General features: G+C 40.0%; 1 protein-coding gene across 3 annotated transcripts; it reads left to right on the top strand.

Moving 5' to 3' along the window:
* Window positions 1-86,324: 86,324 nt before the first annotated feature.
* On the top strand, window positions 86,325-143,227 carry SEL1L (SEL1L adaptor subunit of SYVN1 ubiquitin ligase). Of its 3 annotated transcripts, XM_059914771.1 has the most exons (21): window positions 86,325-86,497; window positions 91,692-91,729; window positions 92,582-92,813; window positions 108,933-109,100; window positions 110,489-110,594; window positions 111,399-111,561; window positions 114,335-114,388; window positions 114,479-114,538; window positions 116,846-116,927; window positions 117,292-117,446; window positions 120,668-120,724; window positions 123,036-123,104; window positions 125,842-125,919; window positions 126,971-127,033; window positions 128,663-128,750; window positions 129,073-129,221; window positions 130,097-130,262; window positions 130,791-130,865; window positions 131,955-132,127; window positions 136,094-136,222; window positions 139,126-143,227. In XM_059914771.1, exons 1-21 carry the CDS (start codon window positions 86,428-86,430, stop codon window positions 139,333-139,335), a joined length of 2,385 nt encoding a protein of 794 aa, XP_059770754.1. In that variant the 5' UTR covers window positions 86,325-86,427; the 3' UTR covers window positions 139,336-143,227. The 3 variants fall into 3 exon arrangements, with proteins under 3 accessions (XP_059770754.1, XP_059770755.1, XP_059770756.1); XM_059914772.1 differs by lacking the exon at window positions 123,036-123,104; XM_059914773.1 differs by lacking the exons at window positions 116,846-116,927; window positions 117,292-117,446; window positions 120,668-120,724; ... (8 more) ...; window positions 136,094-136,222; window positions 139,126-143,227 and adding an exon at window positions 115,941-116,836.
* The last annotated feature ends 952 nt before the right edge of the window (window positions 143,228-144,179 follow it).

Genomic DNA, 144,179 nt, shown 5'->3' with positions numbered 1-144,179 from the left:
TCCCACCGTGCATATACTTTTAGCTAGAAAGATCCTCCCAGACTCCAAAATAATGCCTTTTCCTAAATCCTAACGCTTGGAATTTCTGTAATGTAAGATAGATATTTCTATCCACACTAAATATAATTTTAAATACTTTAAAAGTGCACATTATTGGTTCCCTTCCTGAAATAAATTTCAAAGAGGAAGAATTCTGAGTCTTGAAAATGAGATTAAAAGAACTCTATATAGTTTTTTTTTGACAAAAGTGATTAAATTTTATTAGTTAAAACAGGAGACCTATGATACATTCGGAATAAAACAATAGCAAAAGATAATGGCAGCAGCTAAATGTGCATAATACACAAACATATATTATTCTGATAATTGTGATTAAATGTTCCTCTCAAGATAACTGTTGTCTTCAATTTCCAACAATAAAATTAATTTTTCATTAAACATAGATCTATGCAACTGCTATTGCCATCCAATGGAGAAAGTGACCATCTTTTCCTCCACATTATATCTACCCGATAATCCGTCCCTATTAACCTGTCACCCTCCTCCCATGAAAAGTCCAGTCCCTTAATGTCCTGCTTGCTCTGTTCAAGGTCAGTTGGTAGAGGATTCTGTCCTATAACATGCACTGGCCTAACCACAGAAGGGCTCCCTGGACGTAATAAGCATGAGTCACGTCCTAGTTCTACATTATTCTTTGCTGCTCCCTGAGGCTAATTCACACACTGTTCAATTTGATAATTCAGGGTCCTTCTTTTTCCAGGAAACATGGATGTGAATGAAGTCGGCCCCTTCATCTCACTGACTCCTTCCCAGAGACCATCATCAAAGGTCCGTAATGAAGACATAAATTCAACAGGCTTCAATTTTCAGGTTGGAAGGCATAAAAAGTAATGTAGCCTTTTCAACTAAGCTCAAATAATTGAGTATTTTACCCTGAAGATAATGGGCCATTTCCACAAATGTCCTTCATCCTCTCATATAAACATCATAAGTTTTAACATGTTGTGACTTGTAATAATTCTGCAGTATGTACTATCTCAGAGAACTAGACGTATTTATTCCTATACGCATTCTCTGATGTGTGGTCTGTCTTAAGTATTGCTCACAAAATTCACCAAATTAACTACATTTGTAAGAATTCGCCCAAATATGAGTTCTGTGCTGACCCCTGAGGGCGCACTTTTTCTTAAAAGTGTTTCCATGTTCACTGTATCTGTATACTTTCTGACCTGTATGAATTATCTCATTGCACCAAAAGTGTGGATACTTGATGAAAACTTGTACAACATTTACTACATCTGAAATGTTGCTCTTCAAAATAAATCCTCTATGTTTCAGATCTTTGATTTTCAGGTACAAGCACACATATTGCTTTGCATGGTTTCTCTCAAAGATGTACGCTGAGGAGTCTAGTGCATTGTGAGGCCTGGATAAAGCCTCTGCTCATACGTTTGTAGGGTTTCTCTTCAATGGACTCTTTCCTGTTGCCTAATACTTGAAGTCAAGGAAATGTTTTGCCACACCCATTGCATTTGTAAGGTACAACTTCAGTATGTCCCATCTTGTGATCTTTGGGTAAAATCCTTGCCACAAAGGTTACATTTATGAGGTTTCTCTCCAGGATATTCTGATATCTAGTGACAAGTGACCAATAATAAGAAACTTAGCCATACTGATTGCATTCATAAGTATGAAGGATTTTGTGAACCCTCAGTTTAAGGCACAACCCAAAAGCTTTACCACATTCAGTACATCTGTAATGTCCTGTCCAGTATGGAAAGTCTGATGATTGGTGAGATGTGAGCCCTGGGTAAAGGTATTTCCCATTCATGGCATTTATGAGGTAACAATCTCCAGAATCAATTCTGTGGTGGATGAATTCCTTGATCTCCCTCCAGTATGACTTTTTCAATGCAGCTAAGATGTGGAAACCTGTCAACACCGTTGCTTAAAGTCCCTCACCAATACAGATTCCCTGACGATAAGTTAGCCTTGAAAGTACACTGAAGCACTTGCCACGCTCGTTATATTTGTAAGGTTTCTCTCCAGTATGAATTCTTTGGTAGAGCTTAATGTAGGAATTTTGACTAAAGACCTTGAGACATGCATGAAACTTCTACTATTTCTACCTAGTATGGATTATCTGATGGTAAGTGAGGTTTTGCCACACTCATGACATGTGCATGGTTTCTCCTCCACGTGAATCTCCCAGGACTTTAAAGTGTCAATTTTGAAGGAAGACCTTCCCACATACATCACATGAAATACGAGTTTCCACCCTGTATTTATTACCTAATGTGTGGTGAGGATACAGATGTGAGTAAAGTCTTTTCAACACTCATTATTTTTGAAAGGTTTCTCTCTGGTACGAATTTTCTGATGAAGCGAAACAATGTTTTCCACTAAACACCTTGCCACACTCATTACCATTGTAAGGTTTCCCTCCAGTATGAATGGTCTGATGACCTAAAAGATGTGAATTTTGACTAAAGACTTTCCCACATACATCACATTGATATGGCCTTGCTCCTGTGTGGGTTCTCTGATGTCGTGTGAGGAATGAGGCATAACAAAAGGTTTTCCCACACTCATTACATTTGTAAGGTCTCTCTCCAGTATGAATTGTCTGATGAACTGAAAGATATGAATTTTGACCAAAGACTTTCCCACATATATCACATTTATATGGTTTTGTTCCTGTATGGATTATCTGATGTTTTTTGAGGAGTGAGGCATAATAAAAGGTTTTCCCACACTCGTTACATATGTAAGGTTTCTCTCTAGTATGAATTCTGTTATGAACTCTAAGGTCTTTCTTTCTACTAAAGACCTTCCCACACACATTGCATTTGTAAGGTTTCTCTCCAGTATGAATTCTCTGATGAATTACAAGGTATGAATTCTTGCTAAAGATTCTTCCACATACGTCACACTTATGTAACTTCTCTCCTGTATGGAGAATCTAAGGTCTATTGAGGTATGATACCTGCAGAAAGATTTTGCCACACTCATTACATTTGTAAGTTCTTTCCCTCTGTGCTTTCTGATCTTGTGTCACTATTAAAGACTGCATATAATTACTCCCATGTATATTAGAAATGTTCACTTGGACACCAGGGGAAATTCCCTGAAGTGGTGAAAATGAGGCACTACCCTTCACACTCTTGTCAGCTTGATTAAATTCATCCATTTTCTCTTCACTTTTAAATATATGCAGTTCATCCAGAAAGCTTAATGGAAACCTATTTTCAATAGGCTTGATTCCTGCAACACTTCTTCCATTTCGATTTCTCCTATCAGTGAGATTATCATTTTGGTTTATTGGCATTCTTTTGCAATTTCTTTCCTCATCACTCTGCTGAGAATCAAATTCTCGTATATTTTCCCAGATGACTCTGAGGTAAAAATGTTTCATTTCATTCCAGTTATGTCTTCGGAACATCAGTGTTTGGAATACTTCTCCTCTATCAGTGTTTGCTTTTAGTTGTAATTTCTTAATCACATGTATATGAGAGATATCAAGGGAGAGCAGGTTCCTGTAAGTCTCCAACATCACGTCCCTGTACAAGGCCCTCTGAGCAGGGTCCAGGCATTCCTACTCCTCCTGAGTGAATTCTATGGCCAAATCCTTAAATGTCAATTGTCCCTGAGAAAGAGCCATTTCTGACTCCTTTTCTTTTCCCTTCCTCCTCTTCAGGGCTTCTTCCTCAGACAATAGGAGTCTTTAGAGGTCATCTGTAATGGCGATTCTGGATTTACGTGGGGCGGAGGGCCGGCTGCTGGGATTTAAAAGGTTCGTAGAGACGCCCACATCGGAAGTTGGAAAAAGGTGGACCGCGCAGCACAGACTTAGAAAGGAGAAACTTAGGCTTTCCAGTGTGACCTCTCTATATAGTTTTTTAAAACAAAAACTAAGTTGGGAGCCACAAAGGGAAATGCCACCTTCTTCAGAATTTTATTTAAGTAAATATTCAGATTAAACTAGCCTTTATTGAATGCCTACTGAATAGAAAATACACCTAACATTCTAAAACAAACTATGAGCATATTCATACTATCAGATTGGAAAACCAGACACCAGATCTAAGCCTGAATTCAACTTAAAAAATAAAATTAAAAAACTAATACAGGAGGGACTTTTGTATGGGAACAGGAATAGGGTATCCACTTTGAAAAGCCACTGTAGAATTGAGGCTGTGACTTGTTATCTGATAATGTAAATGCAAGTCATTTTTGTAATTATTTTTATTGTTAATAAATTCTACCCAGGTTGGATGAGGCCATCAACACGTTAATGTCAATTCAGGTTTTGAAAGAGAAAACGAAGACAGCAGTCACAATCAAGATGCCAGGATTTCTCCCAATTACTGCCCCCAATTATTTCCACACCTACGGCTGACATGTTTAATCTCCTTCTCCTGGCCTAACCGTCAGTCAGCTCGAATGGGGGAAGAATGCTAGCTAATGCATGACTCAGCAGAGTGTAGGTCCAATTTAAATAATTAGAAGTCTGTTTCATTTCTTCTCTCCCACTCATAAGTACACTTGGAAGGAATGTGCATGCTGAGCTTCAGGCCTTTAACTTGCCGGGGGATGATGTATTGACCTTCTTTAAGCCCCTTTCCTTACCAGCCCTTCTCTGTCTCCTAGGACACTGAAGATAATTTAAAGCTATTGGATGATAATCAATAAGCAAGGGTGGTCTCTATTGCCTGACTCAAAGGTCTTTGATCTAGTGAATCATCAATTGACGCTGCCTATATTAGCCTTCCAGTTAACCGGGTGACCTGGACTGGTCCTCTTATTCTTCAGGTAGATGAGGACACGAGCCGCACAGCAGTTTTCTGCTGCTGAAGTGAGTCTGCAGTTCACTTGGGCTTGGGGCTTGTCTCCAGTTTCTCTGCAAAGGACATCCCTCCTCTCCTCAAGTGGTGAGAAATCTCTTTCCATTTGGCAAAGGCCTGAGGCAGAGTTTTGTTGCTTGACTTGGGGACATTCATATGCATCCCCTTCACTGATTGCAGGCCTGTGAGTGCCAGACTTTGTGAGGTTCTGGAGACTCAAATATATGGAACGGGAATCTCTGACCAGAGGACCTTCATTTGTAACAGTGTCTTTGAATTGCACTTGGAGCAATACTGGGACAGTGATGAGCACAGAGGACTCTGTTCCAGGAACAGAGAACAGAGAACAGAACTCTGTTCTGCATTTTAACAAACTGTCTGGGCAATTCTTTTGCACATTGAAGTTTGAGAACCTCTAATCTAGAGGGGATATAACAAGTAAACAACTGACTTGTACAATTAAGTAAGAATGGAATTGAGGCTAAATAAAGCTACTAGCAATTGCTGTAGAACAGGAGAAAACAGGAAGAGATCAGAAGTTCACTGAATGCCCTTTAAACTGCCCATGAAGGTGACTAGAAGGTGATGGTTGAGAATGGGAGGGAAGATGTTCAGACAAAAGGAATAGCCTGGGCAAAAGCTCACGGAAATAAGAGTGCAGAGTTTATTTGGGACTTTGGAAATAATCCAATGAATTAGGGATTTGAGGTGTACAAGGTGGCGGGAATTGAAACTGACAAGGAAATAGGAGTCAATCACAAAGCACCTGAATACAGTCCTTCAGAGAGTGAGGGCAGGGATCTGGTCCAATAATTAAGAGCGAATTTAAATAATCAGAAATCATAGAGGGATGGAAAGAATAAATGGGATGGGGGCCAAAATTATTCAGCATTCAAGATACCTTTACCCACTACCTATTTCATATTTTAATCAGTCCCATATTAACTGAATGCCTGACACAAGAGTAGTCGCCAAAGAAATCATGCTAAACAACATAAACAAGGTCTCCCTTCCATCGTAGGGCTTACAGTTTAGCATTTACTATGTGGCAGGCACAAAAACCAAAATGGCACCTCAAGGAATTTACAGTGTAAAAGAGGATTGTCTAACACACACACACACACACACACACACACACACACTCTTACACACGTCACAGTAAACCACAAGAAAGGCAGGAATGAAACGTTAGAGGACTAAGTGAAGAAGGACTACTTGAGAGGTTCCTTAAAGCATAAACAAGATTTTTGGCCAAGGGAAGATGGAGGAATAGAGCATTTTAGTCAGAAGGAAAGAAAGCAATTAAAGGGAAACACAGAATGAAAACAATGAGGATGATGATGACATGGCAATAATGTGCCTACAATGTGATAGGCAGATCTGTCTTACACCGAACTTCCTACAATTTTTCTCTACAACACCCTAACAATTAACATGAATAAAATTAGCACTGGTTAATAATAGTATAAACAAGAAGAAAGTGAGGACCCATAGAAGAAAGGATAATATTTATAGCATGTTTTATGTTTTTCAAAGCATTGTTACATATATTATGTCATTTGATCTCCACAAACACCTTAAAAACAGAAAGAAAAAAGAGTATAAAAACTAGTAAACATTGTGTATTAAATGTCTAATCTTTCACTTTTATCCTAAACTCTTAAAATCTTCCATTCTTAAGGGGTTTTTTGTTTCTTTTTTTTTTCAAGGTATTTTCATTTTAATCAAAAACTAGTTTTACTGTTTTTAAGAGGAAAAAATAAAAACCAAAAATTGCCCATAATCCCACCACCCAAATATCCCTTGTCAATATTTTCTAACTTTTTATTTTAAAATAATTTTAAACTTAACAAAAAATTTGCAAAAACAGTACAGTTTCCATATTTCCTTCACTCAGCTTCTCCTAATTTTAACTGACACAATCCTAAGTATTACAATTAGCAAGCCAGGAAATTATCATTGGCTGAACTGAACCAGAGATCTTATTCAAATCTCACCAGTTTTTCTCCTAATGTCCTTTTTCTGTTCCCACACCCCACGCTGCATTTAGTTGTTTTGTCTCTTTAGCTTCCAATCAAAGACATTTCTTCAGTTTACACTTGTCTTTCATGATCTTGATACTTTTTCTGAGTACTGGTTAGTTTATTTGGTAGAATATCCCTCAATTTGAGTTTGTATAATATTTTCTGATTATTAGTTTGAGGTCATACATTTTAGGCATACGACAGAATATCATAAAAGTGAGGCTCTGCCCTTCTCAGGACATTGCATCAAGAGGAACATAATATGAGCATGTCTCAGAACTTATAATGATAACTTTAATTACACGGTTAAGGCGATGGTTCTTGAGTTTCTCTCCTGTAAAATTACTATTTCTTCCTTTGTAGTTGACAAACATCTTGGGAGAGATACTTTGAGACTATGGTTTTATACTATTTCTCCTCAACGTTTGCCCACTGATTTTAGCATCCTTCCACAGGTCGTCCTTGCAACAATTACTATCGTGGTGTTGGCCGCTGGTGATTTGGTATTTTCCCTCATTCCTTCTATATATATTAATTGGAATTCTTCTGTAAAAAAAAAAAGAGCTGTCTCTTCTCCCCATTTATTTGTTCAATTATTTATATGAGGATGGACACCTGAATATTTTTTTATTCTTTAAGTCATAATCCAATATTATTGCTACCTTTTATGTTGCTCAAATTGTCCACTTTTGCCATTGGGAGCTCTATTAGGTGGGTTTCTGTTCCCTTTTGACAACACTTCATCCTTTTAATTTTTTTTATACTTCTTTGCTTTCAGATACTAGAAGATGCTCCAGGCTCATCTTGTATTTCCTTGCTCCAGCCCTAGAATCAGCCATTTCTCCTGCAAGGAGCCCTGTTTCCTTTTATCAAAAATGAGACTTAGAAACCAAGATCTAGGCACTACACGTGCTCATTGCTACTGGAGCATTATTGTTCCTTGGCCTTCTAAAGGTGTTCTGATCCCAACTCCAATTCCCCCATACCACCAAGCAATGCTCTGGCACCAGCTTGGTAACCTACAATTCAACTCAATTCTTACACTATCTTCCCAGAGATAGTGGCAGATCCCACAGGTTAAGGTCTCAGTCCCACAAGACCACCCCACCCACTCTTTTCGGTCACCAATCACAAGCCTAGGTTATTATCTATGTTTCTGACCAACTGATTGTAGTTCAGAGGTTCCAACAACCCCCTCCTTGGGTTTGATTAATTTTCTAGAGCAGCTCACAGAACTCAGAGAGACATTGTACTTACTAGATCACTAGTTTACTATAAAAGGATATAATTCAGGAACAGCCAGATGGAAAAGATGCATAGGGCAAGGTACGGGGATGCTACATGCCCTCTCCAGGTGCATCACTCTCCCCAAATTCCCACATGTTCACCAACTGGAAGCTCTCTGAACCTTGCCCTTTTGGTTTCTTATGGAGGATCATTACATGGGTATGATTAATTAAATCATTGGCATTGGTAACTGATTCAACCTCCAGCCCCTCTCCCCTCTCCGGAAGTCAGTCACATGCCTCCATTCATGGTTGGTTTCCTTGCAACCATCCCCCATCCTTAGGTCACCTCATTAATATAAACCCAGTTATGGTGGAAAGGGGCTTGTCGTGAATAACAAGACACCCATTTCACCTTTATGGCTCAAGCGATTTCAGGAACTGAAAACAAGAGACTAAATATTTATGACAAAAGATGCTCCAATTGCTCTTATCACTCAGAAAATTTCAAGGGTTGTGGGAGCTGAAAGCCAGGAACCCTGGATGAAGACCAAATAATATGAGAAATATATTTTGGTCATCTGAATGGCCAAATACATTTTTCTTATAAATTGCAGTGTTGCAACCTCTAATCAGACAGAGTTGGGAAATATGTGTTGTATACTAACCCATGCATATACACCCATTTATATTTTTATCAATTTATCTGTATACATATTAAAAAAACACGAGTTCATAGTGATCCTTCCAATTCCAATCCAACACTGTGACGTTGATTCTAGCCTTCCCCTTTTCCTTACTAACAATCTTTTTTTCCAACAGTGAGGAGCCTGGCTCTCATTATTAACAATATACTCACTTATTCAACCTTAATATAAACATAAAGGGTTTAGTTACAGAATTGCTAAATTGTATTCCTATGACAAAAAGATTTACTAATTAAAGTATATCATTTGTATACAGTTCTTTCATCTCTAGCCTTAGAGCATCCCGTCAAATGATGCTTTTTTTTCCAAAGTTACCTAGGTAAGCTCTTGTTTCCCCCAGCCCCTTCAGAGTGGTTATGTTTTTCATTCGTAATACAATTAGGTTTAGTTACTACTATTTGTATTCTACTTTGGGTTCACCCTCCAACATTTTGGTTGACTGTATACATGTATTTATTTTGAGAGGTATGTAAAACATTATCCATAATTTTCTTTTTAATCCATTTAGAGATATAGATCTCTTTGCTGGGCACCTACCATGTGCCGAGGACAGTCTGGGTATTTTTATTATATAAGACCATAAAAACATAACATGCCATTTTAAAGATTAACATCTAGGTTATGAAACCTTATGCCAAGATAAAAAAACTGATTTACCTTATCCACCAAAAGATGGTGCCCCCTGGGACTTCCCTAGAGGTCCAGTGGTTAAGACTGTGCTTCCACTGCAGGGGGCACAGGTTTGATCCCTGGTTGGGGAACTAAGATCCCGCATGGCTTTTGTGCGCATTCCAATCACCTTAGGAACTTTTTAAAATCCTGGTGCCCAGCGCATCCCCCAGAACAATTGAATGAGGATGCCTGGGCATGGGAGTCAGGCATCCATAGTTGTTAAAGATCTCCAGGTGATTTCAATATGCAGCAAAGTTTGGGATAGAGAATGGTTACCAAAATGACCAAATATTTAGATCCTACCACAGCTCTAACACTCTGTGAAATAAAAATGATTCTCTCTCCCTCCCTATCATAAACAGATTTTCAAAGACAAGGAGCTTTGGAATTCTTAGAGAAAGATATTATGTAAATACAGGCTACTATTATTGCGAGGTGGCAGGTGTCTAGGACATATAGTTTATTCTCTTTAATCATTCAAATGAGGCCAAATGTCCCAGGCATGTGGAGTCAGCCCATCATTATGCCTAATGATGGCACTGAGGACCCAAACACAGGTGTTGTGAGCAGCAACAGGAGCGATCTTCGAGTTCCTTTCTACCACGGGGACACCCTTCAGCTGCACCTTTCAGGCAACCTCGCCCCTCGCCCCACCCCCGGGGTCTGGGATCTGCCACTGTTCAGTTTTGGCTCAGCAACATGGTATTTTCTTCACTGACTGATGGGTATAAAAAGGAACAGACCTTACCCTTTTATCCAAGGCACATCTAGCCTCATTATACAAAATGAGGGTTTAATATTAGTCCACTCATCTGAGTCTAATTAACATCAAACGCACCCCCATCTAAGAGCAAAGTTTAGAACTGCTGATATACCACACAGTAACCTCCTGAGTCTTGTTCTTTCTTCACAAGTAACTACAGCAATAAAAGGTTGGAAGGAGAGTATAAATATTTCAAGGCCAAAATAAATCTTTAAATGTTGAACAACCGGGTTACGTGATGGGTAAACTGGAGACTGGTCTTGAGATGGCAGCTCGTGGAACAATGATAGAAAGAGCAAAACCTTGGCCATTCCTCCCCATCAGTACAGCATTAGTGGATGTCAGCTTTGTAATAGCTTAACCGGCGAAAGCCAGCAGATGGTGTTTTTATGGCCCTATATAAACAGTATTCAGTCATTTTAACTCTTTCCCCATAACTCAGGTTTCCAATCCCGGCTGCACTTGTCCGCCTCTCTCGTCCTCTGAGATGCTCATGAGGAAGAGTCCTAACATTTATTAAGCACCCATTATGCACTGGACACTTCTCATAGGGATTTATTAACCAACTGGGGTTAATACAGAGAACAACTACTAGCAGCAGAGCCAAGATCTGAACTGACTGTTTGACTTCATGGCTGTGGCTCCTCCCACTATGGTCCAATCATTCTGAACCTCTATTTTCATTGATTAAATGCACAGGGAAGGGGATAACAGCTGAAAACTGTTTGCTGAATGATTACCCTCACAATCCATGACTAAGAGCATCCAAATCAGTATGGCTTGTTCCTATGTGAAATTATCACCACTTTGAGTTTCTCACGTGTTATCTGATATATTGGTTTTTCTGTTTTACACTTGCAAGAAATATTGTCTCTTCAGATATGAAACTTTATCATCGACTTCTTCAATCCAATTAATTTTGCCATGCATTGATTAAACTCTTATTTAAGCATTTCAGCATTTTAAAACACAGTTTTCTAATAGGTGAAGTCATGACTTTCATTCAGAATCATATATGTCAAAGATTTTATTCAGCTCATTAATTAATGAGTGAACAAGTGAGATATATATAGCCAATTTAATAAATGAATGTTAAGACAGGTTTGCTGGGTTACATGCAAAATTGACTAATGCCTTACAGGGCAATAATCCATAACCCTGGGGTTATCCCTTCCAATAGACCGGTATTATTTGCATCTCTACTGGACAAAAATTGGCAGGTTAACCTATGCCCATATACAATTGTAAAACAGAACAGTCAATAGAAAATCAAGCCCAGACCTGGGCTTAAACACACTGTGATATCTTTTGCTTGTTTCCAAGTTTTTGATAATTTTTCGGACAGTGTTTAAGACACTGAAGTAGAAGAGGTACGTATATACAGTGACTAGGAAGATCTAATCACTGTCTGCAATGCCCTACAGGGGTTCAAAACTTGGATACATTCATAACTTGAAAGACATCTATAAGTAATGTAGTATAAGTTGTACCTATTTGTGCTGAAATAAATCAAAGTTAGGGGAAGATTATTATAAGCTGAGTTAATTAAGGAAAGACAGCATCTTGGAAAAGGAAGGCATCTTTTGAGCAGAGCTTGATAGAAATTGTAGGATGTGGTTTAACGAAGATAAAAAAGCAGACTGATCCAGATCAGCATTAAAGGTAAGCTCAGAGATGCATCTGTTCAACACTGGTTCACAGACTTGACAGCACACTGCTTTCACCTGTGGAGTGTTTTAAACTCCTGCTGCCCAAGCTGTACCCAGGCCAATTAAAATCAGCATCTCTACTGACCTGAACATCAGTAGTTTGTGAAGCTCCCCGGGTCATTTCCATGGGCAGCCATGGCCTCTGAAGTGTGGCCCACAGATTGGCAAAACCAACAGCACCTGGGACTTTGTTGGATCGCTAGGCTTTCAGCATCCCCTCCCCCATCTACTCAAACAGAATCTGCACACCAACAAGATCCCCGGTGATTCACCGCACATCGAAACTGGAGATGCTTCAAGATACTCTGCTGCCATTCCCACCATCCCTGACTTAGTAACCACCTGGAGCATTTGATTAACATGCAACAGTTCCAGGCGCCTCCCTTACCGAGTTAGTGATTCAGAGATACAGTCAATAGAAGATGGGATTTAACAAGGGATCCTTGATATTCTTATCAGAAGTTTGGGAAACGCTGAAAGTAGTTCCTCATTTGCAGGTTGGTCGATAGCCTTGACTATCAGACTGACGGAAATTTAGCTTGATCTGACAGTGGTTCTCAACTCTAGTTACACATAAAATTACCAAAAGATGCTTTTCAAAATACAGCTATCTTCACCCCACCCCCAGAGACTATTTGGTCTGGGTTTAGGCATAGGTGTTTTTGTTTGTTTGGTTGGTTGATTTTGTAGCACACTAGCTAATTCTAATTTATAATTAGAGTTGAAAAATCACCATTAGGAAGCTACCTCCTCTTGAAGGAGGGACAAATGTGACGAAAGTGGTATTTTAGGAAGTGTCATCTGACAATAAAATATAAACTACAGATTAGGTATTTAAAAAAATCTAAAGATACCTCCTAGCTAGGTTGTAGTGATCAAGTACTGGGGATAGCTGTTGGAATGGACAGGAAAGGTCTATAAGAGCAAAGATCAGGGGCTTCCCTGGTGGTGCAGTGGTTGAGAATCTGCCTGCTAATGCAGGGGACACGGGTTCGAGCCCTGGTCTGGGAGGATCCCACACGGCACAGAGCAACTGGGCCCGTGAGCCACAATTACCGAGCCTGCGCGTCTGGAGCCTGTTCTCCGCAACAAGAGAGGCCGCGATAGTGCAAGGCCCGCGCACCACGATGAAGAGTGGCCCCCGCTTGCCGCAACTAGAGAAAGCCCTCGCACAGAAACGAAGACCCAACACAGACAAAAATAAATAAATAAAATTTAAAATAAAATTTAAAAAAAAAAGAGCAAAGATCAGAAAAAATTAATAACTAATTAGGATTACAGAATGGAGAAAATATGGAGGATTACAGAAACATGCCTACAAGACTGTGGAAAAGGGAAGGAGTTGGGGTAGAATCAGCCCCAAATTGGAAACTTGGCAAAGGGAATTAATGGGGGGGGAGGGGGGTAATGGTTAATTTTACATGTCACCTTGACTGAGCCATGGGGTGCCCAGATATTTGGTCAAACATTCTGGTTGTTTCTCTGAGGGTTTTTTGGATGAGATTAACATTTAAATTTGTAGACTGAATAAAGCAGATTGCCCTCTAGGTCTCATCCCATCGGTTGAAGGCCTGAATAAAACAAAAAGCCTCACCCTCCCCTGAGCAAGAAAGAACTCCCCCTGCCTGACTGGGACTTTGGTCTTTTCTTGCCTTCAGATTCAAACTGAAGCACTGGTTCTTCCTGTATCTCAAGCCTTCTGGCCTTCAGAATGGAACCACACCATCAGCCCTCCTGGGTCTCCAGCTTGTTGACTCTTAGGACTTATCAGCCTCCATAGCCACGTGAGCCAATTCCTTATAATAAATCATATTTGTAAAATACATTGGTTCTGTTTCTCTGGAGAACCCTGACGAATACAGTGGGTAAACATACTGTGTTCAGTTTTAGACACAGTGGTTGATTCTTAAAAGCAAGTGTGGAAATAAACGAAGACTAAACAAATGAGACAGATGTGATTTCTTCAGAGCTTGCGATAGCAAGGGAGTCAGCCACCATCACCTGTGCTTGGCTGAGAACTGAAGACAGACAGGGTAGTAGGAAAGGAAAAGAAGGCTTAAGGTACGCCCTCACTGGAGGCTGCTGGCTAGGGAGGCTGAGGGTCCTCTAACTAGAAGCAGCGTACCCTAGATGATTGGTCTGAGAAGCATATTTGTCTTTCTCTGGTTGGTTCCTAGTTGGAGACAGGGGCCAAAATTAAGGAAGCTAGGGGACTTCCCTGATGGTCCAGTGGTCAAGACTCTGCACTTCCACTGCAGGGGGCATGGGTTTGATCCCTGGTCAGGGAATTAAGACCCCACATGCCGTGCGGCACAGCCAAAAATAAAAAAATTAAGGAAGCTTGCAGTCATTGACGAAGTCCTGATTATTCTGAGCCAATTGCTGCAGAGCTTGTGGGTCAGAGTTCTATTGTCATATATGGTCTGGCCCTTGTCCATTTATATATTCACTCTCTCATATGCTAAATGAAATGCCCTACCATATCAGGTCCCTTCTTCCCAGATTTTTTTTTTAATGAAGTTTTTCATCAAGTTCAACATATTCAATACTATTTGGCCACATCCACATTCACATTTACACATTTAGATCTTTCTAGGACTTACTGAGGATTCTGGAAGAGGGGAAGTGTTTCAAAATGTAGGTTTTATTATCTGCTGACAAGGCCAACATATCAGGAGACAACTGCCATTGAAAAGGTAGTGTATTATACTCACAGATTCCAATAGACGGGGCCATGACACTCCATGGGGGGGTGCTACAAAGGAAAGCACAGGAATTGGTCAAGAGGTTCTGGCGTGGGCAGACCTGGGCAAGTGCCTTTATTGTGGTTTTTCCAGGAAGGAACAGGCAAACCAGAGTAAAGAGGTTTAGAATTAGCTAGTTTAAAGAATCTCAGGGGGCTCTGAGCCATAGGGACTGTCCCTAGGGGTGGGGTACATGACCCTGAGGTGACCGGGGCAGGGGAATAGGAGTCCTGAGTGTGACAGCCTGGTACAGGAGGTGGTTAAGGTATGGGCTCTGGATTAGTTGGTCTGCATTTGAAAGGCAGACTTGAGGGAGAACTGTTTACTGTGTTTAGGAGCTGGCTAGCCCCGGAAGGGGCAGTTCCTCCAGTGTCAGCAAGTCCCTGGATATCAAAGCATCAAAATGCAAAAAAATTAAAACATGGCTAATGCAGAAAACATAATTAGAAATAGAAATTCAAAGCCCCCACTCTCTATAAACTGCCAACAGCACAACAGTTGTGATAGCAATTAGAAATGCTTAATGTGACATTTCAAACGACAAGAGCACTTGACACCACCATGACTCATCTGGGCTTTGTGCCTGGGGTATTAATAGTAATACTGAGACACAAAGACCAGCAGCCCCCAACAGTAAGGCTTTAGCATAAAGTCTTTCATTTCTGAGCTTTCCCCTTTCAGAATAAACCAAGGACAGACCTCCGTTTTCCCTGGCAGCTGGGACACTTGAGAGCTGATTAAACCCTTGTTCATCCATCATATCCTTCTCCATGGCCCTGGAGGTGGTGAAAACATTGTTTTGCACTGTTTCTGCAACACCTCAAGAATTTTCCATTAAGGTAACACTTCCCTTGGTCCTTTATAAGTGAGAGTGAGGGCCGGCACACAGCTCATTTACCTGATGCTCATTTTTTTTTTTTAATTTTTTTGATGCTTAGGAGATTAGCATTCGTCTTAGGACATGTTTAGAAAAACTCCCTATAAAAAAGGGCAATGAACTCTTCCCTGCAATGGGATGGAGGGCTCTGAGCAGACTCTTGGACTCAAATAGGCTTGGATTTGGATGCTAATTCTGTGTAGCCCATGGCCTGACTGCTCTTCATGTGGCCAAGCATAAAAACCCTGTTTTCTTTTCTAAAATCACTAATTATTTTATAGTATAGTAGACTGTACTTGTCTGATTCCTCCCATCAGTTAAAAAGCTCCTTGATGGTACAGATTAGATCTTAAATTCATCCTTTTTATCCCCTAGCCTGACCTTAAGGAATATTTTTTAATTTGCAGTGCATTATACAACCCAGCTGCCTCTGGGACACTTAAAACTCTACTGTCCTTCTGGCTAAGGGACAGGCTGCCTTGCTCCCAGCAAATAGGAAATAAGAGAAAGAAATGCCCAACCTCAGAAAAGGGACATTACAGCACCCTGGACTGAGTGAAGGAAAGGAACCAATAATAGTAACAGCAACAACTTTTATTGGGCCTGCTGTGTGCCAGGCACGGCTCTCAGCCCTTTATGTGGACTAACTACCATCACCGAACCTCCCTGGAAACAAATCTCCCTGCCACCCCTGTGAACCATATTTAAGTTTGAATCAAAAATCTGTTCTTCAGTCTCTTATGCCCTCCAGACCAGCTAGCACATTTACTGTTGTGACATTTCCACAAGAAGCCAAATTACAACTTGGAAGTTACATGGTGAGCAAGGAATCCTAGTAAGGGAGGTAGATGCATGTTCAAATGATGGATGCCACTAGGTACAGTTGTCTGATGCCTCCATATCCCTCAAAGGAATTTTCCCACCCAGACACCCAAGCAGCACCCATCTCGCGGTGGCAATTTACTCAAGTTGTAGACAAAGCTTTTAGGAAAAATATTATCTGAGATGCTTGTGTTACTGACTGTGGAACTTGAAAAGGAGTAGGCAACACCAAGCCTCAGAATTAAACCTGATTAATTTAGTCTATAGTTCCAACAGAAATTATTTCAACATTTAGTCAACATGTGCCTGGCATGTTCTAAGTGCCAGGCGCCATGCTATAGCGGTAAACAAGACAAGAACTCTGCCATCAGGAGCCTCAGAATTCAGTAGGAAGCAGACATGTTGGCTGGCAGTTACGATGCAGGGTGGTGTTGGATGTAACAAAGGCTTGTTCTAGATACAGTAGGAGCTCAGGACAAAGGGCCTAACCCTGCCTAAAGGTCAAGAAAACCTACACAGAGGCCAAGGAGCTTAAGCTGATCCTACTTCAGTATCTGATTTTCACAATGAAAGAAAATGCATTTTTATGATTATATATTACCAATAATACAATCATATAGAGAACTGTTGTTAGTCTTGTGGTTTCTATTTAATTTTATACATTAAGATTTGTACATACAAATTTGGAATCACACAGGGTCATGTGGCTGTCACTTAGCATGATAACATGAGTTGTTCTCATGCGATGTCATAAAAATACATTTAAAAAAAAAAGAAATCTGTTCTTGCTCATTTCTAGGCTTCTTTGTATACTGTAATTCCTTTCTTAGATGTCCCTTTGAAAAAAAATGCAATCATGCCTAAAGAAATAAACAAAAACCAAGTCTTTGTTTGCTCCGTTTTTGTTGTTCACCTGACAGGAGTGAAGACAGATGAAGAGCCAAAACGATTCTGAGGACTGAATGTGGGTTGGAGACAAGGAGAAGGGAGTAGGGTCCCAGGCGACAAAGCCTGGGGATGCAAAGAAACAGGCCTGGACCTGAAGAGCCCCTCCAGGGCAGTATTGCCCTCAGGCTTCATCCCTGCCTCCTACATCTAGCAGGTCATGATGTTTTTGCTGGTAGAAATGCCTGGCCCCTTCCTATCTACACTAAAGTTCTTCCCATTCCTAAACTGGACCATAGCAAGAGGGAAAGGGAAAATAATCTTTTGAGAGTGCAGTGCAGATCTGAGCTAAGCGATTCAGCCTCTTGTCAGTGCTTTGCTTTTAGCAGGGAAGTGCTTTGCAAATAGTGCCTGGTTCAGCCCCATGGCAGCATCACAAGGTAAGTGTGTAGTATGATTCTTTCCACTTAATGAGATGGAAAGCAGAAGGGCGTATTGCAATCTGAATGATTCTACCAAGGTCACAGGCTAGGCCTGAGTGCCTGAGGTGGAAACAGGGCTTTGAGAGTCTTACATCTATGTTTGAATTTCCTACACGTGGGAACATGGATTTAGTACTGAATATTATACTTGCCAACTGAAGTTCTTTAAAATCAGTACAATGTAAATCTGTCATTTCACACACTGATACAACCGTCGTGTACCCTTTCCACCATGAAGTATCCACCTGTGCCTCTTGGTCAGGGTCACAGGATGAGATTCTTTAAATATTCGGCACCTTCACACATCCTATTCCATCAGTCCTGCTCTATCAGGAGGTTAATAGATACAAAGGTGGCCACAGTATGGAGTATTTAATATGACAGAGATTTCTCATATCTCTGGATTCCCTTGCTGCCCCTCCTGGTGCTGTGGCTAACCCGAGCTGGCACCTTCAATAAAACTAAATATTTCAGTGGCACAAGAAGTATCTAGGTTAATAGCTGAAAATTTGTACTTGTTTTTCCCACACAAAGTGCTCAATAAGCCTCACAAAAAGAAATTCTTTAACCTATTACAAAAACTCAGTCAATAGAAGCAAATGGTAGCCCTTTGACAGAACCCAGCATGGAGCAGAAAACTGTATTCCCAATTCCTAGAAACTTAGCTGATATGAAACATAGTATGCAGGAATGGGGTGACAGATATCAGAAGACTGGTGTTTGACAAGAGACGTAAATGGTCTGCATTCTCTATGAGGCAATAAAAGCTGTTTAATTCTGATCCAGAATTACAGACGTTCTCTATCTGCAAATCATCATCACCACCTTTAACATCATTCTCACCAGAAGTCATCTGCACTCTGTGTTGGACACTGAACAAAGGACCTGGGTCCCAATTTTGTGGGATCTTACCATCTTCGCTTTGCTACACTGACACCTATAGACCTAAAAATACATCAAGCAGAAAAACCTGGAACAGCATAAGCAATTACAGGAATACAAATTTAGGATCAAAAGACTTGAATGATGGAGGACGAAGACAGAATTATGAAATTCCATTTTCAGACTAACAGTATTGCACAGCAACAAATGTACAGGATGAGTGAATACTGAAACCCACAGCTGATTATCCAGTGTTGCCATATATTCAGAAGAATAGCATCAAAACATCTGAATGACAGACTGACTGGCCTGGATTTCATCCAAACATGTCACTTTGAAAATCAGTTTTTCAAAGAAGATGATGTTTCAGGAGCTCTTAAAATGCTGGAAAGAAAAAATGATTAAGACTAACATCCACAAAGCAAATTGGAGTCAAGTTTTCAGGTTAATCAATGTTTATATCAGTGTAAGTAATAAAGCCATATTTGTCTAGTTCCGTTACCTGCCCAAAAGCACTACTGTCCTTACTGACCAAAGGAAGACAGAAGGGCCAGAGGTGCATCTAGCTTCACCTTGCTCAGCTAGAGCTACCTACCAAGGTGGACATTTAGTAAGAGCCAATAGAGGAGGGGAGGGTATGGGGAAAGGAGGACAGCACAAGCAGAGATCTGGTCCATGATGCATTCCCTGCTGTTACCGGGACAGAAATAATCCAGTCACCCCTCTGCCAGAGCAGTCTCTATGTGCACCCACACACATACACACACCATACACATAATACACTTTAAATTTCTGGGTTTTGGTCCCAAGCAAGAACAGCTAAATGGAGAGGGGTGACACTGTGGACATTTTAAATTTTTTGGCTGTCCACACTGCAGGCTCTTCACTTCCTAATATACTCAAAGGAAGTACACGTAAGGCCCCCACTGTGTCATAGACGCTACCCCCACTGCGGAAGCTGAAGCAGCCAAAGCCTCCCTTCTTTCCACCCCTGCACAACCTAAAGTGGACAAATAACTTGGGGCAGGCTGACTGAGTGCTCCCAAAACATGGACTCTTGAGCGAGTGTCAGAAAGATGTCAGAACAGCAGAAGTCATTCTTTATGGCAAAAGTAGCAGCAAGAAGCAGACTAGATTGTCTTCCTGCTGGATCAGGAGCTCACTTCCTGTTCTCCCAAGCTCACTCTGTTCCTCCCCATCCTCCAAGCCCACTTCTTGAGACTCCTCTTCCGTCTGAGAGACGCTAATATCCTTCCAATAAATGTTTTTTTGGCTTAACACTAGCAGAGTTGGTTTCTGCTACTTGCAACTAAGAATTCTGACAGCATTACAAATTCTGGAATCTCCCATAACACCCCTCTTGAACCTTGCCCAGCCTGGCAAGAACCATTCCTGATGGCAGCTCTCCATGTCCGGGCTCCCAGCTGTGTGGGAGCAACATCTCACCAACAGCAAGCTCCCTGAGTTCTTTCTCCATATTTCTTTGCCTTCCAATTCCTTTGCTGATGTACTTAATGCCTGAGAGATTTCTCTAAACTCTACCACTTGCTCCAAACAGTCCTGCAACATAGAAGTCTTAGGAAATGATCTTTAGGAGACACTAAGGAGTTTACAACTGGACAAAAGGCAAACTTTTCAATGTTTTAAATTCAGTGCATTCAAGTCATGTACCGGAGCTGTTTTATTTAGTTAGATTTTCAGGGAATCCAGCTTCTATTTGTCAGGTTGACGGTGTTACTGCGTCCCTCTCTCACTGAGATGTTCAGAGTCTTAATTAGATAGTGAGTGTAAAGGGCTTTGACAGCATCAGATGAAAAGTGCTAATGAAATCCCTAGGGAATTTCTTCATTTTTTTTTTTGGCTCAAAAGACACAAGAAAATTAGAAAGCTTTAACAATCAAGTTAAGGTTTACAAGTAAACTTTTGGGGTTTTTTATGTGTCTGTGTGTGGTATGGTACAAAGATTGAACTTGTTTTTTTTGTGTTAATTTTTATTCTCCTAACTGTAAATAAGAAAGTCATGTTGAACCCCCCTGACGGGACACATTAAATTTAAGTTCTCCATGATGGGTCTGTGGGATGTAAATAACCAAATTATTGTCTGCAGATCTAGAATCTTTTGAGCAAAGGGGAAACCTGCCCAGACTCATGTATTTAGTTAACACTTCTAAGGGGAAATCTGGGATCCAAATTTTAGCAGAGTTATGAAAGGAAACACCCCCTAAAATACACATCTCCTGCGTAGGGGGTCCCTTCCCTGAGATGGAGACAATATTCATTTGTTTCTTCGGGTTTGGACTTGGGGTTAATTTAACTACTTCTCAGGAAGCCAGATCCTCTGCTTTGAGGCAGACAAATGATGACAGAGTAAACAGCTGTGTGCACGGATCAAAAGCCTTTTCGTTTAGAAGGAAAGGATGTATGGAGAGGCGGTACTCTCCACGGGGCCCAACTCCACAAACAGTGACATTCACACACCCCAGGGAGGGAGGCAGAGGTTGACCCTGGAGTTAGGTGGGAGTAGCAGACTGGTGTGCTTGCTTGGCAGAGGGTGAGGCCAGATCAGAGTGAAGGGAAACCCAGCAGGCCCCGACACAGCCGCCTTTCTAGGGAAGCTTTTGAAATGCGAAACTCACCCAGTCTCTCCTTACAACCCAAACTGTTCACAACTACCCTTTTCCCACTTCTTACCTTGTAGAAAAGGTTGGCTTAAAAAAAATCTTTGATTCCATGATTGAAAACAATTCCAAAGAACTCATTTAGGGAAAGTGGAAACATATATGTGCAGTATATATTTGGAAAAGGACATGTTGGTCTCTTTTAAATGATGCCACGTATTTTCACAAGAAAAACAAATATTTATTTGTTATACGTAATACAGTGTTATTTCAAATCAGTGAGGGAAAGATAGAGCTGGGACAACTGGCTATCTTTCTGGAGAGAGTAAATCTGAATCCCTCTAGGACTCTTTGTACCAAAATACATTCTAGATAGATCAAATATTTCAATACAGTTAATAATATATATTTGTAAAAAAAATTAAGTGAATTTTGTTTATAATCTTGAATGGCAAAATCCTTTCTAGACATGACACAAAATTCAGAAGCATAAAAGAAAAGACTGGTAAATTTAACTACATGAAATGTTAAATTCTTTGTGACCAAAATACAGTCAAAGTCAAAAGATGTGACAAACATGGACAATTTTTAACAAATGTGACAAACAGGTAATGTCATGAGGAAACTGAGATTCCTTACAAATCCATAAAGACAGAAAGACAGAAACAATCTAATAAGAAAATCAGTAAAGGGCCTGAGCAAGTAGTTCACAGAAAGTGAAATAAGATAAAATAGCTGCTAAATTTGGAAAAGGTTGAAACTCACTCATAATTAAAGAAATACAAATTTGACAAAAAATTAGTTTCTATTATCCTACCAAAGATGAAAGCATTTGCTAATCCTCAGTGTTACCAAGGATGTGAAGAAATGGACATTCACACACACTACTGGTGAGACTGGGAATTGGTGCAATTTTTGAAAGGCAACTGGCAAGATCTAATAAACTTACACCTCTAGAAATTTATCCCACGGATATACAAATATAAACATAAGTAGATATTTGCTACAGCATTATTTGTAATAATCAACATTCTGGCAGCATCTGTATACCCATCAATAGGGAACTGGTCAAATAAATTATGGAAAACCTCTACAGTAGACTGCAGCCATTATAAAGATTGGGGTAGATCTATACGTACTAGTATAAAAAGATATTGAAGATATATAGTTAACTACACAAAGGCTAGTTACAGAAACATGGGTGTAGTATGACCTCACTTGTGAAAATAAAAATGTGCTTGAGATGCAGGTTCACTGGACATTTCTGGAAAGAACCATAGGAAACTTCTAATAGTGCTTTTTCTCTGAATAGTGGGAATTTCATTCTTATTTTCACTCTTCTGTACTCTTTTCATTTTTACCATGGACTTGCTTTATTTTTACAATGAAAATCTAGTTTTCAAAAATAAAAATAAACAGGGGCTCATCTACCACTTAAAATTAATTAAATCAAAAGTTTTACGTGGGCTTCCCTGGTGGCTCAGTGGTTAAGAATCCACCTGCCAACGCAGGGGACACAGTTTCGAGCCCTGGTCCGGGAAGATCCCACGTGCTGCGGAGCAACTGAGCCCGCGTGCCACAACTACTGAGCCCGTGTGCCGCAACTACTGAAGCCCACGTGCCTAGAGCCCGTGCTCCGCAACAAGAGAAGCCACCGCAATGAGAAGCCCGCGCACCACAACGAAGAGTAGCCCCCACTCGCCGCAACCAGAGAAAGCCCGCGTGCAGCAACGAAGACCCAACACAGCCAAAAATAAAATAAATAAAATAAAATAATTTTAAAAAAAGAAGCTCTATAAAAAAAAACAAAAACAAAAAGTTTTACTCAACAAATATATCCTGAGGGTAGAATATTAATCAGACTCTGAAGATAGAAAGATGTCTACGATGCCAGCCCTGCCCTCCAGGAGCTTCCCTTATGTCTAGAGAGGTAGAGAGAGAGCCAGGCACCCAAATAAGTAATTGCCCACCTAGATGAGTGTGGGGAAAGACCCCATCCTTTGAGATACCCAATGCTTTCTCAAGCAGGACTCCAGAGTAGCCCACACTGGACTCACTCAGACAAACCACAGCCTTTCTTGTGATCTCACCAGAAAGCAGAATAAAAACCCCAGGAGACGGGGTCTCCCCAGCTCCTCCAGGAATTGGAATCTAGCCACCCTTTGAAAAGACATTGTCAGTCACTCAAAACAATAACCTTTGGAACTCATCTCTCAGACGGCCTGGGTCAAGGGATCCGGCTCTCAAATATGAGCCCACTCTCCACAGGAACCGCAGGTCTATTAAGCCTTAGCTACGGAGCAATATACAAGGATAAGGGAGAGTGAAGGCCTGAGGCTTTCGTGACGGCAGAGGGGTCTCAGCTATGGCTGTGTAACAAGAATTATTCGCAAAGCGCCATTGCCCCCTCCTCTAACCCCACTTTCGTGCTAACACCCAGCTTGCCAAAAGAGCTTGTTGGATAGTTATAAGGAATCACTCAGAAGGAGAGTGATTCCCCGGCTCCCCACACTTCTGAATGGCAGGACTCTAAAGTCTGCGTTCCTCCCCACGTGGCCCTGCTCTCAGGGGTCAAGGAAGCATCCAGCATATAAAGACCAACCTGGCCCTTCAGAGCTCTGGGCCCCACGTGGGCCTTCCACCCACAGCTCCTGGTGAGCACACACTTTGCTGTGAAGATCAGCAAGTGGGACTGATGAGGTGGTGTGGTCTGATCCTGCTGGGAATACAGCCTTGTGTAAAGATCCAAATCAAAAGATTTCGTGTACCGGGGCAGAAACTAAAGATGAGGAAACTTCCGCTAGGTTGGGCAGAGGAAAATGTCAGCAACCCAAGTGAGCACAGCTTTCAGAAACAACCTTAGACTCTCTTACTTCACACTATGTTATCTCCACAGGCCTCTGGAGGGGCCCCCTCTACGTGACCAGCATGGAGTACCCCCCGCCTTCACGACCACTACCCAGAGAGCCACACAGAAATACTGTGAATGCCACAAATCAAGTGGTCAGGGTCAGCAGAGAAGTTCTCACTACTCTCCACCACCAGCACAGCAAAAACCCCTCAACAGGTCAGGACAGAAGACGGGAGAGAGGGAATCAAAGACCTGATCTTCTGTACCAGTGTAAGCAGAACTTGGACAAATCATAGTTTCTCTGGGACACAGTCACCTAATCTGCAACATACAGCCTGCCTTACAAGCTATCAGGGTAAATCGAGACATTAGTGAATAAGTTTCATGAATGGAGTATCATATCAGCATCTACCCCTTGCTCCCAGGTAGCTGACACATACACTCCCTACCCTGGGAAACAGGAGCAAATCTCTCTCGGATATCATGACTTCATAGTCCAGAAGCAGGGAAATGCAGGATGTATTCCTGCAGAATTTCTGTGCAAATTTTATATCTGTTTTTAACTTCGGGGGAGGCTCAGCAAATAATAAAAGAGAAAAGAGACTTATTTTACATTTGTCCTCAAAGAGAGAATAAATAAATTTCACAATTATTATTTAATTTTTCAACAGGAAATACCAAGTAAGGGGAGAAAGGAGTGTTACTGTGGCAGGATGCTGTAATAGCGTGGTGGTAAAAGCCTCTATAGTTTCTACTTCATAGGCTGCAGGAAGCACTTCAAAGATGCCAAGCAGGGGCTTCCCTGGTGGCGCAGTGGATAGGAGTCTGCCTGCCAATGCAGGGGACGCGGGTTCGATCCCTGGTCCGGAGGATCCCACATGCCACGGAGCAGCTGGGCACGTGTGCCACAACTGCTGAGCCTGCGCTCTAGAGCCCGTGAGCCACATCTACTGAAGCCTCCGTGCCTGGAGCCCATGCTCCTCAACAAGAGAGGCCACCACAATGAGAAGCCCGCGCACCGCAACCAAGAGTGGCCCCGTCTCGCCGCAGCTGGAGAGAGCCTACGCGCAGCAACGAAGACCCAACACAGCCATAAATAAATTAATTAATTAAATTTTTTTTTTTTAATTAAAAAAAAAAAAAAGATGCCAAGCACCTAGGAAGCACTTACACCTGCTCTATTATACATGGCCCCATTTTGTGCTGGGGAAAATGTGGCAGAGATGATAACTTCCTCTTTCAGGCACAAGAAAGTGGAGCAGTTGCCAGAGAAAGGATGATCCCAGTCTCTCTCTCTCAAACCTACCCTTTTCTTTCATTTTCTACAGCATAGGGACAAAACCTCCTTACTGGTCTCCCTATCTCCTTGTCCTGCTCCAATCCTTCTTTACTTTTTTTTTAATCATGTTGCTCTACTTCTCAAAGGTTAGGTCAAAACTTACATTTTCCAAAATGTACTCCACTTCTACTTAGCATTTATAAACGCAGGTAGGGCCCTTCCCTCAGGCCTCTTCTATTCTCAGGCCCCACCCACTCTCAGGCCCCTCCTACTTTCAGGCCCCACCCACACTGAGGCCCCTCCTATTATCAGGCCCCACTCACCCTCCAGCCCTTCCCACTTTGGGATCCTCCCACTCATAGGCCCCTCCCACTACTGGGCTCCTCCTGCTCATAGGAGTACCTACTCTTTTCCTTTATGGTTCTGAACCAAGGCAATAACAAATTTCACCTTTATTTTCCACAACGTGCTGGAGACCAGGCTGTAATATTTAACATGATTTTATTTTAGGTTCGGAGATAAAAATCAGATGCACAGAACAACTTACAACGCCTAGATTTGGCCACCTGAAGGATTCCAAGCCCAGCCCCTTCTCAGAAATCCCCCATGGGATTTCTCTTCTCAGCAGGTCATCTTCCCTCTACCTTCTAGAGTGGTTCCAGAATGTCTAGGCTAGTCCATGACCGGGACTGGAGAAAAAATCCAGAGACGCCCCAGCTGAAGCCCTGCCATCTAAGAATTCGTTTTCTGCTGTTACTCAGGACTAATGAAAATGGAAATATTTACTCTTTCCAAAAGAAACCCGTCTCTACCCAGTAGGATGGACTTGACCCCCAGTCACCAACAGGAAGGCTGTTCCAGATCTGAGTCTGAGGAACATGCAGCATTAAAGGTACAGTCTGGGGTGCACTTCCCCATCTTAATCCAGCTCCTTTCTTATTGCCTTGCTCCAGTGCAAAGTAAAGATCACTCTTGCTGTCTTTCCTGCCCACTTCCAGTCTCCTTATCTCCACAAGAACAAGTAACGCTCTTTAGCCATAGCCCATTCTAAATTAATACACAGAAAAGAAGCATTTGTCTAAAAGAAAGGGTCTTCGGAGATGCAAGAAGCTGACAACATAAACATTCACAGTTTAGTTCCTCAGAGTCACAGCCTCTCAAACACATTTTCTGATTATGATGTGCATTACATTTACCTAATAAAATTGTATATTTGTGTTCTTTCTAGAACAAAGAAACAGGCTACCTTCAAAAGTGTACTCCAGTCATTATTTCGTGCTAGAGAGAAAATTGCTTGGAGCTTGAAATGCAGGTTTATCAGCTTTTGTCACTCCCCTCTAGGTTTTGAGACTCTTAGGCAAGACTCAGATCACAGTACTCCGTGCTTCTCATCTTGCCAGGTTTCTCTGCTAAACGGAAGCACAGAGCTCAGGAATGACAACTCAGACCTGACCTTACTGCAGCTGAATATCTATTTTCCTCCCCACAACTTGCTCTATAGATTTTTGCTTTTTCAGTCTGCAAGCGATAACTGAACTTCCTGAAAAACCCATACTAAGCCTCTTCAGCTAGAACTTCCTATTTTACCCTACATAGAGGTTCAGAACAAGCTTCCCCAAAATGTGTCACTTTTGTATGAGAATTACTTTGAGCTAAAGGCAATTGAGACCTCATGGATTCAAGAGAAACTACTGCCTCTCCCATAACTACCTAGAAGAATTTAAATTGGGGATTTTTCCCAGAAAAGAGTTATTACTGGAGATAAATTTATCTAAGTGGCCCCATCTATATGGCAGGGCAAACAACTAATTACCAAAAAACTACTTTTCTTCTTATCGTCCTGTGAATGGCCCTCTTGTCCTTGGAAGTCCCAGGCCCCTATCCCATTCCTTAGCTCAGGATGGCATATATACCTCATTTTATCTTTCTTTCTCTCACCCTTTCATGCATGTGAGGTCTCTGACCCTCTTATGTATGTGGGATTCCCTTATGGATAGAATTAAATTTGATTTTCTCCTATTAATCTGTCTCAGATCAACTTAACTCTTAGACCAGCCAGAAGAAACTAGAAGTGTTCTTTCCCTAGAAGGGAAAGTTTTCTTCCTCCCCAACACCTACTTTAGAGCCCATGAAGTGTCTGATGATACCAGCCTTTGATATTTCCAAACATTGGGAAGGGCAAAGTCTTCCTATCCCCAAGGCAAAAGGCCTTATATAAATGTCCAATCTCTCTCTAAGCAAAGTTCTTATTTTGACATGAATTATATAGAAGGAGGAGGGGAAAGCCTCGAAAAACAAATGAGCAACTTTTTTAAAAGCTTTCAGAATCAAATGTAAATTTCATTATGAAAAGTAATGGAAATTTTATGGCTGGTGCACAGATAAATTCATTGCTGCCTCTTAATTCATCAAGCACACATACAAGAGTCTATGCCAAATTAATTGGAACTAACAGCCTCTTAGAAACTCTAACCAGCTGCAGACTCAGGGTAAACTAGTTGGAACAAAACAAAGAGCCCCTCCTCCTCCTCATCCCCCTTCTTCTCCCAGGTGCTGATTTGAATTAAAGGTTAAGCTTTCTCAACTCTAAAAATGTTGAACAATTGTGTTCTTCCATGACTGCCAAGCACTCAGCTGCTGTTCAGGCCCAAGCAGGGTCCCAACTAACACAAATGAGGTTTCTTTGGGTATTAGGAATCCCAATTCTATTTCGCCATTGCTATAAAGACACAACTGAAGAATTCTTGAAAAGGAGGGTGTTCTAACTAACACACTTATGTTACATATTGTTCTGATCCAGATGCACAGGTTAGGGGAAGGATGGTTGAATGATTCCCTTCTCATTACTCTCTAGGATAACTTGGAAAGAAAGCTCTTAACCTCTTCTTTCAAGCTGATGCTTTCGTTCTTAGACATGGTTTCTAAACCGGCCATTCAGCAGATCCAACAAGAGAACCAGAGTGACTCTAAAAGCCATTACAATTATTTGTTTTTTAAAAAACATGGAGGCCATGTCCTCCCGAAAACAAGTCAGCACTACCTACCTTAATCTAAAATAAACTGTCAGGCAGTTGTAAATATTATTTTATTAGTAAATATTAATTATCCATAATTAACAATTTAATAATATTTGAGGGCTTAGTCTATGCAAGGCACTGTGCTAAGCCTTATACATGTAACTATTTACATTTATTTAACTATCACATTATTTAACTATCACAACAACCTGATGAGGTCAATAGTATTATAATTCCCATTTTAAAGATGAGAAAACTGACACTCAAAGAAGTTACATGACTTATCCAAGGACAGACAGCTAGCATATTTGTTCCAACCCAAAGTTACATTGCTCGGCCATCAAGTGATGGCCTGATAGGTGAAGGTTGAAGGCAGAAGCCTGCAGGTTTTTGTCCTCAGAGAAACCACAGAGGATTTGGATAAGCCAACAGAGAAGCTTTATTTTAACAATATTTTATACTATTTTACAATATTTTTATAATCATATATATAGTATATATTTGTAATATATATATTTATAGATATTTATAATATATATTTATAATTATTTTTATAATAATTTACAATATTTTAATAATATTTTAACAATACAAGGTGGGTTTGGTCAGAAAGTATTAAGACTGGATTTTGATCCTCCTGTTTGGGATCCAGATCTGATCTCTGAGGCTTTCATCCTCCTGTAGTAGGTTTCTTCAGGTTCACCCACATGGAGCGGGGAGAAAACTTCCACATGGTTCTAAAAGGTACTTGTTTGGGGTTATTTGTCTCAGAAAGGAAAGATGACATGGAAACTAACAACTCCTTACTTACAGTTTTTAGAAGTACTGGGCAGTTACCATGGGAGGGGAAAGTCTTCGGAGGAAAACAACTCCCTAATTTAGGTGGCCTGTTCCTTTTGTCCCTCCCCGCATGGGAAGGTCTCAGCTTCCAGAAGGCATCTTTGGGGTAGTGACATTCTGAGCCAATATTGTCCATGGACTGGGGCAGCCTGTTAAAAGTTTGAGGAAGCTTTCCCAAAAAGGGATAAAAAAGAACAAATCCTGAATAAGAAGTTATTTTTACTTGCATGATTTTATCAGTTTATCAATATGATAAACATTTGCTGATTGCTTTCTATATGCCATGTTCAAGGCAAGATGAGTAATCCTAAGTGATTTTTTTCCCCTTTAAATGAAGAGAGTAATGATTTGAATAAGAAATTATAGTCATTTTAAATAAGGGGTTTCTGGGTTGGAACACACAGGTAAATGATTTGATTAGTCTATACTTTTTCAAAGATATATCTAATTGGGTCTCTGGAGAATTGATAACTTCAGACTTGCAGTGTTTTGTGTATTTGTTTTAATTGTGTTTCTGGGTGACGGCTTAATTAGCCACTTGTAGAGAGGGCCAAGAAAGCAAATGCATACTGAGTTTGTTTCAGTGGTGGTTTTGGCAGGGCCTCTATATCAGACAGAAATTCATTTCTCTGTAGATATAAGAAAATCTAATTAACAGTGGCTTAAACATATAAGGTATTTGTCTCACATAACAAGAAGTCTGAAAGTACTTCCAGGGCTGACAGAGAAACTCAAAATTGCCATCAGGTACCAAATCTTCTAGATTTTTCTCTACCATTCTCAGCATATTGGCCTTCATCCTCATGCCAATTGTCTCCTGGTGTCCAAAGGGCTGCTACATTCCGAACCATCATGTCTGAGTTCCTCTGAGAAGAAGAAGAAGAGACACCAGCAGATTTCCGCTTATATCTCATTGGTCAACACTATCACGGAGCCACCCGCTGACTTCAAGGAAGACTAGAAAATTAATATTTGTTTGTTGTTGTTGTTGTTGTCTTAACAGCCTCTCTAACAGAGTCAGGAAAAAAAAAAAGAGAAGGAGATTGGAAATGAAACGCTAGTCAGTTACGAGAATCTGTCACTCCTCTCACCTATAAAGAGAGGCCATTTTATAGGGTTCCTAGATGTTTTTTAAAGGAAGAAATACAAAAAAAGAGGGAAGTTGCAAGAAATGTAGCATAGTTTAAATGTATATATTATTTTTATTATCCAACAAGAAAGGTTTTTTTCAATGTAGTAACTATAGGTAGAATCTCATTTGGTGCTGCCAGCCTTTGAGAGGTCAGGCCAAATGGTGCCCTGCCTTCCCAGTGCTCCCCCAGACCTCCACGGCAAGCCCTGGTTAAGGGCCTCAAAAGCTGTAAACAATAATCAATGTCCTCAAGAAAAATTCATCATGACAGTCTTTGCCACATAAACCAGAAGAAGGGAATCTGAAATCAAAAGGACAGAGAGGGAGATTAACCAAGATGGCGGAGTAGAAGGACGTGCTGTCACTCCCTCTTGCGAGAGCACCAGAATCACAACTGACTGCTGGACCATCATTGACAGGAAGACCCTGGACTTCACCAAGGAGGATACCCCACGTCCAAGGACAGAGGAGAAGCCACAGTGAGACGGTAGGAGGGGCGCAAGCAGAGTAAAATCAAACCCCGTAACTGCTGGGTGGGTGACTCACAGACTGGCGAACACTTATACCACAGAAGTCCACCCACTGGAGTAAAGGTTCTGAGCCCCACGTCAGGCTTCCCAACCTGGGGGTCAGGCAACGGGAGGAGGAATTCCTAGAGAATCAGACTTTGAAGCCTAGTGGGAATTGGATTGCAGGACTTTGACGGGACTGGGGGAAACAGAGACCCCACTCTTGGAGGGCACACACAAAGTAATGTGTGCATCAGGACCCAGGGGAAGGAGCAGTGAGCCTGGGGGAGACTGAACCAGACCTACCTGCTGGTGTTGGGGGGTCTCCTGCGGAGGCGAGTGGTGGCTCTGTTTCACCGTGGGGATAAGGACACTGGCAGCAGAGGTTCTGGGAAGTTCTCCTTGGCGTGAGCCGTCCCAGAGTCTGCCATTAACCCCACCAAAGAGCACGGGTAGGCTCCAGTGTTGGGTTGCCTCAGGCAAAACAGCCAACAGGGAGGGAACCCAGCCCCACCCATCAACAGTCAAGTGGATTAAGGTTTTACTGAGCTCTGACCGCCACAGCAACAGTCAGCTCTACCCACCACCAGAGCCTCCCATCAAGCCTCTTAGATAGCCTCAACCACCAGAGGGCAGACAACAGAAGCAAGAAAAACTATAATCCTGCAGCCTGTGGACCAAAAACCACAGTTACAGAAAGATAGAGAAGATGAAAAGGCAGAGGGCTATGTACCAGATGAAGGAACAAGAAAAAACCCCAGAAAAACAACTAAATGAAGTGGAGATAGGCAACCTTCCAGAAAAAGAATTCAGAATAATGATAGTGAAGATGATCCAGGACCTTGGAATAAGAATGGAGGCAAAGATTGAGAAGATGCAAGAAATGATTAACAAAGACCTAGAAGAATTAAAGAACAAACAAACAGAGATGACCAATACAATAACTGAAATGAAAACTACACTAGAAGGAATCAATAGCAGAATAACTGAGGCAGAAGAACGGATAAGTGACCTGGAAGACAGAATGATGGAATTCACTGCTGCGGAACAGACTAAAGAAAAAAGAATGAAAAGAAATGAAGACAGCCTAAGAGACCTCTGGGACAACATTAAACGCAACAACATTCGCATTATAGGGGTCCCAGAAGGAGAAGAGAGAGAGAAAGGACCAGAGAAAATATTTGAAGAGATTATAGTCGAAAACTTCCCTAACATGGGAAAGGAAATAGCCACCCAAGTCCAGGAAGCGCAGAGAGTCCCATACAGGATAAACCCAAGGAGAAACACGCCGAGACACATAGTAATCAAAGTGGCAAAAATTAAAGACAAAGAAAAATTATTGAAAGCAGCAAGGGAAAAACGACAAATAACATACAAGGGAACTCCCATAAGGTTAACAGCTGATTTCTCAGCAGAAACTCTGCAAGCCAGAAGGGAGTGGCATGATATACTTAAAGGGATGAAAGGGAAGAACCTACAACCAAGATTACTCTACCCGGCAAGGATCTCATTTAGATTTGATGGAGAAATCAAAAGCTTTACAGACAAGCAAAAGCTAAGAGAATTCAGCACCACCAAACCAGCTCTACAACAAATGCTAAAGGAACTTCTCTAAGTGGGAAACACAAGAGAAGAAAAGGACCTACAAAAACAAACCCAAAACAATTAAGAAAATGGTCATAGGAACATACATATCGATAATTACCTTAAACGTGAATGGATTAAATGCCCCAACCAAAAGACATAGACTGGCTGAATGGATACAAAAACAAGACCCATATATATGCTGTCTACAAGAGACCCACTTTAGACCTAGGGACACATACAGACTGAAAGTGATGGGATGGAAAAAGATATTCCATGCAAATGGAAATCAAAAGAAAGCTGGAGTAGCTATACTCATATCAGATAAAATAGACTTTAAATTAAAGAATGTTACAAGAGACAAGGAAGGACACTACATAATGATCCAGGGATCAATCCAAGAAGAAGATATAACAATTATAAATATATATGCACCCAACATAGGAGCACCTCAATACATAAGGCAACTGCTAACAGCTATAAAAGAGGAAATCGACAGTAACACAATAATAGTGGGGGACTTTAACACCTCACTTACACCAATGGACAGATCATCCAAAATGAAAATAAATAAGGAAACAGAAGCTTTAAATGACACAATAGACCAGATAGATTTAATTGATATATATCGGACATTCCATCCAAAAACAGCAGATTACACGTTCTTCTCAAGTGCGCACGGAACATTCTCCAAGATAGATCACATCTTGGGTCACAAATCAAGCCTCAGTAAATTTAAGAAAATTGAAATCATATCAAGCATCTTTTCTGACCACAACGCTATGAGATTAGAAATGAATTACAGGGAAAAAAACGTAAAAAGGACAAACACATGGAGGCTAAACAATACGTTACTAAATAACCAAGAGATCACTGAAGAAATCAAAGAGGAAATCAAAAAATACCTAGAGACAAATGACAATGAAAACACGACGACCCAAAACCTATGGGATGCAGCAAAAGCAGTTCTAAGAGGGAAGTTTATAGCTATACAAGCCTACCTAAAGAAACAAGAAAAAGCTCAAGTAAACAATCTAACCTTACACTTAAAGAAACTAGAGAAAGAAGAACAAACAAAACCCAAAGTTAGCAGAAGGAAAGAAATCATAAAGATCAGAGCAGAAATAAATGAAATAGAAACAAAGAAAACAATAGCAAAGATCAATAAAACTAAAAGTTGGTTCTTTGAGAAGATAAACAAAATTGATAAGCCATTAGCCAGACTCATCAAGAAAAAGAGGGAGAGGACTCAAATCAATAAAATCAGAAATGAAAAAGGAGAAGTTACAACAGACACTGCAGAAATACAAAGCATCCTAAGAGACTACTACAAGCAACTTTATGCCAATAAAATGGACAACCTGGAAGAAATGGACAAATTCTTAGAAAGGTATAACCTTCCAAGACTGAACCAGGAAGAAATAGAAAATATGAACAGACCAATCACAAGTAATGAAATTGAAACTGTGATTAAAAATCTTCCAACAAACAAAAGTCCAGGACCAGATGGCTTCACAGGTGAATTCTATCAAACATTTAGAGAAGAGCTAACACCCATCCTTCTCAAACTCTTCCAAAAAATTGCAGAGGAAGGAACACTCCCAAACTCATTCTATGAGGCCACCATCACCCTGATACCAAAAGCAGACAAAGACACTACAAAAAAAGAAAATTACAGACCAATATCACTGATGAATATAGATGCAAAAATCCTCAACAAAATACTAGCAAACAGAATCCAACAACACATTAAAAGGATCATACACCACGATCAAGTGGGATTTATCCCAGGGATGCAAGGATTCTTCAATATACGCAAATCAATCAATGTGATACACCATATTAACAAATTGAAGAATAAAAACCATATGATCATCTCAATAGATGCAGAAAAAGCTTTTGACAAAATTCAACACCCATTTCTGATAAAAACTCTCCAGAAAGTGGGCATAGAGGGAACCTACCTCAACATAATAAAGGCCATATATGACAAACCCACAGCAAACATCATTCTCAATGGTGAAAAACTGAAAGCATTTCCTCTAAGATCAGGAACGAGACAAGGATGTCCACTCTCACCACTATTATTCAACATAGTTTTGGAAGTCCTAGCCACGGCAATCAGAGAAGAAAAAGAAATAAAAGGAATACAAATTGGAAAAGAAGAAGTAAAACTGTCACTGTTTGCGGATGACATGATACTATACATAGAGAATCCTAAAACTGCCACCAGAAAACTGCTAGAGCTAATTAATGAATATGGTAAAGTTGCAGGATACAAAATTAATGCACAGAAATCTCTTGCATTCCTATACACTAATGATGAAAAATCTGAAAGAGAAATTATGGAAACACTCCCATTTACCATTGCAACAAAAAGAATAAAATACCTAGGAATAAACCTACCTAGGGAGACAAAAGACCTGTATGCAGAAAACTATAAGACACTGATGAAAGAAATTAAAGATGATACCAACAGATGGAGAGATATACCATGTTCTTGGATTGGAAGAATCAACATTGTGAAAATGAGTATACTACCCAAAGCAATCTACAGATTCAATGCAATCCCTATCAAATTACCAAGGGCATTTTTTACGGAGCTAGAACAAATCATCTTAAAATTTGTATGGAGACACAAAAGACCCCGAATAGGCAAAACAGTCTTGAGGCAAAAAAATGGAGCTGGAGGAATCAGACTCCCTGACTTCAGACTATACTACAAAGCTACAGTAATCAAGACAATATGGTACTGGCACAAAAACAGAAACATAGATCAATGGAACAAGATAGAAAGCCCAGAGATTAACCCACGCACCTATGGTCAACTAATCTATGACAAAGGAGGCAAAGATATACAATGGAGAAAAGACAGTCTCTTCAATAAGTGGTGCTGGGAAAACTGGACAGCTACATGTAAAAGAATGAAATTAGAATACTCCCTAACACCATACACAAAAATAAACTCAAAATGGATTAGAGACCTAAATATAAGACTGGACACTATAAAACTCTTAGAGGAAAACATAGGAAGAACACTCTTTGACATAAATCACAGCAAGATCTTTTTTGATCCACCTCCTAGAGTAATGGAAATAAAAACAAAAATAAACAAGTGGGACCTAATGAAACTTCAAAGCTTTTGCACAGCAAAGGAAACCATAAACAAGACGAAAAGACAACCCTCAGAATGGGAGAAAATATTTGCAAATGAATCAACGGACAAAGGATTAATCTCCAAAATATATAAACAGCTCATTCAGCTCAATATCAAAGAAACAAACACCCCAATCCAAAAATGGGCAGAAGACCTAAATAGACATTTCTCCAAAGAAGACATACAGATGGCCACGAAGCACATGAAAAGATGCTCAACATCACTAATTATTAGAGAAATGCAAATCAAAACTACAATGAGGTATCACCTCACTCCTGTTAGAATGGGCATCATCAGAAAATCTACAAACAACAAATGCTGGAGAGGGTGTGGTGAAAAGGGAACCCTCTTGCACTGTTGGTGGGAATGTAAATTGATACAACCACTATGGAGAACAATATGGAGGTTCCTTAAAAAACTAAAAATAGAATTACCATATGACCCAGCAATCCCACTACTGGGCATATACCCAGAGAAAACCGTAATTCAAAAAGACACATGCACCCGAATGTTCATTGCAGCACTATTTACAATAGCCAGGTCATGGAAGCAACCTAAATGCCCATCAACAGACGAATGGATAAAGAAAATGTGGTACATATATACAATGGAATATTACTCAGCCATAAAAAGGAACGAAATTGAGTCATTTGTTGAGACGTGGATGGATCTAGAGACTGTCATACAGAGTGAAGTAAGTCAGAAAGAGAAAAACAAATATCGTATATTAATGCATGTATGCGGAACCTAGAAAAATGGTACAGATGAGCCAGTTTGCAGGGCAGAAGTTGAGACACAGATGTAGAGAATGGACATATGGACACCAAGGGGGGAAAACTGCGGTGGGGTGGGGATGGTGGTGTGCTGAATTGGGCGATTGGGATTGACATGTATACACTGATGTGTATAAAACTGATGCCTAATAAGAACCTGCAGTATAAAAAAACAAATAAGAAAGGATAACCCTAAAATACTGGGGGGAGATTATGACTTAAATGTTACTTTGAAGAAAATCACAGATTTTTGCTTTATGCCATTTCCAAATCAGTGTCCTTTTATTTTTTTCCTTGGTGCTGGTTAGGTTTTATTTTAACAGGATGTTTCCTCGTCATTTGTTTTTCAAAATTATCAGTTATATCAATATTAGAAGTGTAAACAGGTGCAAAATATACAGCACATAGAAACAATCTTCTTAACTAGCCTATTGCCTAATAAAAATACGCACGAGGGAGCTGAATGAACAGAAGCCACGGTCTCCCCCCTCGGGAAACAAGTTCCCCACAGGACAAGGAACCAGCGGCTCCTTCAACAGAATGGGAATGCATACTCATGGAGTGTCCTTCTTAGAGTCATCTAGAAATGTGTGGCACAGTAGCCATGAGCCACATGTGGCTCTTGAGCGCTTGAAATGTGGCTGGTCCGAACTGAGATGTGCTGTAGGTGTAAAATGCATACTAGATTTCAAAGACTTGGTAAGAAAAAAAAAGGTAAGATATCTCATGAGTAATTTCTTATATTGAATACATGTTGAAATATAAACAGTTTGGACATAGGGAATTAAATAAAACATTGTTAAAATTAATATCACCTGTTTCTTTTTGATCTTGTAATATAGCTAATAGAAAATATAAAATTACATATGTGGCTCATATTTGGGTCTTACATTATATTTTTATCATACGGTGCTGGTCTAGAAGGATGACAGCTTACAAAAGTCCATCTGTAACAGATGCTGTTGATGTCCTGCCCCATGTCCCCGTGGCACATTTCTGAATTCACCAGCAGCCTCCAAGGACACTTACATGCATGCCAGCAGGTTCCCAACTCCCCCACTCAAGGAGATGTCTTTCTGCTTCTCTGCCTGAATGCCTGCTCGAGGGCCTAGGAGCTTGTCAGGGCAGCTGAGAAGGGCCCAGGACGTAATGCTCCCAGGAGCGACCCTCAACCGAGAAGGGATGGTGAAAAAACTGTCTTCAGCAGTCCCTCTGTGGAACAATTCTGAAGTGTGTTCTACAGTCTCTCAGGGGGTCTCCAGCAGGATTGAGCCCCCAGTGCCCACAGCAATAGCTTGCTCACTAACACAGATTTTGATTCTTCTCCTTTCCTACCTTACCTTCCCTCACTCATGTTTCCTGGGATCACCTCCCAAATAAACTCCCTGACCCCCACCAGTGTTTGTCTCAGCTCTACTTCAGGGGGAGCAAACCAACAGAACCATTCAAACGTTTTCACAATCCCTCCTTCTAGGACCCAAGCCAAGTATCCTTTGACTTAACAACGCATACTGATCTCTTCTTCCTGAGCTATTATCAGAGCTGTCTCTAATTACTATTGTTTTCCATCAATTCATTTAGGATTCCATTGTTAATGGCTTTAAAACACAAACAAAAAAGATTCTAGTATAGCTGATTCACTTTGTTATACAGCAGAAACTAACACACCATTGTAAAGCAATTATACTCCAATAAAGATGTTAAAAAAAAAGATTCTGCTCTAATTAAACAAATAGTGAATCATTTGAGTTTGCTTATTTTTTTCTTTCCAAGTAATCTGCTTACATTTAAACTGTACTTACGTAGTGTTGTCTTAATTATCAAGTCATTAAGGACAGTGATGTGGCACTTTGAAACATTTTGTTCTGCTTGGGGGCAATGGCAGGTTCTTTGACCTGACAGAATCAAACTGCACAAGACTCTCAAACACATTTCTCATCTGATCTGCAAAAAAAACGGTCACGGCCAGCAGGGCAGCAGTGGTGGTAGGGGACAGTCACCATTCCCTGGGCTCTGTGAACACGGATCAAACAGCAGGTACAGCAGTAGGGTGTTCTGGATGTCCTGACCTGCATCACAACCCTTGCTGTCTGATCCTATGCTGCTTTGATAGTATGATATAGTTTAAAAACAAAAAGGCTTTACAGTCCAAAAGATCCAGGTCCAATCCTGTCTCCACCACTTACCAGTGTGACATTCTTCCAATCACTCATCCTTTCTGAGCCTCAGTTTCCCTATCAGTAGTATGAGGATGGGGCCTATCATAGAGTGAGCGTAAGGGACACTTGGCCCACATTTAAAAGAGTCTTATGTTTAGATTATTTATACTGTCTTCAAATAAAATCTGTATGTGGATAAATTTTTTTAAGGTTTTAAAAAAAAACACCTATTTTTTAATATACTTTTCAGTATTTCTTCAGTCATTTGTACGTTAACAACCTTCAATGCATCCCAGACCTCTCTTGACCCACTGCGACGAGAGTAACAGTTCCTATCTGCCCAACAGTTCCTTTCATCAATTCACAGGGAGCATTAGAAAGCATGAGACTTGTTCCAAACCACCTGTCCTTTCTTTCTTCTCTTCCTTTCTTCCCGTCAAGCTCCACACGCACCTCTCCCTGAGGCCTTCCCACTGCGGCCTTTTTGCAATCCCTGGAGTCCCCTGCACTCCATCTTTTCTCTAATGTCTGGCTCTCAAACTGGGCATTCATGGACTGTCATTCCAGGAATAAAGACTTGGTGCGGGGGCTTCCCTGGTGGCGCAGTGGTTGAGAGTCTGCCTGCCGATGCAGGGGACACGGGTTCGAGCCCTGGTCTGGGAGGATCCCACATGCCGCGGAGCACTGGGCCCGTGAGCCACAACTACTGAGCCTGCGCGTCTGGAGCCTGTGCTCCACAACAAGAGAGGCCGCGATGGTGAGAGGCCCGCGCACCGCGATGAGGAGTGGCCCCCACTTGCCGCGGCTGGAGGAAGCCCTCACACAGAGGCGAGGACCCAACACAGCCATAAATGAATAAATAAATAAAATAAATAAACCCAAAGTTTAAAAAAAGAAAAGTAAAGCTGAAATATTTAGTTAAAAAAAAAAAAAAAAGTCATTCAGCTGGTTTTAAAAAAAAAGACTTGGTGCGGCCTCAGAATGTTCTCCCTCGTGAATTATCTCTATGGAAGGCGCTGACAGCCTCTTTCCAAACTCCTAGAACTAGACCCTGGGCTCTCTGTCCCTGTTAGATAATGTATCCAGCAAGTCTCTGGCATGCAGTACTCAATCATCCCTAGGTTTTCCTCTCTTGTACCTAATACGTTTCTACTGGCCTGAAATCTTCTCAGGAAGCTGGGACTTTATTCAGTGTTTCATTTAATTAGAAATAATTATTGAGTGCCTACAAAGTGCAGAGCGCTTTGCTAGATTCTAAAATAAGGAAGAGAAGAGAAGATACTAAGAAGTTTAAAATGTAGCCACTTGTCCTTCCAGGAATTTACATCTAGTTGTCTCTAGTACAGAGAACCCTATTAGGTTCTCAATAACAGCTTGTTAAATGAATAACAGACATATATACAACAACAAGTTAAAAAATTATTGTCAGGGTTTTAATAAAGCTTAAGATGCTCTTGTCAAAGGCACCTAGCAATGCCCAAATCCTGCCAGCCCCCCTTCCCCACCTTGAGATCCCTCACCCAAGGGACAATGACAAACAGAAATGGAAGATCTATGCTATCTTTAATTAACTGGAATTATGCTCTAACCTCCTGTGAAGAGTTGCTTGAAAGCCTGAAGCGTGCACATGTTCTACCTGAAGGCCAAATGGGCCTTTGCCATCTTCCTAAACCCAAACCCAAATCTTGGGATTGCACCACCTTCTGGCTGGAGGCATATAGTACAGGGCAGGGACCCTGAGCACTCGGGAGAGGGGGAAGAGAGAGAGTAAAGCTGGCTGCACCTATCGAGGCCACCTCTCCAAGCTCTGGTTCAGTGACTGAGGTCACTGAAGGGAAGCAGTACCTGAGGCTTTTTAACACACAGTTGCCCTGACCCTAGTAAACATGGCCCTATTGGTGGACAGAAATTTCACCTCTCTTTCCCCTATGCTAATATGAAGCAATACATCATTAATTGATAAGAAAATGGCAGACAGAGAACACTATAAAACTCAAAGAGGAGTGAATTCACTTTGAGCCAGAATAATAAAAGAGGTAATGAGATATTATTTGACAAAGTTGCTCTTGCCTTAAACATAGAAGAGTTCCTCCCATCAAGGAAGGCCAGAGACCAATCTGCTCCTCCCCTTCTCCCCCAGAACCTGCACATTCTTACAAGGGAGCCTGCTGTGTACTATTTCTCACCCCTTACAATCTCAATAAATACTTGCTCAATGAACAGCCCAATCCTGCAGTCAATTACTAGCAAGTTCACAAGCTGATCCTTGTTTAAAACATACGTGCAAGATGGGAGCTACTTGGTTGTTTAATGAAACTCTTTTCACAACTTCTTTCTGGGTATTTTCCATAATTGAATTGTCTACAGACAAAACAAGGATGGCTGCTTCTAATAGCATGTGGCATTTCGCAGACACCTTTGAATGAAATGTAACAAAGCACTTTAAACCAATGTTCACTAGCTGTGCAGTTTTGAGGGCAACACACTCTACCTTTCTTAAATGAAAGAGTTCAAGCAATCTAAACACGCCTAAGAAGTACTGAGTAATTCTTGCTCATGAAATAGTATGGAAAATGTCATCCTTTGACAAAAATTAATTTTTAAAATGTTCTCTTTTTATTTTATTTAATTAATGTATGTAGAGAAATATTACATTTCATGTTAGCTAGAGGAATTGCCTTAAAATTTCTGGGACGCCAACTCCCTTTATTCTATCCCTTTTTTTTTTTGGCTGCGTCAGGTCTTAGTTGTGGCACACGGGATCTTCATTGAGGCATGCGGGATCTTTTTCACTGCAGTGCGTGGGCTCCTCTCTAGTTGTGGTGCACGGGTTTTCTCTCTCTAGTTGTGGTGTGTGGGCTTAGTTGCCCCGCAGCACATGGGATCTTTGTTCCCCGACCAGGGATTGAACCCACATCCCCTGCATTGGAAGGCGGATTCTTTACCACTGGACCACCAGGGAAGTCCCTCTATCCGATTCTTTTATTTGCATGTCTTTCTGCTCCTTAGCGCAGGTCTACAGTCCAAATATGTTTTGCTCCCTCATCTCTGTCTTCATGGACTTGGAAACAGTGATAAATGTAATGCAGCTTGTGAACCTGTCTTTTCCACAGTCACTCAGCTTCTTCTTGAGTACTTGAGTACTTGGGTCACACCATCAAGAGTCTTTGGCCTTGAGATTTTGGCCAGAATGGCAAAACAAATCCATAAAATCAAAAATAAAAAGTCATCTATATTTGGCATATATTTGACCTGTCAATATTTTTGCTACCCCATTATAATGTCCCCTGATTTCAAAAGAAATACAGTGTGTAAGTAATGAAAAGAAGGGACATTAAGCCACTGGAAAATTCAAGTGCTCCAGATGGCTCCAGTTTTCTACTCCTACCTATGGAATTTGGAAAAATACCCAAAGCATATGTATTACTCTATATATTTTTTTTATATTTGAAAGGACCTTGAAGAGTTTTGGTATTTATATATCTAAAGCATCACACTTTGATGTCTCCCAAAACTGGTAGGCATAGTACACAAATTTTTGCCAGGGATATACTGAATAGGATTCTAGTCTAGGAAAGCCAGTTAGGCTAGAAATTGACACATATGGGGACTGGGGACCTCCATATATTTACCTCAATATTTGACTTGTTGGCTGGTACAGTAGACACTTAAAGTGGGCAGCTTAAGCAGCTATCACATGATTTTCTTTAAAAAAAAAATAACACTGTGCTATAGATTATAGGGGGCAGGAGGTGAGGGGAAGGAGACAAAATGTTGAACCTGGATAATTCAGACCATCTACAGAGAACAAATGCACTAGATGATTACTCAACTCACTAATTTGGTTGTTGCTGTGATATGCCAAACAGATGGACAAAGTCAACAGCAGCCATGATGCTAGATTCTAGGTTTCAAAGATAAATGAAGTTTAGCACCTGCTCTTCACAAGGTCAGAACCTAATAGGCACAACCATGAAAAGAAGGAAGGAAGGAAGGGAAAAAGGAAGGAAGGAAGGAAGGAAGGGAGGGAAGAAGGAAAGGAGAAGGGGAAAAGGGAGGAAATGAGGGAGATAGAGCAATAAAAGTGGGGGAGATCGATTCTACGTGGAGGGTTAAGGAAAGAGGAGATGATGTTTAAACAGGCTCTAGAAAAATGTGTCAGCATTCACCCAAAAGGCAAGGTGATAGGGACTTCCCTGGTGGCGCAGTGGTTATGAATCCACCTGCCAACGCAGGGGACACGGGTTCAATCCCTGGTCCAGGAAGATCCCACATGCTGAGGAGCAACTAAGCCTGTGTGCCAGAGCTACTGAGCCCGCACACGCTGGAGCCCGCGCTCCGCAACAAGAGAAGCCACCGCAACGAGAAGGCCACACACTGCAAAGAAGAGTAGCCCCCGCGAGCCACAACTAGAGAAAGCCCGCGCGCAGCAACAAAGCCCCAAAGCAGCCAAAAACAGAACAAAAAAAAAGGCAAGGTGATAAAGGTGTTCCAGGCCGCGGGAACACTTGGGCAAGATATTTGCATTTCCTGTTCTGTAAAACAGAGCTTGCAGTCTGAATGTACTCTTTGAGTAATGAGAAGAAGAAAGTGCAAAATTAGTACAACATTCCTCAAAAAAAGAAAATACATTTTAGCAATTGCCTTTTTTAATACTCTAGAACAGTGGTTCTCAAAGAGTGATCTCCAGGCCAGCAGCGTGAACCTCACCTGAGAACCTGTTGGATTCTTGGCCCCCACCTTCTGACTCAGAAACTCTGGGTCTGGGGCAGCAATGTGTTCTAAGGTGTTCTCCAGAGAATGCTGATGCTTAAGCGTGAGAACAGCTGCCCCAGAGCAAGTAACTTCAAATCAACCTGTCATGTGCTTTCTGCATCTCGCCAGTGGAAATAATGAAAACTTTCTTAAATCTAATTCATAGAAACGCATCACATTACTGGTTCCTAATCTTCTGTCCATGCATAGCATCAATGCCCATCTTGACAAAACTTTTCACTGTTTCCCAATGAAATAAGTGAAAAAACCCAAGAGTTTTTCATGAAGCAAATTTTTTTTATTCATCAAAGAAATTTAAAGTCCTTTCTCATGAGATTATATCCTTCCTACCTTTTACTGTTAAATCTTCATTCTTTTTATAGAATAATAGTAGTAAAAGAACAATGACTTTTTCCAAATAAATTTAATTGGCAAAATAGATTGCTGCCCTATGTTGGTCCTCAAAAGGTTTTTGTTTTGTTTTTTTAATGTATTAGTCCAAAAACCCAGACATCTGTAAACCACTGCAACTGACAGGATATGCATAGCTTTGCCAGGGGGAAAAAAACCCATATGAATGTATTTTTCCACCTGAGAGTCAATAATGTTTTACTAAGATTTGTATCTATGTGTATTCCAAAAACATCTAAATTAAGTTTGAGATCCATAAAACCAAGTTTTGGTAGTATATAAATGTAATAAATGTCCACCATCTCTAATGATTTTTATTCTAGGATTACCATTTTCTTTATGAACTGTCATTTGGAAGATTTCTTATTTGTGATATAATACATACTATACTGTATGTCCTATGTATATGTGCGGGTGTATTTGTTCGGTAGCTTTTTTGAGATCCCCAAGCACCTTGCTGGGAGAAAGGGTGAGTAGAGACAGTATCATAAATAAACTATCATTATTTATAATGTACATTCTTCATTCTCATGCACTAGTGCACAATGTTATTTAATAGTTTAATCACTGTTAGAATTGTTATTATTATTTCATGACATAAAACTGAAAATGAAAATTGGAAAATAGGAAAGAGAAAAATACATTCTATCTTGAGGACATGTAAGATTTACTATACCTAATCTATACATAGATAAACCATATTTATTGCTATTACAAGACCTTATTGATCAATGTATTAAATTGCCTACTACTCCAGTAACCACTGGAGCATTAGTGACCACTGGAACACAAACTTCATTTCTTCTTATCATCTCCACGTCCTTCCCTTCTTGTAGTCTTACTATAAAACATCCTTGTCCCAGACTTAACAGCTCAAGCCTCAGATTACTGCAGGACAGAGTAGCTACTTCTGCAGGTCCATGGGGTCCAGAGGGTTCAGGGGATTAAAAAATTCTGAGTGGGGCTTCCCTGGTGGCGCAGGGGTTAAGAATCCCCCTGCCAATGCAGGGGACACGGGTTCGAGTCCTGGTCAGGGAAGATCCCACATGCCGCGGAGCTGCTAAGCCCGTGTGCCACAACTACTTAGCCTGCGCTCTAGAGCCCACGAGCCACAACTACTGAGCCCACACGCCACAACTATTGAAGCCCGCGTGCCTAGAGCCCATGCTCCGCAACGAGAGGCCACCGCAATGAGAAGCCCGCGCACCGCAACGAAGAGCAGCCCCTGCTCGCTGCAACTAGAGAAAGCCCGCAGGCAGCAACAAAGACCCAACGCAGCCAAAAATAAATAAATAAATAAATAAATCTATTTAAAAAAAAAAAATTCTGAGTGAATCAATTCAGACCTCCCCAGCCCAAGTCTCAGGGTCCTCTTTCCTCCCAAGCAGGGTCATGACCTGGTGAGGTGCACCTGCTGGGCTCTGAATTCAACCTCCTCTGGAGATCCGCAGTTCTTGTAATGAAATACTGAACCTGCTCTTTCGCTTTCTTTGCCCTCTGGCTGCAAGAGAAAAGAATATTTATACCTACCAAGGAGGACCTCTAGCTTTCACTAGTCAGTGGCCTTAAATGGGCCACTGATCACCCTCAGTCTTTCACCAGTGCGTAGACAGCCCCCAGCAAGAGCTATTCAGTTAGTAGTCCCTATAATGACCACTCCCCCAAACCGTCCCTGTGCCTGAGCTATTGAACCCACCAGTCTGATCTGTTTTACTGGTGTCCCATCCCAGTTCACCACTGGTGAAAGTTCTAATGATTGCACCATTACTGCACGCCAAGGGCTAGCATTACTCTACCTGCCACCAGCAATGGGGTTTTCATTGCAAGCGGTTTTCTTAGTCTGCTTTCTAGAACAACTGATGTCTCAACTGGCTTAAGGCAGGTTCCCTAGGAAACAGATACTGAGATAGTAGATTTTCATGCAGAAAGTGTAGTGGAGAGTGTGCTCCTGAACCACACCTTCAGGGGAGTGAGGAGCAGAGTTGGGCAGAGGGAGACACTGCACTGGGGCAGAGACTTCAGCCCATCCCATGGGAGCTCCGAAACCGACACAGCTCTTAGGGGTTGGCCCACATTTGGGGCAAGAGGACCAGGCCTTTGCACCCCCATCTCAACTAGTCATTGACTAGAGGGCAGAACACTGAATGAGGCAGCTCCCTTCCTGGGGATGGACTCAGCCATGAGCTCTCAGCAGGCAATACGCCTGGCAGCTGCGGGAACACATGCTGGATCTCAAAGCGGGCATCCGGGCAGTGTACGCACCACAGTGTCCACTTCATCCCTGGGGATCAAGAACTGGGATGGTGCAAACGATAAAGGTGGTCGGTGCTTCCAAGCCTGGCATTTGCTGGCCTCTCCAACCTCATCTACTGCAGCGCCTCTACTCAGACTTCTTCAGCCAACTGGTCTCCCTCCAAGATGCTCCCTACATAATAAAACTGTGCTGCCTCTCAGCCTTGGCTCACTGTTGCCTCCCACCTGGGATATCATGCTCCTCCCACCTCCTCTCACTGTTTCTCATTCAATCCAAGCCCCACCTTTTCCAGGAAGTCTTACCAATGACTCCAGCCTACACTGCCCTCCTCCTGTAACTCCAACAGTGAACGCCCCATACTAATTCTGGGACACTAAGGAGACCCTGCTTCCACTAGGTTTACTACTTTTATATGCATTTTCCCTTAATTCAACCAGACTTTAAGTTCCGCTACTTGCTAGGATGCAACCTTGGAAAGAGTGAGAAGGTCTCTGAGCCTCACCTTCTCCATTTGTGTTAAACCTAGAACATACTCACTTATTACCTGAATGAGTATCTGAGCACCTACTATGTGTCAAGCCTAACAACAGTCCATTTCTTCAGAGCTGGGGGGGAGGCGGGGCGGGGGGCGGGGGGCAGGGTGATCTTGTTTATGGAATCTTTGGCTCAGAATATAAAAGCCAGGGAGGACAATGGACTTGCCACAGCCTTGGGAGGAGGACAAAATGGGAACAAGTTAAGGAAAAGGGAAATTCTGGAGAAAATGGACCTGGAGGTGAGCAAACCCAACTCCATACCCACCTTCTTCTGCTTCGACCAACTTTCTCTGAGAGCCATTACTAGTACCTGATGTCTAGAGTTATTAGCTTTAACCCAATTCTCCCAAATCCCCAAGAACATTTCCTCCTCTCTCCAAATATAAAAAGAAGTTCAGAAAAAAACACAGCAAAAAAAGAAATTAAAGCCAGTGGGGAGGAAAGAGTAACTCTGAGAGTCTGTCTTTAAGCTTGTGCTAGTTCCTTTAGATTTTAGGGCCTCGAGGCAATGGGCATTTTTTATTCCCAATTTACTTTAAGCATCCAGCTCCCTCACAGGTGTCATCGGCTTCAAAATTGGGCCCTTAGAATGAACTTCTCCAGGGCTGGAGTAAATAAACATCCCTCTTCTATGAGATCATGTCTCCTTTTCATAAAGTATCTTTGTTCCGTTCTCCTGGAATTTCTAAATGTGTGCTTTCTCGATTCTGCAAATGGGAAGACCCTGGAGAAAGGAAAAGAGTGAGCAGAGAAGAGGGCAGGTGGGCCTGAAGATAAAAATGTGGCAAAGCACAAATCTCAGCCCAGTCCTGTCAGAGCGTCTGCAAGGGGCTTGTCTCAAAAGAAGCACAAACTTCCAACACACAGACTTTCAGTCCCACATGAGGGAATCGCAGTCGGTCACATCCACCAACTGCAGGCTGAAGACCTGCCTGCCCTGAAGCCTCCATGAACTAACTGCTTATACCCTGCAGTACCTCATCACCACCCCTCGCGCTCCCAGGGTCTTGAAATAAACCCACAGGTGAGACCTCAACACTTATGTCAGGGACCCACCTTGTTTCTGACTGTGCTGCTCTCAACTCCCTCACTGCTGATCACACCCTGCCCTTGGCTCCTTGCTTCTGTGTCCAGGAGCACTCCAGGTGCCATCTCTGGCTTTGTTCCTCCACGTGGTCTTCTCAAGGCTCAGGAATGCCCACGTTCAAGTCTATTCCATGGACACATCACAGAGAACAGTTATTGACCAGCAGTGCTTCTGGAATTGGACAATGTGCTGATCAGCAGGTGAACAGAGGAGAGGGGAAAAGACGCAATGTGTCCTGGCAACAAGGAGATGACCATTTTCCCACAAGGACACACAGGCTGCTGGAATTACAGCATCCTCATGGATGGCCCATAGGCTAGGCCAGAGGTGTTGAGGGTCAACTCTTTTTCCCCAGTTTCTAAGCTTCTGCACTTCTTTATAAGCCAGTCCTTCCGTTCAAACTCCCCTGTTGGCCCAAAGTAGAGGTGCTTATGCTAAGTCAGGATGCTGAGTCCTTTCATCACAGCATCACTACTGATTAGCAATATGTGAAGCAAGCCTTCTCCCCTCTGGGTCGCAGTGTCTTTACCTAGAAAGTGAGGAATGCTGGACCAGCTCATCTCTGCGCTCCCTCCAGCTCTCTGTTACCCAAGATAACACATGGGCCTCAGGCACATGTTCTTCTCTTACAGCATCAGGGCTAGAACATCCCACCTCTCCCTCTGAATAAAGTTTAATTCATGTTTAAGTTTGCAGGTGCCCCAGTAGACTCCCTGCGTGGGTCGGTAATTGGTCAATTTGAAATAAAGACAGCAGTAAGGAAAAGAAAGCACACTTTTCAGGCAACAGCTAGTCGGTGGTCATTCCAGAGAAGAGGAAGAGGTTTGCCCTGTGCAGGTCATCATGTGCTCCAACAGCAATTACCTACCTTGAACTGTTCATTGCTCTTTACACATAGGTTCTCTGAATCAAACCCAACAAAGCTGGCCATAGGATCTCCACTTCCTAGAGAAGGAAACTGTAGGTAGAAGAGCAGGAATCTGACTTCAAACTTCATGCTCTTTCAACTTTACCGTGCCTGCCTGTCTTAGAGCACCAAGGGAAGGGTCAGACCATCGTGGTTACGGACATTATAATGTGCAGCTACTTTTTAGCTACACTAGTTTTATGTTTTACCTATTGTCTGGGCATCCTATCCTCTTCCTATTAATAAAACAAAATCAATCTGCTCTTATTTTTGGTATAAAACTTTTATTGTTTCACCAGTTTTCATTGATATATTTCCCCCTGTGATGAACGCTTAATAAGTAGAATAAAATTCAATTACAAAGTCAATGAAAAAATTAACACGTATGAGTGTTCCCAGACTTTACTAGGTGTTACACTTCAAGGGGAAAATTGAGCCATGGCATATTTAAGTATATGCAATGATGAATAGGTCTGACTGTTCTCTTGAAATTTCTATGATTCTCCCAATGCCTTGAAAAAGACTCCTAGTACCCAGACGCTGTCACCTTTCTCCTGGACCACCCAAGAGCAGCCGTTTGCCACGCCAGCCTGTCATCCTGTGGCTTACTATGACGGATCCTACAACCCATTCTGGCCAGCCAGTCCTATCAACCTGTCCTTGAATTTATGGCAGGCCACAAATGACACTCGCATGATTGCTATTCAGTTGATAAAAAGCAGATATTCTCAACTTATCCTTCTTATTTTTCTCTCTTCAAATTTTTTTAAAATTAAAAAAATATAGAAAAGTACAAAGAAAAACCTAATAATCATCCAATTTTGACCCACCCAGAGTTAACCACTGTTAACACATCATATTGATTTCCACTCTTTTCTTTGGTTTTTAAATAAAAATCACTCATTTTGACAAATATGGTACATACCTATTAGAAAGATGGAAAGAATGCAGAAAAATCACAAAGCCAAAGGTGAAAAAAAAATCCAACTCCCATAGCCAGGAATAACTGTTAGTATTAAGTTAAAATGATCACACATGTCTTTCTAGGCATAAATACAGAAAGCAGGAAAGATAGATGAATGAAAAAGAGAAAAAGGGGAAATGTGTTTATTAAAGTGAGCTTATTTTTAAAATATGAATTTTTCATTAAAAAGTATTAGTTTCAAATTTACTTTCATTTTACAAAAGTAAAAGAAACTATGGTGAAATAGAAGGAGTTATTTAACATCTAACAAATGTTTTCTCACTTTCTCAAAAAAAAATTTTGTTAAAGGTCTCTCTTAAGTTAAGAAATGAATTTATTAAAAACATCAGAGAATTGTAGTCTTTTTTAAGGCTGCATATTTCGGTAGAGTTTCTCTTCACTCTGTTATTTCTACATTTCTTCCTCTTCTTTCTCCCTTCTTGATATTTGCTAGTTATATTATTATTTTTACATGGTCTATGTTTATAAGATTTACATTTGCTCTTTACCTATATGTTCCATAGTTATTTAATATTAATTCTACATTTACATGAATTCAGTTTTCACCACCAATATTTACCAGGGCTTCTAACATTCCTGTATTCTGTATTTTGATTCATACATTAAATGGCTGGCTTTACTTGCATGTAGTTTTTTTCCAAGAAGTTTCTACAGGTGCTATTAAGTTCTTTTGTGTTTCAAAATCCCTTTGCACCTGAACATCATCTTAGACAGGTAAAAGAGTCCAAGGTCAAATATTTCCCCATCAGGATTTTAGAGGTCTGGTTCAATTGTCTTCTGCCATTAAATATTGTTGTGGAGAAATCTGAGACCAACCTGGTGTTTTTTTTCTCCTTGTAGAGGACTTGCTTTTTCTCTCTAGATGCCTACAGAATTATTTCTTTATCATTGAATTTCACCTTCTTAACTAAAATATGTCTTAGTGTTGAGCTTTATGCTTCTAATTTTCCTAGAATATAGCATGCCCTTTGGATTTGCAGACTCAGTTTTGTCTTCAATTTAGAGAACATTTTCTTCAATATTTCCCTGAACACTTCAGAGATACCCAATACTTTTATGTTGAATTTTTTTGCATTTATATCTATTAGCTTCAATTTACTTGCTTTTTTTAAAGATTTTTTTTCTTTTTTGATGTGGACCATTTTTAAAGTCTTTACTGAATTTGTTACAATATTGCTTCTGCTTTATGTTTTGGATTTTTGGCCCCGAGGCATGTGGGATCTTAGCTCCCTGACCAGGGGTTGAACCTGCACCCCCTGCCCTGGAAGGCAAAGTCTTAACCACTGGACCACCAGTGAAGTCCCCAATTTACTTGCTTTAATGTTTGTTTTCTTAATTACATTTACCAAGATTGTCTCAAGCCTTTCTTCTGTGTTAATAATTCAAATTTCAGCAATGTTTAAATTTTGTTCTTTGCTGTTACCAGTTATTAGTTCTATAGTGACATCATTTAGTTCTTGAACTTAATTCCATAGCTCTTCCATAACTCTCTGATTTTACTCTATTGTTTTATTATCTTTAAGTTCTTGACTGATTATATTTGTTCTCTTATAACAAACTATTCTATAACATAAAGTGACTGCAAAGAATTTTCTTCTGTTTCTTGAGTTATGTTTTCTTCTAAAATGAAGTCTGTGTATTATACTTCTTGCTTGCTTGCTTTGGTTTGTGGTTTGCTTGTTGTTTCTTTTGTTGTAGTAGGTTTGCATTGCTGCCATGCTATTTATATTTTGCTCATGCTCGACAGCCCTGAGCAGACTTTCTATCTGACCTGATGCAGTGGGTTGACTGCTTGACTCTCTTTGCACTGTATCTGAGACTTTTAGTTTCCTGTCCAAGACTCAGATGGAAGAACTCACCTGAGATGGTGAGCAGGGCAGATTTGGTTGGAAAACCTAATCCTGCTCTCTTTTCCACTATTTGATATCTGTACTGCACAAAGGGCCACCTTACCTGAATTCACGCAAATGGCAATGTGTGTATCTCACTCCCATTGCTGGGTGACCTTGGGTTTCAGCAGGTGACCTTGGGCTTCAGCAGGCTTCTCCAATTCCATGCCTGACCATGGAGCTACCCCCACTCATTGCTTTCTTTCAGTATCTATTCCCACTATTCCTCAGTCAGATGAAGAAAAATAAAGGTCAGTGTGCTCAGCTGGCTTCTCTTCAAATTTGGAGCTATCAGTGAGAATTTTCAGAATTTTGTTGTCTCACCAGTCTAGCTTCTGGAGAGTCTGGGCATGGCTAGGATTCTACACTGTTCCTGCATCTTCTGAGTCTTTCCATAAAGGCTAGTTTTTTAAAGTTATTGTATCTTATATCTGTAAGTCTATAACTAGATAGATAGATAATTATATAGATAGATAAATTTTATCTATCTATATAGAGAGAGATAGGTACTATATATCTATAATCTTATAACTATATCTCTTTCCTCCTTTGGTTACTGTTTATGATCTTTTTTTGGTTTCATTATTTTTTCTTATTTTATTAGGTTTTAGGGGAAAGATGCAGTTTGAGTCTGCCACGTTAACCCAAAGTCCTCAAATTTTTCTAGAAGATGTGAAATTGTACAACACATGCCCACATTCACTCAGAGTTGTATGAAATTTCTGGCACACTAGCTGTACCTCCCTACTTTCCTACTCAAGAATGCATATAAGGAGAGCAAGTGAGAGCCACCCACCCGTTCAGTAAGTACCAGTTGAGCAACTACTCTGTGGTATACATTGTACCAGAGACTAAAATAGCAATGAGGACAACGGGGCATAATCTGAGCCCTCATGGAGCTTAGAGCCTAGTGGAGTACACAGACACTAATCAAAGAATCACACAAATAACTTAAAACTATCTCAATTTTATAAAATGAAAGGAATTCTGTGGACAGATTGGTGGTGATGGTGACACAACGATGTGAATGTCCTTAATGCCCCCAAACTGTACACTAAAACATGGTTAAGATGGCAAATTTTGTCATGTGTACTTTGCCATAATTTTTTAAAATGAGAGTAAGTATTATGAGAGGGAGAAAAATCGTGCTGTGAAAGCACAGATGAGGGCAGGTCAGAAGACCCTTCCCTGAGGAAGGAATGATTGAGCTGAAATCCAAAGGAACAATAGGATGGAAGTTGTTATAGGATAACCTTGAAACTACTCCAATTTATAAAAAGGATAAATCATTCACAAATGTGGGTGCTTTATTATCGGTGTGGCAGGATAATGTATTTGAAATATTAACCAATATTTTTTCCCTGTATTTCCTTTCACCTTTCTATCCTTCTCCCCACACCCAAGCAGCAAGTTTAGCCTGTGCTTATTTTGGAGTAAGAAGAGAGGTAGAGAGACACAGCAAGGGGAAAATCCTACAGCCTTTAAGATTCATTCTAGATTTGGGTTTTTCCATGAGACTAGGAATTTAGGTGAAACAGAGAATTTGGGATATCAGTTTTTAGAGAGAAATCATGGATAAAAGAGCAAGGATTTCTCCCAATCCTAGACTTAAAAGAATTTTTAAGCTTGAAATAGTGTACGGGGAAGCAGTGATATCCTAGAAGCCAGGAATGCTGAGAAAGGGGCATTTTAACCCCAGGGAGGCATTAAAATCTCAGGGAGGTGTGAGACGAGGCATCTGGGAGCAGGAAAGAGGATCCCCATTTTCAGGGAAGAACCTTTGGAGGAGGCAGCAAGATGCAAAGAAGAAAAGGCTACCTGGTGTTTCCGGGACAGCTAGACAGGGCTACTGTGGCCTCACAGAGTGTGACAGAGTAATTCCTGTGCCCCTAGAGGCACAGGAGGTAGTAGAATGAGCTAATGAGTCTGAAACTTACGGGAGAGAGGATGGATGTCTCCTTGTCAACCTGAGCGAACTGATAACCAAGGACCAGATGAGTCATGGACTTCTGAACAGATGCCTTCGGCCCAGATGACATCAAGGACTTGAAGGACCGCCCCCACCGACTCACCAGTGCCTTCACATCACCCCCTGCTGCACCACCCAACGCAGAATTAGAGCCATGAACTGACTAAGATGAAGTTTCCGCCCTCCTAACAGAATCAGGGAACAAAGTAAAATTAGAAGGACTCATAGGAGGATAAAGCAAGCTACAGCTTTTGCTCCCTGATTTCCAGGCTGAGATTCATGGTAACAGCAAATTTCCTCTTGTGTACTCTTTATAGTTCTTAGTAACACACCTGTGTGTCATGGCACAAAGGTTTAGAATCACTGATACAAATGTTCCCTGCTGGGACATCACATTGGCAAAGTCCAGCCTCAGCCACGGGCGAGGGCCAGCGCTGGGCCATTCCTAGGGACCTACAATAGTTCCAGATCCAGGGGTGAGAATGGGCAACCCTGCCCTATTATTTCAGCACATTGTGCCACTTCTTTCCTATTTGTTACTTTCATTTAGGAATTTGATAAATCTCATATATTGCTTACTAACAGTGATGATGTCTTGATTTGTCTTTTTTTTTAACCTTCTGCTGAATATTCAACACCTAGAACAGCGTCTAGTACATAGTAGGTATTCAATAAATATCTGTTGAATAAAAGATTGTCTTATACAGAGTAAAGAATTTGTACAAACTTCAAATGACTGCCAGGAGGCCCGGGTTGAACAGCTGGGCCAACTCCCCATGAAATTCTGGATATACCCACAGACAGCTTGATGCTTTTAGAAAACTTGGCCTAATTTTTAAGACTCAAAAAGTCAGATCCAGCCGAGTCCTAATCGCAAAAATATTCTCAACATCTGGAATGTGGAACACTTAATTGATCATTCCTATCGATACCCAGTTGAATAGAAGCCTGGAGGTTAGCACCTGCCACTTTTAAAATATTATACTAAGCTGTTTAGGCCTTTAAATGTTGCGTTAAACTCACAGTACGAGGGTAACGCTGTGTTCAACGCTGAAAGCCATCTGTGTGGGGAGAAAGGCGAGTTCCAAACACTGTGGTTCTGCTGCCCTCTCGTGGCGAAAGGCCACAGCATCTGAAACATTTCCGTGGAAAAACTTCCTGTACTGACCACATTCCGTGACTCTGTAAACTTAACAGATGTTATTTACTTCATTTAGTCTTCATAACAACCCTACCTTCAAGGATGCTACTAATATCCCCACATTACAGATGAGAAAACTAAGGCTCAGAGAAGTTAGCAAGCCCAAGTTCGCTCTGGGGGTAGTAAGTGAAAGAGCTGGGATTCAGACCCAGGTGTGTCTGACTCCAAAGCCCATACGCCTTCCACTATATCATACAAATGATTGTTGCTCATAGTTGTAGCTCCAGCATCCTACAGATAGTGGATACTCACAAAATATTTGTTGGGTGGATGAATGACAGTAGCAGCAGTTGTAGCTTTGCAACAGCAGTATTTTATATGTATACTCACACACACACATACATATACACGTATATAATTAATATATATATATGTCACGTGTTGACTACCTGCCATGCACACACATCATCTGAGTATGCTCAAGCAGGGCAAAGTTGACATGTTCTGATATATTTTTTAGCTCATTATTTTAAAGCATTTAAGCCCCCTCTTTTAGAAACACACAAATTTATCATTCAACAAGCATTCATTAAGAAACTACTATGCGCCAAATACAGTTCAAACTTCGGTGAGGCTTGGGTGATGTGTCTCAAGCCTCATAGCCAGTTTGCTGCCTTCACTTCACATCGCTATGAGCTGCAACCGGACCACAATCCTGCATCTATTTGCTGTGTAGTTCTGGAGGACGGACCTTGGTTATTAACATCCTAGATTATCTAAATTACTTAACAGTCTGTAGCATGTAATAGCACTTTAAAAGGGGAAGGGTAGGGCTTCCCTGGTGGCGCAGTGGTTGAGAATCTGCCTGCCAATGCAGCGGACACGGGTTCGAGCCCTGGTCTGGGAAGATCTCACATGCCACGGAGCAACTAGGCCCGTGAGCCACAACTACTGAGCCTGCGTGTCTGGAGCCTGTGCTCCGCAACAAGAGAGGCCGCGATGGTGAGAGGCCCGCGCACTGCGATGAAGAGTGGTCCCCACTTGCCGCAACTAGAGAAAGCCCTCGCACAGAAACGAAGACTCAACACAGTCATAAAAATAAATAAATAAATAAATAAAAGACCGTGAATTTCTTAAAAAAAAAAAGGGGGAAGGGTACGGGTGGGGGAACTTGCATTGTTTTTTAACTGCACTCATCAAAACAGCCCTGGCAAAATTGTCAGTGTTTGTAAACCTGAAACGCAGGCAGTTTTTATAACTGTCAAGGGGTCTGCTTCAGAAGTCATGAGCCCATGGCAAGACTTGGGATTAAAGCATAAAGACCCTAAAGCCACTGCCTGTTTCCCAGCTTAATGAGCCACTCGACAGCCAGACATTCAGGAAGCATGAGCAAGGAATGGGAAATGTGAGGAAGAACTGTTTGGGTATCTATCCAACAGATATTTTATTCAATTCAAAAATGAAAATATATGAGTACAGGTTATTTAAGCAAGGTTCAGACAGCGAGAAATGCAAGTCATTAAATCCCTATTTGTAAAACAACAAGGAAACTGAATAATCACTAAGATTCCTTTCATCTCCAAGATATTCTGATTGCAATTAGAAGAAAACTGGGGCTTCCCTGGTGGCACAGTGGTTAAGAATCTGCCTGCTAATGCAGGGGACACAGGTTCGAGCCCTGGTCTGGGAAGATCCCACATGCCGCGGAGCAGCTAAGCCCGTGCGCCACAACTACTGAGCCTGCGCTCTAGAGCCCGCGAGCCATAACTACTGTGCCCGTGTGCCACAACTACTGAAGCCTGTGCGCCTAGAGCTGGTGCTCCACAACAAGAGAAGCCACTGCAATGAGAGGCATGTGCACCACAACGGAAAGTAGCCCCCGCTCACCACAACTAGAGAAAGCCCCCGCGCAGCAACAAAGACCCAATGCAGCCAAAAATAAATAAATTAGATTAATTAATTTTTAAAAAAAAAGAAGTCAGAGGAAAATTGCCTTTCTGTCTTCTCTCTGAGATCAGAGAATCAATGTTAAACATACTCCCACCGTGTTCTGAAATCTCAATCTTCTTTTTTTTACCCGCAAATTTATTTTCAATCAGCCAAGATCTGTTGGATAATGCTATGTGCACTAGCTGAACATAGCTCCGGGGTTGGGTTTCACAGGGAAGGAAAGCTGACATCACTGATTTACACTCTCTCTTCAGCATCACTCCTTTGACCTCCCTGGCTGTGTCTTTCTCTCCTATTGAAGGGGAGGGGGCGCACAGTAGGTAAGCATCTTTCCAAAGGCTGAAAGGCCTCCAAGGTGTGGCAGAGGAGGAGTGAGGAGGTGGCTTTGGTAGTGAGTTAAACCCTGAAGAGGAAATTCCTGCCTGAGGGGTGGTCATGAGAAGGGGACAGACAAGGAGGTCAGTCTTGCAGACTCAGCTGAGCAACTGCAGGATGCACTGACCTTCCCCTCCTCAAATCCCATGTCCCAGCTTCCAAAGCTGAATCCTCCCTTTCCTCCAGTGTCACTGCATACAAACGACACTTCCTGAGAGACTGCATACAAATGAAGCTTCCTGAGAGATTACTAAGGAAAGAAAATAGCACTAAAGCCTCTGTGTTCTCCTAGCTAGCTCGCCACGGCAGGCAGCCGGAGGTCATGCAGTGGAGGCAGGAAGTACACACGCAGGATTCATTCATCCTCCTAGAGGCTCTCCGAAGTCATGCCCAGGGGTGTCAGGGGAACAGGAGACTTCCACAAGACCTATGCATGGGGACAAGCCGGCAGAGGGATTTGAGGGCACCCTCAGGAGACCCTGCTGCCCAGCAAGTCACAAAAACCCCACAGACAGATTCCAGTCTTATCAGAGCAGATTACCAGATCCTGATCCAGCAAGGTCTTACTATCTTTAGCAAAACTCTGACTCTCTGTGGGTCTGTTATCTTTTCTAAAATAAGAAGGCAGAATTCGATGATACCACAGGACCAATATAGCCCTAAACTTTCCTTTAAAAAAAGTGAAAGAAACCTGCCATCCTAGGTCTCCCCCTTAGTCTTTAAAATCAAATGCTTCCGCGGCTGCAGATTTGCAAAACACATTTCCACCTTCTTACCTACTTCCTTGCAAAACTGCACAAGAGGGCTTCCCTGGTGGCACAGTGGTTAAGAATCTGCCTGCCAATGCAGGGGACACGGGTTCGAGCCCTGGTCCAGGAAGATCCCACATGCCGCGGAGCAACTAAGCTCATGTGCCACAACTACTGAGCCTGCGCTCTAGAGTCTGCGAGCCACAACTACTGAGCCTGCGTGCTGCAACTACTGAAGCCCGTGCACCCTAGATCCCATGCTCTGCAACAAGAGAAGCCACAGCAATGAGAAGGCCACGCACCGCAAAGAAGAGTAGCCCCCGCTCGCCACAACTAGAGAAAGCCCGCGCGCAGCAACGAAGACCCAACGCAACCAAAAATAAGTAAATAAAATAAATAAATTTTTTAAAAAAACTGCACAAGACATGTAAAATTTGCTTGGCTACTACCTACATTTTTGAAGGCCACTTTGTCCCTGTGGTTGGATTTATTCAATTTCCTATGGTAGCCCTAGTAAAAATGGCATCTAATGTAAAACTGGATGAATAAATAAGGAATGGCTGGGATGTCCGATGTGTATAGACTAGCTTACATATACAGCCACTGCCTTAGCCTTATACAGGTCATTTTGGTTTGTGTGCAGAGATGTCCTCTTTTAACTAAACCATACTGAGCATCCACTCAAAACTCCACATAACGTTGAATTCAAACCAGTGTTTCTTAAAATTCAAACACATGCAATACTCTTCTGCAAGGCGGCCTGGCCTCCAGGCCTAACTGGCAAGTTTCTTTACATTCCTTTAGCCATGGCTTTTTACTCAGCTCCCCTTTGAGCACAAACTTGTTAGTTTTTGCCACTAGCAGCAACCCTTCAAATGAGCCGCAGGATCCTGAGCTTCTCCAATTTCAATTTCATTAGAGGTAACAGCGTTTTTATGGGGGTGGGGGGAGCTGAAATTTGTATGCCACACAAGCCCCTGTGTCTTCCTATACCTCCTCACTTTAATTTACCTTCCACAACCAGGTTCACCTCCACCTGGTCACCTCCAGGGCCCAGCCAGGGCTGATCCTTCCCCGTCCATCCGTCTCACTCTAAGCATCAACCTGGTTTTGCTTACCCACCTTCCAAGAACATATAAAGTTTCTACTCTGTCTGAACATTCATTCTGAGCTACCCCAATTTCATTGAATTCGCTCCCTTCTTGTCTCCTTCCCAGTTCAAGACCCCTGGTGACCTCACACAACCTCACTAACTACCTACCTAACTACCTACCTACCTACCTCTCTCAAGCAAGCCATCTTTTCCAGAGGAGTGAAAATTGGCGTCTCTCATTTAAACCAGAGATCCTAGGATGACAGCAGGCTCAGAATTCTGGAATCTTGGTGATTCCCCCCCCAACCCCAACACCCCCTACCCTAAATATCCATCTCCATCACCCCCAGCCCAACATGATAGAAAGAAGGACCCGGTTTGGAGGAGGTTATTGAGAGGACGTGACCACCGGTTGACCCACCGGTTGCACTGGGGCAATAAGAGATTCCCAGCCTTCCTCTGTACCTTCTGCCCTCTGGTCCCACAGTGGGAGCTGTTTTCAAGGATGCAGCCTTGAGAGAGTAAGGTGCTGTGTTGGCCATCTGGACAGAATACACCACTGAACCTTGCTAAGGCCTCTGTATTAACTTTTCCGATTCTGGCCGGCGGGAGCAGAATCTACTCGTCTTGGGGCCGCCCAAGACAAGCCTCGTATGTAAGCTTCCTTGCTTATTAAACCAGTCACCTACCAATCTGGAGTGCCTGCCTCTTTCTTCAGTCTCTCCTTGTCCTCCACGTACAGGAGCCAGTTTCAGACTTCACCCGGAGAACTCGCCAGGCTGCGAACCAACACCAGCGAACACGCCAGAAAGAGTCCCCTTTCCCCGCCTTCATGTCTGCGCAGGCGCACACGCAGGCGCCCTGCACACGCAGGCGCCCTGCACACGCAGGCGCCCTGCACACGCAGGCGCCCTGCACACGCAGGCGCGCGCATTCCCCTCCGCGACCCAGTCCTGCTGTTGGTGCTGTCACCGTAAGTCTTTCCTGTTGGAATACTTTTTTTTTTTGCAGTAAATATAATGTCACATATATTGAATAAAAAATATGCCTTACACAGATTAACCATCTGCGGAAACAGAATTCATATTGTTCAGGCATAAAATAGTCTTCTTATAAAGACATTCATATACATTTAATAGTAGGAGATGGGTTTCTAAACGTGTTTCTAGACTGATGCATGCTTCCTGAGCTGTCTCTGCACACCACAGTCTGCTTAGTGGACAACTTGCTTATGTCATATTCCTATTTCATTTTTTTCTTCTAGATGTTAATATTCTAATTGTGCGTATGAAGAACTTGAGTCTGCGTGCTTGAGAACATGACCCCAAACTCAGACTGAGTAAGTAACGGAGCTAGAAACTGAAATAGCATTTGCCCTTAAGACTGTACTGTGTATTGGATAATCACACAATTTGAATTTAGAGTACCGTTTTTTTTTAATTTTTTTTAAATTGGAGTGTAGTTGATTTACAATGTTGTGTTAGTTTCAGGTGTACAGCAAAGTGAGTTAGTTATACATATACATGTATCCACTCTTTTTTAGATTCTATTCCCACATAGGTCATTACAGAGTACTGAATAGAGTTCCCTGTGCTATACAGTAGGTTCTTATTAGCTATCCATTTTATATATAGTAGTGCGTATACGTCCATCCCAATCTCCCAGTTTATCCCTTCCCCCCTGCCCCATTCCTCTCGCGGTTCTGCTCCCAGCAAGCCATATGGCCTTTTTTGTTGTTGTTGTTGTTAAAAGAGATTGCACTTAATTGTTTTAATCTCTGGAAATGTTTACACTATCTCCTGAAAGAAGTGGGGAGTGGGGGATTGTGAGTATTTCATATATCCTCCAAGGACACAGTTGAACTTGAAAAAACTCAGGCGTCTCCCTTTGAATGATTCATAAACATCAGCAGCCAAGTGGAGTTGTCAAGGCAGTGTCATCAGTAACAACACTGATGTTTTTATCCCTGTCTGACTTCTGTGTTTTATTTCTTAATTGATTCTGAACCCAGAGAAGGAATGAGGTAGGATTTATTATCTTCCTCAAATCACAACAAGGAAAACAAATGTTAATCAGATAATATAAAAATTTAAAACTAATTACACATTGGGATAAGCGCCATGGAGAATAACAGAGTGTATAAAAAGTACCTCAGGGCTTCCCTGATGGCGCAGTGGTTGAGAATCTGCCTGCCAATGCAGGGGACACGGGTTCGAGCCCTGGTCTGGGAAGATCCCACATGCCGCGGAGCGACTAGGCCCGTGAGCCACAATTACTGAGCCTGCGCGTCTGGAGCCTGTGCTCCGCTACAAGAGAGGCCGCGATAATGAGAGGCCCGCGCACCGCGATGAAGAGTGGCCCCCGCTCTCCACAACTAGAGAAAGCCCTCGCACAGAAACGAAGACCCAACACAGCAATAAATAAATAAATAAATAAATAAATAAATAAATAAATAAATAAATAAATAAATAAATAAATAAATAAATAAATAATAAGAAAGATAAAAAAAAAAAAAAGTACCTCAGTCCTCCTGTGTTTCTTGTTTACTCTCACATGACCATGCTCACAGCCCTTCTGACACCAGATGTGCATCGTTTTTCCCTGACCTCAGCTGGGTGTCCTACAATTTAACTCAATTAGGACACTATCTACCTGGAGATAGCATCAGATCATACAGGTTAAGGGCTCAGTCCCACAAGACTGCCGCCCCCTCAACTTCAGATGCCAATCTCAAGTCCAGGTGGTCACTTGTGCTTCTGACCAATCAGCTACAAATTGGAGGTTCCCTGAACCCCCTCCTCGGGTTTGATTAATTTGCTAGAGCAGTTCACAGAACTCAACAAAACTGTTTACTTACTGTCTACCAGTTTATTATAAAAGGATATGATAAAGGGCACATGAACATCCAGATGGAGGAGATGCACAGGGCAAGGAATGTGGGGAAGGGGCAGGGCTTCCATGCCCTCTCCAGGCATCACTGTCCCAGGACCTCCGCGTGTTCACCAACACGGAAGCTCCCCAACCCTGTACTTTGGGGATTTTTATGCAGGCTTCATCAGGTAGGCATAATCAATCAGTAACTCAATTTCTAGCCCCTCTCCCCTCTCTAAAGAATGGAGGGGACGGGGATTGAGGCTGAAAATTCCAAGCTCCTAATCATGGCTTTATCTTTCTGGTGACCAGCCCCCATCCAGGAGCCCAAGAGTCACCTCATTAGAACAAAAGACTCTCCTATCACCCAGGAAATTACAAGGGTTTCAGGAGCCCTGTGTCAGAAACCAGAGGCAAAGACGAATATATCTATTTTCTATTATCTCACACAGGGAAACCACAACCTGTTGATATTATGCACAAGCTCTTTTTCATTTTTGGATAAATGGTTTTTGGATTACATGTGCACTTTGGGCTGTAAAAAACCATAGGTGGTCTGGGAAAAAAATGTGATCATCTCGACAAAAATTCACATAATGCTTTGCAGTTCTCTGGTGGGGTTTTTGCAGGGATTGTTTAGTTTTGTTTGTATGTTTTGGGGCCATTCCCTTATAAGAATTTAAAACCATCTTTGTATTTAACTAACGATACTTTAATTTTAAAAAAACAAAACAAAACAAAAATGAACTCTTAACTCTGAATCCATTCTTCTACCCACATTTCTTTAATGTCTGATATCAGGTGTCAGTACTGCTCTTTGAGCAAAAAGAGAGCTGCCCTGGACCGTATGTCTTAGGGTATACACACACACACACACACACACACACACACATTCACACACAGAGGCATGTGCAAGCACCAAGAACGTACTCAGGCTCATTGCAACCTGCAACATAAACATCATTCATAACTGCCGCCATCCAGGCTGGAAAAAATGATTCTGCATATCTCTTGCTCTAAACCGTTGAAACAGAAGGTAGTTGTGTCCAGATGTATTGCTCTGTGGCCAATGTAGGAAGTGTAGATACTGCTTTGGAAAGAGACCACAAAATAACTTTTCCCTCTCAGCATAAAGTTAATAGATTCTGCTATGGTCTGAATGTTTGCATTCCCCTAAAATTCATACTTTGTAATCCTAACCCCCAAGTTGATGGTGTGAGGAGGTGGGGCCTCTGGCAGGTGATTAGGTTGCGGGGGAGGAGTCCCATGGTGGGATTAATGCCCTCAGAAAAGAGGCCCAAGAAAGTTCTCTCGTCCCTTTCTGTCCCGTGAGGATACAAGAAGAAGCTGGCAGTCTGCAACCCAAAAGAGGGTTCTTACCAGAACCCAACCATGCTAGCACCCTGATCGTGGACTTCCAGCCTACAGAACTGTGAGCAACAAATTTCTGCTCTTTGTAAGTCACTCAATTAATGGTATTTTGTTATAGCAGTATAGCAGTCTGAAGGAACTGCGACAGATTCTTTCGAAATAAACTATCATTTCCCAGTAGTGCCAAGCATTTGTTTTTCCTGATGCACTTCCTATTCCAATTCACATTTCTGAAGACTCTCAAAAACTTCACGATGTTCATAGCAGTTGCAAATGGTAATGAAGGGACATTTTTCAATTACTCTTAAATTTTGTAGAAATAGGTTTAGATATAACACGTATGATGCTTTACATTGGCAACTATATGGACACTGAATGCTGGAATTGCAAATAGTTTTATTTTTATAAAATATTTAATGTAATTTAATTAAATTTTAAGAAAAATTATATTAAAATGTTTTAACTTTCATTTTTATTAAAAGTTCATATTTGTTAATTATAATTTATGTATCACCTTTAATTTTAACATAATTTTGAATACTTCAAAAGAAATAATTTTTGAAAATATACGTAAAATTTTTATTTTTAAATTTATTTACATGCATATTTTAGATGAAAATATGTCTGAATTATACACACTTTGAGTTCTATTGCCTAATGCTTTAGGTCACTGAGATCATGATAGAAATATTAATAAAATATATGAAAGTGGAACTCAACACATTACGTAAATATTTTAAAACTGGAAACCAAAAAAAAAGAGCAAATTTCTGTCAAGCATGACTCACATAAAATTCCTGACCAAGTTATTATATATTCTCTAATGAAAATTTAATTGCTTTTTTATTTTTAAATTAGCAAATTTTTCTCATCAGTTCACAATATGGATAGGTCAGATGAAGTTCCTACAACCTCATATTCTTTACCAAATAAAGATACAATTACATATCACAAAACATAATGTGCACACAGAAAGAAAATAAATGCAATTATAGCACTGAAAAAAGGGATGAATAAAGAGCAATTGATAATATTCAATAAACGTAAGTGGTGCCAGTTGAGACCCTTACCGTGATGTTCTTAAAAGGATGATGTTAGGTATCCAAAATTTGCCAAGTATAATGATGCTTTTTGGCTCACTGAAAGCATAGTATTTACAGAAAACAGTGGAAAATGTTCAGGTTTAGTACAAATGGTTTCAATTTTTGGTGCTAACATAAACAAAAATATAATGCAGATAAACATAATGAAGTAAATGATCACTGTCAAGGACAGAAAATTCAAAATGAGGCCACTTATTTCTTGAGTAATAAGGTGAAGAAAGAAAACATATATAAAGTTTAAAAAGTTATTATTACTCAGTTCAGTCAGGTTGTACAAGCATCAAAATTCATATTAAAAAAATGTGTATTCATTACATGTATTGTTGAACTACCAGAAAAGGAAAACAAGTCAAAATGTATATATCTCACTGGTTTTACAGCAGTTGTGAAAATACGTTTAGACTTTACTGAAAAACTGAGAAAATAACTTTCAATTTTAGGTATTGACTTAAGAGATTGATGAGAAAAGCTTAAAGGCTTGCCGAATCTCACTGACATGGCTGGCAAACAAAAAGATGAGTAAGCCAGAATTTTTACCAAAAGTCCAGAAACATTTGTTTGTGCTGTGTGTGGAACATAGTTGGAATTTATTGCTGGGTGAAATGGGCTTATCTGCACCAATAGGAATGCTGTTCTTTGGAACAGTTCCAGAGATGAAATGCAGGGTTTCTGGATCTGCCCAAAGATGGACTACCATGATGGAACATGATATTTGACCCTATACCAAAATTTGACTCATAATGAGATGTGTACTGCATTCTGTTAAAGCAACTAGATTCCACTTAGAGAAGATCTAAGATGTACTAGGAGAGTTCAGCAAAATCATATTCCCAAATAAAAAGTGAATAATCATCAAAAATAAAATTAATTTTGAATTTGTGCTATCTGTATTTATTTGGCATGATCCATTGCTTACTTTTAATTTTAAAGAAGAGACAAAACAGATCTACTGTAATATTCCACTTCAAAAGCTATTAAGGCAGTGGTCCCCAACCTTTTTGGCACCAGGGACCAGTTTCGTGGAGGTTCAGGCATTAATGGGAGCAATGGGGAGCGATGGTGAGCTTTGCTTGCTCGCCCGCCACTCGCCTCCTGCTGTGCGGCCTGGTTCCTAACAGGCCACGGATACAGTCCATGGCCCGGGGGTTGGGGACCCCTGTGTTAAGGGAGTTTCCTGGTGGCCCAGGGCCCAGCTTTGATCCCTGGTCAGGGAACTAGATCCGACATGCTGCAACTAAAGATCCCGAGGGCTGCAGCGAAGATCCCACGTGCCACAACTAAGACCTGGTGCAGCCAAATATATAAATAAATATTTTTAAAAAGCTATTAAACTATATATTTTTAATTTTAGAGAATATTTTTCCAAATTGGAAGAAACTGATGTAAAATATGCAACAAAGTGATATTCTAATAAAATATAAAGAATTTAGAAAAAGAAAATGAAAATGTTTTCATGATTATATATAAATATTTCCCAAACAAATTTTAGAAAGCCTATCTCTGGCAAATCATGGATCAGGGTATATTGCTAACTGAAGAGAGATTTTTAACAAATTGAATATCTAACTACTATTTTTAAGTTCTCTTTATAATACCTCAGCATTGAAAAATTTGAAAGAAGATCCATGAATGGATCTAGATACTACTCTAGGGAATAATTTAAATTATGATACATGGGACTTCCCTGGTGGCACAGTGGTTAAGAATCCGCCTGCCAATGCAGGGGACACGGGTTCGAGCCCTGGTCCGGGAAGAGCCCACATGCCGCAGAGCAACTAAGCCCGTGTGCCACAACTACTGAGTCCATGCGCCACAACTACTGAAGCCTGCGCACCTAGAGCCCATGCTCTGCAACAAGAGAAGCCACCGCAATGAGAAGCCCGCGCACTGCAACGAAGAGTAGCCCCCGCTCGCCGCAACTAGAGAAAGCCCGTGCACAGCAACGAAGCCAAAAATAAATAAATTAAAATTTTTTAAAAAAAATAAATAAATTATGATATAAAAATAGCAATTTTATAATGAATTAAAATATGTAATGTTTTCTGTAATATAAATACAATTTACCACATGCAACCCTATCACAATATTTGAACATGTTATATAATATTTGCTGTATGTTTCTGAATTTAAGTAGTGCTTTAAAAACTTTATTGGCCATTCAAATTGCTATAGCCTCAGCAAAGTGGTTTCTCCAATTTGGAGTAAAAAGCTATCTAAGAACTTCAGTGCCTCCAGAAAGATTACGTAATTTGGCACACCTTAATAGAGCAGAAATTTTGTGAAAAATCTTGATTAAACAACCTAAGTAGAGATATCGCTGAAATTAAGGCAAGAAAAATTAAAATTTTGGAATAAATGTGTAACTTGTAACTTACATATGTCTTTATGACTCACCCAAACATGACCATCCACAGAGCACCCAGGCATGAGTGATAGTAATTAAATTCAGCTGTCTGATATTTGCCAAGTCGCAGTTATTTAAGTCTGTAGCTTTGCACATTTTTTGTGAGGGGCATTTGTTTTGGCAGGAGGTTACAACAGTTGGTTTGCTTAATTTATAACTTTTAGTTCATTGGAAACACAGAGTATAGGCCTCCACTTGTACTCACCCCTGAGCTCTGAAACGCCAGGCACAGGCCTGGCAGGCATGTCCTTTTGTGTCTGTCATCAGAGGAACACAAGCGTGATACCAGATCAGCATCGCAGGTGAAGGCTTCCTCCCCCACTGGTGTGGTAACCAGCGTAGTATCTTGTCTTTGCAAGACAACAGCCTTCAGAGAATAGTTATACATGAAAATGGGTCCAAATATTATTTTTTAATGTTCCTTGAACCACAAATAATAAATTGCTTATGGAAGGACCCTGAAAAACAGAATCACTGCTGGAGACTCAGGATCTTTTCATTGAGATTCAAAAGTAACAAAAAGGCTTCATACAGAGATTTTCTCCCTAAGAATACAGTACAGAAGGGGGAAAAAAAGAGTAACCTTACAGTAGGGCACTCTGGCAAACATTACCTCAGCCAGGTGATCAAGGTCAGCCTCAACAGTGATAAGTCTATTGATTGTACCCTTGACCTGATGTGGTAAGAGGAGCCCTTCACCTCTGTGATCTTTCTCACAAAACCCATAATCTCAGTCTAATGAGAAAACCGTCAGACAAATCCTAATTTAGAGACATTCTACAAAATACCCTGCCGGGATCCCTCAAAATCGTCAGTCTCAAAAAAAAAAAAAACAAACAAAAAACAAGGAAGATCTGAGAAACTCTCCTAGCCAGGAGGAGCCTAAAGAGATATGATTAAATGCAATACGGTGTCCTGGATGGGATCCTGGAACAGGAGGACATGAGGTAAAAACTAGGGAAAGCTGAACAGAGTATGGACTTTAGTTAATAATAATGTATCAGTGCTGGTTCATTCATTGTGACAAGGGTACCACATCAATGTAAAAACGCATTAACAATAGGGGAAACCGGTGTGGAGCATACGGGAACTCTGTACTATATTTGCAACTTTTCTGTAAATCTAAAACCATTCTAAGATTAAAAGTTTATTTTTTAAAAAATATAATAGAACACGTCTGAAGGACAAAATTGCCTCAAATGAGGCCTCTTAGCTGGAAAGCAGAACCTAAGAAAACACCGCAGAGAGAGAGGAAAATAGGCTTGTGACAGTCAGCCAGGGCTCAGGTAGTCCTAAGAGACGCCTAGTCTGGGCAGAGCAGGGTATTGATTCTGGAACCGTCCTGCCTCCGCCATCCTGATGCCATGGACATGCTTTGTGGGAAACAGTCATGTGTATGTCACCAACATCTGTAACTCCTGGAGCCTAAGACCATTTTCCCTCCGAGCAGCCTCTGACCTTACAGACCCTGAGGGAAGGACCTTCCTGCCTCCGACCCTGAGCGGACGCCATATCAAGTGATGGCCACAAGGGGGCGCATGAGACCATCAAGAGCAGCAGGCAGGCAGTGCAGTCCGCAGGTGGGCAGTTTGGACTCTGACCTGGGAGGGCAGGTCTGAGTTCCTGCTTCCCTAGAAGGGAGCAGGCAACAAAAGAACCACACATATGATTTTCAGGTCGCTGTGAGGATTGTAAGGGTGACTGAGGTTGTACCAGGTGTGTATTTCCAGAGTCACAGCAGTGAATAAAATGCAATACTGCTCATTTTAATTTCTGATCTTTGTGCCAGGCACCTCTCTGATGGCAGACAACTTAATTTAGTCTTTTCGGGGTTAGGTTTTCTTCAGTCTCATAAAGCAAATGTTTTTTATTGCTTTGGTTTAGGTTTGTTTGTTTGTTTGTTTTATCATTTATTTTATTTATTTATTTATTTATTTTTGGCTGTGTTGGGTCTTCGTTGCTGCATGCGGGTTTTCTCTACTTGCAGCAAGTGGGGCTACTCTTCGTTGCTGTGTGCGGGCTTCTCATTGCGGTGGCTTCTCTTGCTGCGGAGCACAGGCTCTAGGCGCACGGGCTTCAGTAGTTGTGGCTCATGGGCTCAGTAGTTGTGGCTCACGGGCTCTAGAGCACAGGCTCAGTAGTTGTGGCGCACGGGCTTAGTTGCTCCCTGGCTTGTGGGATCTTCCTGGACCAGGGCTCGAACCCGTGTCCCCTGCACTGGCAGGCGGATTCTTAACCACTGTGCCACCAGGGAAACCCTGGTTTAGGTTTTTTCACTTTCACTCTAAAATTGAACCAATCCAAGATCTATTGACCCACCCACAACCCCCATCCCAGGGGGACATCTTACATTAGGGAAAGTTTAAATCACAAAGTGGCATCAAGGCGAGGCAGTATTCCTGGTTCCTGATTTTCCCCCACTGTTCTCTCAGCCCAGCACTGCCTCTGACCTCCCCCTGCTGACCTGGCTCACAGCTTGGCCCTGTGACGTAGAAGGTTCGATGGGACTTCAGCCACCCTCCTGGTTCCCAGCAACAAGCCTACTGGCTCTCATGCTCCACTCTCTCTCCTCAGGTACCTAGGAACATTCAGAGCCTCTCCAAAGCACACTCTTGACCCTCCTGTGACTAGACGTTCCATGTCCCCATTTTCACAGCTTCTCTATGCCTGGTGACATGAGGAGACACTATAAGGTTAACATCTCTTATGGACAGTGTTTGTGTCCCCCCAAAATTCATTTGTTGAAACCCTACTCCCAATGTTATGGTGTGAGGAGGTGAGGCCTTAGGGAGGTGATTAGGTTTGGATGAGGTCATGAGGATAGAGCCCTCATGAATGGGATTGGTGCTCCCATAAGAGTCCCCAGAGAGCTTACTTTCTCTCTGCTCTCTGCCATGTGTGGATACAACAAGAAGTCTGTAGTCTGCAACCTGGAAGAAGGTCCTCGTTAGAACCAACTGTGAGAAATAAATTTCTGTTGGTTACAAGCCACCCAGTTTGTGGGATTTTGTTATAGCATCCCAAATAGAGTAAGACAGTGTCTCCAAAGGACCGGGCAGAAAGTGAGATACAAAATCTCTTTATTTCAAACCCAAGGAATTTCAAATTCAAGGAAGGAATTTTCCTCCTGTCCTGGACATTCCTCATGACTACTGTCAGTGCATGCACATGTACACACACACACACCCCACGACAGGTCCGTGAGTGGGGAGGGGATGGGTCTTGCAGAGCACCCTTCTTCGTCCCCTCACTGCAGTTCATCAGCTTTGCTGCTGCAGACTGGGGATCCTTTTGTTGCCTCTCTCTCTTCCTTCCTATTCCTGGAATAGAAAAATAAACTCTTTCTCTTTGTGTCATATCAAAATCCATCCTGCTCCACTTTACAGAAATGAAGAACCTGGCATCTTTGTTTCACGGTGTGAATTGTTTCCACAGCTGTGGATGCTCTTTCCTTTAGCTTTCAAATAAGGGAGGATGACAGCTATTCCTGGCGGCTGAGAAATAGCACATCAGTTAGTACTTTAGAAAGCTATCCCCACCACGCTGACTTTGAAGAAAAGAATGCCAGAAAAAGAAAATGGTTTTATGCTAATGAGGGCAGATAAGAGCTTAGAATTACTGTACTTTAAACATTTAAGAAACTGTGCCCTTTGGGGGTGAAATGTACAGCATGGGAAGTACAGTCAATAATATTATAACTTTGTATGGTAAATAGACTTATCATGGTGATCATTTTGTAATGTATGGAAATATCAACTCACTATAGTGTGCACCTGGAACTAAAATAGTGTAGTAAGTCAATTATATTTCAATTTAAAAAAAAAGAAAGGACATGTAATCACAGTATTCTAATAGGTTCTGCGGTGAACAATGTTTACATCGTTACAATGATGCAAACACTAATTATTGATATAATTGAAAGCATGATAAAATTTGGGGGAGAGGATGAGGAAGAAGAGGTGAGGTATTAAATCAATCTCTTATAACATTTATAAAGTTAAAAATTGCTTCTTTCTTTTCTTTGTATTCTATCTATATGATATGATAGATGTTAACTAAACCTATTGTGATAACAATTTCACGATATATATAAATCAAACCATCATGCTGTACACCTTATAAACTTATACAGTGATATATGTCAATTATTTCTCAATAAGACTGGGGAAGAAAAGAAACTGTGCCCTTATTTTATACTCAAGATGCTCAAGTCAGACCTTCCTAGTTATATGTAGAAATGGCATGGTTGAATTGTGCTTTGCCATATCTTCGCCTGGGTTGGGGTCCGTCATGGAACATCAGGAGGCAGAGTGGGTAGCCATGGAAGGGAAGAATATTTTTATTGAAGTATAGTTTATTTACAATATTATATTAGCTTCAGATGTACAGCATGATTCAGTATTTTTAGATTATATTCCATTAAAAGTTATTACAAGATAATGGCTATAAATTCCCTATGCTATATAATATATCCTTGTTGCTTACCTATTTTATATGTAGTAATTTGTATCTCTTAATCCCATACCCCTACTTTGCCCCCCTCCCCTCTCCCCACTGGTATCCACTAATTTATTTGCTCTATCTGTGAGTCAGTTTCTGCTTTGCATATACATTCATTTGTATTATCTTTTGGATTCCACATGTAACTGATAGCATACAATGTTTGTCTGTCTCTGTCTGACATTTCACAAAGTATGATATTTTCTAGGTCTATCCATGTTGCTGCAAATGGCAGAATTTCATGCTTTTTTATGGCTGAGTGATATCCCATATATACATATATAACTCCCATGTGATGTTATATATATGTATGTCCCATGTCCTAACTTCCATGTGGTGATTAATTTTATTTTAATTTTTAAATTTAATTTTTTAATTTTTCATTTTATTTTTATTATTTAATTTTTTAATTTTATACACTTGACTGGACCACGAGGTGCCCAGATTAAACATTATTTCTGGGTGTGTCGGTAAGGGTGTTTCTGCATAAGATTAACATTTGGATGGATGGAGTCAGTAAAGCAGATTGCCCTCCCCAACATGGGTGAGCATCACACAATCTGCTGGGGGGCTAAATAAAACAAATAGTAGAGGAAAGGAGGATTTATTCCCTTCCCCTGCCTGCATTAGCTGGAACATCAGTCTTCTCCTTCCCTTCCTTGGACTCAGCTCCCCAAGTTCTCAGACCTTCAGACTCCGACTGGGATTACACCACTGACTTTCCTGGGTCTCCAGCTTGCAGATGGTAGATCCTGGGACTGCTTAGCCTCTATTTGTTATGATAGATAGATAGGTAGATAGATAGATAGATAGATAGATAGATAGATAGATAGATAGATAGACAGATCACATAAATATGTATTATAAATATAAATAGGAAGATAGATAGAGAGACCTATTGTTTATGTTTTTCTACAAAACCCTAATATACCCCAGTATCTCAGAATATAACTGTATTTAAAGATAAAATCTTTAAAGAGTTAAGTAAGTTAAAATTAGGTCGTTAGGGTGGGCCCTAACCCAATACAGCTGGTGTCCTCATAAGAAGAAGAAATTAGAACACAAACACACCCAGTGGGATGATGATGTGAAGACATGGAGAGAAGATGCCATCAACAGGCCTCAGAAGAAACCAACCCTGCCAGCTCCTTGATCTCAGACTTCTAACCTTCAGAATTGTGAGAAATTATATCTCTGTTGTGTAAGCCACCCATCTGCGGTACTTTGTTATGGCAGCCCTAGCAGACTAATACAGTGACATCAGTGTCCTAGAGAAGCCAGAGCCCTCCTCCATGCAGCTTAACATACCCGGAGTTGGAGATGCTGAAGGAGGATTCAAGAAAGTAGAGCAGCTGCAGGTCCAGCTGCTGCTTCACACCAATGCGGTGAGTCAGCGGATCAGCAAGAATGTGTGTGGGCTCTACAGCCTGTGTGAGTTGCTGCTTCCCTTCTGCCCTTCGAATCCCCCACAAAAGTCTCGTGACCCACCCTAACCAGAAACATACAGGAAGAGGAATTCTGGGGAAGGCAAATCAGCCTAAGCAAGTTGGCATATCACAAAGTCTACATAATCACCCAACACAAAACTTAGCCCCTTCTACTATTTCCATTACAACAACGGTCCTCAGCTGGGCTGATTTCGCCCCACAGTGGGATATTTGGCAACGTCTACATATGCTTTTAGCTGTCACAACTGAGGAGTGGGGCTGTTACTAGTATCTAGTGGGTAGAAGTCAGCGATGCTCCTAAACTCTCTTCAATACCTGGAGCCCTCACGACAAAGAATTATCCAGTCCCCAAATGCCAATCATCCCAAGGATGAGAAACCCTGCCTTACAACAAGTCCTTCATACCAAGAATTCCTTCTTTTTTTTTTTTTAAGTACCTATCCATCATTTCCTATTACTCTCTTTCTTTAAAAAAAATACGATTCCTTTTTACTGCATTTTTTAAATTTATTTTATTTTTTAAATTTATTTATTTTTGGCTGCATTGGGTCTTTGTTGCTGCGCACCGGCTTTCTCTAGTTGCGGCGAGCGGGGGCTGCTCTTCGTTGCGGTGCGCGGGCTTCTCATTGTGGTGGCTTCTCTTGTTGCAGAGCACGGGCTCTAGGTGTGCGGGCTTCAGTAGTTGTGGCATGTAGGCTCAGTTGTGGCTCGTGGGCTTAGTTGCTCCGTGGCATGTGGGGTGTTCCAGGACCAGGGCTCGAACCCGTGTCCCCTGCATTGGCAGGCGGATTCTTAACCACTGCGCCACCAGGCAAGTGCCATACCAAGATTTCTAAGTCTTAGCAGATGTAATGAAGACTGAGCTGGGGGGAGGGGTGCGGACAGTCAGCCTGCACAGTGCCTGGCGCACCGTCATCTCTTCTGCGTCTCCTTTTTTCCTCCCTTTGCTCTTCACTCCCCCCTCCCACAATCCCAGGAGCTCCATATTTGTCCCCTCTAGCTTCAGAGTAGTTTTCCCCTTCTCTAAAATCTTGACATCCTCCAACATCCTGAAACTCAGGATTCCATCTTACACCTCGAAGAGTTATCAAAATATTTTTCCTAAACAATGTGACTTCTAAATCTTGCAATTTCAGTTGACTTGTTTTCCTTTTTTGCTTATCTATATTTCTCATTTTTCCCCCACTGAAAATATATTTTTAGTAGAGGAAAACAGTATGTCTTTGGGGGGGAGGGGTAATATATAACAACATGTAAAAATTCTTACAAAGTAATACCAAATGAATAAAGTGTCAAATTTAGTTGCATACACTGTATGACTTTATTCTTAAAGTGAAAAAAAACCCCAAAAAACCCTAACAGGCACAGGGAACAGCAATAAGAACAAATGACTAGAAAGAAATATTGATGCATCAATATGATGTTTTGTTTAGGAAATCAAACAAGAAGTGACTTTGTTTTCTCTGTAGGTGTTTTTCCTAATTTTTAAAAATTAACACGGTGTACATACCCTGACTTAGAGTGGGGGACAGGACCTTTAATTTTGATGGATGTCACTCCCATTATTAGGTTACATTATATGGCAAAAGTGAAGGGATTTTTACAAATACAAGGTCCCTAATCTGTTGACTTTGAGTTAATCAAAATACAGGTTATCCAGGGAGGGCCTGACCTAATCAGATGAACCCTTTAAAAGACAGTTTACCGTCCAAAGATTTGAAGCAACAGACTCTCTCTTCTGCTGGCCTTGAAGAAGCAGTGAGTTTGCTGCCATGGGTTTTATCACTTCAAAGAGATGAACTCTGCCAATATCCACATGAGCTCAGAGAAGGAACCCAGGTCTGAGACCCCTGAGACCCCTCAGTTGCAACCTTGTGAGACCCTAACCAGAGGACTCATTTAAACTGTGCCAGGACTCCTGACCCATGGAAACTATGAGATGATAAATGTGTTTTTAAGCTGCTAAATTTGTTGTAATTTGTTGATCAGCAATAGAAAACTAATACAACAGCCAATGAAAAACATACATTTTAATAAATAAACTTTAGACTGGAAACAAAGTGATCAGGGTCTATATCACCATCATTAACCCGCTATATGATCTTAAACAAGTCACTTCTTAAGGCATGAGGTTTTTAAAATATGTAATGTGAGAGATAAAAGCTTGAAAATTCTATGATTCTAAATCTTGCCACAATAAACTCTCAGTTACTGTGCTTTTTTCCTGTCTTGCTGGTAACGGAGTCTTGTAGTGCTAAAGATAAGTAGCCCATTAGGTAGGCTGTCAAAATCTTTTCATAATAAAGAGATTCTCTTTATAATGCTATTTATTCTGCAAGACATGGCACTTGCCTCACTACAACCCAATTATAATTTTGGAATAAAATATGTAACAAAATGCTTAAGATCAAATACACACAAACTAAAAGAGCACAAAGGGATATTTTATGAAAAGGGAAAAAGTCCAACAAAAGATGGATTAAACTGGATGTATGCTTCTTCAAATCTAGAATTGGTTTTTGGAAAGGTCTTAAGACAATCAGAAAATAAGTGCAAGCAGTCTAGCTAGAGGACAGATACAGGAAAGTGCGGGAGAGTCCAAGCAGTATAATTGCACCTGAAGCAGAATGTATGTGCTGTGGACTGAATTGTATGCACCCTCCCCCCAAATTCATATGTTGAAGCCTTAAACCCCCAATGTGATGGTATTTGGAGATGGAGCCGTTGGGACATGATTAGATGAGGTCATGAGGGTGGGGTCCTGTGATACATTTAGTGTCTGTATAAAAAGAGACATCAGAATCTGAAGGCACACTCACTCACTCTCCCTGACTTGTGAGGACACAGCAAAAAGACATCTGTTTGCAAGAAAGCTCTCACCAGAATACAACCATGCTGGCACCTTGATCTCAGACTTCCAGCCTTCAGAACTGTGAGATATAAATTCTGTTCTTTAAGCCACCCAGTCTATGGTATTCTGTTATGGCAGCCCAAGCTGCCCTAATACATATATGTTAGGGGGAAAAATATAAAATTGGAGTTGTAGAGGACAGGAGAGAAAAAAAGATGTTCGGTGGTCACACGGGGAAATTTTAACTCATTACCCATGGTTATAGGAAATCTTTATAAGTTTTTAAGTAAGAGAGTTTGAGGAAAATGAGTCTGATGATGGTCCCATCAGCAAGTTTATGTGACATGAAGTAATAAGGGTTATGACTGGGATGGTGACCGTGGAAATAGAAAAGAAAGTAGAACTTTCAAGAAACATTAGGGGACAAGAATTGCCAGGACTTGGAGATGAATTTAATTGTTATTAAACTATGAACTCAGTTCTTAAGCCTGACAAGTGAGAAATTCTGATGAGGAAAATGGTGGAGGCTTGGTTAATTACCGTGGAGGAGTTGACGTAGGGACCTTGCCCTCATTACTGGAGGTACCTGTCCTGCCTACTCCCTGGCTAAACTCCCAAGGTCTTCTGGAGAATCTATAAATAACTAAAAATGGTTTTTGGTACCTTTAGTGAGACTGCTCAAGGACAGAATACCCAGGTTGCCCTCTTTCTTAGTCACCACCTAATCGGTGCTTTTACAAAATTGCTAAAAATGCTTACAGTTTCCAGATGGTCTCCAACTTTTTCCTCCCCTCTCTTTCTTTATCATAAATCCTTTTTTTCCTTTATTCCTTGACTTAACACAAAAACCACTCCCTCGTATGTGTACATGCACTCCTTTTGCACGTATATTTGTGTACAAAATATAGAAATTTCTCTAAATGATTCTGTGATACAAGGATGGACGCCTTCTTCCTCTTCATTCTTGGTCTCTGAAATCAGTCGCCAGGTTGAAATACTGGTGCCCACACTCAGTTTGGGGAAGTTACTAAACATTTCTATGCCTCGGTTTCTCTGTCTACAAAATAGGGAAAATTGAAGTACCTTCCTCGTATTACTATTAACATCAAGCTTAAATGACAACTGCATATGTAAAGTGCTACCACAGTGCTAGGGACACTGCGAGTGCGCAGCAAAGCTTAGTTACTACGATTAGGAACTCAGCAAACCTAGGATCTGTCCAGATTGCCAGTAGGAGTGGAATAAGTAGAGAGAAATAATAAGCACCCTTTGAAAATGAATAGGTACATATTTTGCAATGTCTTATGAGTCAAAGTATTTCAAAATAAAAAGTTATTTTTAGAAACATGAACAAGGACAGCCTGATAAGAAGTTCTCCCCATGACCTTTGCCCCTCTACTCTAGTTATCTTTCACACAAGAGGTAGCATTCAAACTGCCCAACCACAGTTGGTCATTAATGCACTTGTGCTGGGTAAAAGTCTGACAATAATAAGGCCTTACTCTTTGGTCTTCTGTTGACAGAATCCTTTCTTATTTTATTGCTTTTAATTTTCATGACAGGTCTGAGAAGTAAGGCAAGTTTAGTGATTCTGACTTTGTAGATTAAGAAACTGAGCCTCAGGGAGGTTGCATAAATTGACAAAGGTTCCCTGGCTGAGTTGGCAGATGACACAATCCAGAGTAGGACCCAGGTCTGTTCTACAGCATGGCTTTTTTCTTAGTAGCACATGAGACTGCTTTTTTTTTTTTTTTTTTTTTTTTTTTTTTTTTAAATTTTTTTATTAATTAATTAATTCATTTATGTCTGTGTTGGGTCTTCGTTTCTGTGTGAGGGCTTTCTCCAGTTGCGGCGAGCGGGGGCCACTCTTCATCGCGGTGCGCGGGCCTCTCACTATCGCGGCCTCTCTTGTTGTGGAGCACAGGCTCCAGACGCGCAGGCTCAGCAGTTGTAGCTCACGGGCTTAGTTGCTCCGCAGCATGTGGGATCTTCCCGGACCAGGGCTCGAACCCGTGTCCCCTGCATTGGCAGGCAGATTCTTAACCACTGCGCCACCAGGGAAGTCCCGAGACTGCTTTTTTAAGAAGTGTTTTTTTTAAATATATTTTAAAATGAGGCGTATATTAGCTTCCTATTACTGCTATCACGAATTACCACAAATTTAGTGGCTTAGAACACAAATTTCTTCTCTTACAGTTCTGGATGTCAGAAGTCCAAAAATAGACCTTCGAAGGCTAAAATCGCCAAGTTGGCAGGGCTGTGTTCCTTCCGGAGGTTCTAAGGGATAACCCATTCCTTGCCTTTTCCAGCTTCTAGAGGCTTCTAGAGGCTGTCTGCATTCCTCATGACCCCCTTTCAGCAACAGCACCCCTCCAGCCTCTGCCTCCATCATCACTTCTTCTCTTTCTGACTTGGAGCCTCCTGCCTCCCTCTTGTAAGGATGCCTGTGATTATATTTAGGACCATCTGGATAATCCAGGAGAACCTCCCCATCTCAAGACCCTTAACCACATCAGCGAAGTCCTATGCCTTATAACGGGGGTCCCCAACCCCTGGGTGGTGGACCGATACCAGTCTGTGGCCTGTTAGGAGCCGGCCTGCACAGCAGGCAGGAGATGAGCGGCGGGTGAGCGAGCGAAGCTTCACCTGCCGCTCCCCGCCGCTCCCCATCGCTCCCCATCACTCGCATTACTGCCTGCACCATCCCCCCAACCCCCGTGGAGAAATTGTCTTCCAGAAAACTGGTCCCTGGTGCCAAAAATGTTGGAGACCGCCGCCTTACAAGGTGACATATTCACCGGTTTGGGGATTAGGACATGAACACCTTTGGTGGGGGTCATTATTTCGCAGGCCCCCAAGGTATCATTCCATACAGTAAGATGCATGGATGTTAAGGGCATGGTTCTTTGAATTCTGACAAATAGATATACTCATGTGAACCACACACTAATCAGACTATTGAAGATTGCCATTATCCAAAATTTCCCTCTTTCCTCTTTCCAGTGGCCCTACCTCCCCTCAGCGCAAGCAACTGCTATTCTGAGTGCTGTCACTATAAATTAGTTTCACCTGTTCTCAAGCTCCATAGGAATGGAATCATAAACAATGTACTCTCTTCTGTGTCTGGTTTCTTTCACTCGCCGTAATGTTTTTGTGATTCATCCATGGTGTGTACAAACCAGTCATCTTTCCTTTTTTTTTTTTTTTTTTGCTGAGTAATATTCCATTGTATAAATATACTACCGCTTGTTTATCCATTCACCAGAAGGTGGACATTTTAAGTTATTCTAAGATCTTCCCTATTGTAAACATAGCTACTAATGAACATTTTTGCACAAGACATTTTGTGGACATGATCTCATCTCTCTTGAGTACATACTTAAGAATGAAACTCCTGAGTTATACAGTAGGTGTATGTTTCAATGTATAAGAAAAATTTTACTCAACAGTTGAAAGCCTTTACAGCCCCACCAGTTGTATTCTCTTTAAAATATATGTACTGCAAATATTTTCTTCTGTTTTCTCTATGGCTCATTCATTCATTTCCTCAGAGGTTTGAATATAGAGAAAGAGATAAATAGATATAGAAACGGGTATAGATGTGTGTGGCTGTGCATATGTATATTATGGGTGTGTGTATGCATTCATATGTATGCACATGCTTATATGCATATGTAGACACACACACACACACACACACACACACACACACACACACACACACCAACTCAATCCACTAAGAGATTTTGGAAGCATTAAACCCACAGTAGCAATGAGTATTCCTGGAATGTAAACACCGTTCTCCACTGAAAGAAAGCAGGCTTCCTTGGAGAAATGGCTGATTCCAGGGCTGGGTTAGGAAAAGCAGAAAATATATAAATAGTTCAAAATGTAAGGAGATGCTCAAATAATGATGGGGACGTGTCAAAAAGATACAGGACTCAGTTTGAAGGAGCACCCACTGGCCAAATATGAGATGATCTGAACCTCAAAATAATGATAGTGAAGATTATAAACTATTGAATAAAGAATCTATGAATTTGCACCAATGTAAATTAATTAAATGAATAAGAAGAGAAAGCTCTGCCTACACAAGAAAGCTAATAAGAAATATAGAAATAATGATGGAATTAGAAAATAACCATTTGGCAACCATCATGGTCATTATAGGTTCAGGCAAGAATCATGAATACACATGGTAAAACTAGTGGGTGAATGTTTGAGGGATGATGAGATATTTACATAGTCTCAAAGTATCCTCTACAAGATACGTATTAATTATAAAAGGTAAATATAGTGGAAACATCCCTCCTTAACAACTGATTAAAATGATCATTGCCAGGATTTGGACTAACCAATAGCATTTGGCTCCTGATGTGATGCACTGAGAAGAATTTAACATCACTTCTGAGGTGTTCTTGCCAAACGTGTATAACCTGAATCTAATCATGACACAAACTGAAATTAGGTCACATTCTATGAAATAACATGTTTATACACCTTAAAAATGTCAATAAAGTGAGGTTCAGGAACACACACACACACACACACACAGCCTCAGGAACTGTTCCAGGTTAAAGGATACTAATGAGACGTGACAAACTGGATACACGTCACGATCTTGGATTTTCCGTTGTTGAAAAGACATCATTGTGACAAACTGGGGCAACCCGAATAACGTTGGTAGATTAGATAACAGTATTTGAATCAGTGCTAAATTCCTAACTTTGGTAACAGCTCTGTGATTATGTTAGAGAATTCTTTGTTTTCAGAAAATACACACTAACATATTTAGGGATAAAGAGGCATCATTTCTGCAATTTATTCTCAGTTATTTTAATCACATACATGTGTGCCTGTGTATACACACATTTTTCATGGATATATATTTATTAATGTATATTTTAATATATATAACTCATATTTCTTTTTTGTCAATGCACCCCTTTGAGTTGGATTTATATGAAGTCAATCCGGTATAGGTGGGAGCCTATTCAAGTATAGGAAATGATGAAAAACCCTATTTTACTTCCAAGGGATTTTCATTTACAATATTATTTGAATATTTTGAAAATCCTCATTTGAAGATCCTTCTCTTGATGATGGCTATTTTGCACTTATCCATCTCAATTCCTAACCAGTGTATAAACTTCCTCTGAATCAAACTTTTGAGTACAATTGTTTTAATTGGTTACTTTAGCATTATGTCCAAACAATTAATAAAGAGGTTTGTGTAATTAATTGGGTCATTCCGGTGCAGCAGAGGGGAAACCTCCAGGCCATTACTCAAGCCACTCTTCAAGATAGCCAGTCTCAGAATATTAAAAAATCGCATTCTGATTACCGCTTAATATTGACCCCAAATCCCTAAACCTTTTGGCCCCAATCGCTTCTCTGACATCCCCTGCTCCTCCTCTCCTGCTATTCCTTCCTTCACCCTCTTCTGCAGCCACAGGCCTCCTTGCTGTTCTTAGATCCTAACAGGTAAGTTTTTCCCTTGGAACCTTCATTTGGTTCCTGCTCCTTATTCCCGGAAGACTCTTCACTCTCACGTCTTCATGGTTCACTCCCTCATCAATTTAAGTCTTTGTTCAAATGTGTGCATTACAGGGAAGCCTTTCCTGACTTCCCTACTTTAAATTTAAATGGTCCCAACCTTCCCATTAGTATCCTTATTCCCTTCCCTGGCTTTATGTTTTTTCTCTAGAGCACTTATCAGCTTCTAATATATTACAATTTACTTACTTATTTTATTCTTTTTTCTCCCCCTGGCTAGAATGTAAGCTCCGTGACTTTTGTGTGTTTTGTGGATCGCTAAATCCCCGGCAACAAGAGCCTCACAGCAGGTGCGGAGAAAGGAAAGCAAAGAGCAGCCCCTGACATCCAGAAGCTGGCCTGACATCCACACCCAGGCCATGTTATTCTCCTACTGGACATAAACAATGTCACGGAATACCAACTGCAGACAGGTTACTCTGAGACCAAGATAAAATGAGACAAAGCAAGGCCGTTTCATAATTTTACCTAAGCACAGACAAAAACAAGTTCCCTGTACCCCTCACAAAATACAACACTTCCTCTCCTGGCCAAAATGAGCAACGGCTACTTCTTCACCAATGACAGTTTTATCCTCCTTCTAGTCTCCTCTCCCTTAAGATCAGGTTTATTGATTGATTTCTATGAGATCATAGAAATCAGGGGTATTTCTAAAAGCATCCAATCCAGAGCAAAACTGGCTTCCCTGGATCCTCCCACAAATAACACAACCAAAGCCCAAATCCTATAACAGGTTCTATTTAAAGCCCCCTTCCTGAAACACCCTACAGTGTGTGTGTTCTTCCTCATTGCCATAAGTACTAAACCTAATGTGTTCAACTACTGGTGTATTCCTGGTGGTCTTTGGCTGGAAGACATTGACTGTGCCCCCAAAATATGTGTTCAATCAATGAAGGAAGAAAGGAAGGATTATCCTGTGAATATAATGTCCCTAATCCAACATTCACAAATGAAACACACTGCCATCTACACAGGAGTTAAGTATTCTGAATCTAATGGGAGCTCCCAGCAGTTTATCTCCATTTTCTAAGATTCACTTAATCAAATTCTTATTGAAATTTAGTTTGAATCCAGTCTTTCTCCAGAACTGGTAGTTAAATCTATGAAAAAGTCAGGTCAAAAGATGCCTGTCCATTTATTCAGGGTATAAAGGTATCCTGGCTTTTCCTTTATCTGGTGTGAGTCAACACTGCTCAGAAAGAATACACATCTCCAAAGTAAATGTCGCTTCAGGATGACACTTGGTAAATAGAGCCTTACACTCATACACCCGACCCCATTCATTCTATTACTGCAAACTTAGGTAGTATATCAAATACACTTCTCCGCAATCTGGGATCTACATCCTGACTTTTACAAGACAATTATAATCATAGGAAGTGACTGGAACATTCAAAGCTTATTTATGTTGATTACTAAATTATCTACCTGCCATATACAATCCTGGAATTCTAGGTATACAATAAGATATAAAAACATTGTCTGTTTACTCAAGGAGCGCAGAATGTACACAAAGAGATGCCAGGTTCTATCTCGCAATATGGTGCAAGGTTTTATATTTTCATTTATCCATGAAAAAGAAACACAAAAATAATGACTTTAGTTCAACTCATCTACCTCAAAGAAAGTACTGTAGGTTCTTCTCCAAGCCCCGAGGGGAAAATATCCTGCTCCCTGTCTCTCCCTTATCCTGCCCTGGCAGATATGTTCATGCAAGTGCTGGCAGCCTTCACACATTGCCAACTCAGATGGATCTCTAAGAATAGCACAGGCAAGGATACTCAACTAGAGTTGGTGACAATCACTCCATTCTCAGGAAAAGGCTCTGAGGGTTATCTCACCATCCTTAAACGAAGAACAAGCTAGCTTCATGTCCTCAACACTTTCTGGAGGTTCTCAGTATTTGCTGATTGTTTGATTCATTTCAATGGAATAAGGTCACATCAATGTCAACTACATAAAAAGGCACTTATTATCTACCTCCGTTGGGTCCTATGCTGTGTTGTAATGCAGAGCAAACAGGTTTTCTGCAACTTGCAAATCTGTGACAATGACCTAGAACACTGATATGAACAAGTAGAACAGAGTACAGACAGCTGAGCAAACAGTAAAAAAGTCTATGAATTAAATAATACTAACATTTTGTACAAATTGAATGAGTACACAACTTTAACTGGGGATGTTGGCAGGAAACCTTGAGAAGCGTATGCTCAGACTGGATAAGGCCATGGAGAATTCACAACCTTTTCACTAATTAATCAAAATGCAATGTAGCAGGCTGACAAAATAAACCTGGCTTTCCCACACCATATTCTAGATCTGCTCTGGAGACTTGGAATTTCCCCCAGGGAGTCAAGGTCTCAGAACATGTCAATTACTCATTGCTGGCTAAAGACAATAGCTTTAGCAGCTCTAAATCTTTTTCAAATTAAGGGAATAAAGCTAACTTTATTAGTCTTAATAAAAACTAATTTTTAATTTGCTTTGCTCCTTTGCTTCAAACAAAGAATCAATAAGAAATAATGTTTGTAGTCTGTCGTACAGAGTGAAGTTAAGTCAGAAAGAGGAAAACAAATACCGTATGCTAACACACATATATGGAATCTAAAAAAAAAAAAAGTGGTTCTGAAGAACCTAGGGGCAGGACAGGAATAAAGACGAAGATGTAGAGAATGGACTTGAGGACACTGGGAGGGGGAAGGGTAAGCTGGGACGAAGTGAGAGAGTGGCATTGACATGTACACTACCAATGTAAATGTAAAATAGATAGCTAGTGGGAAGCAGCCGCATAGCACAGGGAGGTCAGCTTGGTGCTTTGTGACCACCTAGAGGGCTGGGATAGGGAGGGTGGGAGGGAGACGCAAGAGGGAGGGGACATGGGGATATATGTATATATATAGCTGATTCACTTTGTTATATAGCAGAAACTAACACAACAATGTAAAGCAATTATACTTTAGTAAAGATGTTAAAAAAAAAGAATCACATGGGGATATGATTAAACCTAGGCCCTAGACCCACCATATCAGAATAAGAGGGCTGGGAGTCTGTACTTCAACGAGCATTCCTGTAATGTTTATAACAGGACCAATTTGGGAAATACTGAATTTTTGTCAAAAATAAAATAAAACTTGTCAATTGAAATGTGGGGGGAAAAAAAGAAAGAATGTTTGTAGACCATTCTGTAATGAAGAAAGCACTTTTTCCTCCCTGTATATCTCGAACTTCACAACAGACCTGGTGTCCTGGTGAAGAGGGTATTATTAACATACCCATTTTTCAGGTGAGGTAAGAGGAATGAAGTAAATTTCCTGTATAATAGGGGTGCAAGTGCTCCTTAATATTTCTTCTAAGATAAAAGTATGGTAGATTTTTTTAAGACTAAACTATGGTAGACAGCGTGTGCTTTGAAAATAGTTTAAAAACACTTTATTGGTAAGGTGTATTTATTAATCAACAAATAATTATCTAGTGCTAGTAGGTGACAAGTCCAATGCTATATTCCTATACATTGAATTGCATAGTTGTCTTTGGCCTCAGCAAGCTACCACCCATTTAAAAGGCAAGTTTGTGACTGTTCTGTAGACACTTAGAGAAATGAGGATTAATGAGGACTGGCCTGGACAGAGAAGACTCAGCCAAGATGAAATGGAAGTGAGGTTGGGAAGATGCCAGGGTTGTGGCTAAGAAGAAGAAGCAGCAAGGGCAGTGGGGAGAGGGTAGGGGAGCCCATGAGAAGGCAAGAGTGTGAATGTGGAAATTGGGGAAGTAGTAAAAGAGAAGCTGAAAATTTGTCATTGCAGCACCTAGCACAGGGCTTTGAATATAAGAAGCACTCAGTAAAGAAAAAGATGAAAAAAGAAGTTGGGTCTCAACCACACAGTGAACTTTCCCCAATCTTATCAGTCAGGTAATCACTGTTTCTCTTATGGAGGGCAGAAGTTTCTTCCCCAACACTTCCCACAAGAAAGTAGAACTGTCCGTTTTAAGGCAGCCGTTAAAAAATTTTGAAAAAGAAGATGAAAGCAGTGTTTAAGGAAAATTCATCTGGCCATAGTATGCAGTTTAGGTTACAGTGAAGAGAGAATGGTGTTGGTGAGTATGGCTAGAACTCAGGTGCATCAGGAAGGTAAGGGAAAATGAAGGTCAGTAGGGAAGTTTTCAGTGAGAAAGAGAAAAATGGTCACATAGTATACTAGATTTTACTCTATGATTTAAAATGAGAGGAACTCTGAGGAAGCATTGTTAGTGACAAAAATAGAGATGAGTGTGGTAGTAGTAGAAAAGAGAACTCTTTTTCATGAGACAGTATTTTTCCTTCATCCTCTCCAATGTGAATGTTGACAATAGTTTTTTATCCTCTTCCTGGAAGAGAGGACTCTTCATCAAAGAAGATGGAACACAGATGGTATGAAGATATGTGGCCAGTGTGGACTTCGCCAAAATCCTGAACTCAGAATGTCTAGGTTGTAGACCTAAGACCTGACTGTGGGTGAATACTAGGGAAAGCAGAATGACAATTTGATGAAGGGGCAGGAACACTAAGCCACTGCTCTGCTACCTAGTTGGAGCATGCCTGGAGTTGGTACTTAATACACAAGGCTATTTCCACTTCTGCAATGCAATCTCTGTCACCTTTATCTCCAAATACACCAACCTAGACTCTTGAACCTAGTCAATGTAAGACCTAGGTAGTCAGTGAAGAAGAAAACAGTGTAACTTACAAAAGGAGAGGGATGAGGACAAATGTTTGAAAGGGTTTTGCAAAGACTGTTGGCCCCTTTTTCCAGATTATTATTATCTGGTGGATGTCGTAAAAACGAATACTAGCATTGACATAGTCTGTACTGGGTGGGGTTTATGTCCTCTTGTTTTGTAGGGGAAAGGGGGACCAGTAGTGAGTTCCATCCTGGTTTCCGTATATATGGTACTGTTTCGTTTACGTTAACAAAAAATACTTCGAATTCAGTCTAGCTGTTGTATTTTTCCTCAGTGCTGATACCACTATGTCCAATTCAAATTTTCTAAATAAAACGAAGAGGAAGAGCTTAACATATTACAAACTCTTAACCTTATAATGTGTGTTTCTTGATATTTATTTGGCCCAAAAAAATAAAAATAAACCTGTGAGTTCACGGCCTGGAGTTAGTGTCTAGCCCAGGTGTTAGCTAAGTTCTCTTAACTTTTACACCCACCTGCACTTTTAAATATTGCCCCACGATGGACTACGTTTCCCAAGAGCACACACAGAGAGAGGCCCTTGAACTGCATTGTGGGAATTGTAGTCCTGGGTGACTTTTCGTCCAACCGTGGACTCATACTCTGATTCCGGGATGATTAAACCCAGGAGCTACCAATTACCTGGGGCCATGTCGGTGAGGCCGTGGTCCAACCGGGAAAGCCGGTGTGAGAATCTCGCGTAATGATTGGCCAATTCTTGACCCCAGGGGCGGGGCAATAAGGTGGGCGGGAAGGCCGCGGCGATTGGGCGAGGAGCGTACGACGGCGGGCGGGGATTGGCTGCACGCTAGGGCAGGGAGGCCTGGGAAGGGGCGGAGGAAGGAAACCAGAGCAGGAAGAGCAGCGGCGAGGCGGCGGCGGCTGAGTTGGTGGTGGCAGAGGCGAAAGCGACAGCTCCAGCGGGTGGTAGCGGCCCTGAGAGCAGGATGCGGGTCTGGGTTGGGCTGACGCTACTGCTCTGTGCGGTGCTGCTGGGCTCGGCCTCTGCGTCCTCGGGTCAGTATCCGCCCCCTCGGACTGGAGGCCAGGAGCCACCGCCCCCCCCGGCCTCCATCCCGGGGCAGGGCCGTGGGGGCTCCAGCTCACACCTCGCAGTAGCCTGTCCCTCGCTGTCATTTCTTGGGCTTCGGTTGGCCTGGGTCAGAGCGGATGTTTAGGGGAGCTTGAGAGGGGAGGAAAAGAAGGGGCGGTCCCCCTGCTCACACCTCTCCTCACTTCACAAACTTTACACGACTCCTCCCGAATGAGCAGTGACTCCATGGGAATGAATCCTGACAGCTGGCTTAGACCCACAGTGACACAGGAACCCTTCCGGAGCGTCCACGACTGTCATGTAGATTATGTGCTGCATCGGTTTTGAAACTTTGGCTTTGGGATTTGTAAGTTAAGTAATTGGCACACCTGGGGTTGTCTGGGCAGAGCCAGGTGCATCAAAACCAGGATGTTGACAGTGGTTTGGTGGGTTTGCTTAGCACCTGAGATTGCCCTGTCTCTTTGTTTAAAAAATGAAGACTTTTGATGTAAATGTGCCCACTCCGTACCCGTTTTAAAGAAATATTCTTAAGAAAGTGTTTTTTACTGTGTCACAGTGTTTCTGAGCTGCCCCATGTTTGCTGACAGTAATTTTATGATTTTTGAAAAAAAACTCTTGGTTCTTATAAATGTAAAATGAATAGCATCTAGATTTAACTTTTGACATAGATAGAGAAATTCATATGCTTTTGACTTGATTTTCCAGTTAGCTGATTTATACCCTGGCTCTGAAAATTATCATTTCTCTTTTTTAATAGTTTAATCTACCTACATCTGAAAATGTCTATTTTGAGAGTGTTGGTAAAGAAGCATTTAGTGTTTCTGAGTATTGGTAAAAAAACAATCAGTACAATAAAGCTTTTGGATTTTAATCAGTTTCAGTTAACAAAACAGCAGTTCTGTGGCTTTAAATTTTTTTTGGAACAAGGCAGGGTATAAATGTCAACTCTTTTTTTTTTTCCCCCAACAGAAAATTTCCCAGATGGTTATCTGAATCCTCAAATTATCCGTCCTAGTTGTAAGTCAATGCTGTAGCGTCATTCTGCTTCTAAAATAAGAGGTCTAAACCTAAAATTCTATCCAAAGTGTGGTTTAAGATACCATTTCAAAAGTAACAAGCATATGCCAGTTACTTTACTGCCAACATCATGCTCTGAGGTCCGCCCCCCGCCTTCTAGTGTTGATTTGTGTTCATGACCAAATCTTTAAAACTCTGTGTAACTCCTGAAGCCACTGCTAGCAGTTATTTGATCAAAGGAAGTATGAAATCAATGCTGTAGAGTACCTGATGGACCATGAACCACCTGCATCAGAATTCCTCTTAAGGGTTTATTAAAAACGCAGTTTTGGGTCTGGAACAGGTTGGGGTATCTGTAGTTTAAAAAGCTCCACAAGTGATTCTTCACACTAAAGTGTAAGAACTAGTAGTTAGAGAATATGGTGCATATCTCTCTGAATTCAATTTGCAGAATTTAAAGAAAATTAAAGCATGTAAACATTTTCCTGCATCTTCCTTTGACTAGATTTCACATATCTAAAGCATCATGTCAGTGGAGATGATGCCTGAAGAAGTTTTTTAATCAACAGTTGGGATTCTCCATATATTGTAATAGAAGACTGTTAATACTGAAGTGTTAAATCTTTGGGTTGTGTTGATGTACGCAAAGGACTATGTTCATAAAACGTCTGTTCTGATTTCCATCATAGTTAAACTGCCAAAACATTTCTCTGGTAGAGGCAAAAATCTTACTCAGCCAGAACTAAAACTATATAGATGTGCATGCTGACCAGTAGTAAAGGCACTACTGTTCTCACATGAAGTGCAAATATCATAAAACGCTTAAGTGAGATAAAGTTTTATAAGTTGAGTACATGGATTTTCAGTTGACTTTTTTATTCATTAAATTGCTTATTTATACAGGATATCAGCCTCATTTTTATTTTAAAGATTTGCTCCTATTTAAAAATCAAGTTTGGGGTCATAATTTTGTGTTGACATAATGTTTGAGTGTTGGTGGTTACCCAGAGCAAGTTGCATTTATTGCCAGGTAGAATTTGATCAGCCAACAAAGGGAATCTTGATCCTACCATTGTTACTAGATGTTATCTAATATCTTGTCTTAAAGGCATGTAAAAGTATAATACTTTTATTAGAAATGTTTTCTTTTCCTTGTGAATAAATAAATTTAAAGGAGGAGATTTAAAAGATACTACTCTCATTTTCTCAAGATAATAATGAAAAATGCTTTAACTTTTCTCACATGCTTTCTTGTTTTTGACAGGAAGTGGCTTACTGGTTAAAATGGTTTACTTTTTTTCTTTATGCCAAATAATATTACAGGGTCTTGTAAATTAGGTCCATTGCTAGGTATTTCAGGTAACAGTTATATTAATTAACACCGTGTATTTAAAGAGTAGATTTCAGATTGCAGAATATGTTTCATTTCACTCTTCTTTTGTTCCTTAAAACTTCGTTGAGAGTCAACAAGGCAGATGATGTTATTCCCTTTTGACACTTGAGGAAGAGGAGGCTGAGCAAACTTGCTATATTGAACCATGTGTGTAATGTTAACATGTAATGAAGCCAGGTTTTGAGCCTAGCTCTCCAGGCCTTGGATTTGGAGTAGCTGGGAATCAGCAGTATCCTAGGATCTGCACAGATTCAATGGCAAAGCCAAAGACAGGATATCTGGTCTCTTTTCACTAAACTTGTGAGACTTTCTGTGTTTGAAGATATATCAGTCTGTTTAATTTACATGACAAGTTGCAAAATGATTTTGTAATGACCACTTTTCCCTGAAAGAATATCCCCAGTATTTTGCAGTTTTGTTAGCTGATATAATAAAAATGAAAATTGGTCTTTTTCAAAGGAAGGGGTATGATTACCAAAGTAATGTAAACCATGGTATTTTGCATATGATACTCTTGAGAGAAATCCATAACTCTTCATTGAATCCTTTTGCGTTTTTCTTGTTGCTTGGTGTATGTGTTCTGATAAAAGCATTACTATATTCTTTTTATTTATGTGTAACTTCAGTATTTTTAATCCTTACCTGACTGCCTATCAGAAGTCTCTAGGTTATAAGAAGCTTCTTTAAAGTGTTATGTGAATGGACATATTAGTTTGAAAGAGAAAATACCTTTGCTTTAAGATTACCATCTGGAGTAGGCTTTCCCAGTTTAGTAAATGAGAAGGGAAGCTTGTATTTACCAGTAACCTGAGTATATATTCCCAGTTTGTGGAGAGAGAAAAGAAAGAGAAGCATGATGCAATTCATACGAAATAACCCCGATGTCACAAGTTCCCATGTCTCTGGGAGTTCGGAAACACATTTTGCTACTCTAATGCCTAACAGCTTGTAGTGTCTCAAATGTACATGTCTTAAAATTTATTTATAGGCATCTATATTATTTACTTATTAGCTGCATATGTGAACTATTGTGACAGTGTACTCAATTGAGTGACTAGTGATTTGAGTTCCAGCTAATCTAGTTTCAGTGTTTTGGGATATACCCTATACATTTCACATTTAATGTCTGCTCTTGATTTATTAACTAGCTAATGTTTATGACTAATTAAATACATTCACACATACCACTTCGTTATTAGAGGTGAATTTTTTTTCCTTTATCCAAAGATCTGCTGAGAATGGACTTTGAACCATATGTTAGAACTTGGGCTTTGGGTAATACTTGTGAAGAAGTGAGCATGAAGGATGATTGTTCATTAATTGACATCACTACCTAAATGTTATAGGCACTGTGGGACTAATACATGCTATACCCTTCTCCTCCCCACCCACCAGAAATAAAATATTTGGAAGGTAATCTACAAGTAGTGAATATGAAAATAGCTATAATTTAAGTGTCCTTTGAATTTACAGCACTTTATATATGGCACAACCTCACCAGTAGACTGATTTTTCTCAAATATTCAAAAGAAACAAATACTGTGAAATAGAGTTGGGTATTTGGTACATAATGAGTTGGTTATACTTCTTAAAGTTGGCTCAGTACTTTGGTAACACAAACTCCAAAACATGTTTTTGTTGTACTTTGGAGAGTTACAAGTTACCAATCATATTTAGGATATAACCATATGAAGTAAAGATAAACGGCAACCATAACACCAAATTTTCTAGTAAAAAATCACATGGTCTTTATAGCATTTTGTCTACTGGTTAATTTCTCACATAATTTACGGAGCTGGCAATACTGAAGCTCACACCTGGATAAAATCAGGTAATTTTAATAGTAAGAAGGAAACTTAGAGATCATCTGACAGTTTTTTTAACTGGCTGGGAATACAAAGATCAAATATTTGTGAATGGCCGTTGGGTTGTTGAATGTGTTTATATAAGATCAGGAAAAAGAATAGCAAGCAACCAGAATAGAAGTAGCAGAGAAATGCAGAAAGAATAATAGAAGGAAACTTAATGTAATTGGACAAAACCAAAGCAGCCAATATGAATTTGGAAGAAAGATGTAAATAGTGGCTGGATTTTTTGTTTATTTGATACAAGCTATTCATTTCTTAATAAATAGATCTCATGTGAGTTAATACATGATAGTGTGATGCTACTTTTTATGCATATCGGGTTATGTCTTCGGTAAAGTCGAACACAAATTCTAACTATCTTTGGCAACTATGCTGTCAGATAATAATAATTCTTAATGCCCATCTTTAGTAGTGTTAGTGAACAATAAAATGCTAGTTATCACTAAAATAAGCTAGAGTAACTCCAGATTCTGAGCTGAGGAGAAGAATGGGTGGAATCCCAAACCACAAAATCAGGGCTCTATTTTTATAAATTTAGCAACTCATTCTCAGTAGTGGACTAACTATATACAAAAGAACTGGATGGCATCTGAAGAAATGTCTGGTTTTGGTGTTGGTGGTCTTGGTCTTCCTACCTGTGTACGAGATGAAGCTAATGTCTTTCCTGAATAAAGAGGAAAAAAATACCATCCCCAACGCCCTTTTTTCCTTTCACTTAATCTTTTCAGAACAGTTGTTGAGTACAACCAATTTTTAGATAATTATAGATTTATTTATCCAGTGTCTTATTATTTGTTGTATTATCAAATGCTTTCATTTAACATACCTGCAATTTCCAAACAAGAAAGATGACTAAATTGTCTTAAAATTTCTTTACAGATGAAGAAGGCAACCAGGATGAATCCTTAGATTCCAAGGTGTGTACTCAGATTTATATTGACCAGTATTTGATGCCCAGTTTAAAAGCATGAATGATGTATCTTAAAAAGGATGTGAAATCTGCATCTTTTGAACAACAGAATTGTATTTTTAGAAAAAAGGAAAAGAAAGATAGCTAGTGCCAATATTAGTTCTTCTGGGAGGAAAAATCACTGACCTATAGGAGAGAGAATAATAAATATTTCTAAGAGTGTTGGTTACTAGATTTAATTCCAACTTAAATGTGCTCTGTGTGTGTGTGTGTGTATGTGTGTGTGTGTGTGTTGAAGAGCCTGAAGGCAGTTACATTTTTTACTGCCTAATGAGAGATTGATTTTATTCTTTTTTTTTTTTAGTTTTTTAATTTGAAGATTTAACCTCTGCCATTTGTTTCCACTTATCAGTTTTTTTAAAAAAAATCTATTAATGCACTTGGTTGATTGAATGAATAAGGCTGATTATTACATCTTCAAAGAGACCAATCAGTTATGATCCCTGATCTCTAGATTGGAAGGAATGTAGGTAAGAAACAGGAAGTTATAGTACAGGGCTGTCATACGGGGAAGTATGAGATATATTGGGAGCAAGTAGGGGGAAACCCTAACCTAGACTTGGGGAATTTAAGGAAGGCTTCTTGGGAGGAGGTAACATCTAAGTTGAAATCCGAAGAGTCAGGTTTAGGCAGGTGATGAAGGCATGTGATGGACACATACCAAAGTGTATAGAGACGAATGAGTATGACACATTCAAGTAACTGAAGGAGATGTATCTGGATTAGTGAAAGAAATGGTCAAATTAGGTTGGAGGGAGTCTTGTTAGTAGTGGAAACTAAAAATACTTTATATTGTCAGACTTCTTTGCCGTCAGATGAGTCGGTAGAGGACCATAGCCCAGCAGGCAGAGTAGTCGCTGGTCAGATATTCCTTGATTCAGAAGAATCAGAATTGGAATCACCTATTCAAGAAGAGGAAGACGGCCTCAGAAGCCAAGAAGGGGAAAGTGTCACAGAAGAAATCAGCTTTCTAGAATCTCCAAATCCAGAAAACAAGGACTATGAAGAGCCAATGAAAGTACGGAAACCAGGTAGTCTGGACATTTTGTTTACTTTTGCCTTATTTAGGAAGGAGGCAACTGAAATTTTAAAGCTAGTATGGAAGGTGCAGTAGTCCTATTTTACTGATATTCACCACATATAATGTAGAGCGTATAATTTTACAGGATAAGTTACAGAAGCTGAATTTGATAGTCATAATTGCATTTGTATTATATTAGTATTCGAACATTTCTTTCTGGACTCCAGTATGTAACAATCTGTCAGAGTGGTACACAAAATAGAAACTCAGACAGGATGCATTGTCTAACTTGCTGCTTTGGTTATTTTTAGAACTGTGTTAGGGTTTTTACTACAATAATCTTTTCAGTCATCCTAGGTCATTTGATTTAGTTGTTTATCCTAAAGTTACATAGAAACTTTAATCCTCTTCTAACTTTTGCTTTCTTGACACTCTGTAATTTTTAAATTTACAGCTTGATCTTTCTCACAGTAGAGTGTGCTAAATACCTGTTCTTTTAAAAATTAATTATTAATGTATCCACTCTGCCCTGTCCCACCACCCATCTGTCATTTAGTTCATTATTTCAAAGATCACCGCCATATCTGCTTATTCTGTTATTAGCCAATCTTGAGAATTGATCCAGGTTTTACCTTTTAAAAATATAATTTTTATTACAAACATTTTATATAAAAAAAGAGAAACCATTTTTTTCTTTGATTAAAAGTACCTTGATCCCATCAAGTAGAAATAACAGCTGTCAACATAGTGGAGAATACTCTTTCAGGCTTTTTTCTAGATGTACGGTTTCAAGAAGACTAAACTGGTTCAAAATGTATATACTATTTTACAGCCTGCGTTTTGCACTTAACAGTTTGTCTTGAACATTTTCCCATATTATTTAATATTCTTTTACAATCTAATGGTTAATAGCTATAAAAAATTTTACATGTCAATATACCATAACAATATTTATTTTTGCTGGGAGACCATTTTAAGTTATACCTTTGTACATGTCTATGAAAATTTCCTTAGAGTTAGTTCTTGAAAGTAAACCTTAAAACTAAAGTATAAAATTTGAAAAGACATTTGAGTCCTATTGCTAAACTGTTCTGCAGAAAAGTATGTCTGTTCCTTTTCCTGTACCTCAGCCAAGTGTATATTACCATTTTTAAATTTTTGCCAAATATTTATTTTCATTCCTTTGTTTTTTGTTAGGGAGACTTCCAAACAAGCACAAAAGTAGAGTGTGTAATGACCCCCATGTACCCACCGTCACCCAGCTTCAACAGCCATCAACACTCTTGTTCTTGTTTCATCTTTGCCACTCCATATCCATTTACTCTTTTTTTTTGCTAGAGTATTAAACAAATTCCACATTGTTTTACCTGTGTACATATCTCTAAAAGTAAGAATTTTTTTTCAACAAAATGAAAAATACAATAGTATTATAACACCCACAAAATTAGCTATTATTCCTTTATCACCCAGTACCCAGATTCCGTTTAGTTTTCCCAGTTGTTTCAAATGTCTTTTTGGAATTGGTTTCTGTCAGTCAGTGTCCACACTAAGATCTTAGGTTTCTCTTAATCTGTAACAATTTTCCCTTCCTTGTTTTTAAGTGTCATTTTATTTGTTAAAGAAAGAACATCCTTTTTGCCATAGGATTTCCCTCATTCTAGATCTAGCTGGTCATATGCTAGTAATGCAATTGAACTTGTTCCACCATCTGCTGTCTAGTCTATGAACTGGAAGTTAGCTCTAAAGCCCTGGGTAGATTTAGTTCTATTTTTTTTTTTAATTTTTATTTATTTTTATATTTATTTTTGGCTGTGTTGGGTCTTCGTTTCTGTGTGAGGGCTTTCTCTAGTTGCAGCAAGCGGGGGCCACTCTTCATCGCGGTGCGCGGGCCTCTCACTATCGCGGCCTCTCTTGTTGCGGAGCACAGGCTCCAGACGCGCAGGCTCAGTAATTGTGGTTCACGGGCCTAGTCGCTCCGCGGCATGTGGGATCTTCCCAGACCAGGGCTCGAACCCGTGTCCCCTGCGTTGGCAGGCAGATTCTCAACCACTGCGCCACCAGGGAAGCCCTAGTTCTATTTTTTAATCGATAATATTTATAGTTAGTGTTGTATGCTTCCCATTGCATTACCTGGGAGTTATATGGTATCTGATTGTCCCACTCCTAGTGATTGATCAGCAAGGTTGGGTGGTGTCAGCCTGACCCAGCCATTCGAAAGTTTCTCATTGACCTTTCACCCAGAGGTTTTGGGAACCATTTCGTTTGCTGTCTGGATGCATTATTTCATTAGGAGTTTCAAAATAATGACTTGTTAACTCATCATTCTTCCTGCATTTGTTATCTGTAGTTCTTTTCTAAAGAAGAACTTTCCCTCATCAACTATTTGGTTACCCAGAAATATAATCCACACAGCAAGATAAATGCTTGATTCTTTCCCTTGAAATATTTTCAAATAATGATTTGGTGCCCTACCAACCTCCAAAAGAGACCAGTGAATATGTTTTCTGTTTGTTGTGCTTTGCTTTTGAGCATCATTACAAATCCATGGGTTTTATACAGCTATGCTTTACTCTTTTGCAATCATTCTTTTTTATTGCTCACATTATTCCATTTTTGGCTCTTGAGAGTCCCTTTAAGTTCATTCCTTTGTCCTTTTGACTAATCGTAGGTAACTTTTAAACTTCTTCCTTTTTAGGCAGGACAAGATGTCCCAAATTCATCTTATACTTTTCCTTACCCCAAAATGAATCTCAGCCATTTCTGCAGGGAATCCATATTCCTTTTAGTGGGAAATTGTATTTATTTTAGATACTGTAATCTAGACACCAAGGATATGCATTGCAACTGAATTGTCATTACTAATAGGCCTTTTTAGTGGGTAGGGTTAGGAAATGTAACATTGATATTGATTATTCCAGTTCAAATTAAATATTACAGGTGAGATAACACAGAGGGTCAGAGTGACAAATTAAACTCACAAGAATCAGAGAGCCTATCCACTATCAAACTTGACTAATATTTTCAAAGATACAATTATCACAAGACACAAGTCACAGATCTGTGGCTGCCAGAGCTGCTCCCAGGTCCTGTCTTACCTCAATTAAGATGCACTCTGGCTTATTTTAACATATGTTTTTAATATATGAGGACTTTGAGTGATTCATATGGAGTGTCACTTCCGCAAAAGGGAGCTATTTCGGTTATGAAACATCTCCAGTTTGTTCCCTGATAACTGCATGGCTTGTGGTATTTTCTAGGAAGTCATGCCTGATAAATACGTACATCCTAGGTTTATGTACAGTGAGCAGTCTGGACAAACCAGGTCCAACCTGGTAAAGCAGTGCACAGGTAAGGACTCTCCTGGTGGTAAATACCTCGAGTGCATTTGCCAGAAGGCCTCTTGTTAGCATGTGTCTCGGATGATTTGATCACCTCACCTCTCTGTCTCTCTGTTTCTTGGGCAGTAAAAAGAGAGAGTGGATTTCAAGTCTGCTGTTAGTCCTTTCCACCCATCAGGACTTTTGCTTCTTTCTTTTATGTTTGGGTCTCCTTGCCCTGATGCTGAAAATCATGGTACCTAACAACATTAATGTTATATTACTTTAATCAAACAAATAAATAAAGTATATATCATTTCAAAATAACAATGGCAACCTTACCACTAACCACAGAATGCAGTTTAAGGTTTCTTTGTGGTTCTTTTTGTTCTTGGTATATATTTTACTAGTGATTTGTATCAATAATATGATGTGTTTTAAAATAATTTCAGTAATGTTCTGTGTGGTCATACCAACAACTTTATAAACATTCAGATTCACTTGTTTTAGTTTTTCAATAATTGCTTTGTTTTTTTTCATTCAAACTTGTTTTTAATGTATTATTTATACATGAAAAGGCTTATGTACATACATGTAAGTTGCATATGCATGACTTTTTGTGCACTCCCAGCTCCATTAGACCTGGGTTATATGACAGTTACCTCTAGACTTGCTTCCTTTGTCAGCCTCTTGTCCATGTCTCTGCATATTGATCTTCCTAAAACCCAAATTTGATCCTATAACTCCTATTTACAACCCCCATTATCTTCCATTTGCCTATGAGATGAAGTGCTTGCTCCTGAGCAAGATTCACAAAGCCTTCTGTGTGCACGTGGCCGCCATCTTCTGTGACTTCATCTCCCAAAGCTTCCCCCCATTTGCCCTTTTCCAGCGATGCTAAACCCATCACCCTTCTTCAGAGGCATATACAAGGTCACCCCACTGCTTAGGATACCTTCCTCACCCCCTTGCCCAAATCCATGTATTGCATTTCTGCTCATCCTTAGAGATAAACTTAGGTTTCTCTTTTCTGAAGTAGTTCCTGAACCACCCAAGGGTAGTTACGAATCGCTTGTATGTAAGGACTTCTTGTCTAGTGTCCCTGCTTTCACCCTTTCCCCTGATGCCGGTTATCTAATAGCAGGCAGACTGATCCTACTTCCTGTTCATAAGCCACCAATGGCTTCCTGTCACGTTCAGAATAAAATCCAAACAAGGCTTTATGTGATCAAGCCTCTCCTCTCTGACCTCATCTGTCACTCACATGACTCCAGTCACACTTGCCTTCTGCTGTTCGTTGGAACATTTCACACTTACTCCCAGTCCCCAAGACCACACCCTCGGGCTCGATGATTCTCTGGAAAGACTCACAGCACTCAGCATATAGTCGTATTTACAGCTATGATTTATTACAGAAAAAGAGTACAAAGCAAAATCAGCAAAGGGAAAGGTGCATGGGGTGAGTCTGGGGGACGCCAGATTGCAAGGGTCTTCTCCCAGAGGAGTCACACGGTATGTGTTTAATTTACCCAGCAAAAAGCTGTGACAACACGTGTGAAATGCTGTCTACCAGGGAAACTCCTTAGAGACCTAGTACCGGAGTTTTTATAGAGGGCTCGTCATATATGTTCTCTGTGCCTAGCACGTACCAAAATTGCAGATTCCCAGAAGGAAAGCAAGTGTTCAGCATAAATCATATTTTTTGTACAGTTGGGGTGAGTCACTCATAACAGGGTAGTGGGAACCCTTCCAAAATCTTAAGTTCCCAGACACAAGCCAAGGGCCAGCCTTGTAAGCAGGCCTTTTCAAGGATAGAAGTTTAGACCTGCTATGTTCACTCTACTCTACGTGGCATTCCCCTTTGGTCATTGGCCAGGTTGTCTTTACAGCAAAATTATTATCAATATGACCCGGACAGCAGAGTGAGACCAACCTGCATTATTGATTTCAGTTGTGCTCTTCACGTGTCTTAGCCAAATAAGAAATCCCATTAATCATAAAGGTCTATCTTAGAAAGACAGGTAGCTTCCTCCTTAAGTTTTTGTTTCAACCTTTTTTACCTGGCTCTAAGCATCAGTTCAGGCCCAGTACAAGTCTGGCCGGTAAGTTGAAGCTGAGTTGAAAGCCTTCCAGGGCTGAGGCAGTGTCGTGATAGTCAGGGTACACCTACAGAAGTACAATCCCAGAAGGAATTGTTGGGGATTCCCAGGGAATCCCTAGAAACGGAGAGTTTACAACTGTTGGGCACCCCGAGCAAGGCATAAATTAGGCAGTGTGATGTGTCTGCCCGCCATGGGTATCTTGTCCTAGGGATCCCAGTGCAGTCCAAAAGATTTAGTTCAGTGCTTGGTCTCAGGGGGACTGCCAATCAGTTCCAAACAGTTTTGTTGCCTGTGACAACAGTTCATCCACCTCATGAGCGTGGTCAACATCTGGAGGTTTTCTGCATGCAAGGTGCAGGGGTTGGGTCAGCTCCTGCCGCCTCATAGTCAGCCCTGCCGGGTATGATCATAGCGCAGCTGTCTGAATTCAGAGCACTCTCAACAGCTTGGAGAGGTGCACAGAGAGTTTTCCTTCAGGAAGAGGAAGAAGCTTCCAGAAGTAACTTCAAAGAACAAAGATCATAATGCCCTCTCCCCTCCCTTGTGCCTTTCCAGCTGCAGGGGTTTTGGTTTATTTCCCTTGGTTGTTCTAAAATCAGTGTTTTCCACTCAACATTCATAATTTTATGTTTTTACAGTCATCCCCTACTCTCATCCAGACATTTCGTCTGGAGGGGTTCTCTGAAAGAGGTGCAAAACATTTTCATAGAAAAACCCCTTTATACAGCCGAACCAGAAAAACATCATATTCACGAATCGGTCAGGACAAAACTCCTGAATTTTCAAAAAATTTCAAAATAATTTTACATAACCTCCCACCCCTTTCACTCTGGTGACTTATCTGGTGAACAGCCTAGAAAAGATCAGCCCCTTTCTGAGGATGGCTGCGTGACTAATCAGCTTGCACTCAGGCGTGTGCAGCAGGAGAGACGTGAGGGAAGCAGAGTCAGAGGTGTCAGTCCATCGTTGCGAATGGCAGCTCTTCAGGAGATGCAGGCACAGGGAGTTGACCTCAGTTAGACATGCTCTAGAGGGGATTCGAGTCGCTCAGCCTGTCAGGAGTGATCAGAGGTCACAGTTCCTGTGATGTACCCTCTCCCAAATTGCAGCTTTCAGCTATAGCCACAAGTTAAGAATGTGGTCAGGCTGTGTCAGCACTATACAGGCAGTCAGCAGCTTGATTTCAGATGGTCCCATCAAAGAACAAGTCCTTTCCTGCTGGGATTTGTATGGGACCCAGACGGTGCAGCCGAACATCTATGATGTCCTCACAGGGTAGACCCCACAGCGAGGTGGCCTAATGTGCAGAGGTCACAGAGTATGAGTTCTCTTTATGAGCCTATGCCTGCTTTCAGTTCAGCACAGCTCCCGCTTAGGCTGGAAGCTTATACCAGACAGTATCAGGCCTCAGCTTAGAATCAGATACAGGCAATTAGGATCTGTGAATTCAGGAGTTTAAAAAAAGTCAGAGGCAGCAAAGACTAGATGCTACAGGCCAGAAAGGCCAAGTGGCAGATAAGGCTTTCCTGTGACCATCTGGTTTTGTCATTCTTCAAGTCCAAATCGACCCCTTCACAAATATGCACATCGGTCTCTAAGGGACAGACCTCCACTTTCACAAGCTCTCATTAGCCAACTAAAACCTGCTTTTTAGAACTCTAAAAGATCTCCATCTGTAGATCACCTTTCTTTCTTATTGTCTCCCTTTTTCCAGAGGCTCCAACAAGCAAAAATCCATACCTTCCTTAGCAAAACTCATCAGTTACAGAGACTTGTTCTGTTTCCAGTACTCAGAGAGTTTAAATTCCAACCCGCCCACTGGCGGCAAAAAGCAAGGAAGTTGTGTCCCACTAACACATTTCTTTTTTTGCAGCTTCGCTTGATCAGGATGATTCCTCTGGCATGTATGCAGTTACAAGCATTTAACATTTTATATCCATTTTTACCATACATCCAGATGTCATAACCACAAAATATAGTCACTAAAAAATTTTCCTTTTTTTTTTTTTTTCCTCATTGCAAATTTACTTAAACTCCTAGCAATAAATTCAGTGTTTGCAGTGTTAGCATTGCAGCTGGCAGGGAAGATCCAGGCTGGAATGCCGGGGAGGAAGGGGAGTGGAGGAGATACTGCAGCAGCAGCTAGGCCGAAACAACTGCTGTGGTGTTACCTCCCTCCCTTTTGTTGTTGTTGTTTTGTTTTGTTTTATCTAAAATGTTGCTCCAGCCCTGGGACCTGATTTAAACCCCACCCCCAGCCCACTTGGAGAAGAGAACAATGCAGACTTTTAACATTTTTGGCCTTTTCACCTTCGGGCATTTGGGGGCCCTTTTCCCTCCCTTGGAGGAGAGAGCAAAACCCAAAGGCACCACTTTAGCCAGCGTGGCCAGAAGCAGTGTGGGATGCAGCACACCCACTCTCCAGGAGTTGGATCTATCATTTTCAGATTCCACGGGTAACTTTTACCTCTCGTAGCATACAGCAGATCAGCTACTGCTGCATACCATGGATAACCCCATGATCAGCTGGGCACCAAAGATGCATCACACCCGGCCCCTTATTCTTCTTTTCCCAAAATTTCACCATCTTTCAGTGAGTCAGGGTTGGTTTAGGGAACCCCACTTCTGATGCCAGTTGATATTGGGAGACCCCCTAGACCACCCGTGGGTTCAGTGATTTGCTGGGAGGACTCAGGATATAGTTGTACTCACAGCTATGATTTATTGTAGCGAAAGGATACAAAGCAAAATCAGCGTGGGATGAGGTCCAAAGGAAACAAGGTGCAAGTTTCCCAAGGGTCCTCTCCCAGTGGAGTCACACAGGATGCACTTAATTCCCCTAGCACAAGTGACAACACATGTGAAATGTTGTCTTCCAGGGAAGCTCATTAGTGACCCAGTGCCTGGAGTTTTTAGTGGAGACTAGTCATGTAATCACTCTCCACCTGGAATCTACCAAAATTGCAGACTCCCAGAAGGAAAGCAGATGTTGAGCATAAACCACATTGTTTGTACAAGCAGTTTAGGTACAGTGTGTCACTAGGGTTAGGGTGGCAGGAGCCCTCCCAAAGTCTAAGTTCCCAGATGCCAGCCAAGGGCCAACCTTTCAAAGGATAGCAGTCATGTCTGTTGTGTTAACTGTTTTCTGCATATCACCTCAGTAAACATCTGTTGAAAATGAATGAATGAAAGGCCACCAAGAGGGGAATGATTACACTGTGGTATTCCCCTGTTACAGAATACTCAATAGTCATTTTAAAAGGAACATGTTTTGTTGGCACATAACAGAAAATCCATCAAACAGTGGCAGGAGCAGAGGTTTATTTGGCTCACATAACCAGAACTCCGTAGACAAGGTGGTTCAGGGCTTGTGCCATCAAGGATTGCAGCTCCTTCTCTCTCTCCTGTTCAGTCTCCTTAGTAAATAGACTTCATCGTCATGTTTGTCCCAGGCGGTCACACCTGGTGGCAGCTGTATCTCCAGGTCCTAGGTCCTCAGGAAGAAGTGGTACCTGCATCAGAGGAGCAGAAGCCTCCTTCAGAAGTCACTAGTAGAACCTCCAAAACGATCACTTGACCATCCCTAGCCCTACAGAGGTGAGGAAGGGGTTACAAATTGTTAGCCAGTCTACACTGGCTGCCACCTGAAGGCATGTCAGTGATAAGTGAAAATGTCACACTGTAAATAATTCACTTAGTATTGAGAGAAGCCTGGGACCCGGGACCCTTTGCTGCAGTGCTGCAGTGCTGCAGTGCTTGCCCCTGGACACACCTCTCCTCGAGCAACAAATATATAGAAACTGAATGGGACTAAAAATAACTGCCTGCGTGCGGCAGTGGGGCAAAATTATGGTCAAAAGATAACAGTAGACCAAAATACCCAAGTGCCACTTTTGAAGAGCTGGGAGCAAAAGCAGGGCGTCGGGAGCAAAAGCAGGGTACTGAGCATGCCCCCTGCACACAACACCATAAAGGGGTGGGCAGACCACCTAAGGCACCCCTCCGGCCCGACCCCTGGACACACCCCTACCCTCACCCCATATAAGGAACCAGCTCGTGCCCCATTGATCCTCTATTGCTCAGGGTTCTCCAGAGAAATATCAATAGAACTGAAGGCCCTCTGCTGGCAGAATTCCTTCTTGCTCTTGTTCTGTTAGGCCTTTAACTGGTTGATTGAGGCCCACCCACATTGTGGAGGGTAATGTGCTTTACTCAAAGTCCATGATTTAAATGTTAATCTCATCCAAAAAGCACCATCACAGAAACCCAGCGTTGTGTTTGACCGAACATCTGGACGCTGTGGCCCACCTAAGTTTATACACAGAGTTAACCATCACAGGTCCCTTATGGGAAAGAAAGCCATTTGTTCCCCCACATTTGCACTTGGAAAGAAAAATGAACCTCTTTTCTAGGAACAGTCATTACCTTCGGAGAAAGATAATTTTCAGTGGTAACTAAAGATGACAGTGATTTTTCTTTAATTTTGTATACTTTCCCATTGCTTGGATTGTCTTTTCTACAATAAACACACTACCCTAATAGTCTTAAAAAAAAAAAAAATCAAATAACCAGCATCTTGGTCTGTTTTGAATGGCACTGAGCTTAAACTTACTAAACATGCTTAAAATTGGGTTCTGAAGTAAGTTGGTTGAGTAATTGGATAGCATTTTTGCTTATTGTCACATGCAAGGGGCGGGGGATGGCAAGGAATAAACAAACCTTAGTACTCTGACTAAACAGAAGATAAATGGTTAAGGAAACATAGGCCATAACCTACAACAGGTCTAACTTTAATGTAGAGGTTTTTTTATCGTTGTTTCTTTTGTTTGGTTGTACAAGAAATCATTTGTGGAAGCAAATGCCTTTGGGAGACCATCCTTGTAGAAAAGCACCCCACCAGGGCTTTTAAACTCAAAATGCCTTTACAGCCATTATTTAGTGAAACTCACTGTTTTGTTTTGTTTTAATATTTATTTATTTATTTGGGCTGCGTTAGGTCTTGGTTGTGGCACTCAGAATCTTAGTTGTGGCACACAGGATCTTTAGTTGCGGCATGCAGACTTATTAGTTGTGGCGTGCATGTGGGATTAGGCATCGAACCTGGGCCCCCTGCGTTGGGAGCGTGGAGCCTTACCCACTGGACCACCAGGAAGTCCCCAAACTCACTGTTCTTAAGCAGCAGTTTTCCTGAGCAAGTTTCACTCTGGTTTCTGACTGCCTGTCACCTAAGTGTCGTGAAGCTTTTGTCACTTTCTTCTGGGCACATGGGCCAATGCTTGCTTCTTTTTCTTCTTTTGAATGATTATTTTCACAGGGAGAACTGAGCTTATATGAACTCTGATCTTAATGTTTTTGTTCATTCTCTAGGTGACTATTTCATTATTTTTCAGAAAAATACATCTTAATCCTTAAAGCAATACCTTCCTTAGTATAGTCTGCATGTCTGTCTGTCCTTCATTAATGTAATTTCTCAACTGTAGTTAGCATTCTCAACCTTGGGTGAAAACAGTCTTCTTGTAGCAAATAACATAAAATTGTTATTTTCCCTAGAAGATTACTATACCATATTTCTCAGTCAACGGTAAATACCTCTTTATTTGGCCTATACCATTTGCTTTATCTCAAGTATGGTTTGCTTCAAATCATCTGTTATTTGTTTTCTGTCTGTAGTACTTTAGGAAGTTTGATGTTGATTGGTTGGTTGATTGAGTTTTTATCTTCGTGTTTACTAAAATTGCTGAACACTATAGGACAGTTATCTTGAGGTTGGTACTTTTTTAACATTAAATAATTGTGCTTCAATTTTTGACACATTTTTGACTATAAATATGTTTGACTATAAATATATTTTTTGACTATATTTTTTGACTATATTTTTGACTCTAAATATATTTGACTAAAATGCTACTTACCGCTGTATGTTTGGAAGTACAAAATTGCTTCAAACAAGCAGCATGATTAAATAGTCGTCTTATTAACAGAATACCCATCTAAACTTATAGATATAATATCAGTCTTCAATAGAGGGTAAATGCTCTTAAAATGAGGAATTTGCAGAGCTAAATCCCTTGCCTTTATCTGTATGGATCAAGAGGTTGATGTTTTTGTTTTGTTTTGATTTTACAATTAAAAATGAGGAAAAGATATGAGTATTTGTATTCCAGGACATCTAATTCAGTACCAATAGCAACATTCTAGCCACATTTACATTGTTTTCTCTTGGCAACTGAAGAAAAACATACAACCTAAAAGTTGCAAATTATGTTTTATTGGGGGACCTTACTGAGGAGTGTATGGTGGGAGAGAGACAGCCTCTCAGATAGCTCTCAGGAACTGCTCCTAAGAGGTAAGGGAGGAACCAAGATATATAGTTTTTGCTGGGAAGAAAAAAATACATGTAGTCAGACATCAAAATATTACTGCTAATCACAAAAATCAGACATCTCAAGTTAATGATTTTAGTGCTTTTCTATGTTTGGGAAGATGCAAGAGTCTGGCCTCATTGAAATTATTCCTTAGATATGCATCTTAACTATATAGAGCCGGTATCCTGTTTTTCTCCATCCTGACTTCCCCTCAGGGTGCACTGTTGGGGACGCAGCTGCAGTGGCTGGTGGCTCTATGGCAGACAACATTCTTTGTTTACTGAATGGCTGACGACATTCTTTGCCCACACTCTTGAATTCTTTCCACCAACGTTCAAATATGCTGTAATATCGGAACATTAGAAAAACCAAAACTTGGCCCCCAGTGCCCCTCCAGCAACACCTCACTCCTCTACTCCCCTTCCTAGCATTATTCTTTGGAAGAGTTGTCTCTATTCACTGATTTTACTTCCTCTCTTTCCATTCTCTAATCTGAGTGTGACGAGGCCCTGGTCCCCTCCAGACCACTAAAGCCACTCTCCTCCAGGCGCATTCTAATTGCTGAATACCTGCTCAGTTCTTGGTCCTTACCTTACCGACCCCTCATGTATTTTTTTTCCTTTCTCTGAAGATGCTTTCTTCACTTGGCTGTGGTTCCTCAGAACCTGCCTGATGTTGAAACATAAGGTTGCCCCCCAAGACTCAGCTGTTATCTTCTGCTCTGTCTACACCATTCTCTAGCGACCTTTGATTCCACCTGTGTTGATGCCCAGATTTCTCTGTAACTCCTGCACTGTAGTTGATTTAACCAACCTACTTGTCATAAACCTTTGAGTTCTTTTTGGCTTTATGTTTTTAAAATTATGATGATGCATAAATGCTCTCTTGGACATACCTCTCTGTATCCTCGTGGGAGCACTCCTATTAAGTAAACATCCCAGGAGTGAAAAAATGGGATCAAAAGGTGTATGGAGCTTTTCAGTTCTAACATATTATTGAATGCCCCTCTACACTCCTGCCAACAGTATGGAAGTTCCCATTTACCTATATCCTGGCCAGCGCTGAAGGATTACAGGTTCAGGTAGGGTTTGGGGCGGGAGCGGGGCGGAGCAGGGTGGGGGTTGTTAAAAACCTTTCTAGCTTTCCTAAATGATTCTAATTGACTTTGCAAGAGCAAATTTCTGCTAGTTTAAATATAGAGCAGTCTGTTCATTATTATAAGTTCTCAAATACCGTAAGTTAAATATCTTACTCTCAAGGTCTAAATAGATTGTGATACTATGTCATTTTTACATGAAGGTGCAGAGTTGACTTAACACATTTTTGTCCCTTTCATTTTAAGTGTCACATTTGATTACTGGCTATCATTAACTCAAATTGCACATTCAGTCAGCCTCATTATGCCAGAGCAATGATTACCATTGTTTTTAAAACTGGTACTGTTCTCATGGCTGTTTTTAAAATAATAGCTTCGAAATTCTTAGAGGATTTCTCCATGGAAGAAAATTAACTGAAATTAACACTATTGCCAGGAATATCAACTTGAGATTGACTTGAAACTAGCAAGTCCCAGTCAGTACCTTTTGGAAGACTTTAAAATAAGTTTAAAAGGTAATAGCAGTTTCCCTGTGGTGATTTTGCTTGGAGAAGATAGCTGAGAGATACAAATTTTCTTTCTACTAACTTAATAATAAACACATTATTTTGACCAAGATATTTCAGTTTTACTAAATTGATAAAGCGGGTGTACCCTAGGAGTTCTTCCTGCTTAAGTTAGTGCTGACTCAGTAGTAGGTTAAAACCTTCTGTTGCCAAAAACCTTTGGGTTCTCTCCAGTTTCTTTTCTGCTGTATTGTTCCATCACATGAAAACGAATGCTTTCATGTATTTGAACCACTTAGAAAATATAAGTTCTGGCAAACTAGAATTCTTATGACAATTCTTATTTGCTTTTAAAACAGAAATTTCTGTTATCATAGGGAAAAATCAAATATACTTTAAACCATTGTATGTTATTTAAGTTGAAATTCAAGTTTACAAACTGCAGTTGTACAGATACTGTCTTTCCAAAGCAAATTTGAATCTAGTAGCAGTGCGTGGGAGCGCCTTTTTCAGATTCTGTAGTCAAAGTGATGCCTGTGAGGTTGTTGATAAAGGATGCTTTGCTTATATGTTGCATTAAAGATCATTTCTTAAAAAGTGGACAAATCAAAGGTGAAAAGGTTATTTGCCTCTGGTCAGTGATTACCAGGATGGTGAATGACATGTATCTGGTGGTGAACCATTTTGAATTCGTTTGCCTTTCATAACTTACTGAAAATAATTTTCAAATTAGTCTTAGAATGTATTCTTCTTTACACAGGAGAGAAAGAGCATACATTTTCTAGCCTTTCAGAGCAGAAGTGCCGGTAATAAAATAGCAATTGCCATCTGCTAGACTCTTACCACCTTAAGTGGCAGGCACCATGATGAGTCCCTTACATGTATTATTTCAGTTCATCTTTGTGAGTAACTCTATGCAGCAAGGACTGTTACCCTATTTGTAGATAAGGAGGTTATATCCAAATAATTTTATGGGTAAGGAGAGAGATTAAATAACTTACTCAAAGTTCACAGCTAATAATCAGTAGGGTTTGAGTCAGGTGTTCTGACTCCAGAACCTATACTGTTATTTACTAAGCTCTGCTGCCTAATTAAATTCTCCATGTAAAAGCAACCAATGAACGCTGGCATATATGTACTCATACTTACCATATGGTTGGAGCCTAGGCTCAGGCCTGGCCCTTTGGTATTCTCATATACCTCTTAATTGGCATTCTTATGCATACTCTTGCCTTCAAATATATCTGTAAACTAGAGAACTTTCTTTTTGGCTACAGCTGAAAAGATGTCTAAGACATTTCACTTGTTTTGTTTTTTGTTAGCTACCTTGAATGTAGCAGGAGCAAAGCTTACCTTGTCTCCCTCCTGATCCATTTCATCCCTCCCCAGTAACCTACTCCTCCGTTAGTGCTCTCTGTCTTAGTAAGGACAGCCACCTACTCACTTCCTGAAGCCTAGTACCTGGGAGCCTTCCTTGATTCCTCTCTCCTCTCATCTGCACATCTAGTCAGTAAGTAGTACCATATCTACTTCCTTAGCCTCACTTGAGCACATCCACTTTTTCCATTTCATTGTCCTCTTCAGGCTACCATTACCTCTCGATTAGACCACTGTCACAACCTTTAAACCGGTCACCTTGCATCCAGTCTTGCATTCCATTGTCCCCTCTCTAAGTAAAGTATAAGTATGCGCATGTCACTCCTACTTTAAACTCTTGAGTTTCCATTGTTCTCAGGATAAAATCCAAATTGAGTTAGTAAGACTTGTCAGGACCTCCCTAGTCTGGCTTCTTCGTGCTTCTTTAGCTTCTTCTCTTGTCCAGTTTGACGCTCACACTACGTGTTCTGAGATAATGAACTTTATTTTCTCTAATGTGCCATGCTGTCTTTCATTTGATTCTTAACACATACTTTTCCTTTGTCTACAATGCTTGTCCCCCTACCCCACCCCAAAGCATTTCATCCACCTCCTCTTCCTAGACATCCATGAGGTTCAGTGTAAACTGCAGCTCCTGACGGGGGGGCTTTCCTTTCCATAACATCGATCATACTTTTGTTTAATGTCTCTCTTCCTTGCTAGGCAGTAAGTTCCATGTAGCAGAGACCTCTGCTCCCCCTCATTTCCAGTGCCTGGCATAATTCCCAGCACCTAGGAGACACTTGGACAGAACTTACAGAACAAATTAGAGATATGGTTTTTACCCTTAACAAGCTCAAAGTCTAGTGGGAGCTAGAGTATGGTAAAGAAAGAAGCTCAGTGAGTGTGATCAGTACTCTAATACAATGCTGGGGGATCACAGAGGAGTATGTGAGTGATTAACTTTGCCTGGGGGAGCATTTTCCCTGTGTAACTTTATATTATTGAAGAAATTGACTTACAGCATTCAGATAGGAAAAAAAGGAGAGTTGTGTTGAGCAGTGGAATTGATTCAGTTGCATTTGCCTTATTTTTTGCTCACTGGTTGGGCAGCTGTTTTCAGTAGACTTTTGATATTCTAAGGTTATTATCTCAAGACCTTCCAAAATTCTAACCTAGATATAGAGCTGGGTAGTTAGCTAGCCATGCTCACTAAGTTGACTCACCTTCACGTCGTCCCTGAACAAAATCCGTGCTGGCTCTTTTATGTTCCCCATTACAAATCATGTATCTGTGTCTTTGGATTCTCATAGTTGAAATCGACAGTGTTAAATCCATGAATACCAGAGGTGCTGTTCATGTTTAGATTTTTTTTTTTTCTTTCCAGATTTGACCGCCATTGAAGGCACAGCACACGGGGAGCCCTGCCACTTCCCTTTTCTGTTCCTGGATAAGGAATATGATGAGTGTACCTCAGATGGGAGGGAAGATGGCAGACTGTGGTGTGCCACAACCTATGACTACAAGGCAGATGAAAAGTGGGGCTTCTGTGAAAGTAAGTATTGCTCAGTAGGCGGCATGTCCACATTGTTTTGTGTCTCGGGCAACAGTGTAAAGGCCTTTTTGTAGCCGTCCATTTTCCACCTTTGTGAGAAATGGTCAACGTCGATGATGCGGTTGTTGCCTGAAAGCCTGGATGTCAGTGCAGGAAACGTGCAGTGTACTTAACTTCCAGGCCGTCACTCAGGCGGCTTATCACACTTGTGCCTTATTTAGAGGTGGTTTTCCATTGGTGTGCACGGGTTGCTCTGAAACTCTCAGGCAGGCTGCTAAATTAATTAATGTGAAACATTTTTTGGCAATAAAGGAAATCGAACATTACGGTGAAGGTTAATTAATAGTGGTTAAAAGAAAGATAGATCATACCTTTCCTGAATACTTGAGCGAAATGCACTGTGCTAAGGTAACATTTGACAAATATAGTATATTTAACTGTCCTAAGTGTTCATGTCAGTACGAAGGGACTGACTTCTAAATGCAAGCTGTGTTTTTGGGAAAAACTTTCTAACTAATAAAAAACAACGGAAAACCTTCAATATACCTCATTTGTTACCAAACGACATTTTCAGAATAATGGCTCTGATAGACTATTTAGGCCTTCCTAAAATATGTCATACAGTCCGTCTTTGGATGTAGGCCAGTATGATTAAGTACTCCAGTTTAACACATCAGATTTTGTTTTTATATTGCAAGAACACCTCTCTTCTGTTTCTGTAAATATTAGTCCTCATGAAATACTCAAATGTCTCTTGGTGAGTTCTATATTTCTGTTAAATGCTATATTACAGTAACAAAATAATTTTTGAGAAATCTGCAATAATTCTGTGATTTTCAGGGTTGTATTAGTGCATAGGAAAAAAAATAGAGAACTTGAACATTAAATCAGGATCTGTAGTTATTAATAAAAATCAATTTTTTTTACTAATTTTTGTTATGTAATTAATCAAATACTTTCTCCTTGTAAAATATACAGCATTTCAGGTGAGACTGAAGTGTTCTTTGACTACAACAGTATTTTTCTGTTTTTTACTGTCCTGATTTTAGCTGACCTTGGCATATATAATCATAAGCTCCTACTGAAATTTTAGTTGAATTATATAAAAAGTTAGAATTACTAGCAGAAAAGTACCCTCCAAAAGCAGGTTGATATTGCTTTCTCTGAAAGAAAGTGATTTCAATGAGTTTTTTTTTTCCTAAGTCTTATCTTTTGTCGGATAAAGGCCATACTGAAAACCATGTGTCTTTAGAGTCAGACTTGGAAATGGTGAAAGACCATGGATTGTGTTTGCATGACCACCCAAAAGAAAGAATACATACTGATGTTTGATAAATAATTGGTGCAGAATTATCCATGTAAATGCAAAATGTAAATTTTGTTTTTAGCTGAAGAAGAGGCTGCCAAAAGACGGCAAATGCAGGAAGCGGAAATGATGTACCAGACTGGGATGAAAATCCTCAATGGAAGCAATAAGAAAAGCCAAAAAAGAGAGTAGGTAGCACGGCCAACTCCATTGTTCCCCTGAGATAGGCCATTACTGAGATAAATGGATAAGTACTTTTTAAATTTAATGTACTGCCAGAGACAAAGGATTTCTTAAGTTGCATTACAAGAAAACTTAATATGATATATGAACATTAGGGGCATTACTTTTGTCAGATTTTAGCTTGTTGGGGTAAAAAGGTCCTAAATACCAGTCACAAGAATGAACGGTGAGGAAATGGTGATATTTGATTAAGTTATAGTAATTTCTCAGAGCCAGGAATACATATAGTATCCAGAATTCAAAGTGACATAAAACAGAAGGAATTGTTGTCAGGTGTTTTCTGTCTTTTGGTGTTGCTTTGTAATTTTCTTGCAAAGTCTAGAATTTAGGAATGAAAGCACATAAAGCAAGTGATTGTCCTGTAACATTTTATGTCTCTTTAATTTCAGCTGATTTTTGTTGTAGTCTGTGCAAAGAAGACAGTTGTGGTGGTTATCATTCATTAGATTATTTACCAGACACCATATTATTACAGTTCTCACATTGCAAATCTAGTTAACTTTTTTAATCGAATTTTTTAGGATTACTATTAGTGTAATTAGAATTCCAAGATATTGCAATAACAGAACTGGTACCTTATGTAAAAACAAAAGTAAGTTTTGTAAGTAACACTACTTTAGTAAAAATAAAATATCAGAGGGATTCTATAGAATAAGGAAATTAAGCTGCATTTTAGGAGATCTTGAAAAAAATTTTAATGGCAGTTCCAAAATATTGCTAATTTGTTTTTTCATTACTTATGTTTAAAGAGCATATCGGTATCTTCAAAAGGCAGCAAGCATGAACCATACCAAGGCCCTGGAGAGAGTGTCCTATGCTCTTTTATTTGGTGATTACCTGACACAGAATATCCAGGCAGCAAAAGAGATGTTTGAGAAACTCACTGAGGAAGGTTCTCCCAAGGGACAAACTGTAAGTGTACTTTCCATGGAGGATCTCTCCGCCTACAGCACTGATTTATTTTAACAGCGTGGTACTCTTCATTGCCCTGACTTCCTTTAACAAGTAAAACTGTAAATATTAATTTTGTGGCAGATCATTTTCCCAGTCTTCTTGGACAGTCTTTTTCCTTAGTTTGAGAACATTTATAGTCACTTAAGGCATTTTTGCAATTGCATCTTGCCAAAATTGTATTTGTAGTTTTCCAACGTAAATCTTCAGAGAATGAAACGAAGGTAATTGTTTTTTATCTGAAATTACTCACCATTGTTATTTTTTTTTCCTAAGGTCAGGTGCTCCAGCTTCTGTTAATCTTGGTATTTTTGTAAAAAAATATTTTATTACAGAAACAGTACATGTCCTTTATAAGGAAACTAGAAATATGAACTAAAAAAGCTAAGAAAGTAAACATCACATATGTACCTCCCAGACATAAGCACTGGCAATATGTTAGTCCATGCGTACCCTTCTAGACCTTTCTCTTCGTGTAAATTCTTTATTAAAATAAAATGTCATTGCCTACTATTCCATAACTTGCTCTTTTCAATCAGTAGCCTTTAGCCCTTCCAATTCCAGTAAATTTTTACATCATATAACACCCATACCATATTCATACGGTGTTGAGCCAAAACATTTTCTTTATATCTGTTTTGTCCAAATCAGTATTTGGTCCAGGACTATACTTATATTTGGTTGCTACTTCTAGCATAGCCCGCCCCTTTCTTTTTTTTTTTTCTGTGTTAGAGATAGGGCCAGTTTTTCTACAGAATGTTCTACCTCAGTTTGTCTATTTGCTTCTTCATGGTGTCCTTTAGTTTGTTTCTTCATCATCTATGTTTCCTAAAACTGAATGACACAGCTAAAGGCTGATGAACTCAAGTAAAATGTTTTTAGTTAGGCTACTGTGTAGCGGATGTTCTGATTCCATATTGCCCTTTGAGCCAGTTGATACATAATATCTGCTTGACTCCTCACTAGTAACCGTAGGATTGATGCCTGGATTTAGGGGCCACCACACTTACTTAAAATGCCCTCAAAAGAGGGAAGGGAAAGGGGCTGGGGATTGAGTTACTAATCAATTATACCTATGTGAAGAAGCCTCCATAAAAATCCCTCAGCTCTGGGGTTTGGAGAGCCTCCAGGTTGGTGAACACATCCATGTGGCAGGAGGTGGTACACTCCAACTCCATGGGGACAGAAGCTCCTGCACTCAGGACGCTTACGAACCTCGCCCTTTGTAGCTCTGCATCTGGCTGTTTATCTATATTCTTTATATTGTCTTTTAATTTTGTTTATAAGTTTTTTCATGTAAAATAAGCAACTTTAGTTGAATTTATTCATCTTTTCTTTTATGGTTTCTGGGTTTTGTGTCCTACTTACAAGTGTGTTTTGCCCACTTAAAAAAAAATGCCTTCAATAATAAAGATTTATCAATGGTGCGGGATTTGCTTAAAGATAAAACAAAATTTCTAGTCATAGAGGAAGTCTGTTTTCAGACTATGTAAACAGTAAAGGCATTTGGACCATTGTTTTCCACAGGACTGATAACCTGATCAGTCTGCAACTCTTATGTAGTCTTGGTTTTGGTTTATAAACAGGTTATATCTTAATTGCTCCCCTTTGTTGTCAAAGCTTTTTTTCCCTTCTTTACATAAATCAGGTTATGTAAAATTCACACATATATTCTTTATCTTCAGATACGTTCTGTTCTGAGGAATGGTTTTACTTTTAAGGCATCTTTTCCCTCTAATAATAGAACCTTACAATGCCACAGTGCTTTATACACTGCAAAGCACTCTCTCCACCATAATTAATTCTAGCTGATGAAGCAAAGCACCAAAATCACAGTGGCTTCACACGGCAAGGAGTTATTTCTTGTTCATGCCAGGTCCCATGCAGCTCTCCTGCCTGAGTTACTCTTCATATGGTGACTCAGGGTCAGGGGCTGCTTCCGTCATATAGCTATATACCATCTGGAACACGGGGCTTCCAAGCCATCACGAAGGGAGAAGGGAGGACTGGAGGATTCTCTGGGATGTTTTTAAGGGCCAGGTCTGAAAATGGCTTGCGTCCCATCTGGTCACATCCCAGGCAGTGGCCCTACCTAACTTCAAGGGAGGCTGGAAAATGTAGAAGAGCTCGTGGCTTTTGATAAGAATAGCACCTGCCTTTACAACTTTAGCCTATGCTTTCATGTCATCAGGGATGATCCTCAGAGGGCAAAGGGTAGAACCTTACCAGTACATTGTTTGGTTGGTTGGGTTTTTTTAAGAAAACTGTGTATGCTGTAGTGGTGTAAAGTGACCTTTCTCCCTTGACCCCTTCAACTTAGCCCCTTGCTGCCTCTTTTTATTCCTGCGATAGCTTATTTAGTAATCTCTTATCCACTATCATTGTGTATCACCCTTCACATAGATAGATAATATGTTGATGTAATGATATAGGAGACATTTTGTTTTCATAATAGATGTTCATCAAGAATCAAGTAAAAGTCATATTTAAATCCATTTAGCTTCGGTTTTCTAGTTGATGTTTTATTAAATTGTCTTTAATCTTCAAGCTAAGCTTTTTTAGTTGCTTAAAGTTATATTTCATTGTGTAATTTGTAAAACCTTGAATGCATTTCTGAGGCTTTTTAATTCCACAGTTGTGCATATTTGCAACTGTTCAAATCCTTTAGCATTTAAAGATTCTTGCATCTTTTCATGGTTCATAAAACTGTCTGCCTTTTACCATTTTGTTTCAGGCTCTTGGCTTTCTCTATGCTTCTGGGCTTGGTGTTAATTCAAGTCAGGCAAAGGTAATATTATTAAAACTTTATTGTATATTACAATTTGAATTGGGTAAATATGTAACTATGTTGAGTTAAGCATCTTTTGTTCTTTTACAGGCCCTTGTTTATTATACTTTCGGAGCTCTTGGGGGCAACCTAATAGCCCACATGGTTTTGGTAAGTAAGACTTAAATGGAAGGCTAATAATATTGAATAGTTGGTTTACAAGTGGCCACAACTTTTCTGTATTTCATGATTGAAATTTACGTATATTCATTAAGACCCAATATTCAATTGAATGTCCTTCAGCTTCTTGTTAATGGATACAGCAGTTGAATCTACATGTGGATGAAAATTGGTAGAGTCCACAGTTTGTCTTTAAAATGATTAGTTTGGCTGATTGCCCTTAAAATAGAAATCTGATAAATGGTTCTTTTTCTGTTTTCCATAAGTTGGAATTGTTTGTCAGAATCATTTTTTAGATTGGGTTATGACAGATTTTACATTTAAATAGATGACGGACTAACTATACAAATAACCAGTGTCCTATAAAGTTCATTACAGAGTATCTCTTATGTACTACCTGATAGTGTTGATCACTTAAACGGCTTAGTGTTAAAATATAGAATCTTTCCACCACGTTCTTTTTTGCTGAGGTGTTTAATCTCCCTTGTACTTTATAAATTGACTTTGGGTCAGTTCACATGACCTCTGACCCATATTACTGTGTTCCAAATGAATATGTAAGTTCTTGCAGGAATGTAAAGAATAGATGGAGCAGAAATGAGACTGAAAGCAGAGAAACCAGTCCAAAATCTGGAGGGGTTGTATAGGCCTGGTCATTGATGGGATTATGAGACTTAACAAAGAAGGAAAATCTAGTTTTCTGGCCAATTGGGTAGATGCTGGTTAATTTTCCCTATGTGTATTCCAAAAATATTTACTGAATACTTGTCATTAGAATTCCAAAGATCAGTAAGATATAATACCATCGCACAACAAGCTTTTAATGTAGAAAGGGAGACATGAGTAAGGAGGTCGTTACAATACAGCATGAGAATGTCAGGGAATGACCTAAAAGGCACCTCACCCATACTGGCATTGGAAGGAGAGGGATTTAAGGAGATACTTCTGAAGAAAGGAGCAACTGAAACATTGGAAAATAGAATGCCAGGTAGTTTGTCAACAGGACAGGTAGACAGGAATCATGTAAATGGCTGTACGTCACACCAGGGAGCTTGGGCTTAGTCCTGTTACAGAGGTAAACTGCTGAAGGAGTTTCAGTAAGTGAAAAACAAGGGCGTTGCTCTAGGTTTCTGAAACACTCCTCACTAATTTTGAAGTCTTTTTCACTTGTTCGTTTAATCTCCAGGAACGTTTATTCCTCAAATAGTAATTGAAAAGTTATTTTTAGATGAATTTTCAAGAAATATTAGATATTTTTGACACAAATCTTTTTAAACTACTTATCAGTCTCCTTAAATGGTGGCTACAAAACAAGAGCATTAAGTATCAATATTATACATGTTATGGGTCTTCCCTGGTGGCGCAGTGGTTAAGACTCCACCTGCCAATGCAGGGGACATGGGTTCGAGCCCTGGTCCGGGAAGATCCCACATGCCGCAGAGCAACTAAGCCCTTGCGCCACAACTACTGAGCCTGCGCTCTAGAGCCCACGAACCACAACTACTGAAGCCCGCGTGCCACAACTACTGAAGCCCACGCACCTAGAGCCCGTGCTGCACAACAAGAGAAGCCACCGCAATGAGAAGCCTGCGTGCTGCAACAAAGAATAGCCCCCGCTCACCGCAACTAGAGAAAACCTGTGCACAGCAACGAAGACCCAACGCAACCAAAAATAAATAAATAAATTTATTTTTTAAAAAATGTTTAAAAAAAAATATTATACATGTTATTATACAGTCATTCCCTAAGGATTGTTAAAATTGGTAAAGCTATTTGAGTCTGTGCTAAATGGCTCCAGAGAGCTCTGTCTTCTGCTCTTTATAATTAGCTATCTTCCCCCTTATTCTGAAGTCATTTATTGCTGGTATTACTGTGCCTGTTCTAGTAGTCTCTTGTCTTCCCTATTTTACTAATTTGTTCCTTCTTTAAGAGCTACTTTGGAAGATTAACGTGTTTTTGTTAAAATTGTATCTGAAGTAAGATTGAAATCTATTCTAAGCAAGAGCCCAAGCAATTTTCTCTTATAGGTAAACGGGCACACTGCATACATAAAGTTGATGGCATCTATTTTGATTGCTCTCGGAACTTTATTATTTATTTCCTAGTTCTTAGCCTGGTTGTTGAAGTTGCTGAATAAGTTACCTCAGAACGTAAAACTCAGGATAAATGATGTAGCCAAGTACTTGGATCAAAGGACAGTAAAATTACATTCTGTGTATAGTTAGCTTTATTTGTTCCCACAAGAATGCCACTGAAGCATGTGAAACTGCCTTCTTCTCACCTGAAGTTGTATTACAGGGTTACCGATACTGGGCTGGCATTGGGGTCCTCCAGAGCTGTGAATCTGCACTGACTCATTATCGTCTTGTTGCTAATCATGGTATCTACCTTTTTGCCTTCCACCTTACCAAAAACAAAAAAAAAAAACCAAACAGAATTAATTTTAAATACATGTATTTTCACTGTACTACTTGAAATACTGTGACTGTTTCTCTCAAGTAGAATCATCTTTACACTAGTTGATGAAGAAGTACTTTTCAAAAATTTGCTTTGGGTTCCATTTCTTAATATTATGTGGGGGAAAAAAACCTGAATTTAGATTACTATTTTGTACTCTACAGACCACTGTGGAAACAATTTCCTTTAACATAGGTCTGTCAGCATTTGGCAGCTGGAATTGTACTTCCCTCTATGGGACAGTCCCTCTGACTTTCATCCCCATCATTACTTTGTCCACATTTCAGTTGCTAGTGATATCTCACTGACGGGAGGCTCAGTAGTACAGAGAATACGGCTGCCTGACGAGGTGGAAAATCCAGGAATGAACAGTGGAATGCTTGAAGAAGATTTGATTCAGTATTACCAGTTCTTAGCTGAAAAAGGTGATGTGCAAGCACAGGTATGTGTTTAAATGTCTCCCGCGAGATCTTACTGCCTTGTATGTGACAGCCTCTGGGGGCAAGCACTTATATCTATAACATTTTCACTGAGCTATTAGTAGCTACATGATTACCACACTCTCACGACCTTTCATTTGGACTCACCTGGGATGTGGCCCAGGCATATTGGTGGTTCCAGGAAAGCTGGCCGGGGTGACTCCACTGTGCTCCCCAGTTGGAAACTGCTGCTTAAATGGAGCGGCGTTGCGGTGGTGATGAAGGCTCTTCGGGGGTCACCCAGGATGGAAACTGTCACCCCCCCCCCCAAACAAAAAGTCTCTGGCACATTTGGAATTTCAGATGCTCTTCAGAGCTATCCATGTTTCCTTTCCTTACCTTAGACTGTAATTTTCTCAAGGTCAGGGACAGAAGTAGGCTTGTTTGATGTGAACTGTATGATATATTCAGTACATCAAAGTATCATGTATAATATGCTGTTTCATGGGTTGTTTTGATGATATTAAAATAAAAAGGAGAACTTCGCTGTCCATTTTAAGAACAGTTAATTTTCAGACTAACAGAAGGGAATATTAAAAAAAAAAAAGAAAAAGAAAAACTTAAGCCATATCTTAGCTCGTGGAAATTAAAATAAAGTTGTCTCTTCTGATTATACATCTTTCTTTTATATGACACCAATTAAAATTCAAAACACTCTAAATGCTTAACAATAGGGAATTACTTGCCTCAAATATGACACTCCAATATAATGGAATTCTATGCGGTCATTAAAAATTATGTCGAATACTACTTAATGTAGAAAGCTGATTTCAGTGTATTAAATGAAAATCTCAAGTTAAAGAAAAAAGTGTGTGGTATAGTATGTCATTTTTTTTTTACTTACTGAGTTATGACATGAATACAGAAAAGTACACAAAGCTGAAGTACAGCTCAATGAATTATCAGCAAGGGAGCCTCTTGTGTAGCGTAACTAGGACCCTAGAAGCCCCTCTTTGGAACTCTTCTTCCCTAACTCTTCCCTCTTGCCCGTAGGTAACCACTGAGCTGGCGTCTAATACCGTAAATTGGTTTGGCCTGTTTTTGAAGGAGTCTTATGTAAAAAAAAAAAATCATACAGCATTTTTTTGGTATCAACTTCTTTTACTCAGCATTATGTTTGTGAAATCAATCCATGTGTTTTCACATAGCTGTAATTCATTCATTTGCGTTGCTATATAGTATTTCATTGTATGAAACTACCACAATTTATCCATTCTATTCTTCCCAGACTTGGGCTGTTACAAATAATGCTCTGCATTTTCTTGTACATGTCTTGGGCAAATACTGTCTCAAATTTTCATAGCTTTATAGAACTTGATAGCTAGTATAATACATTTTACCACTATCATATTTTCATTGTATTTAGCTCTAATTTTCATCGTGATTTCTTTTGACCCGTGTGTAATTTAGAAATGAATTGCTTAGTTTCCACATACAGTCAGCCCTTTGTAACAGCAGGTTCTGCATCCAAAGATTCAACTAACTGTGGACCAAAAAATTTGAAAACAAATTTTTTTTTTTTTTCAGAAAGTTCCAAAAAGCAAACTTTGTCACACACTGGCAACTATTTACATAGTATTTACATTGTATTTACAACTATTTACATAGCATTTACATTAAGTATTATAAGTAATCTAGAAATGATTTAAAGTGTACAGGAGGTTATACATGGGTTACATGCACATACTATGCCATTTTATATAAGAGACTTGGCGTCTGCAGAGTTTGGTATCTGTGGGGTTCCTGGAACCAATCCCCTATGGATGCCAAGGGACAACTGTACATGGGAATTTTCTGCTTACCTTTTTTGTTGTTGATACCTGACTTAATCCGCTGTAGTTGGAATATGCTCTGTATGACTTCAGTTGTTTGAGAGTTCTTGAAACTTGCTTGATGCCCCATCTTGGTCAGTTTGGGCAAATATCCTGTGCGCTAAAGAGAATGTGAATTTCTACAGTCATTGGGTGTAGTGTTTGATATGTGTCAATTGTCGTGTTTCTTAATCCTGTTGCTCAAATCTTTTGAATCCCTACTGAATTTGGCTGCTTTTTCTGTCAAATGCTGAGACAGTATTGCTGAAATTTTCCACTCTGATTGTGGATTTGTCTCTTTCTCCTTTTAGTTTCATCAGTTTTGATTTATATATTTTAAGCCATGTCTAATGAATAACTTAATATTGTTATCTTTCTGTTGAGCTAACTTTTGTATCATGAAATGACCTCTTTTATCTCCAGAAATATTTTTTACTTTAGTTTATTTTGCCCAATACTGGCATAGCTACACTACTTTTTTTTGGTTAGTATTTACCCGGAATATCTTTTCTATCTTGTACTTTCAACCTTCTAATGTTTAAGGTATGTCTCTTGCAAGCATCAAATGACTAGTTTTGTTCATTTTTCTTAATCCATTCAGTCTTTTAAGTAGAGTAATTAGTGATATATTTGAGTTTCAATTTTCTATCTCACTTTTATTTTGCTTTTCCAAGTTCCTTTTTCTCTCCTTTCTTATCCTCTTTTGGTTTGAGTTTGTCTGTATGTGTTTTAATCCTATATGCTTTTGAACCCCACAAGATACTATTCTTTTATACAGTCCATCCAATTTAGATTTACTCACAAATTTACCTTTCTCTTGTTCTTTATTTCTTACTGCATCTCCAAGCTTCCCAGGATAATTTTGCCTCTTCCTAAAGAATACTCTTTAGTTCAAAAGATTTGAACTTTTCTTTAGTTTGTGTGGAAATGCCTTTATTTCACCTCTATTTCAGGATACTTTGCAACTAAAAGCAGACATTTTTAGTTTTTTTTTAAATGTAGGATATGGACTTCCCTGGTGGTCTAGTGGTTAAGACTTCGCCTTCCAATGCAAGGGGTGTGGGTTCAATCCCTGGTCGGGGAGCTAAGATCCCACATGCTTCTCAGCCAAAAAACCAAAACATAAAACAGAAGCGATATTGTAACAAATTCAATAAAGACTTTAAAAATTGTCCACATCAAAAGAGTCTTTAAAACAAAACAAAAAAAAAATGTAAGAGTAATATCTTAGGGAATTAAGACTAAATGTTTAATTTTCTGTGTTATGAACAGAAACCTTTTTGTGACCAAATGGTTTCTTGTTGGTCTAATCTCATTACATGCCAGAGGCAGGTGCTGCCATTTACTCTTGCCTCCTTTTTGTTCATTTTCAGGTTGGTCTGGGACAGCTGCATCTGCACGGAGGCCGTGGAGTAGAACAAAACCATCAGGTAACCTTCCTGTTCTTAGGGCTTTACATTTCATATTATAGCAAGAAATGATGCTTCAGATATATTTCTTGCTAAGTCAGTGACAATATCAAGCTTTGTGATTAACGGATGTTGATAACATCACAAATGAGCTTTCAAGATCTAACCCCTGAGGAAACTGAGGAACAAAAATGTGATCATACCTCGTAGTGATGGGAAAGGTTTTATTAATTCCAAAACCTAGTTCTCAATACGGCCAAAAATGCATAAACAGTGTCTTGGTTTTCTATAGGTATTGTGATAGAAGTATGTCTTTAAAAACTCCTATTGGAAAATATTTCCTAGAACTGAGGAAAATTCAGTGTTGAGTTTGTGAGAAATTAGGAGTGTACAACTATAGCAGTCAGATCCATATCCACTCACCAACTTGGGTCTGCTTTTTGTCCTGTGTATCGCTCATCTCTTCCCTTCTTGCCATCAATATACACCTATCACTTGTGTGAATAATTACCCGCCTGCATTTCCTAAGCAATAGCCTGTCTTTGTAAACTGTGCATCTGATCGTGCAGTTGCATTGCTTAAAACTCTTTTGAGTGGTCTGTAATTTCTAGTAGCTTGGAAACCAAAACCTTTAACATGACCTCCAAGGCCTTGTACCAGTCTCTATTTACCTCACCAGCCCCTTGCTTTCTGAGTCACAGACACACGGACCTTTTCTCAGATCTTTGAAAATATTAAGAACCTCCCTGTCTCAGGACTTCTGGAAGGCCAGTCCCTCTGACTAGAGTGAATATTATTATCCCACCTCCTTTCTTCACATAACCATCCTACTCATTCTCCAGAACTCAATTCCAGGATCTCTTCCCCTGAATGTCTCCTCTGACCACAACCCCACTCCAAGAACAGGTCATGGACCACAGTTATCACTTCTGAAAATCTGTATTCCCTGTGGCCTTTGTCCATTATAAATTAGTTAATTATGTAATTGTTTCCCCTGCTAGAATATAAGGTCCAAAACAGCATGAACTATGTCTGCCTTGTTTGCCACTTCATTCCCAGCACCTGGCAGTGCCCAGCATGTATAATATTAAGTTCTCAATAAATGTTCGTCAAACTAATAAAACTGTTTTTCTACCACACCAGTTAAGTATTCTAATTAAGGTTATTTCAAGCACCATATTGCATCAACTTTAAGAATTAGTTTGTAACAAGATACATTATCACTAAAACTATACCAAATATTGATGCTTTTTAAAATTATTATTCAAACAGCATTTTGACAACTTTAGGTGTCTTTAGGTCATTAAAATTGCATGTCATTAGGCCAGTGAAGCATCAGATGAACTGGTTAGTAAAAATGTCAGGTGAGAGAACAGAATTCTGGTTAAGAATTTGCTACATACCTTTACACAACAAGTTTTGCGATATTCTTGGTGGTGTATGCTGCCTACCTGTGAAACAATTACACAGTGATAAATTTTCACAGAAGAAAAGGAGTTCCCAATATATAATTGCATGAATTCAACCAGTGTTTGAGTACCACCTGTCCCATTCACTGCAAGGCATTCAGGATACAATGCTGGACCTTACCCTTGGTCCTTACCGTTACAGAGCTTCAAGTTTAATAGAAGCATTAGGTAATTTTTAAATGATCACACCAACAAATATGTAATAAATTGTTGTTACAAAGGAGAATTAATGAGTCCAATGATAGGTTAATGAGGGGGAGGTGGCACTTGTCTCTGAAGAGACGTGGATGACATTTAAGTTGAACCTTGGAGGTAAGATCATTCCAGCCCAAAAAGAACAGCATGTGTATAGGTCCTGAGGCAGGAAGGAACATGGCTGGTGTACCCAGAGTGCAGGGAGCAAGGTGAAACAGTACTGAGATAAACAGTGTCTGGTCATGTCAGTGTATTCCCTGCAGCACTTCAAGGGGCTGGAAGGACCAGCATGTTGAGATTTAAGAACAGTCGCTTTGGATGACCCCAAGAATAAAAGCAGAAAGATCAGGGGAGGGAGCGTTCCAGAAGTTCTGCTGAGAGATAATGCAGCTTACACTAGAATTATGGGAATGGAGGATAGTAGATGGATTCAAGATGTATCAATATTTGGTGGTGAAAGAAATAGGACTTAGTGATGGATTGGATATGAGAGGGAAGTGGGGTGGGTACCTCAGACAACCAGTAGACGTTGTGTTGCCATTTACTTAAACTGAGATACTGCAGTATAACAAGATTTTTAAAAATGTTCCTGAAGTAATTATTTTGGTTAAAAGCCAAGGGCAGGTTCTATTAACAACTAATAATTTTCATAAATTCCTTTCTCACAGAGAGCATTTGACTACTTCAATTTAGCAGCTAATGCTGGCAATTCCCATGCCATGGCCTTCTTGGGAAAGGTACTGTACATCCTGTGAACATTTTCTGTAATAGCAAGAGGTGTTCACATAGTAAGCACGTATTGTATTCATCATCTACAATTTACCAAATATAAGCTGGAAATAAAATTTCCAATACAAGCATATTATATCTTGTCTTAAGATAAGTGCTATTCTGAGGTGTTTTCTTAAGTAACTTAAAGGTAACATAGCATTTGCTTGTCAGTATGTTAATTCTCCATCGAAGTTAACTGTCACTGCCTGCACCCCTACTTTTTGTGTATTATACACAGTAATAAGGGATTTATTCATGCTGTGCAGTTTTTTGCTAAGTCTGTCATAATTACCTGTTTACTTTCATGCTGAATAAGAGACATTTAGAGTGAGTTGAAATGTGTCTGCAGACCTTTTAATTGTCTTAAATATGATAACCATCACCCACCTCTCAATGCAGTTCTTTTCTCAAGCAAGGGAACCTTTAAGTCTAGAGACTTAATGAATAGATTCCATATGTCATGGCATAATCTCAAAACTTCCTTTTTTCATTATTTTGAAAACTAACACATTATAAACCAATGGATATTTTCATCTATAGCCAAGTCCTAAGGTTAGGAGGCTCAGGTAGACTATATCTCAAAAGCTTTTACAAAGAGAAGATCTAACCAGTATTTGCCACCGCTAGTCATTTGGGGCCTGAGAACTTTACATTTAGACTTCCTATTGCAGCATAGAAATTGGTATTGCCTATATATATTTTTTTAAATTAATTAATTAATGTATTTATTTTTGGCTGTGTTGGGTCTTTGTTGCTGCGCACGAGCTTTCTCTAGTTGTGGCGAGCGGGGGCTACTCTTCCTTGCGGTGCGCAGGCTTCTCATTGCGGTGGCTTCTCTTGTTGTGGAGCATGGGCTCTAGGCACGTGGGCTTCAGTAGTTGTGGCACGTGGGCTCAGTAGTTGTGGCTCACGGGCTCTAGAGCGCAGGCTCAGTAGTTGTGGCACACGGGCTTAGTTGCTCCGTGGCATGTGGGATCTTCCCGGACCAGGGCTCGAACCCGTGTCCCCTGCATGGGCAGGTGGATTCTTAACCACTGCGCCACCAGGGAAGTCCCTGCCTATCTATTTTTGTTAGCATTTAACAACTTTTCATTTCAGCCCTCTCGATTCTTGCTCTGATTTACTAATTTTCCTTATCTCAAAAAAAGATTTTCTTTACTTATTTCCTTAATACTTACATTGATATAAACAGTACTACTGGTCATTCAGTTTTCCTTTCTCCTGGCCCTTTTATCAGTTCCCATACCTGGTATACTATATAGACATTCAGTGCTTGAAACCTTTTAAAATAACCTTTTAGTTATTTCTTTTCCTGAATTTAAGGCATACCCTGCATCTTATCATGGGGAAAGCAGTGGTAGAGGAGAAAGGAAGGTGGACATTGCTGTCGGCTCTTCTTTTCCTCATTTAATTGCTTATCCCAAACAATTGTTCAACCATTTGCACTGGGACAGAGTGAGAAGAAAGATTTGTCTCAGGGTTTAAGATTTCTTCTTTTGACACATGAAAGGATGCTCAACATCACTAATCGTTAGAGAAATGCAAATCAAAACTACAATGAGGTATCACCTCACACCAGTCAGAATGGCCATCATCAAAAAATCTACAAACAATAAATGCTGGAGAGGGTGTGGAGTAAAGGGAACCCTTTTGAACTGTTGGTGTGAATGTAAATTGATACAGCCACTATGGAGAACAGTATGGAGGTTCCTTAAAAAGTTAAAAATAGAACTACCATATGACCCAGCAATCCCACTACTGGGCATATACCCTGAGAAAACCATAATTCAAAAAGAGACATGTACCACAATGTTCATTGCAGTGCTATTTACAATAGCCAGGACATAGAAGCAACCTAAGTGTCCATCGACAGATGAATGGATAAAGAAGATGTGGCACATGTATACAATGGAATATTACTCAGCCATAAAAAGAAATGAAATTGAGTTATTTGTAGGGAGGTGGATGGACCTAGAGTCTGTCATACAGAGTGAAGTAAGTCAGAAAGGGAAAAACAAATACTGTATGCTAACACATATATATGGAATCTAAAAAAAAAAAAAAGGTTCTGAAGAACCTAGGGGCAGGACAGGAATAAAGACGCAGATGTAGAGAATGGACTTGAGGACACGGGGAGGGGGAAGGGTAAGCTGGGATGAAGTGAGAGAGTGGCATGGACATATATACACTGCCAGATGTAAAATAGCTAGTGGGAAGCTGCTGCATAGCACAGGGAGGTCAGCTCGGTGGTTTGTGACCACCTAGAGGGGTGGGATAGGGAGGGTGGGAGGGAGACGCAAGAGGGAGGGGATATGGGGATATATGTATACATATAGCTGATTCACTTTGTCATACAGCAGAAACTAACACAACACTGTAGAGCAATTATACTCCAATAAAGATGTTTAAAAACAAAATAACTGTAGTTAATAAAAAAAAAGATTTCTTCTTTTGAGATTGATCAGTGAACTGATTTTATATATTCATGTTTATAGATGTCATTAATTTGACATGATATAGAATATATAAAAAATGTCTACTTTTAAGTTTTTGCTTTTAATTCTAAAATATCCTGTGGGGAATTTTAAACTTTGTTGAAAGATTCCATGAAATCTGACAAACCCCAGAATGAGCTGAGATAGGAGAAAAATGTAATTGGAGAGAAGGTTACAGCTCCTATTGAGACTGGGGTCTGTTTTCCAGATGTATTCAGAGGGAAGCGATATTGTACCTCAGAGTAATGAGACAGCTCTTCACTACTTTAAAAAGGCTGCTGACATGGTAAGACTTCATGACTCAGTATGTTGAAATGTGTACCATATTACTGTTATTTTAATAGGAAAGTTTATTGTGTTAAGGGGATTAGTCATAATCAACTTACTCCATAAATTATTGGAAGTGCTTATGTAAGTATGATTCATATGGATGAATTGGCTAGAAAAAACCTACTCGGGAAAAAGCAGTATGTATTTTTTTAGGGACCAGATTATTGAATATTAATTCTGTGTTTCAGTTTCATTGAGAAGTTTCCTGATCAGGGAAATAATGATTTTAGTAATGGAATTGGGTGTTATATAATTTATCCTATTTGTGTTGCAACTTGAGGTTTAAAGCTTACATGACTGGGTAGTTTTCATAACCAGGATACGTAAGTTAGGCTTTCTTTGGCCCAGAGAAAGCTGCCTATGAATATTTAAGACCCTCTGGGCTCCAGTGTGTACACTGACCTCTTTGTCAGCTAGTACATGTTACTGTAGTCCCAAATGTCAGTGGAGTGTTTCCCAAAGGGACACTGTGACACTCTTTTAAAGATGCCTCTGTCCTTCTGAGTTTAGGTGAATACTAGATTTTTCTCTTTTCGGTCTCGAAACAATAATTGTCTTTGCTCCACAACATTCCAACAATCTTAAGCATATCCTTGCCACCTGATCCCAATATTAATTTGTTGATTCTGCCCCATGGCAACATCTTCTTTATCGGGGTGGGAGATTACCAGTGAAAAACTACCAAAAAAAAAAAAAATGACCTACTTTTAATTTTGAAAAGATTAAATACATGTCATGTTTTATATCATAAATTCATGAAACAGTCATAAGGTAAGTCACCAAAATTTAATTCTAAGTGAATTTACTATTTACTCATTTTCAGCAATTATTGAAAGTCAAATCTCTAAAACTCAGTATCATGTTTAGTCTGATGGGAAGGAGAAAATTTTGTTTTAAATTGAAAAGTACTAAAACATGTTTTGAATATGCTTGTAAATTATTTCTTTTGCAGTCATTTATTCTTGCCTATCTTGTAATGAATCTTTCATTTTGTCTCTGGTTGGCAGGGCAACCCAGTTGGACAGAGTGGGCTTGGAATGGCTTACCTCTACGGGAGAGGAGTTCAAGTTGTAAGTCTTCAATCTAACGTCTGACTTTAATGAGCAGTCAGCTGGTGAGGTAGGGAAGTATTCCTTAACTAGCTCCCAGTCAGCCCAGGTGAGACCGTTTCATTATAACCAGAGCTGAAACTCTTGAGTTTGGTTCCCTACTACCCCTTACCCCATCCCACCATAGCAACTGCCTTCTTAGAATGGCTGTGTCTCTGGCACCTTCTCCTCAAGGTATGAAGCTGTTTCTCATTGTTCCATCTATGCTCTCTACCCCACCTACTCTGCCATCTCTCCCAGACTTAAATATCTCCCTGCTATTTCTTCACCCAAGCCTAAGAAAATTCTTAAGTCCTCCCATGTAGAGGGAGAAAAGCTTTCTGTTCTACCCCTTGCCCTTCTAGCTACCACCTCTCGTCTCTCCAGCCCTTTCCTGCAAAGCCAGGTTTCCCCAAAGAATGAATTATGTGAGCTGCTACCATCCACTCTTCAGCTCTCAGCAGTCAGGCTTTTACCTCATGTAACTGCTCTACATAGCTCACCAGTAACCACCTCAATGTCAACCCCATGTGACATTTTTTGGTTCTACCGTACTTGAGCTCTTTCTTCCCGGGGGCTGTCTTGGTTTTCCTGGGCCGTTGCTCTTCATTCTTCTGTGCTACTTGCTCATGTTGGATGCTCCCGGATCCTCGTCGCTGTCCGCATCTCTGTGCGGTCTCTCCAAGCAATGTGTTCTTTTAATTTGGGCCCGAAACTAAGAGCTAGGTATAGAATTCTAATCTGTAGGTATTTCCTAGCACAAAAGACAGTAATGTGGTCTCATTTTGATTCCTTCTAGTCATTTTAGGGTACTAAAATCCAGTAGTGACCTTTGTTTTAATTTTTCTTTGGGGATATGTCTGATATTTGAAATCTAATAATCATACAATGTTTGATAAACTACCCAGGGAAGAACAAACAAGGAGAGAATTTTTCTTATTTAATATTAGAAATACTGAGGTTTAAAAGGGTTAGTTGGTTAATCGAAAAGATATGATGACTGTTTCTTAATTTCTGGCCTGCTGTTCTACTAGTGTTGTTTATGCCTTCTGAGAGCAGACATGCAAATTGTTTCACAAAATAGTATATTTGCTTTTTTTAATTTATTTTTATTTATTTATTTTTGGCTGTGTTGGGTCTTCGTTTCTGTGCGAGGGCTTTCTGTAGTTGCGGCGAGCGGGGGCCACTCTTCATCGCGGTGCGCGGGCCTCTCACTATCGCAGACTCGTTGCGGAGCACAGGCTCCAGACGCGCAGGCTCAGTAATTGCGGCTCACGGGCCCAGCTGCTCCGGGCCCCGCAGCATGTGGGATCCTCCCAGACCAGGGCTCGAACCCGTGTCCCCTGCATTAGCAGGCAGATTCTCAACCACTGCGCCACCAGGGAAGCCCATATTTGCTTTTTTTAACAGTCTTAAATGTTAATCCCCCATGACTTAAAAAATATTACCATCTTTGTATTATAAAAAATTAGAAGGTCATCCTTTTAATGATTTTAAGAATATTTTCTGTATGCTTTGTTAATTCTTTTTATGAATGAATCTCCTGACTTCTGAGTATATCAGCCTTTTGAGCTTCCTTATCATGTGATCATATGACCTCTTTTTCTACAGAATTATGATCTGGCACTGAAGTATTTCCAGAAAGCTGCTGAACAAGGCTGGGTGGATGGGCAACTACAGCTTGGCTCCATGTACTACAGTAAGTAACGCTGGAATTAATGACGGACACACCAAATCTACATGACTTATTTTCCTCTAGATGCCACTATGATACGGAAGTGAGAGCTATCGAATTCTAGCTGATTAATGTCCTCCCAATTCAATGATGTGTGCATCTTGTGTTTCATTGTAGAGTATATTAATCTGTATTGATGTATAAATCTATATTAATAAGATTCACATCTTTCCAGAGTAAGAATTCTGAATTTCATTTAGTTTTATTCCTATGTAAGTCTTCTCTGATGCTTCAGCTAAATCTTATTTAAGACTATTCCTAACCTCTCGTGTGATTTTCCTTACAGATGGCATTGGAGTCAAGAGGGATTATAAACAGGCCTTGAAGTATTTTAATTTAGCTTCTCAGGGAGGCCATATCTTGGCTTTCTATAACCTAGCTCAGATGCATGCCAGTGGCACAGGTGTGATGCGATCGTGTCACACCGCAGTGGAGGTAAGGGCTTTTCTACCAACCTGTATGTAGGAAATTAATTTGCCCAGTAGGAAAGTCTACTGTTTTATTTATTTTTTTATTGGAGTATAATTGCTTTACAATGTTGTGTTAGTTTCTGCTGTATAACAAAGTGAATCAGCTATATGTATACATATATCCCCTCCCTCTTGGACCTCCCTCCTGCCCCACCCCCAATCCTACTGTTTTAATTCTGGTTTTCTTTGCATGATTTCTTCTAGAGCAGAAACAGACTTAGCCAACTAGCACTGGTATCCTGAGGGAAGGCTCTGAGGGTCTGTGTGTTAGAATCACACTTATTAGTTCCATTTGTCTCTCCCTCCTGGAATCAGCGTTTATAAGCGCAGATATTATTGTCTGCAGTCTCTCTAGCACCTAAGACAGTATCTGAGACATAGTCAGCCTCAAAAAGTGTATGTTAAATGAACGTTGTTAGCTTTCTCGTAATTGGCACTTTCGAGGGGCATTGTTAAATGCTTAGCAAAGTTTCTGAACCACTCTATGCTTCAGTCTCCTCGCTTGTAAAATGGAGCTGTTTGTTACTAGGACTTACTTCATAAGAGAGTGGTCCCTCATGGGAGGAGTAAGTGAGTCAGTGTACATACTATACATAAATCACTAGGACAGTGCCTGGCCGGAGTAAATGGTATATAATTGTTTGCTATTATTTTTATAAACCTGTTCTAAAGACTAAGTGAAAGCTTCAAATAAATATCCCAGACTTTTATATATATATTTAGTAAAACTGCCAGAGATTGAGAGAGCAAGCTTAACAATTGCTTATAGCCAAAGTGCAAAAATGATTTTCCGACATATCTTTCTTAATCTTGTATTGATTATTTTTCCTGTTTTCATAGTTGTTTAAGAATGTATGTGAACGGGGCCGGTGGTCTGAGAGGCTCATGACTGCCTATAACAGCTATAAAGATGGTGACTACAATGCCGCAGTGATCCAGTACCTCCTGCTGGCGGAGCAAGGCTATGAAGTGGCACAAAGCAACGCGGCCTTCATTCTCGATCAGAGTAAGGTTCATTTTAGTCCTGCCTTGGGTTAACCTGTTTAAAAAGAAAAGCCACAAAGATACTTCTTTATTATTATAACTAGAACATAACAGCACACATGCTCAAGTTATTTTACCTCAGGTTTCTAAGCCATCAAAGTTAGTTTTATACAGTTGACGATAGAAATGGATTTGACGTCCATCATAAAGTTAACTGCTTTCAGTAAATACATTTTTCAATCTACAGCAGATGCAGAAACATTGTTTTTCCAGTGGTATGTAGATCTCTAGTGTTTCAGTAGTCTCGTTATTAGTTCTGTGGTGAAAATGTGTCTCAGGAAGTAGTGTTGCCCTGAATGCAATGATTCCTTTGAACTCAGTATTTTATTCCCATACTTGTTTAATTTCAATAGTTTTTTCATTTAATATTTGTTATATCCTAGTTCTTATTTAAATTATGCTCCATGTATCCACCCTGGTTTGCAGATAAAGCCTAAAAGTCTAGGGCCTTTCCTTAAACACCTGATTTGTATTTCAACTTTCCCTGTAGGAGAAGCAACCATCGTAGGTGAGAATGAAACTTATCCCAGAGCTTTGCTGCACTGGAACCGGGCCGCCTCACAAGGTGAGTGGTTGGTTAATTCTAGGATAAGAATTTCACCCAGGGACCTTTCTTTATTGTTTTTTGTTTGTTTGTTTTTAATCTCACATAAAGATTAAATCATGTCATTCACCACTTTAAAATTAAGCAGAGATACTAACTGTAGCTTAACTTGTTTGCGTTCATGATTGGTATTCATTCTTAAAATGGAAGTTCCAGTCCCAGGGTTTCTAAGTTGAACTGCAAGGTCTTTATTGTACTGGACATTTATATCATGCTATGCTTTACTCTGGTTTTTAGTTGGAGGCTAGTATGTTGTATTAAATGAGAACTTAATAGAATGTGTAAGACTATAGGTGTAAAACCTAAGATTTCAGTCTTTCCCCACTCCTTTTTATTTGAATAGTTCTTTCTCACACATACTACTCTCAACGTTGTCTGCCTATCCCTTTCTCCAAGCCTAAACAATGGTCCAGTTGAATTATTTTATTTTATTATTTTTTTAATATATTTATTTATTTTATTTATTTATTTTTGGCTGCGTTGGGTCTTTGTTACTGCGTGTGGGCTTTCTCTAGTTGCTGTGAGTGGGGGCTTCTCATCGTTGCGGTGCATGGGCTTCTCGTTGCGGTGGCTTCTCTTGTTGTGGTTCGCGGGCTCTAGGCACGCAGGCTTCAGTAGTTGTGGAGCGCGGGCTTAGTTACTCCACGGCATGTGGGATCTTCCTGAACCAGGGATCAAACCCATGTCCCCTGCACCGGCAGGTGGACTCCTAACCACTGCGCCACCAGGGAAGTCCCCAGTTGAATTATTTTAAAATGTTAAATGACAGAATAGAGTGATCATCTGAGGAGTATTATTAGTGAAATAGAGATTACACCCACTTTGTTTTACCTCTCCCTGACTATTACAAAAGCCTTCTTCAGAAGAGCAACCCTTTTAGTTAAATTTTTACTGAATTTCTATGTTGGCTGAAGAATTTGTTATAAAGTTTGTGTGTTACAAATTAACATTTATTTTATATAAACATGTTAGCAGGAGGAGAAATAAGAGTTTGGTCTGTTTTCAACACACCTTATTTATTGGCAGTTTTGCATTTACCTTTTGTTTCAGGCTATACTGTGGCTAGAATTAAGCTTGGAGACTACCATTTCTATGGATTTGGCACTGACGTAGATTATGAGACGGCGTTTATTCATTATCGCCTAGCATCCGAGCAGCAGCACAGCGCACAAGCTATGTTTAACCTGGGATATATGCACGAGAAAGGACTAGGCATTAAACAGGTGAGTGTGACTTTGAAACAAATGTATGAATAATGTAATTGTGATTTGGGGGGAAACATCTTCATTTTTATAGGAAATAGGTTTACTTTAGAATGCGCTCAGATTTTAGGTGCTAAGTTAGGAGGCAGTTTTGTAATATTTCAGAAGACTGCCCTGCATCTCTCTCATCCTCAAGCACACACACATATTGATATCTACACTGTTATATTTAGGATATTAAGCCAAAGACAGATTCATGAAAACGGAAAAGCAGTGCTGCCTCTGTTGATAAGTGCTGTTTGAGAAACTGTCCATCAATAGCCAAATTCTATCATTTCTAGATTATTTTGAAATGAATTTAATGTTTGCTACTGATGAACTTATCTTCATTCTTTTACCTTCCTAATGAAGGTAAAATTAGGAAGGTCTAATTAGGAAGGTCTAATTCTTTAGACCCACGGTCTTAAGTTTTTGCCTGTGTACCCTTAAAATAATTTTGAAAAACTGTGTATGCTCTTGCACATTTTTAATTTGACATTTAAAATTTCTCATCATAAGTTTCAAAGGGTCTAAGTCCTAGCTATTTTAACCACTAACATTTTTATAAATAAAATGACTAAATGACTTTAAATACCAAAACAATTTGATAACCCCATTATTAATTTTTTTAAAATACACAGCAAATTTGTTAAATGAAGATAGTATCTTTTCCTTTTCTCCTTGAATTTATATTTTAGTCCGTTATTCCCACAGAATTGTATACCAGTGTAATGTACTGATCACTGATCATGCTTATCTGAAACAAAAAAGTGTATAAATTCAAATTTGAATTTTATTTCCTATGATTATAGGCTCATAAGTATTAAGAAAAATTCTCGAGATATTATTAGCCATAGTTGGTCAGTTATTTATATACTGTTGTTCTCATCAACCTCATGATATTATAAAATTTGATAAAATTTTACTTTTTGTGGTAATTATTGAAAATGTATTTTTTAATGAGATGAATAGAGCATTTTTAAAAATTAGCCTAAGTATCGTGGAATAGGTTTACCATTAATTCTTGTTTTCATTTTATAAATATATGACTGGAACCTTGTGCACGTAAATAAGTATATGGGAATGGGAAGAATTTTATTATAGTAAGGTCACTTAATTCTTTAAACTGCTTTAGAGTTATATGCTGTCTTGGTAGTTTGGGCTGTGGTGACAATACTATAGCGCAGTGGCTTGAACAACAGACATTTATTTCTCACAGTTCTGGAGACTGGGAAGTTGAAGATCGAGGTGCCGGCCGATTTGGTGTCTGGTGAAGGCCCTCCTCTCTCTGTGTCCTCTCAAGAGGAAAGAGCGAGAGAGAAGCAGCAAGCTCTTTAGGGATTCTGATAAGGACACTAATTCCGTTCATGAGAGCTCTACCCTTATGACCTCATCCAGTCCTAATTACCTCTCAAAGGCCTCACTTCCTCATACCATCACATTAGGGAGTAGGGTTTCACATATGAATTTTGGGGAGACACAAACATTTAGTCCATAACATATGCCAAAACTCAGACTGATCTGTCATTAAAATTATTTCTAATGATCTGTCACTTGTTAACTTGGTTAAGCCCCTGTTCAGTTCTGTTGAAAGCAAAGAATTGGAAACTAGAGACTTGCAAAAGGAGGTGTTCCCTGATCACTGGACTCATACTTTCTCAGTTTCTGGGAGTAATGTCTAAAAGGCTTTCCCAAGGCTTATCAATAGCTAATGATACTCCTTGCTCATTCAGTCACTTAGAGACACTTTGTGACCTTATGTGCTTTTAACTCTAGAAGGTTGTTCATTTCATTTTGTTAATGCACTGTTTTTTGTCAAAGTGCTTTTTTATTTTATTAGACTTGAGTATTTTAATTCCAATATGTAAGTTTTGATATTTTACATTTATATTAGTATTAGATACTTGAGTATAATTTTATCAAGAATCTGGAGCTGCAGGCTGAGTGCGTTCAGTTCGTGGATGATCTCTGCCATGTAACATAGTTGTTGAAGCCTCCCTGCATTGTAAGATCAGTCAGCCAAATCAGACTTAGTGTCTATCAGAAAGTCTGACTTTGTTTATTAATTCAAATAAAAGTAATATGGGTTTGATGCCTAATGTAAAGATTATACATAAGTTATGGTTTTTATACATTTAGTAATAATTTGCTAAAGACAATCAGAATTAAAGTCATATAACTAACAGTCTGTTTTTATAATAGGCTGTAAAACAAGAAAATCAGTGTGCTTTTCTCATCATAATTTAATTTGTAATGTAAAGCTTGTACAAATTCTTATGAATAAAGACTATGATAAAAGGCACAGAATTCCTTTGATTAGCATTAGGGGAGGGAACCCTGGGATTCAGCTTTTAAGAATAATTAATCATGTATAAAAATCAGGATAATTTCATTAGTTTTTATAAGACATTATGATCACCTTTTCTTATTTGTTTTATGTTTTTTTAAATAAAAGAGATACTCATACTCTAAAAGCTAATCAGTCCAGCATCCAGTATAGATAGAAAAATATTAAGTATTAAACAAGATGAGGATTGGTTATAATTGGAATAAGTAATTCAGGATTTGATTGATAAGATAAGATTTAGTTACCCTATTGAATCATCCACGCAGAGTCTGCGGATCACATAAAGTTTGATGCATGATCTTGAAAAATATGACTACAAATAAAATTTGTTACATTTTTTAAAAAGTCAAAGCCACTGACCATACTGTTACTTTTATTTGAAGGTGCTCTTCTTTTTTTTTTTGTTTGTTTGTTTTGTTTTGTTTTTTTGTTTTATTCAAATTAAAATTCAAGCTTTTCTTTTTAATCTTTTAGATCCTAGTACATTTCTTTTTTTTTTTTTTTAATTTATTTATTTATTTTTGGCTGTGCTGGGTCCTCGTTTCTGTGTGAGGGCTTTCTCTAGTTGTGGCAAGCGGGGGCCACTCTTCATCGCGGTGCGCGGGCCTCTCACTGTTGTGGCCTCTCTTGTTGCGGAGCACAGGCTCCAGACGCGCAGGCTCAGTAGTTGTGGCTCACGGGCCTAGTTGCTCCACGGCATGTGGGATCTTCCCAGACCAGGGCTCGAACCCGTGTCCCCTGCAGTGGCAGGCAGACTCTCAACCACTGCGCCACCAGGGAAGCCCGGTGCTCTTCTTTTTAACTAAAAAGATTCACCTTAGGGACAAGTATAGAGAATAGCTGAAAGTAACTGCTTATATTTAAATATGTAGAAAAAGTCAGTCTTAATGTTTAGCCTTTCTTTCCCATGTCTCATGGAATTCTTACCTATGAGTTTGGTATTCTTTGACAGTAGTCAGGGGACGGGAGAAGTGAGGTTGTTAAATGAGAATTTTGCACCTCCCACCATCCCATTCTACCACTTATCTGAATGCAGAGCACTCCAACCTGGGCCAAAATTAGTAATGACTTGTTTCGCCCTTTATAGAAATACATCTAAGACAGGAAAACACAGGATGCGAGTCCCTTAACACTGTCCATGCATGCACCCCTTGGAAAACTTTGAGTATGTCTACCCCAGTTTGAAGATCACTGTTGCAGACTGAAACCAGGAATTGCTTACACTGACTGGTTATAAGTAGGAAAATATTAACTTGAGACTTACAGGTCACCCCTGGAAGTCTCCAGGTTAACAGTGTTATGCATAGGTATCCACCGTATCCACAGGTATCCACTGTGTCCACCGTATCTGCACAGCAAGTGGGATGTCAGATCAGGGGAACACAAGTTAACTTTTAAATTTTTCAGCTAAGTTTGTCAAAATTAAGCAGTTAGATAATTAAACAAATTTTACCTAATTAAAGCTTGGGTTTTTTTCTGTAGGTAAGGGAAATTTTAAAATGAAACTTGAAAGGTAAAATAAACTTTCCTAATATATAAATAGTAATTATTTTTACTTAGTTTAACAAGAAATGAACTTTGGTTTGCTACCTGTGTTATAGGATATTCACCTTGCAAAACGTTTTTATGACATGGCAGCCGAAGCCAGCCCAGATGCACAAGTACCAGTCTTCCTAGCACTCTGCAAATTGGGTATTGTCTATTTCTTGCAGTACATACGGGAAACAAATGTAAGTGGTCCATGCCTCTTTTAACTAAAATACAAATGATGTAACCTTCTCAGTCCACAGTTACGTTTTTGCAAAGTTGGGGGAGGGGAGGAAGGACCTGCAAGTGTCTGGTCTCTTTCCTTCTTCCCAGATGAAGGGACCTCATCAGGTGAGGGATGAGTGTAGCCACAAAGCACTTAACAGTTCCCAGGTAACATTTGACAATGGTTCCCAGTGCTAAAGCATTTTTCATTGGTGCAGATGTTTTCTGGTTTAGGGAAGACTGAGACTAAACCATGGCAATTTGAAATAGTAGTTAAGTAAATTCAGTAAACATTAAATCAGATGACTGCCTACCAGTGACTCAGACCAGCGCCTTAAAAAGAGAATTTACGACATGGGAAGAAGAAGTAGAACCTGAGAACCAGCCCAGGCTGTTGTATTTCAGATTCTTCTGATAGTGGAACATGTTAAAAATACCACTGGAACTGTGTTTCCTAAAAATACCTTGAATTATTTAAATATGCTTAATGGTAGAACTTTGCTAGGAGATGGGTGGGTTACCCATTCTCTTCAAAACTACCAACTCTAGTTACCAACACAATGTTGGTGCTCTTGGGTTCGCCAGTTTTCTGTTTTGTTTACAGTACCTGTCGTTCCTCCTAATGGATTCACTGGTACAGCATTTAACTCTGAAAGTCCTAAAATGTATGCAGAAAGAAGGGCTATTTAACTTTAATTCACGCCAGACCAGAAAAGGATGCTGTTTCAACCTTTTGTTAACATCTTTCAGAACAAGTTGTGCACCATTTCAGCACTAGATTCCGGAAGGGGCTTTCCCTCTTTGTTACACAGATGTAAATTTAGTCCATGCTGCTTCAGCATCTATAAAGAGAAATTCGACAACTTCTCCCTTTTGCAACCCTAGCCCGTGCACTGAGGTCCTCCACGTATAGGGCTCCAGAGGGCTGGAGATGTTGGCCTCTGTCCTCTTGATTGCTTATACATTTGTAATGTCAAATTTATAATTGTTCAATAGCGTGAGCCAGGGTATGCTGTACGCTCCGTTAACTCAAAGGATCTTTGGTCCTTTAACTGAAAAGCTAACAGGGTGGCCACCTGCTCTTTCTCTCTGAGGACTATTTCAGACCCTTGTCTCTCACAGTTTTTATTACTAATAAACTACTGATTACAGTCTAGGATTTGGTCATGTAATACACCATGTTAAGTTGTTGTGTTTTATACAGAAGTTTCAAGAAAACAATAAAATGCCCCGTAATCCTACCACCTAGATATTCCAACTTTAAAAAAAAAAAAAAAAAAAAAGAGTAATAAGTATTGATGGTAAGAAAGTCAAACAATACAGAAAAACAAAGTCTACTATTGCAGGTCCCACCCCAGGGAACACAGTTAATAGTTTGTTATAATTTTTTTTCCAGAAAAATTTTAGCACCCGTACCTACAAATATATATTATGGGGACCTTTTAAATGTAATTTTATTTAAACATAAAGGATTATGCCCCATATTTACTTTTTTTGTGGGTAAGTAGCAGTCAGAAAATACCAGGAATAACTTAAGTGACATTAAAACAATTAAAATATCACAGATGAAGAAAATAACTTTTAAGTTCAATTTCAGTTAAATATTTAGTTAAATCCTAACTAAAAAGCATTATTTGTTCAGCTATTAAACTTCTGAATTCCTGTCATTTTCAGTTACATGAGAGAAGTAGTAAAATAGCCCTGCTTTCATTAGAAGAGAGCTTTTTAGCTAGTGTGTCATCACTAAAAATAGGTTATAGGTGAGGTGTGTCAAGATACTGATTTCCACCCACCCTTGGTCCTCCATTGTCCCCAGTGTTTGTTTCAAATATTTCCTGTGAAAAATGGTTGGAAATCAGTGCATTAGGTTACTGATGGAAAGGAACCATATTAGATACCTTATATAGTCAGCTGTTAAGAATTAATAGCTCTGGTCCTCAGACATTATTTTGAGTTTCAGTTGAAGGCTTTTAAAACTTTCTTTTTTTTTCAGTTGAACTCATTGTCTTTATTTTTTTGTCTTGTGTTGTCCTTAATTTTATTAGATTGGATCCTTTGTTAAAGTCTGGTGGGTTTTATTTTTATTTTTTTTAATTGAAGTATAGTTGATATACAGTACTATAGAGTTACAGGTGTACAATATAGTGATTCACAATTTTTATAGGTTATACTCCATTTATAGTTATAAAATAGTGGCTATATTTCCCATGTTGTATGATATATCCTTGTAGCTTATTTTATACCTAATAGTTTGTACCTCTTAGTCTCCTACCCCTATATTGCCCCTCCGCCTCTTCCCTCTCCCCACTGATGACCACTAGTTTGTTCTCTGTATCTGAGCCTGCTTCTTTTTTGTTATATTCACTAGTTTGTTGTATTTTTTAGATTCAACAAGTGATATAAGTGATATCGTACACTATTTGTCTTTCTCTGTCTGACTTATTTCACTTAACATAATGCCCTCCAAGTCCATCCATTTTGATGCAGGTGGCAAAATTTCATTCTTTTTTATGGCTGAGTAATGTTCCATTGTGTATATATGTACCATGTCTTCTTTATCCATTCATCTGTTGATGGACACTTAGGTTGCTTCCACATCTTGGCAATTATGAATAATGCTGCTATGAACATTGGGGTGCATGTATCTTTTAGAATTAGTGTTTCTGTTTTTTCGGATATATACCCAGGAGTGGAATTGCTGGGTCATATGGTAGTTCTGTGTTTAGTAAAACCCTTTTTTTTTTGGCACACATTGCAAAATGTTACTAAAACCAACTGATTTAATAAATTCTGTATTTATCTCTAATCTGTGATGTAACTTTCCTAGCTACTTCTATTACATTTTAACGATCATAATGATTTTTATACGTTTCTCATTAAGCTTCGAGATCTGTTCACCCAGCTTGATATGGACCAGCTTTTGGGACCTGAGTGGGACCTTTACCTCATGACCATCATCGCATTGCTGTTGGGGACAGTTATCGCTTACAGGCAGAGGCAGCACCAGGACATGCCTGTCCCCAGGCCTCCCGGGCCACAGCCAGCACCACCACAGCAGGAGGGACCGCCCGAGCAGCAACCACCACAGTGACCCACGGCGGCCAGCCTTGACCAGTGACAAACAAGGAAATCGTTTACCAAAAACACTTGCATTTGATTTAGGACTTTGGATCAGTGGCCACCTCCTGGAAGAGGCACAAGGAAGCATTGAATTCCTAAAGCTGCTTAGAATCTGATGCCTTTATTTTCAGGGATAAGTAACTCTTACCTAAACTGAGTTGAATGTCCGTTTCAGTGCCGTATGGAATAACAACTCTCAGTGGCTCCCCTGCCCCCCCCTTTTTTTTTCCTGGAAACATGTGAGACACTCAAGGTAATGTCTGCTGTGTCCAACTATCTTTCTTGGGTCCTTTTGGTCATTCTTTCAATGTGCATAAGTTCTGTCAACCATCTTTAAGGTCTCATGCGTCGACACTAAAAACTGATCGATGTAAAAAGGAAAACCCAGTTAGTTGCAAATTTAACCTTGACGTGTTTGAAAGTCTGAAAATAGAACTTGCCTTTTAAGTTATAAAAAAAAAAAGTCTTCAAAGTGTTTCAGAACTGCGATAACCGAGCAACTTTTACCAGGCCACATGCAAGTATACATATTCAGCATATTTGTTACTTTAAAAGGCAAGGTTGGGAGGTTTCCTACTGTTGGTGATTGTCATACTTTATACCATACTTCTCTCCTTCAAAGACTGAAAGGCAATGTTAAAGAGTTTTATGTGAACTTCATTTCCTTGGAATGGAATATATAGAAAACATTGTGAACTGACTTCTTGAGCTAACACGTGAACTTGCCCCAAATTACTCAATGTAATTTGCTTGTTTGTTTTGAGTATACAGAGCCTTTATCTGGAAGCCAGAGGATGGACTAAAGGGGAGAGATTAGAAAACAATATTGAAGAACTCTGGGTGGGGTACCAGGATCACAGACACACTTTTCCAAAAGTTGAAGCATTTGTTCCCAGGATTTATTTTACTTTGCATTTCTTATTGCAAAAGAACAGACCACCCTCCTGAATTTTTAAAATATGAAATATTGTTGCCAAGCTATGGCATACAGTGACTACCATTACAGTACTAACACTCAGAGAATCTGAGATGCATTAAAATCAGTGGTTGAGGAAAGCCAAAGCCTGTTTGTACTGTTCAGGGAGATTTTTATTTCTGCAGTTTGATGTTACAGTAGAAGATCAACCACTTGCTTAGCTTTTGTATTCACCACCCTCCCACTGTTAACATCAGGAAAATCAAGGCTATTACACTTCAGAATTGTCTGGTTAAGTACTACGGAGAACAACAACGACAGCAACAACAAAGAAAACAGAGAAGGTCACATACCACAAATGAAAAAATGAAAACTTCAACCAAATTTGTATTCCTTTTTGTTGTCAGATGGCAGCGTTCACCAGCCTGTATCTGGTCTGAGGCCCTCTTAGTGTCTGAGCAGGCTTTCTGTGCCTGCTGACCTCAGTCTGTTTATATTAATCTTTATACTCTTTTTCCATAACCCCTCATCTGCCAGAAAACTTGAAGAGTTGTAAGACTTTGGTTTTTGAAGTAGAGATTGTATTTAGAACTAGAGTGAATTAGTCTGTAATGAACATGAAGGCTCTAAATGTGAAGTAGTGTGCTTTTTTGGTGTTTAGAGTATTATGAGAAACCTGGTAAGCAAACTTTCCTCCTAGATAATTGCTTCTAAATAGGAAGAGGTGGTGACAGCGAGAACCATATGTATAAATGCAGATCTGAAAGGTAGGAAATTTTACCCTCAGAAGTGTAATGTTGCTTTGGGCAGCTCATGTAAATATTAAGACTTGTTTGATCTCTTACATTAGAGATTAGAGTACAGTCGGTACAGTATGTTGGTGTCTTCACCCCTGCCTGTTCTCCCCCAACCTTCAAAATAAGTATGACCCACAATAGCAGCCACGCTTCATTTCGAAGGAACTGTTTTAATTTATTTAAAACTTTAACAACTAAACTTCCATGTTTTTCTACCATCCACCTAATTTTTCGTTTAGCAGCATTCTTATCTCTATCTTTACTTCCCTCTGTTAGTACTTTGAAAAAACATTTCTTAAAGCAGTGTGCACTACCCAGAGGCAGATGGGAAAATGTGGTCTTGTTCTCCAGGCAATAACTTCCCGTTAGTGTACCACTAGCCATGTCCTTTTTATTAATCTTCCAAATAGATCTTTTTCTTGGCTTTTGTCCACCTCCTGTTTTACCCTAGGTCATTTGCTACTGGAAATTTGAATGGTAAATTTAAAATAACTTAGTTCCTATGGCTTCATTTAAAGACTGTCTCAAAATACTTTGCTCCCTTTTTCATTCTGTACAAGGGACATGATACCTAAGCAAATAGGAACTGGGTTTGGTGTTTCTCCTAAAATAATGCTCAATACCTACCTAATCAAATGGCATCCATTTGAATAAAATGACAGTAACTAAAGCTAGTTAATGTCAGTGACATTAAACTAACTCCAGGATTCAGGAGTTTTAATGTTAGAATTTAGAGCTAGCAGATAGAGTACGGCTTCATTTCTCCGTGGTAGCCCTTCTCTCCCAATCCCTTTTATAGTCTGTCTTCCTGCCTTCCAAGGTGATGACAGTAGTACTCTACTTAGCTTCTATTCTCTTGTGCATTTGGTTTGTTGGTTAGTCAACTGTTCCAGAGTCTTGAGACTAACTGTTTTGCTTTTTGTTTTATGTTAACAAAGGTAGCATTGGGGTTTGGGGTTTGGTTTTTTTTTTTTTCCTTTTTGTTTTTGGAGCTTTTGTTTCTGTATTCTGGGTAAGGCTTATCTTATTTTTGGTTAATATCCAATGGCACAGAAAAATAAACCAAAAGGTTTCTTTTTTTCAAAATTCATTATTATTTAGCATTTAGATGAACTTGTGAGTCATTAATCTTAATACTGTTGAGGATGTGTTACCCTTCTGCATATAAGGTTAATTTGTGAGAGTTTTACTGCTAAGCCATTTTATTTCTGTACCATTGGGAAGTTGTAGAAACTTCTGCTGGTGATCTGGCCATGATCTGTTGCTTTATTTAATTAAGGAGCTGCTGTTGCCTCCAGGAAACTTAAATATTTTGTATAAGCTTTTTTTTTCTCCCTTTCTTTGCTCCTCATGTTTGTTCTTCAAACCAGTGTTTTGGAAGTATGCATGCAAGCCTATAAATGAAGACCACAACTCTTCATGTGTGTAGCATGTGTATTATATTGTCTAGCTACATCTGCAAAAAACCTTTTTCAGAGGTTTGGACTAACATTTCACATGCACATTTCAAAACAAAAAATGCTTCAGAGAAACAGCCCCTTTACCTACCAAGAAGAGCAATGTGGGCTACATTTGTCCCAATAACAGTGTTTGTTTTGAAAGTGAATTTAATTATGTTATACAATATTTTGACTACAACTGTGCAAGAAATAAAGCAAAAGAAACTTCTATTTTCACAAAAATACTTTTCATCAGTCATTGCTCTTAAATATAAATGAAAATACAAAATTTCTGAATATCATATTGTCAGAGGCACTACCTGATTTTTAAATGTGTAGTAGTCCTCGAAAAGAAGCTAAATTTCTCCTTCCACTTGGTATTTCAAGAAAATTGAAAATATTCCAAGTAAAAATGATTTGTATTTTTAAAGTGTTTGCACAAGTAAAAACCTGATGTGTGCATGAGAAGGATGTCTTGGTTGTGTGCAGGGAGTCACCTCACATGCACCGGTTTTCCTGTTGGGAATAACAAGATGACACTATTCTCTTTGATTTAAAAAAAAAAAACCACATAATATTGATACGATCAAGGTGTAACCACTATCAATATTTAGGAAACGTTTTAAAAGACCGTAAGCTGGCATTGGAAAGAACACCATGGTAGACTTTCTGTAAATTTATTTTGTATTTAATTAAATTCAGTATAAAGGCTGGTGAAGTGTAATATAATTGTGTAAACAAATCCTGTTAATAGAGAGATGTACAGATTCGTTTTGTACTGTATCTTGAAACCTGTGAAATAAAGATTCCACCTCTGGTTATCCTGTATGCTATAACGTACCATGGCCAGGCACCTCTCCAGGCAGACTTTTTTTAAAACCTGAATCTTTCAATTTTTTCATGAACTTTTTTGGAAATTCAGAAACTTCTGGAAAGCATTCATTAGGGGCAGTTTGAATCCATCTTACATTTACTTTTAACTATTGAAATTCAGATTTCTATAAGTTGAATTTTATCCTACAGAATATGAATTTGCTAAGAAATGTTTCCCTTTTTAAATCTCTGAGATCTTTGACCTGAATCAGCCTGTGATATATAGTATGCGTATTCACTGTTATCCTGATTATGGTAAAACTTAGCTAAAGTTTGTTTATGCATTGCCTTTTCCCAGAAAGTTTTTAGGAGGGCTTACAGAGCTACATAACGGTGCAACACCATGAAATTTACGTAGGATAAGTAAGTAAAGGGGAAACAAAGGAGAAAACAGTATTAAATCAGGAGTGAACTTTGTACACAAAATGCATGTTAGAACCAGGCTACAAATCTGGCCCTAACTTCCTAGCAGCCAACTCAAAAGAAATGGAGTTAAAATGTTCATCTTAGAAGCATCAGATCCTTGAAAAAGTGTGGATGATGCAGATTGTGGCAAGTGGAGAAATTGGGTCTCAAATTTTACTTCTGGGAGCATAGTCAGCCACCCAAGATGACTTTGACTGACCTTGACTAAAATAAAAGTTTTGAGGAAGTTGGACATCAGAGCTGTAACAGCAGTTTGATCATTCAACCTGGAGTTGGGTGTGATGCCTATTGACCAGTTAGCGCCTTTCTGACAAGTCATTAAAATGAGTCCTTGGTCTTCACTGGATGCAACTTGATGAGAAAC

The sequence above is a fragment of the Balaenoptera ricei genome, chromosome 2 (assembly GCF_028023285.1).
Source record: "Balaenoptera ricei isolate mBalRic1 chromosome 2, mBalRic1.hap2, whole genome shotgun sequence".
Lineage (NCBI taxonomy): Eukaryota > Metazoa > Chordata > Mammalia > Artiodactyla > Balaenopteridae > Balaenoptera > Balaenoptera ricei.
This window is presented reverse-complemented; position numbering and strand designations above follow the sequence as displayed.

Bases quoted from the DNA above. Each gene is read 5' to 3' on its own strand.
- SEL1L (XM_059914771.1), top strand. From the start codon at position 86,428: ATGCGGGTCTGGGTTGGGCTGACGCTACTGCTCTGTGCGGTGCTGCTG. The intron at 114,389-114,478 runs GTAATATTATTA...GTTCTTTTACAG, and splicing joins TTAATTCAAGTCAGGCAAAG to GCCCTTGTTTATTATACTTT. The intron at 128,751-129,072 runs GTAAGTAACGCT...TTTTCCTTACAG, and splicing joins GCTTGGCTCCATGTACTACA to ATGGCATTGGAGTCAAGAGG.